General features: G+C 39.5%; 4 protein-coding genes and 1 long non-coding RNA gene across 5 annotated transcripts; 4 read left to right on the top strand and 1 right to left on the bottom strand.

Moving 5' to 3' along the window:
- Positions 1–27959: 27959 nt before the first annotated feature.
- Positions 27960–116078, top strand: itga1 (integrin, alpha 1). Its single transcript, XM_036594286.1, has 30 exons — positions 27960–28057; positions 63972–64092; positions 69999–70111; positions 73663–73754; positions 75513–75627; positions 79464–79585; positions 80928–81076; positions 85441–85591; positions 86218–86392; positions 86691–86764; positions 88172–88316; positions 91666–91808; positions 92084–92227; positions 92839–93096; positions 94111–94241; positions 95809–95975; positions 96654–96790; positions 99398–99505; positions 102803–102879; positions 104169–104295; positions 104876–104956; positions 105234–105310; positions 105414–105503; positions 105990–106098; positions 107994–108107; positions 110832–110930; positions 111219–111332; positions 111469–111570; positions 113305–113418; positions 113561–116078. Exons 1-30 carry the CDS (start codon positions 28024–28026, stop codon positions 113618–113620), a joined length of 3543 nt encoding a protein of 1180 aa, XP_036450179.1. The 5' UTR covers positions 27960–28023; the 3' UTR covers positions 113621–116078.
- Positions 116079–121638: 5560 nt separating this feature from the next.
- Positions 121639–122054, bottom strand: LOC118824827. The gene is made up of 3 exons (XR_005008628.1): positions 121989–122054; positions 121844–121899; positions 121639–121756 (listed from the first exon to the last, which is right to left on the bottom strand). It is a non-coding gene; the product is annotated as an uncharacterized LOC118824827 (long non-coding RNA).
- Positions 122055–125645: 3591 nt separating this feature from the next.
- Positions 125646–127363, top strand: LOC118824823 (atrophin-1-like). The gene is made up of 3 exons (XM_036595246.1): positions 125646–125722; positions 125815–125870; positions 125959–127363. The coding sequence occupies exons 1-3, from the start codon at positions 125703–125705 to the stop codon at positions 127278–127280; spliced, it is 1398 nt and encodes a 465-aa protein (XP_036451139.1). The 5' UTR covers positions 125646–125702; the 3' UTR covers positions 127281–127363.
- Positions 127364–130955: 3592 nt separating this feature from the next.
- LOC118824826 (atrophin-1-like) lies at positions 130956–132603 on the top strand. Its single transcript, XM_036595252.1, has 3 exons — positions 130956–131017; positions 131101–131156; positions 131243–132603. The coding sequence occupies exons 1-3, from the start codon at positions 130998–131000 to the stop codon at positions 132556–132558; spliced, it is 1392 nt and encodes a 463-aa protein (XP_036451145.1). The 5' UTR covers positions 130956–130997; the 3' UTR covers positions 132559–132603.
- Positions 132604–135520: 2917 nt separating this feature from the next.
- On the top strand, positions 135521–137223 carry LOC118824876 (atrophin-1-like). The gene is made up of 3 exons (XM_036595319.1): positions 135521–135600; positions 135686–135741; positions 135826–137223. The coding sequence occupies exons 1-3, from the start codon at positions 135581–135583 to the stop codon at positions 137139–137141; spliced, it is 1392 nt and encodes a 463-aa protein (XP_036451212.1). The 5' UTR covers positions 135521–135580; the 3' UTR covers positions 137142–137223.
- Positions 137224–137913: the final 690 nt, after the last annotated feature.

Raw genomic sequence — 137913 nt, 5'->3', positions numbered from 1 at the left:
TAATTAATTGGATGTTAGGCCATTGTGCTTTTGTCATTTATTTTCCTCACTTGAATAATTTTTCTTATTTTGTTTCTTAAAACAATAAAATCACAGAACATTTTTTATATTTTACTAACTAAACTAAATTGGACTGGAGTGCTGGAGCCTATCCCAGCAGTCATTGGACGGAAAGCAGGGTACACCCTGGACAGGTCGCCAGTCCATCGCAGGGCAGACAGACAGACATATACATTCACACACACACTTAGGGGTGATTTAGCATATCCAATTGGCCTGACTGCATGTCTTTGGACTTTGGGAGAAAACCCACACAGACACAGGAGAACATGTAAACTAGGTTAAATCATCTCATATTGGTCATCTTATAATGAGGAATACAGATATATTGACTAGATTTACAATGTTTTACATGCTAAGATATCATTTCTTTGTACTGCAAGAATTGTACCCCAACCACCAGCATGCACAACTGCAGCCTCCCACTACAATATGCATACATACATACATACATCATCTAAACCGCTTATCCCTCTGGGTCGCGGTGGGGTGCTGGAGCCTATCCCAGCTGTCATTGGGCGGAAGGCAGGATTCACCCTGGACAGGTTGCCAGTCCATCGCAGGGCCTACAATATGCAATTATTATGAATTTGTTGTAACAGTATTTATTACTAAAATGTATTCATTCCAAAAGACCAGAGCATAAAGGCCTGTTTTTATAATAATTAATCTTGGTTTAACAGGTTATTTGTGCCTCTGTCTACCAACATCACATCTGGTTGTTGTTCAAATGAACCACATTGGTGAGGGTGATGCTGAAGTTATCACACTTTAAACAGATTTCCTGCACTGTGGTGAAACGTCGTATGTGACAGGCTGAAGTTACTCAGGAGAGCATGCGAAATACCCCCGTATTTGAGGGGTCTCATTTTGGCTGGCTACTCCAGCATTGGCTGGCTGCTGACTCACCATAGCGCCAATGGCAGCAAAATATTTAGTTTATCAATTCTTCTTCTGGAGATGCTCTATTCTAGTTTGGTAATGCGCTCTTCGTCACATTAACTGAGATCTTACTCATCTCCTCTTCTGTCTTCAACGTGAGAAATGAGGAACCATCACTCTTTACACCAAACTCTTGTGAAATTGTGCAACTGATCAGATTTACAGATATGCTGCTGCATATTGTAAAATTTTTCAGAGGAATCCAGGCAGAGTTACAGTTGCTAAGCTATAAAGAACCAACTGGGTGAACCAGTCTGCTACAGCACTACCCTGAGGCAGAGCGGTGCTGCAGCTCTAGTTAGTTAAGAACACCAAAGAAAGAAGCTGACCGCGGGTGAAGCAGACAAACAACAATTTTCCCTTGACTTTGTATTTGAGCGTCTATTTTTCCTTAATGGACAGCATAACATAATATAATGAGTTTATTCTCAAGAATTTTGATTTTGAGACATTAAGGATGTCTAAGAGGTTAATCTGGAGGTCCCAGACCCCCCAGGACCCCCTGTATTTCACATCTTGAGAAGGGGTACCCAAGAATGATAATATTTGGGGAAGGTGAGCCAGTCCACGGACTCGAGCCTCATCTAGATCCTTTTCTCAACCTGCTCAAACTGCATTCAGGTCCTCATTAATGTGGTGCAGACTTGTCGATGTGGTTTAGGACATATGACTAACTGTGAACTAGAAAAATGAACAAAACTTCACTGTGTAGCTGTGTTACTCAGACACATGGATGCTGAATTATGTTCGGATTTCTGTTTTTTCTATTTAAAGACATATCTCCTCAGTTCGAGAATTCAAGATTAACAGCTATTTATAAAAAGCATGAGAATTTGGCACAGTACCTGTTGTCTTAAGTGATGGCCTTAGCTACTCTGTGAAGTTTTGTTCATTTGCATAGCTCATACTGTGTCAAAATTAAAGTCGATAAGCCTTAAGCCTTGGATGCAGTTTGAGCGGGTTGAGTTTTGGTGTTTGGGGGGTGTATTTACAGAAAAGATTTGGGTGACTATTGTGTTCTAGTGTATTTGGTACATTAGTCTCGTAGCTCCACTGTTAAACCTAAAGAAGCTAAATTTGAACACTAAACATATCTTGGCTGATCTGGGGCAAATGGAAAATCTGTGTGTGCTAAACCATTCCTTTAAAAGCACGATACTGTGAACTTTTAGTTTCAACCCAGTGACTGTATCTCACTGCAAAACGCTAATAATTGACACCCATGAAAAGGCAATGGCGTGACACTGGCACTATATGCAGTATTTAGCATTATAAACAGCATTTAGCTTGATTTTTCACCAGACAGATAAAGCTCAGAGTATGGAAGTGTGCACATGCAAACTTGTAGTTTCAGATCAGATCAGAATACTGACAAAATCTTGTTCAGTAAATATCAGACACTCCTTGCACGTGTGGAGCATCTGAGGTGAATGTCAGGGAACCTTAAAGAAACACACTGGGGTAGTAAGTGTATCCCTCAGACCCTCACTGCGGGGGCGCTGGTTACAGACCCACTGCTAAAGGGGTCACAGACTAACCTGAAACAGGAAATGGCTTCAATATGGGCAGAAGGAGGCATCTGCACCCCTCTGGAGTGATTTACACCTCCACTCAGACCTCCTCTGGTTAGAGCTTGAAGAAATGTACACAATTTTCTCCTCATCTCAAGACATGTTGGTTGTCACAGACTTGTTTATGTGGTTTCTGTCATGAACTAAAGTACATTAGCATAGATAAAAACAGTTGCAGCCTGAAGCCTGGATTTTGTACTTATGTTTATAGATTACAGAGCATCAGAAACCACATAATCAACATAATCAACTCCACACATGTTCAAGGCAGTTAGCACCATGCGAACTACTAGGATATGAGTTTCCATTACCTGTTAGCTACATATTATTGGTAGATTTACAGATGTACTGCAGCAGTATATCTCCCCTTAGTAACTCCAGCCTGTCACATATGCACACTTTACCACAGTGCAGGAATCTGTTTAAAGTGTGATAACTTCAGCATCACCCTCACCAATGTGGTTCATTTGAACAACAAGCAAATGTGATGTTGGTAGGCAAGGGCAAAAATAACCTGTTAAACCAAGATTAATTATTATAAAAAACAGGCCTTTATGCTCTGCTCTTATTTACGCTGTGCTCTTTTAAACTCTTAAATACAACCAATTCATAATAATCGCTTATTGTGGTGGGAGGCTGCAGTTTTGCATGCTGGTGGTTGGGGTACAAATCTTACACTACAAAGAAATGATATCTTACCATACGAAAGCATCTTAAATCTAGTCAATATATCTGTATTCTTTATTATACGAAGACTATTATAAGGTTATTTAACCTATTTCTGTGGGTTTTGGCTGGTCCTATTCCATTAGCAAATCATGTTACTTGTTACAAGAAATAATGCAGATAAATTTCCTTGTTTCAAGAAACAAATGAACAAATGAATAAAAATAAATAAATAAGTAGTTTATGGATGACTGATATTGCTGCTGTGGACCAACAGCTGATCTATTGTCTCTGCTGTCTAATGTTGAATAGTGTCTGTATAGTTTGTCTGTATTTATTGTATTAATGTCTGTCTGCTGCTATTCTGTGTTAAATGTGACACTGCGTCCTTGAGAAACTATGTTTCATTCCTCTCTCAACACATCTGCGATGAGAAGAAATGACAACAAAGCTGACTTCAGCTTCAACTTTGGCAATACCTAAAACAAGTAAAAATATCTAGAAACAAGTTAAATAATCTTAGAATATTCTTATAACAGTCTCATAATAAGAAATATTTGATATTGGCTATAATTTTCTAGACTTAAGAAGTATTGGTGTTGGCTATAAATATTGGTATTGGCTATAATTGGCTGGATTTAAAATGTATTGGCACTAGTATTGGCTATAAATATTGGTATTGGCTATAGTATTGGCTACAAATGGCAAGATTTAAGATGTATTGGTACTAGTATTGGCTATAAATATTGGTATTGGCTATAACTGGCTAGATTCAAGATGTATTCGCTTGCTTAGGTATCATTTGTTGCTGTGTAGTGTTTTTGCCTTATTTGGAAAACTCTTAACACTATATTTGCTTTCCTCTAAAAAGTGACTACACTGTTTCTCATTTCTGTTATTGGCCATGCTTAATGATAAAAGCTACCTGCAAAGGACTACTTGCGAAACTGACCCAACCTCAACCTTGACCTCAATACCTAAAACAAGTAAAAAAATCTAGAAACAAGTTAAATAATCTTACAATACTCTTAGAACATTCTCATAATAAGAAATATTTGATATTTAATATATAATATGTATTGGTGTTGGCTATAAATATTTGTATTGGCCATAATTGGCTAGATTTAAGATGTATTGTTATTGGCTATAAATATTGGTATTGGCCATAATTGGCTATATTAAAGATGTGTTGGTATTGGCTATAAATATTGGTATTGGCCATAATTGGCTGGATTTAAGATGTATTGTTATTGGCTATAAATATTGGTATTGGCCATAATTGGCTATATTAAAGATGTGTTGGTATTGGCTATAAATATTGGTATTGGCCATAATTTGCTAGATTTAAGATGTATTGTTATTGGCTATAAATATTAGTATTGGCCATAATTGGCTATATTAAAGATGTGTTGGTATTGGCTATAAATATTGGTATTGGCCATAATTGGCTAGATGTAAGATGTATTGTTATTGGCTATAAATATTAGTATTGGCCATAATTGGCTATATTAAAGATGTGTTGGTATTGGCTATAAATATTGGTATTGGCCATAATTGGCTAGATGTAAGATATGTTGGTATTGGCTATAAATATTGGTATTGCCCATAATTGGCGAGATGTAAGATGTGTTGATATTGGCTATAAATATTGGTATTGGCCATAATTGGCTAGATTCAAGGTGTATTCGCTTGCTTAGATATCATTTGTTGCAGTGTAGTGTTTTTGCCCTCTTTGGAAAACTCTTTATATTTGCTTTCCTCTGAAAAGTGACTACACTGTTTCTCATTTCTGTTATCGGCCATGCTAAATGACAAAAGCTGCTCTCCATGAGGAAGATTTCTGCAGAAGGTTGCTTTCAAAACTGACCCAACCTCAACCTTGACCTCGAGGATCAGCTTTAGCCTTCTTTACCTTTTTTTAATTAAAGCTGCAGTTTTGGGGGAAAAGTTTTTTCCTCATGGAGAGCAGCCAAATGTCCCCACAACCATAAAATGTTCATATTTTCATCATCCTGTGGGGATTTGTTCCCCGCACAGAGCGAAACACAGACACAGTGTGTCAAAGGACACGTCCAACTCCAAGTGCCTGTAAAGAATGCACTCTGCCATAATGGCATCTGTAACACTGCTCAACATCTCACTCTCCTGAGGGCCGTGAAGTAGTGCTGAGCTTATTTATGACAGCCAAGGGTGAAACATTTCTGAATTTGAGATTGTTGTAAGATTATTTAACTTATTTCCAAATATGTTTTACTTGCTGCACAACATTTTATTAAGTGAAATCATCTCACTTTATTGGCAGATCATTTTTCTTGTTTTAATCAGATTTCTGGCCAGTGAGTGGACACACAAGAGACCCCGAAGAGATAGCTCAGTGGTTGTAGCTTATAACTGTAACTGGTTGACCACTAATGGACAAACAAACTCTGTGTTGTGTTTCGTTGTGAAGATTTTATTCTGATAACAGAAACAATACAGCCTTTAGTATTGTTAGTGAGCCTCTGCTTCTTCTCTCCTCTACTAATCACACGAGGCACAAGCCAAAAGAGAGCCAACAAAGCTTATAGCAAAGAAAATAACATGACATGCAATAGTCATAGTTCAAAAACAACAGCTGATTAACAATAATAATAACTTGGCTTTGTAAACAGAGAATATTGGTGCAAACACTGCTCCACCCATCTGCGTTAGCGTAAATGTAGTGCTTCAGAAAATATTGCAGGCTTTAATAACTTTATATATGTTATGTAAGTTGTGCAAACCTGGTATCAGCAGTAGTACAGTCTTTAGTGTTGGTTAGCGAGCCCTTGCTTCTTTTTTCCTCCCCTCATATGAAAAGAATATAAAAGAATAAGCTTAGCTGCCCGTATGCTGCATGGAACATGCCATGTTATGTTAGCAATATGTGCATGAATATATTTCACAGCAGCAAAATATGATACAGCACGACTGCTGATGATGAACCCAGGAACATGTATATACAAACCTGGTGATTTTTCATGTAGAAATGAAATGTAGAAGTAATAAAAATGAAACATGGGGCACAATCTGATACCCGCTTTTCATATGAGACAAAAGTCAGAATTGAGGAGGCAGAGGAAGCTGAGAATTAAGAGAGGAACAAGGCAAAGGAGACGTCCCAACATAAACTGCAATCTTAGCAGAACGACAGATCACATACTATTCTGTAGATCATCTCTGTGCTCATTGTAAAGCACTAAAGAGACTTTAGAGACTCTGTAGAGGTAGTGGTCTTGGATGTACCCTGGTTATGACTCCAAAGGTCATGGGGTCAGTCAGTTTCTGATGACGTCTTTGGCCATTTGTACTCCAGAGCAAAGCACTTAGCTGTAACTGGCTCCAGTGGGACTGCTCCTACTATCGGCTAATGAAAGCTGCTATGGACACGAGTGTCAGCTAATTGGCCAAATTTAAATGTATAGTGGACTGATGTTTTTTTCTATTTAGGATGGGTTACACTGTTTAGTCACATTGATCTATACTGGATTTCAAAAGGCCTGTCTGGTTGGATTGTCCTCTCTGGGTTGGAGAGTTAGCTACAGACTGTCTATTAAAATTCAGTATTAGGGTTTAGTGAGCCATTGGTTAGATACTGTTGCTTTTAGTTCATTTTCAGACTTTAATAGGATGTTTCAGAGCAAAATATAAGAAATCGAGGTACAAAATATTGGTAATGTATTGTTTGGGTAATATCTGAGTACTGTGTTTAGGTTCACTATGTATTCAAGTAAGAGTTACTGGATATTTCCCCATGAGGTAAGGGGGTTTAGAATTAGACAGAGGTGTGGCCGAGAAGAGGATATGATTTTGTGTGGAGTTTTTGGTCGAGTAAGGTTGGATGGTGGGTTTTGTAATGGTTACTAAAGACTGATTAATATTTGTGAAATATGTTGAGATCATTTAAATTGAAATTCCACAAATTGTTTCTAAATATCTGCATAATTAAATAGATGAAGTCATTCAGGGTGGTTTGGTGTGAAATGCTTCATTCCAGAGAAATATACTGAGTCAGAATAGTTCACAGTGGTGGTGATAGGAACCAGATGTCCAGCTCTAAAAGCTCCTTCACAGAAAGGTATTATATGAAATGGTTATGAATAAGCTGTCTGATGCCTGAGACACTGTTTTACGATAGTTTTGAGATGATATTTTGGCCTAAAACCCATTTATGGAGGAGGGGGACTCTCAGACTGAACCTACAGACATGTGTAGGTTCGCTGGTGGTTTTGGATGGTGAATAAAATGGCTCTATTTGTGTTGTAGTCATGAAGACCCCTGGTTCATATTACCACCACTGTAAAGAAATCTGTGTCAGTAAGTTTCCATTGAATTATGCAGAAATGTAGTACATTTGGTGGAATTCTCCTTTATTATTATTTTATTATTATTATTGTTTTTTCATTTGTAGCTCATTGAAACAAGGGGAGAAATTGTGTGGAAAGTGCAGAATCTGAAATTTTTAATCCATTTTTATATAATTTTTAAATCCCAGATTAGTAAGGTTAACAACAGTTTAACAGGTTAAGTAGGTTATTGTCAAACAGAAAAAAAGTCAGAAGTCAAGACTCAAAACTATGAATACAAATCATAAATCAAATGTAGTTTACTATGTATCTCACAACGTGATTCATTATTTAATTACATAATTACATGTAGATAATGATATAATGTGACTAGAACGCACAGCAAAATGACAGTAACTCTAGACTGTGGGGTCAAAGTGTAACAGAACATGCAGGCCTACTTCCTTTATTTAATGACTGAAAAAAGCTCACAGTCCCTTCTTCTAATGAAAACCGCCACAATGCTAGAACATTAATTAAACATTCCCCGAATGGCTACCCAAATAAAGCGCTACCGCCTGCCTCATAGTTTGGTAGAAGAGCGAAGATGTGTGCCAAGCATGTCCCAATTAGGGAAACAGAACACGCTCTCCACAGCGGAAGCTAAATAAGGCAGTGGCATCAGATCCCAACATCTCGGAGGCATTGCTCACTCGCCAAGACGCATTTCAGCAAGTGCTGACCAAGTGCACAATGGCCGGAAGCCCCGTCCTGCTGCCTCGCCTTAGAGAGAGTGCACAGGAACAATACAGAGGGGTTGGGGGGACAACAATGAAGCAGATGCAATCAGAAGCTGCTTCTGTGACTGAGGTCACGGCACATCCAGAGGATCTCTGAACTCATGTGTAAAGGCACATACCTTTGATGTGCTACGCAGCCTAGTTCAGCCACTGAAATCAAAACGACTCAGGGAGGGGCTACATAAGGCTACATGACATCTACATAAGTCTTTTAAGATAACAGACATAAACCTACATTAACATTTATAACGGCTTATTCACTGGCCACTTTATGAGAAACAAATAGCTTGTGCGTCCACTAACTGGCCACTTTATTAGAAACAACTACATTGTACTTCCACTCACTGGCCGCTTTATTAGAAACACCTACTTTATACTTCCACTCACTGGCCGCTTTATTAGAAACACCTACCTTGTACTTCCACCCACTGGCCACTTTATTAGAAACACCTACCTTGTACTTTCACTAACTGGCCACTTTATTAGAAACACCTACCTTGTGCTTTCACTCACTGGCCACTTTATAAGAAACACCTACCTTGTACTTCCGCAGGAGTACAATCAAAGACAATCAAAGACCCTTGACCACGTTCATCATTGGTCAGTTTCTGACCACAGAACCGCTGCTGTCCAGATATTATTTGAGTGGTGGTTCATTCTCAACACAGCAGTGACACTGACTTGGTAGTGTCACTGCCAATGTCTGACAAAGAGCAGCTCTGTGGTCAGAATCTGACCGTTAATGAAGGGCTAGAGGATGGCTAACACAACAGATCAACTCTAACTGAGCCTTTTTAATAAAGAGGCCAGTGAGTTCATGTTATGCCCCTGTTTAAGATTATGTTTCAAACCCCAATTTTTGTGAGAAAAATGTTTGTACAACAAAACCAGCTGCACATGTCTCTCAATGACCACTTCTTCATGGTTTGTTATAATTTTGTGGTCAATTTGTGGGTGGCCAGTACATTACATTATCACTGCCCTGCCCAAGTGTAGCTACATTATGGCTATACAAATTACCAGTAGCTTTTTGTAAGAAGCTGCCAAAGCCTGCGTTATGTGAGCCTCCCTTTTCCTCCCAAGCATCCTCCCCTACAGAAACAGAACGGGGAAATGTTCAGGAAGCAGATTTAACAAAAGCACAACATACACACACTCTAAACCCTGAGAAAAGCACAGCAGCAGCAGAGCTCAGTACAGCCCAGACTGATACACAATCAGGCAGACTGAGCTGCTGTGGAGGTCAAGGGTGACCGTCTGCAGTTTTAGCTTTAATCTGACCTGTGGAAAGGTCTGGTTGAGTGAGTAAGTTGCACCACATGGTCTCTAAGACGAGAAAGCAGAAACATGCTGCATAGGGACTTTGCGAGGGTCAAATGTCAGATGGTAAATTCCCCCGTAACATGAGTTTATCCCTGATGCTCTGGCTGATTAGGCTGAATGACAGACCCTCCACTGAGAGAAGGGCGGACAAGAGAGGTGCAGGACTGCTGACTTCATCTGACAGCAATCCAGGAGATTTTTTGTGTATGTCGCTGTTAATCTTATGCAGAAATGTCTCTTTCTGAGAGATTTTTTAGCTCCTCAATCACAGTCTGCTTTGTTGCTCATCAAATCAGTTAGCTAGTGTAACTAATTTGCACCGGCTTGCAAAACGTAGAGCACTCTCAGCTGCAAGTATGTGACAAATCCCAATACAAGCAGAAACAGGATAACCAATCACAACCTGACCAGTTACAAGATACAAAGAAACAGGCTAACCAATCACAGTCTCAACAATGGCCTTAGTAACCACCTGGGATACCACAGCAATGGTCTAGCAGCACCTTCACAAACACTTGGAATAGCATAGCAATGGCCTGGTAGCACCTTAGTAACTACCCTGGATACCAAAGCAACAACCAAGTAACGCCCTAACAATAAGCTAAAATTCCATAGCAACCACAGAGCAACATCATCACAGCTACCTGGAATTATTATATAAAAAAAACAATTAAGTTATCAAAAACAATCAACAGTGTTCTGCAACTGCTTTAACTTTCAAGTGTTATTAGCTGACTTAATCAAGCTAACAAAGTTCATACCCAGACCTTCTCTTTCTACTTTATGTCTTATATAGTTATTGATCTGAACAATGGACAATTTAATGCTCATTTTTACTGGAAATTAACATGAAAGGTGGTCTCTGATTCTGCGCAGTACTGTAAGTGTTCCTAATACTAAACTGGGAGTCCTCGTCTGAAGCTCGTCTCAGAGAATAACATGCTTTGACTTTGCAGGAGGAATTTTGATGGAGCAGGTAAAAGGCTGGCTCCCTTCTGCTCTTCGTCTCCTGCCTAGCATTTGGCAGAAAAGCGCCACTCTCGCAGCTCTTAACATCATGAGCCACGTGTGTTCTCAGTACCAGTGTGTGCATGTGGTTTTCATTCCCTGCCCTCACGTTGACCTCTGGAGACCCGTCAAACAAGTGCAGAATCAGAAACGGATACTTCGCGTCTTGGTTGTCTATCATTGAAAAGAAACGAGGAACGGGTCTGGAAAAAACGTGGCTTGGAGGTCAGAGGTTGCAATTGTAAGCCATTTGTTTTGCTTCACAAGCCATGCCATGGTCACAGAACAGCATCCATCAAACGTTCAGTGCACTGAAAACCCTCTTTGAAGAACCATATTTGTAGATGAGATGTGAGCATGCAGGACCTTTATAATGTGTAAAGAACATTGACACAGTGCAGAGGTAATACCAAATGAAGTTTTTTCCTTATTCCTTCCTTTTTCTAAAAAATTTGCATCCAATTTTCTCTCCAATTTAGTTACTACCTGTTCCAGCCGACAGCTAAATCTTACTCTATCACCCAGTGCTACAAGGCTGGGATGGTGAAGGCTAGCATGAGTTTACCCTGAGCCACAAGATGCTCCACCACATCTTTACAAACTGCTGCTAATGCAACGGCATTGGAGATCAACACGCTCGCAGGAGATCACTAACGGCTGATTCTGTTATGTCAGTTAATGGACGCCTGCTTTGGATAGCATTGCGCAGAGTGGTGGGGGAGATGGTCGGACCATCCTACGCACCCAGAGAGAGCGAGGCCAATTATGATCTCTCTGTCTCCCAGATACGGATGGCTGTGGCATCACCGTGAAACAAACCTCTGACCTCCCGATAATAGGGCTTATTTTTTAATTTTACTATTGACTATTGACTTCTAGTGTTAGTTAGCAACATTAGCAACTCCAGCGCTAATTTAGGGAGTTTGTCCCCCTTTGCTGCAGTAACAGTGTCTACTCTTCTGAGAAGGCCTACACTAGATATTGGGACATTGCTGCAAGGATTTGATTGCATTGAGCCATGTCAGCATTAGATTGCAAGAACATTTATATATACATATTTTTAGGTGACATTTTTTGGTGCATTTTGTCCACATACACATCACACATCATCTAAACCGCTTATCCTCCTGGGGTCACGGTAGGGTGCTGGAGCCTATCCCAGCTGTCGTTGGGCAGAAGGCAGGATGCACCCTGGATAGGTCACCAGTCCATGGCAGTGTGCATTTTGTCCATTCCAAACAAAAAAAAAAAATTAAATATTGTGATATAATTTGTGTCTTCAGGTATCACAGTACTACATGTTTGTCCTATTGCCCACCACTAGTCAGATACATTTTAAAAACACACCCAGAAATGCACATTGCAAAACTAGCCTGTGACAAAAAAAAAAACCTCAGAATGATCCAAACACACCAGCATACACTGAATTCCACACACACACACAGGTCTACCGCTGCCATGCGAGAAAACACACTGCTTCCGCTGTAAACCATTGGCCTCGGGGCACAACATTTTGCAACTCCATTACCATTTAAATTAGTCCAAGTACAGCAAATTACTCATAAACTTTTCTTGGGACAGTTTGCAGTTTTTTTCAAGAGACACAACAAAGAAAACAATGTTTTTTCCCCCCAATAAATGCAATGTTCTTGAAACATCCTGTGAAATAGAGCAGCACTGTTGCATAATGAAGGCATTCCAGTGGCAACCACGTACACAGTAAAAGCAGCAGGGTCGAATTAGTTCCTAAACTAAATCTAATCAAGCCCCGTGAAGCCCCTAACACACCGGCAAACACATCCTCTAACAAGCGCTAACATCAGTAGGTTTAAAACAAACTGACAGGCCAAATGAACCAGTGTAAACCGGATAGAGACCTCCATAATCACACACTGGTGCACTGCACCAACCACATTTACATTTGCTGGCGTCTTAAAGTCTTAAAGAGTCCATATCATGGAACTGTAGTATGTAAACACTGTTAAAAATTTGAAAATGTACAGCTCACCAGTCCATGCTGCACATATATTGAAACTAAACAGCCTGTTTTAAATGTATTGTTTTTATGATGTCAGTGAAAGTAAACACATTTACATATAGCAGCCTACAATAGTTTAGCCCTGCCCACTCAAACTTGATATTTGCAGGAGTGTTTCAGCCAGGACTGCTTTCTGAATGAGGCACAATACAGGGCAGCCAATCAGAACAGTGGTCATTTACATACATCAGTAAATGACATTAAAGGCACAGTAACAAAAATAGCCTGTTTAATTTTCAGCTATAAAGAGAAGATGGAAAATGATCTTGTAGAAATGAATGATGACTTTTTTTTAAATAAAACCCACACAAATGTTACAAGTGTACCTCAAGGCCAAAAAAACAATAGTACGGCATAAAATGTAGTTAATGTAGTCAGCCAAGACATGTCACTTTAGGCCTACTAGAAGTTGTAGACGTCACTGACTGTTGTTAGAAATGAAAAACAGCGGCGGCAGCTCTACACAAGCCTCACTACTGAAAGAGCCACTGTGAAACTAATACAAGGTAAACTATACGCTAATATGTCTGTTACAAGCTTCAAGTAAAACATGGAATGTCTTTTTTAGCTTTAGGTGTCTGTTTTTAATCTAGAACGGCCAAACAATGTTAATGTGAACCAAGCTTAGCTCTAAAAAACTACTAGAACCCCTTAGGGATGCTAGCAGAGATAGCATTATTGTAAATTGTTTTTTCCTGATGTTTTTACAATTAAGAAGCATTTTGCCACGGCTTCAAACCTATATGCCTCATTGAAATGCGGTCATAACATTGAAAGTAAAAGATCTATTCCATTGATTTAACCATCTGGGGCCCACGAACGTACCCATGTGTCAAAATCTCTGTTTCTACATCTATAGAATATATACATCTATAGTCTGTACCTTTGTGATAATCCAGCGCAGAAATACAGTTCAAACATTCTCTGAATCTGTAGAGTCGCCCTTTTCATTCCATCTTATCACAAGATCGTATGTGACTCACGTCCAGAGTTATGAGGCTATGAAGAGGGGCTGAGATACACGTCATCTGCCTCTCACTGTGTGGAACTGGTGGATTTGTGTGTCCGTCTACATTCTGTGTGAAACTGACCAATGGACACTTAGGAAATCACTAAGGACTGACCATCATGGCGGAAACCCTTCATTCTTCATTCAGTCCATATCAGAGACTCATGTGAAATGGCGTGCAGAGAGTTTACAGCTGCTGAAGTTGCTGCAGCGGTTTTGGAAAGTAGTGATGAAGATAACAGAGCATTATGATATGAACATATGATTATAATGTTATATGAAGAGCCTTTAAAGGAGAGTTTAAGAAGATATGCAGAATGACCTCAGACCCCAGAGGGTTCTAACCCTCACACTGTTAGAAGATAAACTCCTGAAATATCCTTCATGCTCCTCTGAACCTCTGTCACCTCCGTGTGACCTCAGCCTTTAGCTGCACAATATCTGCCTCTCAGAAGAAGTCAGGCTGGGCTCATGTGACGTGTCGGTGGAAAAAGCTCTGACCTGATTTTTTACGCTGATCTGAGGTTTGCTCTGTGTATTTTCTCACAGTGGCTAACGTTAGAAATGCTTCTAGATGGCAGATAGACTATCTACATAAAAGGTCACTATGATTATCACTCTCATGGTGTTTACTGTTATTATTAATTGGCATTTTTAGAAACTTTAATCGGTTTAATTAATCAATTTATGTATTATTACATTGCATTTTATTTTTTGTGTGCTGCTTTCTTGGTCAGAGCTGACTGATAAAAAAGAGATGTTTAATTTCATGGTGACTAAGCTGGTTAAACAATGGTTCACGTAATAATAATTATGTATGTTATGGAAAAAAGCTGCACTGAAAAGAGTGCTGCATTGGATTTACTTGATTCAAAAGTGATTTTCACAAATAAAGTAAAATATATTATATAATTTTGTGCAAGTGCGCATTTGACAACGCTGCTGTATCCTCCTAATAGAAAAATATAAATGATGATAAAACAAGGAGTAGTTTAAGGTCTTTTTGGGGAACATACTGAACTTTAATGGTCCTTAAAGGGCTTACACTACATATACTTAAAGTTTCAAAACACACCAGTGACTCCCCACTCCAAACTGAGCAGCAGAAACAGCCACATTTAAAATATGATAATCCTTTATTAGTCCCACAATGGGAAAATTCACTTTGCTACAGCAGCAAGAGATGGCAAGGCACACAAGCAAAGAAGTAACAAGAAGAGAATTAACAAAGTAATTAACCTTGTTTATTATTCCTTAACAAGGTTGCAGTTTATTATTTGTTACTATATAGACAATATATATATAATACTAAAGATAAAAATATAAGATATAAAATATAAACTCCACCCTTCACATAAACTCTATTCACAACATATAACAAAAAAGCAAAAAATGCTTACACTGTAAGGATATTTCACCTAAATTACACATAGAATATTGCACATGGAGTATTGATTATATTACACGTGGGAATTGTAATGAATTAACAATATGAACATCATAAATAGAAAAAGCAAAAAAATCTGTACACTATATAGATATTCTACACGTATTGCACATGGAGTATTGAATATATTGCACATAGGAAATAGTGATGAATTCAGTTTATGTTCTGTAGGTGTGTGAGGTCTAATGTGGGGTTGAGGAGGGTTCTATTGGCAGCAGTGCTGGTTGTATAGTCTAACAGCAGCAGGAAGTTCCCTGTTTTTGCGATGTCACACAAATCCTCGCATTTACAGACATCTGCCCATTCAGCCTACATCAGTTTAAACACTGAACTTACGTCAACTTCAGCATTCTGAAGCTATAAAGACTGTTTCGGCCTGCTTTTTCAATGAGGCACAATAGAGGGTAGCCAATCAGAAGAGAGCTCATTTACATATAGCAGTCACGCACAGTAACAAAACCAGCCTCTTTAGTTCTATGATTTAAAGAGATGCTGGAAATGGTTATGTAGAAATGAGTTGCTATTTTAATCATAAAGACCACAAAAGCTTTATAGGTGAGATTCAGGGAAAAAATAAAATACAAGAAAAATGTGGGATATGGGCCCTTTTTGGTTCTGTTATTTGTCCTTTCAGGTGGGTCATTCTACAGAAACATCCACTTTTCTATGTCTCCATAGGTGTCACTGGTGTTACCAATCCTCACTGGTGTTACATATAACAAAGGTAACACCAGCGACAGTAACACCAGCGACATTTTTAATGAAAAATGCATTTTACAAAATGGCTGCTACAGAGCATCAAACCACATGTTGTCAATCAAGAAATATCCACTGAAATATGTAATTTCATCCATTTGTGTTTTATTTTTTCACAGTTACCTAAGAATAAAGTAGGTCACACCAGTGACGTCAACTAAAAGCTTCTTATGAAATCATGAGCTAAATGAGAATATTTCTGATAACTGAAAGACACAGTGGACTTACCATGAGCTTTTCTTCATAGATCTTCAGAAAATAGGTAAAAAGAAGTCAAGTGATGTCATCAGTGTGATTTTTATTTCAAAATAAGAGATTTTTTGTTACGCGGTAACACCAGTGACACAACTCCTGGGGACAACTTTCATTATATAGGGTGTCCCAAAAAAATTGACATAATTTGAGATGTGAATAGCTGAGTAACTACATGTCCTAGGCAAACAAAATTAAATAGCCTTCATGTTGAACAATACAAGATTTATTTATCAAAATTCGAACAAGAAATTCAGAGGGATGTATATTTTATAACCAATTTCACAAAGCTTCACAAATGTAATATCTTCCGATACTGCTGGTTTTCCAGATCCCTTTGCCCTGCACAGACAGCCTTCCTCTTTAAATTTTTTGTGCCATATTTATTTGCCATTTGTTTTCTTTATGTCATTTAATTTTTATATTCCATAGTCATGTATAGGTTATTGTTGTTAAAATTGCAGAAAAATGTGTTTTTTATTTCTTCAAAATATGGCCTCACTCTTTACACATGACTGTGGGGACAAGAACTTCTGTGGTGCTTGAAATTCTAGATAATTAATTAAAAAACCAATAGTGCTAAATTGATGGCTCAAGGAGGTGTAATTATTAAAATAACGTATTGTTTTATTTTAAAATAGAACTGTAACCATAACATGTTTTTCAAGTGTAATATATCTGTAAACGCTAGGGACACAAAAATGGACGTTTCTGTGGAATGACCCTGGTGCTAGGTGAAGAGAACTTGCCTTAACATACAATAATAAAGTGGGCTTTAGACAGCTAATGCTAACTATATCTATCTGCTTTAGTCTTGTTTATGTCATTTCCTCATATGATTATTACGGTGACTCGTGTTAGAAACCATTTCCTGTTTACTGCGTACTGATAAACGAATAACTCATAAACTGATAAACTAATCACTGACTGAAACGCAGCATAAGGAAATGTATGATTTGAGCTGCTGCATGTACAGAGAGCATGGAGTTGCAGCGACCTTCTCTCTATATCTCAGCCGGCGGAAATCCAGAAACAATGCTAGTCCATGTTTAAAGATAACAGTGAGTCATACAGTGTCAGAAAGCACATAATCAAATCTATTAGAGACACTGAAAATCTCCACACGGTTGGAGCAAGTGAGTGATGATTTAGGCAGCAGTTAGCACCATGCTAACTGGCGCTAATAAGTTTCCATTACTTGTTAGCTACATTAGCAGCTCCAGTGCTAAAATTAAGGAAGCAAAACTTCAGAGACCAACCATGTCTTGACTGATTGACTACATTTGGAGTGAAGAGGGGATTTTGTTTGGGGGAAAGAACGACACACATGACATTTGTGTGGTTTTGTGTACCATAAATGGTTGTGGTTAATTTTTTACATGCCCATTTTACAGCCTCTCTGTGTCCCTTAGAATAAAACAGGCTTGTTGTTTTTCCTGTGCCTTTAAGGCTGATATATGTACATGAGCTCTGTCCTGATTGGCTGTGCCTCATTCAAGAAAAGCAGCTTTAGTGTGAATGGGCAGGGCTGAACTGCACTAGGCTGAGTGGATGAACAACAAATTCAAAATGCAGCTTTATTTCCATATATGGACTGTATAGACTGAGCTGTTTAACTAACTTGTTCAGCAATGTTTACATACTACATCAAACCCTTTAAAGGGGAACTCCACCAATTTTTTAAAATTGTCAAGAAAATCATTTAGAATGGTTTGGCGTAAAACGCTTCATTTCAGAGAAACCCACCGAGTCAAAATTGTTCACAGTGGTGGTGATCAGAACCAGACATCCACCTCTAAAAGCTCCCTCACAGAAAGTTATTACACGAAATGGTTATGAATTCACTGTCTGATGCCTGAGACATTGTTTAACAGTAGTATTGTGATAAAATTTTTGTGTGAAATGTATTTGAATCAATTTATGGTGGAATTATACAAAAAGGGTGTTGTAAGGCAACAAAGTCTCCAAAGAAAACTTTGAATAGTAAATAAACTGGCTATATTTGCAATGTAGACGTCAGGACGTCTGGTTCCTATCACCACCACTGCAAAGAAATCTAAGTTTCTCTACAGATGAACTATTTCAAAACAAACCAATCTGAATGACTTTGTTTAAATTTCAACCAGACATTTAAAAATCAGTGGAATTCCCCTTTAAATCTACAGTGAAACACACACACACACACACATTTTCTAAACCGCTTATCCTTCTGGGTCGCGGGGGAAGCTGGAGCCTATACCAGCAGTCATTGGGCGAAAGGCAGGATACACCCTGGACAGGTCGCCAGTCCGTCACAGGGCAGCAGTGAAAAACAGTAAACTGGAAAAAACAGACGAGCTGGATTTATTCGCAGCGAGGGCACTTCCTGTCCTCTATCTTACATCTTACTTGTTCACATTAAGGGTAGTTTATTGTTTTAGTTCAGTGTGAGCGTCGGCCTCTTTCAGGGTGTGGTCCATTGCCTGCTGAAGAAGTAAATGACAGCTTAAAAGCACTATGTTGGAATTCGAAGCTCTGGAAATGAGCTGTAAGGGTCCAAAGCAAGCAAATACTCCTTCCCAGACTCTGACACCTTTTAAACTGTGACTGGGTGGAAAGTCAAGTAATCATCCGCCTACAACACTAATGTTGGATTCCTTTGGGACCTATTAAAATAAGTCTTGTGTCATGTTTAAAGGAATAGTTTGGTGAAATTTAAATTTACACAGTCCACTCCCTAACCCAAATGTAATCAACCGGCCAAGACATGTTTGGTGTATGAAGTGTGGTTTTTTTCAGTTTTAGCGCTGGAGCTATGAGGCTAATTCGGCTAATTCATGGTGCTAACTGGAAGCCTAATCAGCACAGACTTGCCTCAAAACGTGTGGAGTTGTTCAGTACACTGCTATCTACAAACTTTGACTAAAGCACATCTAAAATTGTAGCAGCCGTCTTTTTACAAAGTTTCATAAGTAACAGGATGTCACACAGTGTCAGACATCACATCTAAACTATTCATTTAATGAGAATAGAAATTGTATTATTTATAATGCTGTGCTCTAATATAGACCTCTGAGGTTGTGTAACTGCTTCTCTCTGTGACAGAAATAAAGTGTTTTTGAAAAACCTCTGCTATCACACCCTGCAATAAATTCAAATGTTCCAAAGCTGACTTGTTTTGACTGACTGCATTTGACTGTAAGGAGGAGAAACTGCTGATCTGATTTTTAGCAGAATTAGCGCATTAAAAAGCCCATATCCTACATTTTTGCCTTGTTCACACATTTGTTTGTGTTTGTGTACCAAAATTGTCCACAACTTAGTTTTACATGACCATTTTCAAACAGCTCTTAGAATCAAACAGGCTGTTTTGTTACTGTGCCTTTAAGACTGATGTATGTAATTGAGCTCTGTTCTTATTGGCTGTGCCTCATGTAAAAAACATAGTAACATCAGTGTGAATGGGTGGAGCTAAACTGCTGTAGGCTTAATAGGTGGATGAATATAAGTTCATCACATCACAAAAGCAATGAATTCCAAATGCACCATTTTTATAGTTTTATAGTATTTATTGTCTTAGCTTGCATATATGGACTGTATGGACTGGAGAGGGAACAGTACATCCTGCAACTTGCTAAACAATGTTTACGTACAACATTAGACTCTTTCACTTAAAAAAATGGGACTTTGCATGATAGAGCCCCTTTACAGTCCCAGGGAGAACGAAGAAAGATATTAAAAATGTTCTATGATTGTAAAGTTAACTGTTATATTGAACATCCAGCAAAGCTTGAAAAGTATGATATAATTATGATAAAACACACCTTAAAAACTGCTGATCAGACCTCTCTGAAAACTGTGTGGGTGTGGCTAATGAGCAACCTGATTCACAACACTCTGTTCAACATTCCTAGCCTGCTCCGCCCTTACACAGATCTAAATTATCACCCAGCTTTTATGGGACGCTAAAACATACAAACAGATGTTCAGACTTACAGACGCACAAACAAACAGACGAATGGATAAAGCAACACGTGACTGAAGGAATGGACGAACGAACAATGTTGACGTATGGATAAACGAGTGAACAGACGACAGGCAGCTACAAACAGGTGGTTTAGCTTACTAGCTTGTGGTTGTGCTGGGTTAGCTTTAGCTTGCTAAGCTTTTCTGACTCTAAACTGTTGTGTGGGCAGGGCAAGAGATATCAGCCCTGTGATTGGTTAGGGGAATGCTTATGAAAGTGTTACCCAAGATCAGGACTGCTCAGTTTACATCGGAGAGAAATATGGTGAAATATTGGTCATTTACTGGTCAATGGAACATTATTCAAAGGGTGAACTTAGTTTACTGTTTGCCTACAAGAACAATAGTAACTTAATTAGAAAGAAAACACAGATTTAGGTTCCCTGAGTCTTTAAATCTGCAATGAACAGGAAAAGAGAAAACAGTTTAGACCTGGAGTCCCTAATATAAGCATAATATAATAGAGCCAAGTGTCTTTCCTATAAGGTATTATATTCTTTATATAAGGAATAGTTTAGATATAGTTTCTGAGACTGTATGACGTCCTGTAACTTATAAAGCTTTATAAAACAAGAGAGCTGCTACTGTTTATCAGTCCATGTTTATAGAACAGTGAGTCATAAAGTGTCAGAAAACAATCAAGTCTTGGCCCCCCCCGGTTGGAGGTTAGGTTTTTGACTGAAGTCTCACTATAAGATGAGGGCCTTCATCACATGAGAAGCAAAATGTCCTCAAGATGAAACAAGAAGCCCAGCCACTTTCACTCATTCCTCCTGGACAATTCAGTTTGAACCTTCACGGAGACAAACCAGCACATTCAACCTCATCATTTGACTGCAGTCATTTGATTAGAGTTTCATAATTGAGGAAAATGACTGACATACTGTATATCTGAGCTGCTGATCATTGCCTGTGAGTAAAAGATAGCATAAGAATGAAGCCAGTTTTTTACATGAACTCTCACAGGATTAGAGCAGAAACTAATATTTGTCCGGCTCGAAAAAACAGCATAGACCAGCATGGTTGGTCACAAGCAAAACCTACGTAGTTGTGTTTTGAATGCTGGTATGCTAGTCAGCAGCATGACTGCGCTGGGTGACCAGCTAAATCAGCACCAGATCAGCATAAACCAACATAAACTGTGGGATTCATGCTGGTCTGTGCTGTTTTCTTCAGCGTGGTTGTCAAATATGATACATTTAAAATATTAAAAACAAGTAAAATCTATGAGTATCTAAAACTTACTCATTTTTACAGGATCAGGCCAACAAGCGGAACACATGTATTTACTAGAGAACTACTTCACTAACACTCAATAACTAAATATAACACTTTACCTTTATTCCAGCTTCCATTCTTTTTTTCACTTTCAGTTTCTCACAGAAATCTGCAGACACACCTCCAAAGTTCAGTCTTAGAAGTTGGATGATCTTTTTCTGAAGTAATCAAACACATTCAGTGATGCTGAGGGTCTGGACTCTGGGGTGGTCAGTCCATTGTTCAGCTTCTTTGTTTGATGTGTCTGTCTCCTTTTCTCAGTGAGGCTTCTTGACAGCTACACATCCTTTCAGACCCATAGCGCTGAGTTGTCTTCTCACAGTGGAAGGATGGACAGAAACACCTGTGGATGTTTTCAGATCTGAAGCAGCTTGATTTTCTCCTCTCTCTCAAAGATGAAAGCTTTAAGTGCTGTTTATCTGATGAGGGCAGTTTTGGTGTCAGCCAGTTTTGGAAAGTCTTGCTTTTATTCACTTATATCTAATATCCTCAGAAACATCTCCTGAAAATGAATAACTGTCTTTTGCACAGTACTGTGTATGAATATTAATAATAATAACATTTCACATGAGACATGTGTCTATGCCTTTATGTTTCCTACAGAAATGTTTTATATATTTAACATTGAATTTAATAGAGTAAAATGAAAATGATAATGAAATTATTTGATGACTGCAGCCCTACACAGAAATGTAAACATCATGATTTGTACGGGGCGAGAGCGGATTTGCTCTCAATTTACTCTAATCTGATGAGCAGCGACTCAGTAGACAAATGTCCGTCCCGAGAGTGACTCAAGCCCGGCTCATTTCCTTCAGGCTGGAGGAGTTGTTTGAGAAATGCATCCTCCTAAATCATCTGCAGGACACAGACGCATGGAACCGAGTGAATCTCATCTTCTGTAGAAGGACTCGACTAATTCTGAGACAGAGAAGGGTGTGACCAAAGAAAAAAAAGAGAGGATAGAAGGAAAAAGCTAATCAGAGCCTTCCTGCAAGGGGAGGACACAGGAAGACCTGAAGTAAACTGATTCAGTGTGATACGCTGTTATATTTGACACTAAAGCCAGGAACAAACATGAATCACAAACATCTTCTCTGAAATAAGACATTTATAGTAGAAGGATTCTGTTAAAGGGCCCATATCATGGCAAATTTTCTTCACTACTGTGAAATAAAAGAGTTGATTTAGTGTATACACAAGTGTACCACTCCATACAGTCCATATACAAAAACTGAGCTGCAAAAAAGGCCTTTTTTAATTCATTGTTTTTGCGATGTAACAGAAACCAAACATTTACATACATCCACCTATTCAACCTATACAGCAGTTTAGATCCACCCACTCATGCTGAAGTTATAGGGAGTGTTTCAGCCCGGACTGCTTTTTAAATGAGGCACAGCCAATCAGAACAGAGCTCATTTACATATATCAGTCCTCAAGGCACAGGAACACAAACGGCCTGTTTAATTGGAATCAATAAAGGCAAAGGATATGGTCACGTAAAAATGAATTATTATTTTTTGGTACATAAAAGCACATAAATGTAATAAGTGGACCCCAGAGAAAATAAAATGAAAGAAATGAAATGAAATAACTCAAATTTAAATCAAATAAACACATTTACAATTAAAGTAAAAGAAAAAGTGCAGGATATGGACCCTTTAATGTAATCTTAAAAAAGCTTAACATGTTTAGTTGTAGTTAGTTTATAAAAAAAATATGCAAATAGTGGATGAAATTCAGAAGAAAAACAAGGTTAGAAGGTATTTTATGATGAAGACAATATGTAAAGTGAATTAAAGTAAAACTCCTAATAAAATCTAAAAATGTTCACTATGACATAAGTGATGAGGTTATTTCTTTAGTGTACTTTTCATTTCAACCAGTTCTGAGCCTTTTTTCATTGTGATATTATAATTTTGAAGGTGTGAAACATTTGTAGCCGCTGCTGGGTGGCAGATGTTTCCTGCCACTTTCTGTTTTTCTCGGTTAAGGACTGACTCCTCCACCTCCACTCCGTCAAGAATGATGAATCGCATCTAGGGAGAGAGACGGCAGGTTCCACCACTCTCTCCCCTTCATGTGGTAATGGTTAACAGCCTGGTGTCAGTTTCACCTAACCTTTGTTTAACTGAAGAGATGGTCGTGATAGTTTAAGTCAACTTTGTGGTACCATACAGCCAAACATCTCTGATATCCAGGGCCACTTTAACCTGCACAGGGACCCTGGGACTACAACAGGTGCAGTTACACACAGCGTGACTTGCGAGTTGCAGAACTGCCTTTTACAATCTTTCCATTACTGCACAAATGTAAACAAAGCTGAAGTTGCCTCTTATCTGCCAGGTTCTTTTTTGAATATTCAGTTCCACCTTAAATGGTGCCACATTTAAATTCTGGTGCTTGTGACTGCTGCACCTTTTAAGGTGGAATGGAAAATTTGAATAAGAAGCTGGAAAATAGGAAGACAGTTTCAGCCTCACCAAACTTAAACCCAGAACAAAAAAAAACTAAAAGCCACAGCTGGCAACGTTTGAAATTTGCAGTGAACTTGAGCTCACATGTGCTAATGCTAGCTATCCATCGAATCTGTTGCACAACAATTCTTCAGTAGTGTGCAGTACAGTTTACTCTGAAAAACCATCAACATCACTAAAAACACCCAGGATTCCCCAATGAGGCTGAAATCAGCATCTTATTCGCCAGCTTCTTTTTCTAATTTTCATGTTCCACCTTAAATGGTGCAGCAGTTACATTCTAAATTCAAGCAAGAAGCTGGTAAATAGTCAGCTTCGCAGTCTACGACCATTTGATTCACAGGCATAGGCAGAAATAAATCATTGGGTAGGCCTGTGAAAAAGTGGGTGGGCTAACTTAGTAGACAATTTTAAACATGCAGAACCAAAAATGATGACCTCATTCTCTTTCCTAGTTTAATACTAACACTCTTAGAAAAGATTATGTTTTAAGGGCTCTTTAGTAAAGAAAAAAAACCTTTGCATGATTAAAGGGTTTGTGCATCATGCATCATGAAAATGTTCTACAGGTTAATGGAGAATATATAGCACATAACACTGTCAAGATTGTAACAGTAAAAGAACCCCTTTGGGTGCTACATAGAACCCTTTTCAAAAATGTTCTGCACAGAACCATCTACAGCACATTCTCCATTAATCTGAAGAACCTGTCATGATGCAAACAACAATTTCACCATGCAAAGGGTTCTCTGAGTGTCCATAGTTCTTTATAGAACCCTTAAAGAACATCTTTTGAAATAGTATTATTATTACGTTATTTTCTGTGAGTGAAAACATTCAGATTAGAGCGCAGTTTTGTTTTTTAAAAACATGCTGTGTCTGTGGCTGAATCTCAACTGGTTCCTTACTCCCTCTACAGTGCGCTGCACAGGTCATGAAGTCAGGGACTTTCCACCAAAACAGTGCAATAAATGTAAGATAGGATGTAGTGCAGCTTTGAATATAAATGGCTTTTATTTGGACACATTATGCAGAGTTTTTGTGTAGAAGCCTTTACACTGTAAAAAATGGTATCTTGTCAGGTAAAATTATCTTAAATATAATCAAAAAGTCGAATTTTTCTCCCGTTGAGATTGTTGTAAGCTTAATTCAAGTAAAATGATCTCACTATATTGGCAGATAATTGCTCGTCGTAAGAAATATGCTTGAAACCAGCAAAATTATCTGCCAGTATAGTGAGATAATTTTACTTAATAAAATTACCCAAATTAAGTAAAAATGTCTAGAACACACAATCCCAAGGAAGTATGAGATATATCAACTAGATTTATGATCACTTCATTTAACAAGATTTCATTTTTTGCAGTGCATATAATAATCTATGTAGTGTGCACTACATAGGGAGTAGGAGGGCATCTGGGACTGAACCTATATTTTACCCAGCTCTGTTCAAGCTGTTGTTATTATAACGTCTATACAGGCTAAGAATGACTTTGTACACCAAGCAAACGGCTGAGGTAGATAATCGCACCTTAGAGCTCTGTGTTTTCACTGATAAACATGTCGGACAGCTTGCCAACTGAGCAGAGAAGAGCACAAAATACACACATAACTACAAAATGGCCTTTTTTGTTACAGCTCAACTACAGTCTATGCACAGATCAAGTAGCAACAACATCTTTCAGCTTCAAATTCAAACTCTGGCGCACTGATAATGAACTAAGCTTGAGGTGATGGCAGATAGCAACGGTTGTGTGCAGTGATTGGAGGGCTGAGAAAAGAAGGCAAAGCTTGGCGGAGAGTGTAATAATGTGATTGGCCATAATACACCGACAATAAACAAATCAAATAAAAAAAAAGTCGGCTTTTTAAAAAGTCGGCTTAATAAATATTCTTCGCCCATTTGCCCTACTGAGTAGTCCTTTTATCTACCAGGGTAGAGGGAACAAATAAACATTATTAAAGAATAATTAAAAAAGGGCTAATCAAGGGCCCTGAATTGCTTGGGGCCCCCGGAGCTTCAGCCCAGTTAAACGTGTGCATTAAATCGCCCCTGCTGGTAATAGTGGTTTCCCACTGGCTAAAATATGCATGTCAAACTGGGGACCTTCTGGGCCAAAGTGTTGCAGAGATCAGCGGTTACCCAAACTAAGACTCTGAATTCAGTTCATGAAGGCCTTGCTGATTAGCTGATGTGCTGAATCAGGTGTGTTTAATGAGGCAGTGTGCTGAAGTCTGCAGTGATTTGGCCCACTGCATAGGACTAGAGGTAGTGGGGTAGAGGAACCTGAAGTGCCTTCAGACTGTGCAGTCATTAACAGTTCTAAATCTAGTGGTTCCTTACTCCCATTAATGTGCCTGGCTGAAGCCAATGCAGCTTAGCTATGTAGACATTCTCCTTCAACAACATCCTGAACTTCAACCTCACCTTCTGTTCCCGTGACGAAACGTTCACCATCCCCACCGTCACCACCATCTCCTCCCTGTTCCTCGTAAAAAAAAAATCGTAAAACAGTGTATTTATAACCATTTCATGTAATAACTTTCTGTGAGGGAACTTTTAGAGGTGGACGTCTGGTTCCTATCACCACCACTGTGAACAATTCTGGCTTGTTAAGTTTCTCTAGAACGGAGCATTTCACACCAAACCACTCTGAGTTCATGTTTAGCAGTTTTGGTATAAGTTTATCTCTAATTTCTTTGTTCTCTTTCCCTTGTCTCTCTCCTCTCGTTTGTGCTTGTATAAGAAAATAAAAGCTGTTGTGTTTCTCTGAACTCAGGGGGGGCGAAGCTTCCTGTTCACAGCAGCAGCAGCAGCAGTAGCACCACAGGAAATGCTGTGCTGAGTCATTGACCTCTCACCAACCATCCCAAATAGACCTCCAACCTCCAACGAAACCCCAAGCCAACCACACCTCCAGCCTGACCAACTCGATCACATCTCCAAACCCTTTAACTCAACCACATCTCCACACCCTTCAACTCAACCACATCTCTAAACCCACAATTTAATCACATCTCCAAACCCTCTAAACCTACTCCAAACTCTCCAACTCAACCACATCTCCAAACCCTCTAAACCCACTCCAAACTCAAATTCAACCACATCTCCAAACCCTCTAAACCTACTCCAAACTCCAACTCAACCACATCTCCAAACCCTCTAAACCTACTCTAAACTCAAATTCAACCACATCTCTAAACCCTCTAAACCTACTCCAAACTCCAACTGAACCACATCTCCAAACCCTCTAAACCTACTCCAAAGTACAATACAACCACATCTCCAAACCCTCCAACTCAACCACATCTCCAAACCCTCTAAACCTACTCCAAACTGACCAACTCAACCACATCTCAAAACCCTCCAAACCTACTCCAAACTCACCAACTCATCCACATCTCTAAACCCTCTAAACCTACTCCAAACTCCAACTCAACCACATCTCCAAACCCTCTAAACCTACTCCAAACTCCAACTCAACCACATCTCCAAACCCTCTAAACCTACTCCAAAGTACAACACAACCACATCTCCAAACCCTCCAACTTAACCATACCTACAAACCCTCTAAAGCTACTCCAAACTCACCAACTCAACCACATCTCGAAACCCTCTAAACCTACTCCAAAGTACAACACAACCACATCTCCAAACCCTCCAACTTAACCATACCTACAAACCCTCTAAACCTACTCCAAACTCACCAACTCAACCACATCTCCAAACCTGTTTTACTGTTTTTATCTAATGATTTTCTGAATTATTTTCTTTTTTCTGCTCTAGTAATGCTAAGAAAGCTCTGTATCAATATTTCTAGGACACTTCTTTTTTCTGCTTTTTTAGATTTCCACTTTGAGACTTTAAATTGGTGTTTTTTCCATACATTTCCAGATGTCCATCTCGGTCAGTTTAACTGAAATTTTGTAGAACTGGGAATTTATCCAGAAGTGAGAATTGGGCTGGGCTGAGTGGAGGGAGCGGTGCTGAGCAGCGGAGTGGGAGTGGTTTCTAAGCGCTTCATCAGACAGTTTAGCATCTGGAGCTCTGCACAGCAGCGAACTCTTCCGACGATCTGTCACGATGCTGCGGTGTCTCTCCGCGGCGGCTCTGATCGGTAAGAGGCTCTAATAAAGCTCGTTTTGCTCTGGTCAGTCTCAGCGCTGTAGCTTACCGCGCGAGGAGGTTTGTTGAGACGCGCAGGCTCTGCAGCAGTCATGGGTTATTAATGAGTGGACTGAGTGGAGGGCAGTTCTTGGCCATTCGAGACTAAGTGCACTCAGCGCTAAGCGCTCGCACGGGATATTGGCGAGCAGAACTGAGACAGGAGCGGTCAAAGCAGCTTAAAGGTGTTGTCCAGACTGTGGGGAAGTGCAGGCTGTCCTGCTGAGGTTGCTGTCACTCTGTAGTTTGTGGTTGAGTTTGCTGACTGATCTCTAACTGATCGCTTATTTGGCTGTTGTAGTAAATTAGTGAGTGTCTGGCTGAGGATCTAATAGCAGCACAGTGGACACTGTGGTCAGTCGTCTCATTTTGTCACTAATGCAGTGTTTAGACTGGTATATCTTGGTAGTCCATCTGTTTCTCTGCATACTTTGTTACCCTGTTCTTTAATGGTCAGGACCCCCACAGAGCAGGTATTATTTGGGTGTTGGATCATTCTCAGCACTGCAGTGACACTGATGTGGTGGAGGGTTAGTGTGTGTTGTGCTGGTGCGAGTGAATCAGACACGGCAGTGCTGCTGGAATTTTTAAACACTGTCCACTCACTGTCCACTCTGTTAGATACCTCACCTTGTTGGTCCTCCTTGTAGATGTAAAGTCAGAGACGATAGCTCATCTGCTGCTGCACAGTTTGTGTTGGTCATCCTCTAGTCCTTCATCAGTGGTCACAGGACACTGCCCACAGGACGCTGTTGGCTGGATGTTTTTGGTTCTCAGTCCACTGAGGTGTTTAAAAACTCCAGCAGCACTGCTGTGTCTGATCCACTCGCACCAGCGCAACACACACTAACACACCACCACCATGTCAGTGTTACAGCAGTGCTGAGAATGACCCACCACCCAAATAATACCTGCTCTGTGGGGTCCTGTGGGGGGTCCTGACCATTGAAGAACAGGGTAACAAAGTATTCTGAGAAGCAGTCTGTAACTGTAGAACTGCAAAGTGCACCTATATGGTCAGTGGAGCTGTTACAATGGACAGTGAGTGTAGACACAATGAGGTTGACTTACTGAGGGTGGCTGGCCGATGTGTATATATATACTTAAGGGGCAGTTTAAGGTCTTTTTGTAGAACTTACTGAACCTTAAGTGTCTGTAAAGAGTGAAATGAAAAATGAATTTTCCTCATTTTTTTAATAAGAGTTTGGTGTAGTATGTCAATAATAAAAAAATTCTCTCTCTCTTTTCTTCTTTCTCTCCTCTTTTTCTCTCTCTCTCTCTCCCCTTCTTTCTTTCTCTCTCTTCTTCTTCATTCTCTCTTTCTCACACCTTCTTTCTCTTTCTCTCTGCTTCTTTCTCTCTCCCCCCTTCTTTCTCTCTCCTTTCTTCATTCTCTTTCTCACTTCTTCTTCTTTCTCTCTCTCCCCTTCTTTCTGTCTTTCTCCTCTTCTTCATTCTCTCTCTCTCTCTCTCTCTCTTTCTCTCTCCCTATTTCTCTCTCTCTGTCTCTCTGTTCCATTTCTCACTTTCCAGTTATATTTATAGTAAAACATTAACAGTAAGCAAAACATAAAAGAGGAAATAAAAAGAAAATAAGTTATTTACAGAATTATCAGTCACCGTCACCCCCCAAACTGCTCCCCCCACCGCTCTGTTTCTGAGCCGTCCATGTGATGCAGGCGTGTGACCCTTGTTAGAGAATTGAGTTAAAGTTGCAGCTGGAGATCAGACACACAGACAAACACCGTAACACACACGGCCAGACTGAGCCCTGAGCTACTTCACACACACACATGCACCGGTCACATGTAAACCGCTACACACACTCAAACACTTGTTCTACCGAAGTCATGACGTCTAAAAAACGGTAATAAGCTGCTGTCTGACTATTCATACAACACAATGAGACACTGCAGGTGCTGAATAATGCTTCTCTCGTAATCTATAATTTTCCCTTCTCTGTATAATATTCCTGTAATTCTGTCTTATAGTAATCAGTGATGCATCAAAATGAAAATTCTCATCTGAACCGAAATTTGTAGGTAAATGTAGGTATTGTGATATAAACTGAGTCTGTTCTACAGTTTCCCATTAGGTTGAATGAATAACTGTCTCTAAATGTAGGTATTGTGATATAAACTGAGTCTGTTCTACAGTTTCTCATTAGGCTGAATGAATAACTGACTCTAAATGTAGGTATTGTGAAATAAACTGAGTCTGTTCTACAGTTTCTCATTAGGTTGAATGGGACTGTACCAGAGTTCTGTGAAACTTGTGCAACTTGTACCACAGTCACTATTAGGGAACACATTTGTGCACAGAGCATGGACAGGGGAATTGCCTAAATTTACTTTTTTCTATAGGAATTTCTGCAGTAGTAATGTGGCCCATTTTATAAGAGAGAGAGCCTGATCAGTATATCATTTAGCTGATAAAAGGGTCAGATAAGAAGGCTCTATGGATTTATCAGCATCGGTGGAAGTCCCACCAATAAAGCATGTTGTTTAAAGTGGTGCCGTTTTTAATGACAGCAGGATATTTCATTGGGCACTAGAGGGCGGTGAACACGGTACTAAAATTATTAAGATGACTTAATTATTTATTGCATTTTGACACAATTGTGCCGAATAACACCCCTGTGATAACTGTGATGAAATCACTGTAATGCACAGCCTCACATGGCTTACTGATTTAATTTTGCTACTTAAAATGATCAATAACTAAGTGTTTGTTTTTTTAATCAGACAGGCCCTATTACTCCCTTAGGTTGATCTCTGTGCTTTTCGGGGGGGGGGTTTGGAAGGTTTGGCCTTCTGGAAACTGGTGTCCAGTGCACCAGAATCCCAGATGTGGCCATCACAGTGCTGATGTTTAATCTCCCAGTGGAGAGATGGGCACACAGGTGTTTTTGGTTTGATACCAGAAAGCAAACATCTGGCTTTAATCAGTGTGTGTGGGACAAGTGAACTTAAATACGGGCCCTGAAAATCCTGCACTGCCAGACAGGGCAATGCACTCGGCCTGGTCACGCACAGCACCCATCCGTTTACCTTTCAGACTGAAGCATTACATTTCTCACACAGACCTTTGTGACTTTCATTAGATAGGACTGTTTGATGCTGAGTGGTCTGATTTAGACAAAGAGCTTGTAACCACACCTGTTTCCTGGATATACACAAACTTTATTCTTTACTTTTTTTACATTGTGATAGTTTTTGGGGGTTTGGTGTTATATTGAGTAAAAATCGGTATAGTCAGTTTTTCCCATGGACTCTTTTAGGGTCACCTTTAGTAAATAGGTATTTCAGTCACAGTAAATTAACACCTACATTTAACACCAGTTCAACACCTAGGCATTAACTCTCCACTGTGATTTTGGTTATGTGACCTGTGGACGTGTCATAAAGGATTGTTTATGGTAATAGTTGCAGATCTGAACCCCAGATGAAAACAATCAGATATATGCTTTTTTAACATGAATGATATGGAAATCACTCATTAAATAATATAATACTGAATAAATTGAAAGTTGTAACTGCAAATACATACATTCTTGGCTGTTTCTTCTCTTTAAATGATGCACGCAAAAGGGACGTGCATGCCAGTAGCACCACCTGCTGGACAAACTTCAGACTGCTACACAGTCCACATGATTTGCATATAAAAAACAGGCGTTTACCATCATTGTAGATCAAGATTTGTAGACAAAAACCACAAAGTATCATATTTTCATAATTTTACCACTCATCTGAGTCATCAGGACACTGTTATCTCTCATTCTGTTATCTAGCATTCTTCAGACTCTGTCTTACACTGAACAGTTTATAATTCTTTCCACACTCCTAAAATAACACTCCTGATTCAGCTGTTGAACCTTAAGGAGAATCAGCAGGGCTTAAAAAACTAAATGTCAAGTTTCATTTTACAACAGTAGCATTCCAAACGTTTTTGCCTGTAGTGTATATGCATTAAAAGTATACATGGTGTGGTTTAGATAATATTTCTGGTCATATATCTGCCCTGTGTGCACTGTGTTTATCTCCAGACTAAGTGAGCATTCCTGTGTTTGTTCACTGTGTGGAATGCAAGCTCCCACTTGATTAAATTGGCAAATTTGTTCACTGCTTGAGGATTCACGGCGGCTGAACTGAGTCTTTTAAGCTGTGCTTTATCCCCCTTGCTTCTGAATTTATGACTTGTTAAACGTGGACTCAATGAACTGGCTTATTTCGACCCCCCTTGTTTTAATTGATTCTTCTCTTGTCTTGTGTTTTCATTTATCTCTGGCTAGAGATTTTTTGTAGATTTATTATACCTAATTTTGTAATGGTCCAGAAATAGAAGGAAAGAGTGAAAGTGGAGAGTTGAGACTGTCTGCCACTCCCTCTGCTCTGCTCTGACAAGAAGATGGGTTTTTCTCTCATAAATCTGCACTATGCACTGGCAGATGCCCCAAATCTCCCAGAAGACCTTGCTCTGAACCATCTTCTTCCATACTTGGACAGTTATAAAAGGCATTCCGGCACTGGCTGATGGGCCGCAGGCCTCTTGAGGAACCGTCCCGACTCATAATTACACCAGATTACAACAGACGAAAGAGGAGTGACTCAGGGCTCTGTAATTGGGCAACTTACATTGTTACATCTTATTAAGAACAGATCGTTTCCTGGACGGGTAAAATTGTAAGTTTATATTATTTAGGTTGATTCAATTCACTGCATGGTACATAGTGGCTGGGTCATGGGCAAAAGTGTGTTTTGTATCTAAAAACAGTGGTAGCCTGAAGTTTTGTCCATTTTTATAGATAACAGCATGTCATACTGTGACAAACCACACATGAGTCTATTTGAGATGCTTAACAACTTGAATGGGTTTGAGGCATGTCATAATTTAGGCCTGCATTTCGAACCACGCTAATTGGCGGGGTAAAAGCTTCCATTACTTGTTAGCAACATTAGCCTCGTAGCAGAACCAAAAGGCTGATCAACTTCATTTGGAGTCTGATTTTTCACAAACTTTTTACTGCTTTGAGAGCAGATTATTTCCAGAAGGTCATTCCATATCGTTCAGTGTTACTGTTCTGTAGGTTCTTTAAATGTTAGATGATAGCAGGGTCAGTGCTGGTTGGACGTACTGCACTTTAGTACAGTATGAGTATATTTAGATAGAGCAGCTAAAAATACATCTGACAGTGATCCTGTAAGGGCCCTACATGCTGCAGTGAGACATTGTTATGGGCCTAATAGACTAAATTGCTCGTCTGGTTGGGGTCCAGCTAAGATATCTCCAACAGTTTTGTTTTCAAACCTCAAAACAACTTAACAATGCAAACAGTCACATAGAACTATGAAAACATTTGTGTTTTAATGTGATACATGACTGCCGTGCAATCTGGATGTCTGTTGTGCTAACAAGTGGACAGTTGTTTTCTTTGACCATGACGGCTTGATAACTGGTGGCGTCCAAAATATTTTAAACATCTTTCCAGTCCGGGGGGGGGTTGATCCCCTCTCGTGTGTGCCAGCGGCCTGTCCAGCCTGTAAAAATATGACTGGTTGGTTTGGACTGATACAGAAATCACCACAGCTGGGCTGGACGCTTCAGCGAGCTGCTGGCGTTCTCACGGGCACTGCTGGAATCAGCTAGCATCACATATGGCACAAGCTGAAGTTTCCACTCTGCAAATACCTGAGCTTGGAAACATTCGGCCTCAGATCTTGTTGACGCAAAAAAAACAGGCATGATGTAGCATGTAAACATTTAAACATTGTCAAACTTTTGAAATAAACCATTCACTCTCTAGTCCATATATGGAAACCAATACACAACAGTCTGTTTTCTTGTGATGTCACAATAACCAATGCATTTATATATATCATCAATTCAGCCTACAGCAATTTAGCTCCACCCACTTACACTGACGTTATAAGGAGTGTTTCAGACAGGACTGCTTTTTGAACGAGGCACAATACAGGACGGCCAATCAAAACAGAGAACATTGACATGTATCAATCTTAAGGGCACAGTACCAACAACAGTCTGTTTAATTGTAAAGGATGAGAGAGGTTGGCAAATAGTCCTGTTTTGACTGATTTTTTGAAAACCCAAGGTTCACACTGCGTGGGTTTATGAACACAGCACATTTTCAGCGCTTTTTTAAGCCAACATCTACAAATAAAATTATTTACTCTTTAAATTTGTAAATGAAAATTGTGTTGCCTATTAAAGTGGAATGTCAGGTTTTCTGTATAATTCAGTCACTGAGATGTAACCAGTCATTCAGAGTGATTTGGTGTGAAATGGTTCAGATTTCTTTACAGTGTTGGTGATAGGAACCAGGGGTCACCACAAATATAGACATTTTATTTGCTATCCAAAACCACCAATGAACCTAAACAAGTCTGTAGGTACAGTCTGAGAGTACCTCTCTTTCATGAATGGGTTTTAGGCCAACATTTTATCTCAAAACTAACATATAACAATGTCTCAGACATCAGGCAGTGTATTCATAACCGTTTCATGTAATAACTTTCAGTGAGGGAGCTTTTAGAGGTGGACGTCTGGTTCCTATCACCACCACTGTGAACAATTCTGGCTTGGTAAGTTTCTCTAGAACAGAGCATTTCACACGAAACCACTCTGATCGACATTTACATTTTAATTGGTGTAATTATGTCGAAATTTTGCATCTGTGGAATTCCTCTTTAAATAACATGAGTCAAATAAAGAGCTGCCTGTAAAGTAAGAGGCAACTGGCTATTTAGGACAATTAGTTATGTATATTATGCTACAACATTGTGGATTGGGTGTAGCAGCAACATTCAAATACAGTGTGAGTGCTCTTTCCTGCCTCATGCTATTTACTTCATAAAACTGCAACTTAGATCAGCCAGAGTAAAACAGTAAATTGGCTGATCATGAATCATGCATTTGGAGTAAAAATCTGCCGTTTTCAAACATGCATCCCCAACAAAGGATTTAAAAGTACCTTCAAAGGTACAACAACAGTCCTTAAGGGCCAACTATGCACCTTAAATGGGCTTTAAAGTGTGATTATGGTTACGCCACTGATTTCAGCACAAGTTTTACAAAATAAAGATGCACTGCTGTGTTTTTGGCAGATAATTAACCCATAATTGATACTTCAGAGCCTGATCAATGACTGACTTTCGTATTTGCATAAACATTATCTAAACAATAAATCTGTGTGATCTCAGTGTCTATTTAAGACTACTTGACAGCTTGACACAGTTTGAGGCTTCTGATGCTATTTGGTGGGGTATAAGTGTCCATTACTTGTTAGCTAAATTAGCCTCATAGCTCCAGTGCTAAAACTAAAGAAGCAAACTTCAGACACCAAACATGTCCTGGCTGATCAACTACATTTGGGGTAAAGGGGGAAAACTTTAATTAAGTTAATTCGATTTTTCACCAAACTGTCACATTGACCACAATGTATGATGAAAAATTATAGCCCATAATATTAGCCCAAAACATCCTAGTAAGCTTTACATTGAAAAAACTTGAAGAGTTTTTGGAAATACTATAAAATGTGTTTGCTTATTGCCATGAGTTTGACTGTATTTGTCCATAAAAGTGAGATTAATCAGTCAAGTTGCATATTAACATATCAGTTAAATTCTGGTCTTCACACAGCATCTCTATTGTTCTGAAGTAATAAACAGCCAGGAAATGAACTGTAAAGCATTTGTGCTATCACGCCTTCTTTCTCTTCCTCTTATAAGAAATAAAAAGTACAGAAACCCCTGATGTAAATGCACACAGGAAGTCACACCTTTGCATTTTAAGCTGCATGCGCATTTCAGAAATCTGCAGACATTAGCACAGATAAATAGATGATTTATGATAGATAATATAGTAAAATATATAAAGTTCAAAGTAATTTTTCCTTCATTTTTGAGTTTGAAATAAATTAGGAGGTGGTAAAATTAAGACTTTAATGTCTCAGTGTACATTATTAAAATGTTTTTGTTGAGTGTCATATTAAACACTGAGCAAAGTTTGAGAAAGAAAACAAGACGTAAAAATGTATCAGATTGGTGGGTGTGGCCTAATATTCTAATAAGCATGTGTGATTGACAGCCCTCAGTCTAACACTCCCGGCCCGCTAAAGCACCAAAGCAGAACTGAACGCAGCAGTTTGGGTGAAGCGGAGAGAAATGAGTGAAACGGGCTCTATATATTCAGGTGGTCTCGTAGACCCCACTGTGTCCGCTCATTAAAACATCATCCAGCTTTTATATGGAGACGCCTTAAAGAAGGTTCTTATACTGCTGCATCCAGGGAACGCTGGCACAGCTGTCTGACAAAAACGAATGAACAAATGAAGTTGTTCTAGCTCAGTTATATTTGCAAGGCTACCTTTCGCTTGGTGGTTAGCTTTGTGTCTCCAACTCGAGCACAAAGAGGTCATAGTTTTGTTAAAGCTGTGTGGGCAGGACAAACCACATCAGCATAGTGATTGGTGAGGACACTACTTATGTACACACTACCCAAGATTATGACTGTCCCGTTTGCATAGACAGAGGAGATGTTGGCTGTTTAGTGGACATGGGAAAGTTATTCACAGGACACACTATGTGCATGTGTGCTTGTGTCTTCTGACTGGATTTGTCTTTCTGCTGGTAAAGGTTGGCTTTGAGTTTTGAAACTTTCTTTGGCGTAGATTTGTTTCAGGTGTGGTTTCAGATACTAATAACATGCAAATAAAGTGCCGTTTTTACTGTAATCTTGAATGCGTTCTGGGTCATGAGTCCAGCTGTCTGCCATGAGAACTTTTTATTAGCTCCTGTGATGCTGGCAAAGATGAAACTGAAAGCTCCGAGATTGGCTGTTAACTCCATCTGGATTGTTTACCTCTGGATGAGCGTGCCACATGAAGCACTGTTCTTTTGCGCATGTGGGTCAGTTTAGGAGCAGGATCTGCAGCATCTGTTTAGACTAATGTTGCATATAGGCCACATGTAAAAGATATTGTGAACAGCCCAACAAAAAATTTGATTTGATGAGAAAGTCAGAAAAAATCTTTTACCTGCTATGTGAACGTAGCCTTAAATAGACCGGATAGACAAAGACCCGTTTACACATGGTCACTTCATGCGTCTTGAATATCTGGATTATATCTGGATGAGGCCAAGCTGCATAAAAATGCGTGTACATGTGTAAACGCACCCAAGATGCATTTAAACAGATATAAATCTGATCACTCAAACCACTTCAGGAGGTGGACTGAGAGGCATTTGAGCCACATGTTAGAGCAGTGTAAACACATCCATCTCTCCAAGACACGTTTGACAGTCAAAACTCCTGCAGTACAAATAAAACTCCTCCTAGTACAACCAAAACTCCTCCCAGTATGTTCTAAACTCCTCCCAATATGTTCTAAACTCCTTCCAGTGCTACCAAAACTCCCCACAGTACAACCAAAAACCCTTCCAGTACAACCGAAACTCCTCCCAGTATGTCTGAAACTCTTCCTAGTACAACTGAAACTCCTCCCAGTATGTCTGAAACCCCTCCCAGTACAACCGAAACTCCTCCCAGTATGTCCGAAATTCCTTCCAGTACAAGTGAAACTCCTCCCCAGTATGACCAAAACTTCTTCCAGTATGTCTGAAACTCCTCTCAGTACAACCGAAACTCCTCCCAGTACAAATGACACTCCTCCCTGTATGTCCGAAACCCCTCCCAGTACAACCGAAACTCCTCCCAGTATGTCCGAAACTCTTTCTAGTACAACCAAGACTTCTACCAGTAAAATTGAACCTTCTCCCAGTACAAACTTAACCCCTCCTAGTACAACTGAAACTTCTCCCAGTACAACCACAACCTCTCCCAGTACAACTAAACCTCCTCCCAATATACTCAAAACTCCTCCCAGTACAACCAAAACATGGTTTGGACGCACATGGTTGAGGAACAGATGGAACTCAGTGCTTAATACCAATATGGACAGACATTACTGTACAAAACAAACTGCAGACAAAGAGGCTAAACGGATAAACAGATGGTAATTTGTTGCTGTATAACAAGCACATTTGCATGTTGTGTCCCACGCAGCAATTGGATTTCAGCATTTGACTACGAAGTATAAATGCATATATTTGAAATTCCATCCAGGGGAATGGGGTCAAAGTGGTATATATTTTGGATATTAGGAAATATATGTACATATATTTTTCTTTGTTTGGAATTTTGTTGCCAAGCCATTACATATTGAATATCTTACATATATTACATATTACTTATATTGTCACATTTTGTATATTTTGGAATATATTTACATATATATTTTGGTACATTAAGCATATATTTATATATTTAAACATTACTTTCACGGTCGAAAAATGGTGTGTGGAGTGCTCCTATGACAGCTCAAAAAATAAACAAATAAGTCCATGACAAGACATTATCCTGTTTCAGTTCAGTGGTAATTGCTAAGTAGCCTACAGTATACACTAACACAGTGATATCAATTCATCAGTACACTAATATTTTACCTACTAATCTGTCACAATCTGTTAAGATTAGTGTGCAGTAAGGCTGTTATAATACACATACAGCGTTGATACAGCATACTTACAGCGTAGTGATCTGACAAAACAGTGCACCTGAGTTAGAAGCGATACAGAAATAGACGGGATGCATTCGGGTTTTGATCATTGACAGCAGTTATCACACCCTAGCGCTTGCTCCGCCCCATTCCAGATCGACCCTGGCCCCGCCCACTCATCATTATTTATGTTAGTTTGTTTCTGCTTCTGTATGCTGTGTGCAGTATTTGAGTTTTCATCGGTGAGTCTCTTTGTTGTTCTTGGCTTTGCACTTTCGCTTTCGTTTGTAATTAGGAAATCACTATGTAATGCTCTTTAAGGTGTTTTTTTTAGCTCCTTATCATTTGATGCCAGCTGAGGAAGTGGCCTTGTTAAAAGTAAACATCCAAGGCTTCTGGAGAGATGCCACCAATAACACGTCTCACATTAAACACAAACTAGCTTGGCAGTGTTTTTCAGCTGTTTGAAGACATCAGTGCAGAGTGGATCACTATTGGCTCTTATTTTTGTCTGCAAGTTTACTCACAACACTTCCACATTTAAAGAAATTAAGTTACTTTATCTATTTGTTTAATGATTTATTGTTAAGATGTTGGGCTTGGCCTGTCTTTTACAAGGGAGTGTACTGCGGTTCCACACAAATGAAATAATGTTATATCATCTTAAAGCAGCACTATGTAAGATTTGGGCATTTGGAGACCTCTCTGGTGGAAATATGTAATTGCACACAATGTGTGGAAGAACATTTTGTAATGCCAGACCCCCACAAGTGGATGAATCTGACTTTTGCGCATGCGTTCAAAGAGAACTCAAAACTTGGTGAAGGACGCATCTTCCGAGGATGTGAGCGAGTGATCCACTATTGTCATCATATCTTCATCTTCAGTATGATATTGATTCTGAGGTCATTTGAGACCTAAACATCAAGCCGGACCTTCTTTTTGAGTCTGTGACTGTGACATTAAGACGTGTGTCCCTGGTACTTCCGACTTTTAAATGATTATTTCAGGCTTTACAGGGCGACTCACATATTTTATTGTGTTCTTTTTTCTTCATACGCAGTAATGCAGCTTCTTTCCGTTTTAACAACAGCATTACACAGTGCTGCTTTAAACTAAGTTAGCTGAGTGTGCTGAGGTAACATGTTTCATTCATGTGGAGCCAGTGTACACATTTGAATCAATACATTTAAAGCCACTTTTAAGCAACCTTTGTTCAGTGTGCACACACATCAGCCTAGTGATCTAAACAGTGAGTTCCTCACTTTTGTGACTTTTCTCACACCAATTAAATTTCCCTGCACAGGCTTTTGTTAAGTTTTGGCATTTCCTGTGTGGCACTGTGCTGTACTTTTTGTGCCAAAAATGAACAAAAGTGAACCCAGTGATATTTCCACTGGAAAAGTTGTATCCATCTGGATGATAACAATGACATCATTACATACCAACAAACAAACAAAACAAACAACAACAATAATAACAACACACACACACTGGAGCCCATCAAAGCACTCAATGGGGGAAAGGCAGGAAACACCTTGAACAGGTCACCACTCCATTGCAGGACGACACAACAACAACAACAACACAACAATAATAATAATAATAGTAATAATAATTCATTTATAAACAGCACTTTTATACCAGTGACAGCTCAAAGTGCTGGACATAAAGACAGGTCATAAAGTTTAAACATAATAGAAGAAATTAAAGGTTGATTTTCGTCTGTTATAGTTAGTTATGATATGAGGAAACAATAACTAAATGCATGAAGTTTAAGAGAGTTCATTTAAATCATCTGAAGCAACATCGTAGATCAAAAAGTGATGACCAGTCTAGAGTGAGTTAATGACTTTACCTGAAGAGGGCAGCAGTTCACTTACAGCGTCATACCAGCAGATAGCGAAAGAAGAAGAACAGTTACGGCTAAAAGTTAAAAAAGAATAAAAGTCTGGGAGCATTTTTTAAATGAAGGAGATCATACAGGTATGACTGTGTGGTGACGCTCCACTTAGAGTCTGTGACCCTGTGACCTTTTAACCAGAGGTCACAAACCACACAGCATACGAGAACACACACAAACACTGACCGTCAACAGCTTGGGCACGCCTACATTTTAAAAACAATTTAAAGGCCCATATCATGAAAAAAACTTTCTTTTCCTCCCATTTCTGAAATAAAAGCATTTGATGTAAAACAGCTTCTTGTTTAAATTTTCCCATTCCACCTTACATGGTGCAGCAGTTACCTTTTGAAGAAGCTGACTTCAGCTTCATGGAGAGTTGAAAGGCATGATATGAGCAGGTTTCTCTATTTCTGCTTGACAGCTGAGTAACATTAGCTCATTTTTGCTGTTTACCAGAACCAACAGGTCAGTATTTGTTTATCTTGTTTGCTAATGTTTGTGATCTCTAATCACAACTGCTGCATCATTTAAGGTGGAACGGGAAAACCCGAGCAGGAAGCTGGAGAAAAAGAAGCTAAATTCAGCCTTGTGGTTTTAACACTGATAGTATTTTGATAAGGAGTGTTAGGCTATCAAAATATCATATCAAGAGGTTGTACACAGGACAAAACGAATCAGGTTCTGAACATTTTTATTTAACACAGGGTGAGATTTTCACAAAGCTCTTTTATTCTGGCTGTAGAGAAATGGAGCTTAGACCCAGAATTCCTAATATGGGCATAACGAGGACTACAGAATGACACACAACTACGGTGGTCAATGCCAAGGTCACAGATTTAGTAAAAATGTGATGTTTCAGTCGTGGTTAGAATGGTTCAGTTTAACATGTCAGGTGGTCTGATCTCAGGAGGACCGTGAAAATGTGTAATTATTATAATAAAGTTTATTGTTTTGAAAAAAATGTAAGTATAAACTCATGTTTAAGGACAAAGGTTTCTACGGGTGTCTAAGTAGATGGTTTAATCTGAATTAGTCTGAAAAGTCAGGCGGTTCATCTTGGTACTTTGCATGGTGAAATGGTTCTTCAGACTGATGGAGAATGTGTTGTGGTTCTATGGAGCACTTCTATACTTCTTCTAATGTTATGATGTCAAGCTTGTATACGGTAAAAGAACCCTTTTTGGGGCTATATAGAACCATTTCACCATTTTAAGCATGCAAATAGTTCTTTGAGTCTTCATGGTTTTATATAGAACCACTGTTTTTACTAAAGAACCCTTGAAGAACCATTTTTTTAAGAGTGTTATTAAAGTCTTGCACTGGCAGATCATTTGACTTGTTTTAAGTATAATTTTTCAAAACAAGTAAAATGATTGGCTAGTAGAATAAGACACTTTTACTAGATTAAAGTTGTTTAAAACAAGCAAAAATGTACAGAAATTAAATAGTCGTAATTTTCTTAGAACAGTCTCATAATGAGAAGCAGATATATTTGGACTGTTTCAGTTAATCCGTTTATCATGAAATTCTAACACAGTGTAAAGGGTAACCAGAGTTTTCGAATTATGCAAAAAAGACCAAAACAACAAAAAGGGAGACACAAGAAAGTGCCAAAATATTTAGGTTCTCCCGATCACAGAAGTGGCACTGCAGTATACAGTGACGTCACGAGACAGACGGATACGCTTTGCATGGGCAGGAAGTTCTGTTCTTTTTTTCTGGTTTTGGCAGAGTGTATTTGTTTAAGGAGTCAGAGAGGAAAGACTGCACAGGATCTACTACAGAACTCACAGTGAGCTGAACTCACTGCACAAACTCTGTACAGACTCTCAGCAGAGCTGCACTTACAGCAGAGGAACATGACGTCTCTCGCTACACACTTCCTTTCCACAACACTGAACAGACTCTCTCCCTGTCTCTATCTGCCTCTCACTCGCTCTCTTTGTCTCTCTCTCTCTCCCTTTCTCTCTGTCTCTAACTGCGTCTCAGTCTCTCTCTCTCTGTCTCTTCCTCTCTCTCTCTATCTCTCTCTTTCACTGCCTTTCCCTCTTTCTCTGTTTGTCTCTCTCCCTCTCTCTCACACTTTCTCTTTCTCTGTCTCTCTTTTGCTGTCTCTCTATCCCTCTTTCTGTCTCTCTGCCTCTCTCTCCCTCCCTGTCTACAGCAGTTTAGCCCCACCCACTCACACTGAAGTTCTGAGGAGTGTTTCAGCCTAAACTGCTTTTTGAATTGGCACAGCCAATCAGAGCAGAGCTCATTTAAATATATCAGTCTAAAAGTACCAAAACCAGTCAGTTTAATTCTGAAGGATAAAAAAAGAGGTGGGAAAACGGTCATTTGAAAATGAATTATGACCCCAACAGGAAAAATACAGGAAAATGTGGGATATGGGCCTTTTAACAAGACAGGTACTCTTTACGAGACCTTGTCTGGCCCTGCGAGACTAATGATGAGGGTTTTCAGTTTTATTTCTTTTCACTGGAAGGGTGTTTTTGTTGGGACTCTCTGATGAAATGACCTCTTTGCAACAAATAAAAGTTTAATTGAACTGAAATTAAGTGAATCCTGGCCACAGTTGGTCCCCATAAAGAGCATTTACGTATGCACACAGCACAGAACAGCTGACTGTGAGTTTGGAGGTTAGACCACCAGAGAATAACAAAGTGCCATCATCTGTTCTCCAGACACACTCAGTCTGCACATGGCACCATCTCTTCTCTGTTATTCGTATGGCTGGGATCTGCATGCTGAACTTTAGCTCAGTGGAGTGCAGTAGGGTGGGCAGAGTTCAGCCTGAAAGCCCTGACGGACTTTGTGATGTTTTAGAGGCCAATCTCTGCTCTTCAAACAAAAAGTAAACAGACAGAACCATGGACGATGCTTTTTCTTGGTTTTACTCTTCAGTGAGAGAAGGTTTGGACCACACAGCTGTGCGAGGGTCTTAGAGAAACCCCCTCCCCCCCCTCCTGCAACAACGTTCCCAGCCTGATGTTATATTTAGGGTGAACTTTGACCTCTGCAAAGCTCTCTTCCCAGGACTCGTATGAAACATCCACAAGATCGCTCTAAAATGCTTCTGTAAATGTCAGATAAGATCCGCTTGTTGTCTGAAGTTGTTTAGTTTTAGTTCAGGAGATACAAGGCTAATGTAGCTAATGAGCAATGGAAGATTTCTACTACTTTCTGAAAATAAAACTGGGGACCTTAACAGCTTAGTGATCAATATATCATTATAATATATCATCATATCCGTTTTTACCTGTAAAAAATGAGGACAATTCCACTATCATGTATTTTAACCGTGATAATTGCTGTACTGCAGTAAACTCTGGTGACTGATAAAATTGGGTACTAACTAAGTAACTTTGTTTGTTATGATTGCTGCTGTTCCTCATAACCATAGTAACTCGCTCCTGTGTAACGTTACTCTGAGCAGCATGCATGGGAATAAATTACAATAGTTCTATAAACGATTTATATTTCTTATGGTGGAGTTTTAAACAGCAGTGTTCTATAAAACTAGGTAAGAAAGTGGTAGAAGCGGTCAGTAGATAGCAGCAGCAGTGCCCTCTGTTGGCCAAAACAAACACAACGCAAGATGTATGTCCATCTACTCTGCTGCAGGTCTGTCTTTGGACTTTCTGGTGTGTTTTTAAGTCACAGTCGAAAACGAGGACATTTCCAGGGACAGCTTCAAGCCATGAGAAACAGGGACTGTCCCTCAAAAACTGGGACACTTTAGCTATACTAATGTACTTTTAGCCTAGTTCAGTTTAGCTGGTTGGCCAGCATAGGGTATGTTTTTATTTGAGTTTGATGGTTTAGGTGGTTGACTAGCATGACCACTATGACTGAGCTAGTCAACGAGCATGATCAAGCTGGTTGACCAGCATGACCACAGTGGCTGACCAGCTTGGTCAAGTTGGTCCAACTGGCAGATCAGCTAAACCAAACTCAAATGAAAACATACGCCATACCGGTCAGCCAGCTAAGCTAATGTAACAGTTTAACCAGCTTGTTGGCCAGCATGTTAATCTACAGGATATGTTTTCATGTAATCCAGCTAGATGTCAACCAACCAGACAATCGAAGACCAGCTTAGATCATCAGAAACCAGTTACCAGCAAAAACTGGTCTTTTTCAGCAAAGAAGTGTCAGGGAGCACAGTGCCATTGCTTGTTAGCTACATTAGCCTCGTAGATTTACACAACTACATTTGGTCCGAGGGGGAGAACTGTGCTGACTTTGCTTTTTATTTCTTTATGTATTATTGTATGTCTATTAAAGTGTTAAATGAAGAGTTTAAATCATTTAATAAACTAAGAGTTTAACTTGTGCCATATTTTAAGTCCATATTTTTTACATCAGACTTGTGGCTCTGCCTGAAGGACATAACTCAGTCCACCAGCAGGGACATGTTGTAAGCCTGTTCCAATTTTGTCCAGCTTGTCGCCGGAAAAAGCTGGGAATAATCTGTGGAAATTTTGGCTGCCTCTGTTGTTTCAGGAAGTGAGCTGGATAATGTCTGAAGCAGAGCTGTGTTTTCTTCCTCATCAGATGCCCAGCAATCAGCTGCATTTTTTCTAATCTTGCTTTGGCTGGACACAGACCATAGATGTTTATAGACACTCACTGGCCACTTTATTAAAAACAGTATTAGAAACCTTTTAAAAAATGGTCTCTTGGCAAATCTTAAATGCAGCTGATATAGTTAATGTTCCTCATGTTGATTTTGTTGTACAATTTTTATATGAGTATTTAACTTATTTTACTTTTTAAGTGATTTTTTACATAGAGGTATCTTACTATATTGGCACATACATGATGAATATTGTTGAAAGAAGCCAAATTACAGATTAGAGACAGAGACTATTTCTGTAGGGTTACAAATGCAGTAAAATTGATTAACAGCAAACATTTCACCACAGTACATGAACATCCTGCTGTTCCAGTGTATAAAAGATACATCATCAAGTATCGGTCTGAAATATCGGTCAAATCAATACATCTGTCCAAAGCAGAAAAATGTTTTTGAACAATCATTTTCTCTTACTGATATTCCAGTGTATTGCACAGCTCTCACTGTTGCCGTCTCATGGTGCATTCAGCTTGTAAACTTGTGAATTTTCAAGTTTAGCACAAGGATGCTGCACTTGGACAGCTGACAAAGTTGTAAATAACAGTGCTATACTACAAGAAGGTCCATGTTACCCGAATTTCGGACTTCACCAGCCGGAACATTCTCTAATACCCCACATACTTATGGACCCACATTAAAGTTAAATTATGAATGCAATGATTTGCATTCAACATTTCACACCCTATGCTGTATTTAATCTAGTTAACCAGGACTAATTATGCTCACTTTGTAGTGAAACATGCAGTCTGTCAGTGTTTTGTAAGTACTGAAGATATTCACAATATGCTCAGAAATGCATTGACATATTTTGACATAATTTATCACAATAACGATAAATAATGTCATATTGCCCAGCCCTAGTGTACAATATGCATCAGATGCTGCATGTAATTTTGCGGACAGAGTTTCTGGCTAAGTTGTCTGAGTTGTTAGAGCAGTACAGCGTGCAGTGGTCTGAGACCCCCCAGCTCTGCAATTTAGACCCATCACAGCAGTTGGTCAGTAAAACTTTGTTACACGCAGCCGTGTTTGTCCAGGCTCAGGCTGTTCCCCCTGGAGTGCTAGGTAGTTTGATCTTCTGGAAGATGCTCATTTTCTAACAGTGTGAAAATGGACACATGAGAAGCTTTTTGATTTATTTTCTCAGACACCAAACAGATGATGTGAGTCTCGCCGGTTGTCTTGAAGAACAAGTTTACTTTTTTTTGTTTGTGATACAGGAAGTGACCGAAGTGAACCCATGTGTATTTATAGACTCTTTGAGAGATGTGTGTTTGGCGAAGGCGAGTGTGCTTGTATATGCATCTGAGTGTGTGAAACCTGTATGTTCAGCACTTTTAGGGAGTGTCAGGCTGTGTAGACCTCTATGTACAGCACTGTGTAAAAGCCAGAGACCACCCTTCGTTTATTTAATTTCCAGTAAAAACAGCCATTAAGTACAAAATATACATTTTTCAATTTTTATTTCAGCTTCCATTCTTTTCAGGAGACTCACTTTCAGTTTCTCAAAGAAATCTGCAGACACACCTCCAAAGTTCAGTCTTATCTGATCTTATCTGTTTATCTGATGGGGACAGTTTTGGTGTCTACCAGGTCTTCCAGGTGGTTGCTAGGAGCCCCATTTTCTCTGGAGCTGTTAATATTTTTTTTTTGAACTCCAGTTTTGGAAACTTTTTTCCTTTGACTTTCTCCTTCCTTATGCAAGTGGATTGACTTACATCTAACCAACTTAAAATTAATGTCTGTTTTCATTTTGACTGGAAATTAAATTAATGAATGTTGATCTCTGACTTTTGTACTGTATGTATAAGTGTGACATCTGCTTGAGATTTTTTGTCTCTCTGTGAGATGTGTATTTAGAGTGGGTGAGTGTGTTTGTATTTGTAGTGTGTGTTCAGAACGTTTTGGGGAGTGTCAGGGTGTGTGTGTGTGTATATGTGGGAAATCTGAGTGGGATTTTGTCTCTCCAGTGTATTCAGTGTGGGTGAGTGTGTTTGTATATGTTTCTGATAGTGTATGTATGTATATGTGTGTGAAATCTGTGTGGGTTTGACACTTTTTGAGGAGTGTCACTGTGTTTACATTGCAGAGAAGCATGTACCTCACCAGCTGTTGGCTGCTTAATGGGCGCCCAGATAGCAGAAAGTTTTGAGCTGATTTTGGCTTTCCTATGCGAGTGTTGGTTGACTACCGGGCAGATGTTAGGCATGCGGGCCAGAAGAGGGCCAGACTTATTTATTTGACAGTTTTATACAGTTTTGTCTCGTATCTATATCTGTAGGTGAATTCTGGCCTGAATGTTGTTGACCAGTGATGTATTTGGGCCAGATTTGGGCCACATCCATTAGTTCTACTCTCGTTACAGTGTGTGGGCCAGATCTGGTTTTCAGCCAGATCAGCTGAATACTGGGCCAAAACAAATCCATGGATATGACAAATTTCACTACCTGGGCATGTTACCTAAGTGCAGTGAGTTTAGCTGTCCAAAGTAGCGATGGGCAATAGCACTAATTTTCTTTTCGATCCAAAGCAAAGCACACCATCGATTAATAAGCAAATTTTTTCTGCCTTTTGGCTAAATTTGCTGTTTTGAAAGCTGAACATGCCCCTCATTTGAACTGTGTATACTGGAAGAGTTTTTAATTTTGATCCCTAATGTCAACAAAGAGAACTCTGAAGAAGAATCACCTTCCCCAGCAGCAAATCATGCTTATTTACATACAGTAGTGTTAGACACATGACATGAGAAAGTTTTGAGAGTGCTGTGGTTAGTTTAGTTATATATGTATATATGGTTATGTATATGTAGCTTTTGAATAGCTGTGCAAAAGTATATGTATGTGTACATTATCATTGTTTGCAACCAAGACAAGCAGCTACCACTGCATTTTTATCTGAAATCACAAGTTGCAATAATTGGGGTCCAAGCACAACCCGCTTAGTGTAGTCAGTTAAGGTCTGTTACCCGATAGAACACAAATGACAGGCAGAGTTTTTAGAATGACCTCTGTTCATAACAGCTGTTGAGGCAAAAGCACATGTACACACTGATATTTTGACATAAGTATGTTAAGCAATGGGTTTTTAACAAATAAGTCTAAAAACCTGGAATGCAGTACAGTTTTTGACATGACCTATGTTGGCATTGTTGTTGAACTCAGTGAACTGAGTCATTCTGTAGCCATTATTATTTCATTTTATGTATTCTCAGCGTGCACCAGAATGCTTCACTTTCATGATAAAATCATTGAAATTTTCTCCTGGGGGACCAGGGCTTTGAACCCCCCCTATATGGGGCTGGTGTCTGAACTTGTCACCTTCTTCACCACTTACATGTTTGCATGCCTGAATGTGGTAGGCTTGAAAATGATTTGCCTCGTGATTCGATATTTTGCCATGTCTGCTATAGAAAGTAAAACTCACTGAATAATATATCTAGAATGAGCTCTATCAGTATTTGTGGTTGATGCTTAGTAAAGTTAGAGGTGGGCGATATGGCAAATATATAGTATCATGATACTTTAAGAAATGTTCACGATACACAATATGTTATGATATTTATTTTTTGGACATCTGATCAGCCGGAACTGAGAAAAAAGAACCAGCAGTGAAACTATGAAAACAGTGATTATATTCAGTATTTGGCACAAAATCCAGTTAAACTGGACTAATTTTGCCCTCTTTATAATAAAACATGCAGTTGGTCAGTGTCAGTACTGACGATATCCACAATATGTGCAGAAATGCATAATGTATTGTACTATGACATAATTTATCATGATAATGATATATATTGTCATATTGCCCAGCCCTAAATAAAGTGTTTTCTTTATAACAAATGTATGTAGAGATATTATGAAATAATTATGGAGCTCTTTGAAGGCATTCCTTGACCCCCAAACAGAAACTATGGCCTCATTGCAGCCTCACCAAAAAAATGCATTGAGAAAAAAAATTAACTATTCAAAATATGGATACTAAAAATAACATTTAAAAGCCTTTAATATGGGCCCCTTAAAATAGCCTCGCTATGTAAATTGTGAGACAGAAAGTTAACAAATGAAATGAAAAGCTGCGACTTGGGTGGCGTAATCAGTAATCTTCATTTTTTCTAATATTTAAGAAAATATAGTGCTCATTATTTTAGATGTTGCTAGGCCCTGGTGTGGGATGTGGGTGTGTATCGAAACATGGTCATGTGTGTGTGTGTGTGTGTGTGCGTAATGGTGGGAGGATGTTGCGATTAAACCCTGTGTGAGCTGTAGGGAGTATTATGTCATGACGTGGGTGGACGCGCATGCCTTTCTCAGAGCCTGTAGAAAGCCAGCCTCCGGAGGATACATCTGGAAGCAGCAGCTCCAGACCCGGATGTAGCCACTCAGCGCTCTTCACTTTCACAGCAGATGAATAAGCCGAATCTCTGAGTCCCAGTGATGGTTGACATTGTTGTTCTTTCTCAGTTTGTGATCATGGCTATTTATCATCCCCGCAGTCCTGCTCGTATTTCTGCCTGTCTCAGTGCACTCATATGTGCAGTAAATTAGGTTATTGACCCATCTGGCCATGTGTATATTCACAGACACACCACACCAGAGATGGAAAGAAAGAAATTACAACTGCTGTCATTACAGTAGACCACTTTTTCCTCTTAAAGGAATAGTTTGGTGCAAAATCAGATTTACACAGTTTTCCACTTACCCCAAATGTAGTTGATCGGCTTAGGTATGTCTGTCCAAATTTTGCTTATGTAGTTTAGAACTAGAAATCAATAGTCATACAAATCTTTTCCACTGTTTGACTCCCTTTTGCATGCATGTATATGGACGTTTATTTTTATTAATAACTCAATCTTGAATTTTCTAACTGAAGATATATATTTATAAATATAATCAGCAGAATAACTGAGTGATGCATGCACACGAAGGGCAGCTGTATTCTATTAGTCAGAATTTAACACCACGGAAAGGATTTGGGTGACTATTGACTTCTAGTGTTTGTTATCAGTGTTAGCATCATAGCTTCAGAAGCTGTAATTTGTACACCAAATATGTGTGGGCTGATCTACAATATCTGGACTAAGTGGAAAACCATGTAAATGTGAATTTTCACCAAAATATTCAATTTTTGCAGTATAATAAAGTCAGAAATTTTATTTGTACTTGCGTTAGCTGTGAAACTGAAAGGAGTTACAGCTGCGTCTAACAGCTAAGTGTACTTAATAAACGTTAGTATGCAAAATCTATTGTTTGACACTGGACTCAAACATGCATTACATAATATCTTAAATGGCTAAAGGTCAGAGGACCTGTCAGTCCAAAATTAGATGACTCACAGACACTTAAAGGGGAATTCCACCCCAAAAAGTTCTGCAGAGTTAAATGATTCAGATGTAAACTGAGTCATTTAGAGTTGTTTGGTGTGAAATACTCACACCAGAAAAATACAGATAATAACTGTTCACAGTGGTGGTGATAAGAACCAGATGTCCACCTCTAAAAGCTCCATCACAGAAAGTTATTACATGAAATGGTTATGAATACACTGCCTGATGACTGAGATGTTGGTTTATGATAGTTTGGAGAAGATTTTCTGATCTAAAGAGTATTTTTTTAAACCATTCATGGGGGAGAAGTATATACAGGCAATGGGGTAAGAAAAAATAGATTTTACCATCATCAGCATTAGTTGTGTATATATGTGTATATATGTAATGTTTTGATAGGATATAAAATGTGTTGTTGTAGACACGATGCATATAATATCCACAATCATCTTTGTGAATTCTCAGAAAGATTCTTGAGAACTGAGCATTTCAGAGTTACTTTATTTACATCATAGCAATTTAATTAGGCAGAACCTAATTAAGAAAAACATATCAGTGAGATCAACAAATAGAAAAAATGAAAAAAAAAAGGACTGCAAAATGATAGCGAGATGAGAAGTAAAGGGACTGAACATCTTTTGAAAAAAAATATTTCTAGTATTAATTGTATTTGTTATGTTTTAGACTTTCCATGCATAATGTTGTACTTCATTTTAATCTTTATTTTATTTTAATATTATTTTATTAAAATATTTGGCTCAAAATTAACAATGTGCTGCACTGTTACAGCCCATGTGTGCAATGGTTCATCCCCAGCCAGCAGTTATATGAACTGCTTCAGCTCGGCAAATTAATGTAATATTAGTGTTTTTTTTCTCATAGCTTTTCTCATATTTTCTGCCCTAAATCATAATAGTGGGTTTATTATGATGTGTCCTATAAATTATGAGCTGATGATCAACTTCACGTGACCTAGCATCATTAACGTCAGGAAACAATAGTGCTAATGTTAGTTTCCTGTGAATTTAGCCGGCCGGGCTAGTTGAGGTTATCCTAGCAGGTTAAAACTGACAGTAAGTTGTTCTCTTTTTCAGTGTTTGAAGAAAAATTGTGTAATAGTAAGCAAATCTTCGATAATTTGGTAACATAATTTGCTGACTTGGTAACAGCTAGCCAAGTTAACACTAGCTAAGTTGTTAAAAGGTACATGTAAAAAAGCAAGTTGCTTCATTCCAACTACAGATAACCTAGAACTAAACTGGAGTTTTTATTTTATCTCCAAAGTATGTGAAAATACAGTAACTGTAACATCTTTTGCAAATGTGAAATGGCCTTATGTGGTGTGTTTGTGTCACAGCACCGCTGTTCCCGCCCTTACCGGTGCGTCATGACACGCAGCTCTTATCAAATTATTTAAAGTTCTGTAAAGATGGAGCCAGAAACTGATTTTATTTTATTATTTTTGCATTTACTAGAGCTGGAGATGCTTCTCTCTGCTCCTTGCTCTCTAAACCAAAACGAAACGTTAGCATAACGTCTGCTTCAGACCACATTTATTTGCTTTTTTTTAACATTTATATCTTTAGCTAATCGACTCAGTTCTTACATTTAAAAGTGTCTCCTCAGCTGCCGTTCGCTTCTCTGCTGATTTTAACATGTTCTCGATTCCTCGCTGGCACGCAATGAAACTTTGGGATTAGTTGGCTGGTGAAGGATCCATCCGTTGGATCCTTCGTTGCCATGGAAAAGAAGGACACATTTCCTGGCCGCATATGAAGGAGTCACCGAAATGGGACAGCCTAACTGATAGGCCCTTTTCACATTTCTGCAGGTAGTAGTTGTTGCAGGGTAACGCTGCTTCCGCTAAAGCAATTACAATAGCAACAATGACGAGTAGAGCGTGTACAGCTCGCTAAAGTGTTAGCGCTTGAAGCAAAAACAGCCTTATCTCAGTTTCAGTGGTTTGTCAGCTGACGATGAGCAGAGGAAAAATTAGTTTGTGCAATTAATACAGGAATAAACTTTGTCATACGGAGGAAAAGAACCTCTGTGTCTGCGTTTCACCACTGCTGACTAACGTTAACCTGCAGTTCGTGCTTAAAAGCTGCTGCTACAGCCACTTTTCAGAGGAACAGTTCATTTTTTCCTTCAAAAACGATCAGCAGCTGAGAGAGCGAGCCGCCAGTATGTAATTTAAGGTAGAATGGGAAAATTCAAACAAGAAGCTACTTCAGCCTCGCAACTTTTTAGTGTTTGACAGTTTCTCGTTGCAGATTAAACGTATCAGGAAAAGTGGCGCAACGGACCCTGACGACCTGGCATGCCCCCAGGCCGAGTGTTTAGCTTTTTGCCGCTATAGCTTTTAGTTTATTGTTAGCGAGCTGTTTCAGCATCTCCAGCTAATCCGGCTAATCTAGCGTTTTGGTTATAGTTCTTTTCACCTATCCATCGAATTATCAGTCTGTAGGTGTTAGCTGACGTTATTGTACTGTTAGCTGGAAAGGAATTTGTCCACTGATCATTTAGATCCTTTATTTAGTTTGGACTCCCACACCGTTGTGTGTTTAGTTCTCCGACAGTTCTGGACACATCCTCGAATTACAGTTTTGGCAGCTATTTTAAAGATGAAGTGAGCCACCTTTCTGTGGAGAGCTTTAGTAATGTGAGCGCCTGTATTTCTTAGGTTAATGACTATCCGTAAGGCAAAAGCGGAAGTTGTTTTACCCAGAGTTTACGCACTTCTGTTTCTTGTGAAAAGTAGTGAGTAGTATGCAGTATGTGATCAACATGAATTTCTCCAGTACGCCAAAAGACGGCGTTCTGCTCCAGACCATTGTTTTCAGTATGCGGCCTAGAGCTGTCTCCGTGATATATTGCATCCCAAAATCCAACATGGTCATTTCATGAGGATGTAACCACTGACATAACTGCTTGGATATTTTTAATATCCCTAAATTCAGCCTTTCCGTATATTAATAACGACAAAATGAAATAAGTTTGACCAAATGCTGCTGCACTCAGTGCCACACTAATGCCACACCAGCACCCTCTGCTGGTCGTGAGGTGGTTTGCTGACTTTGTCTAAGTTAACTTTAAGCATAATGTAGATAAAACAGTAACTCAGCTGAACATACGCTCAGCATCCTTGTCATTCACTCAGACTAGCTCTTATAACCAACCATGAGTGTAATGAAAATGTAATGAAGAAAACAGGTGTGTTTAAAAAACCACACAGGTTTACCACACAGAGCACATCCACAGCTGACATTTTTAAAGTTTATTTGTGGAGACGGGTAGAAAACAACATCCTGCCCTCTGTCACTGTAGGGGTATATTTTATAAGTCACACAGGCCCCTCTTTTACACCGAAATAGAAATGTTATATTTTATATATAATTAAAAAACAGATAGTTCCGGTCATAAAATGTGATTGGCTGAGCTGCGTCTCAAGCCGTTGTAAAATCCATGATGTATGCATACCTATGACAGCCTCATAACCAACTGAATTACTACACCATGGCAAGAAAAAACCCTTGTGCTGTTAATGGAATAATCTTTGAGTGTACTGATGAAGTAAGAACCATTTTTTTGTTTAAACTGAGGGGCTGGCGACTTATGTTCTTAACTAGAACTAGGCTGGTCAGCTAGCTAACAGGCTAAAAGATAGCCAAAAGCATAAACAGCTCCATCAATAATATCACAGGCTTCAATTAAAGTACATACAATATAATTTACTGTAAAATGACAGTATATAAGTAAAAAATGTCATTTGAATGGATTACAGGCTTCAGAAGTTCGTGTTTCAGTCAGAAGTAGCATCAAACCTGAGTCTGAGTCCCACATGGCTGTTTCTTAGCTATATTTTGCACTGTTGGGCTGCAGGAGTCAGTATTTAAATTCCTATGTAGTGCACTATGTAGGGAGCAGCGAGCCATTTGAGATTTAGTCTCAAAACGAGAAGAGGGCGCCGCTGGGTTGGTGCTAAAGACTCACAGTGGTAATTTGGTGACCAGAAAGTACTTATAAAGCGAAGGGTTTTGCATTAAACAGTGCTGTGTTATCATATGTTTATTGCTATTCCACAAAAAGTTTAAAAAAAATCATGAAATGACCACAGTATACAGCGATGGGCGACTGAACATTCAAAGAACGTTCAAAAACAACAAAGCATTGTTTCTAATGCGTTTGTCTTGTTTCTGACCAAAACCACTTGAACACAAATCGTGTTTATGAACTCTGAAGTCATAAGTAGGGACCTGCAAGGAGGGATTGAAGGCAGCATTATATAAGTCCATTATTACTGCCATATCTAACAAGTATCGTCAGTAATTAAAGACAGGCATTGCATCTTTGTTATTCATAGAAAGCAATGTTCTTGTGCTGTTGGTGACCCACCACTTCCGTAGTGGACCTTAAATGTGTGGTTAGTCCAGCTGCTTAATGTAGATAAGGGTGAAAAAGAAGTGTGAAAATTATTTATTGTATCTACAGGGGGGCAGTGGGACTTGTTTTCAGACCGGGGGTTACATCATATAGACTAGACCACACCACACTACACACGCACACACAGACACACACACAAAAAGTGCTGAAGACTGACCTTTGAATTAATCATTCAGGCTTTACAGGGAGGCTCACAGCAGCATAAGAACACCATATTTAAACAAAATTCTTTCCCTCCTGACTCAGTCATACAAATTCTTTCAGTTTGAACAAACAAATCCTACACAGTGCAACTTTAAATCAAACAGCTCATGTGCAAAGATGAGCAAAAGCAACAGCATACCTAAAAACCCAAATCTACTCATTGTATGCAAAAGCGTCTTACCTCGGCAGGCATGAAACATATGGACCATTATTTATGTCTTACCTGTGATGACTCGATACACTGAAGTAGCGTTAGACGTTAGCTTTGACATCACAAGGCCTGTGCAAGCTTTTGTTGTAAAAGAGCATTGTAGTACCAAATTCACCTGTTTTTGGCTTTGGATGGGTAGAAAACTACATTGTTCAAGGACAGATATACTTTTAAATGTAAACACTGGCATGTGATAACAAACTGAAGGCTTGAAGCAAATGGAATAAAGTCTGTAGAGCACTGCCTGTTGTGTCAGCCAGCAACAGATTGGGTGGTATTGTGGCTAGATTCACACAGTCACGCTGAATTTGATTCGCTAATCTCTCAGGGCTAATGTTAGCTTCTTATTTGAATTTCCATTCCACCTTAAATAATGCAGCAGTTGCATGCTAGTGCCTAGTACATGCTATATGCTATATCATTTAAGGTGGGGCGGGAAATGACGCTAACTTCAATACTATCTAATCTCTATCCACTGTACGAGAATTACTACAGATTACCAAATTACTACAGATATACACTTGCATGTATCGTTTCTAGTTTGAGCGTTCTTCTGCTTTTGTGCATGAGTTTATACATTATACCTCATAGTAACTGGCCCAAAACTCTACGGGAATTCTCCCGACTCTCACGATTATCCACTCCAGCATTGGTACTGTATGTGTGATGATGTCAAAATATTGTTGCTTCTCACTAATCACGCAACGTTTTATTCTTTTTCTTACTTCGGCCTTGTCCCCAGCACTAATTCACTCAGCATCTGTAACACTCCTGTTTCTATACTAGCTCTTTTTCTGTGGGTCATACGTGGATTTTTTAGCAGTATACCGGTTGTATGTTGTTCAGTCAGTCTGGACTTTTTTTTTTTGGCAGAGGTTGTTCGGTGCTCATGCTACACAAGCCGGTGCTCGAATTGCATCACATCAATCAGAATCGTAATGGGTTCTGCTCATAAGAATTATATTGGCAGGGGAGTAGTAAATGTTAGGACTTTAATTAATTTTAAAAGAGAAAACATGAGGGAAAGGGCATGAGGAGAGAGCCGGAGGGATGGAGTGAGCAGGAGCAAAGAGGAAGGGCACGCATTTTAGATATTAACTCTGCTTTCTCTTAAATTGATTAGCCTGAGAGCTGCTTCATCATTGGAGTGTGTGTGTGTGTGTGTGTATATGCGTGTGTGCATATTTCGTTTTTTGTGTGCACCAAATCTCCCAAGGATGATGAAAACATGAATATTTTGTCATTGTGGGGACATTTGTCTTCTATTCATGAGTAAAAATGCCTTTTACCCACAAAACTGCAGCTTTTTAAGAAATTGCAAAAGGCGGAAGCTGATTATTTGGTTGACAACGTATACATATTGTGATTTTTATTGTATTGCAATGCAAATCTGTGATAATGTGCATCATATTCATTATGGAGTCACATCGTTTGCAAAGTTTGTGAAGAATCAGCATCGAATAGACATAGTTGCACCCCATTTGTGAAATACTCCCAAACACTGACAGTTTAACTTTAGCTCAGTGTGCGTGATGGATTTGGACTCAGAGTTGACGTGAGATTTCCTATTTTCTTGTGTCTACAGTCGCAGACTAAAGCCCTAATCTGGATGTTTTGGGCATTCGGATGTATGTCATAGTGGACTGGTGGAAACAATGCCATTTTTAATTAGTTTATTCCACGTACATTTCAACAGTGTCGTTTGTAATTAAGCCTGTGTTTCTGATTCTGATTTTCTGATATAAATATATACTGTGTGGGTACGAATTGGAAGATTGAATTAATAGCTTAGTTATAGATGAATGAGGCTGATATAATACAGTGCATACCCAGATGTGCTGAAAGTAGTTTTCAGATCTGAGTTGATTTAAGGCTGGTTTTATTGGGTGTAAACAGAGCAGGCTGATGAAGTCTTATCACAGTTTCATTCAGTAGAGTATGAATATGATTTCAGTCAAGAAGTAATTTGTCATCTGATCCATGTACATATGTACGGGAGTGAAATAAAGTTGCTCCAGGGCCTCAGTGCCACAGTATAAGACAGGTCCAGTTTTACTGGACCACAGTTCACGACATACACTCTTAAGAATTCCCTGAGGTGCTTAAGGTCCTTGTTAGGGCTGTGTATTGGCAAGAACCTGGCGATACAATACGTATCATACTGTAAGACAAAGGTTCTGTGCAGGTCCATTTTTCGTTCATCAAGGTACAAATAAAGTAAATGTTCCCTCAAACCCTTAAATAAGTTTTTTTCAGGAGAAAAGTAGATATTTGTACCTTTTCATAACCAGATGTTTTAAAACAGAACAATAAAATAAAAGCCTGGAGACGAAACGGGGTGTGTGGAGTCAATACAACTTAGAAAATATAATTTCAATGGATTATGGTACAATTATGTTCTCTGACTAAAGGTACTGGGATGTGCCCTAGAGGGTACCACCCCAGTGACAAGAGGGGTACTGGCCCAGTGACAGTTTAGTACCCTTTTTCTGAGAGTGTGATACAGGGCTTATGATTATATATATTGCGATATATTGTGATTTTTGAAGTCAAATTTCAGGAAAATTGTCATAGTATAAACAAACACACCACCAAATGCAAAAAATCTGAGTAAAATGGCTTAAGATCACAACACTGTTATCTAGCAGTCAGGGGTTTGATCACAACACAAAATGAACTGCCATGAATCTTTGATAAGCTATTAATTAAAAATCGATACTGTGTTTTTGAGAATCGATACAGTATCGCAAAATAAGATTAAATAACATTGCGATACTCAAGTGTCTCGATATTTTTTTACACCCCTATTCTTAATGTTCTTAAATGTTTCTTGACTTGACAGGTTCTAGGAAAAACCTTTAATATGTTTAGAACCTTTACATTATATGGAAGTTCTTTACACTTTAAAACGGTTCTTTACACTCATAGAATGTGAGTAGTGCTAAACAACGATGGAAGAACTGTTTTTAGTTGTGTGTATTCTAATGTTACATCTGTTACGCCTTTAGCTTATGCTGGTTCATCATGATGCTGATGAGTCTGTCTGTAGTTAAGTGGCTTGTATCTGCAATTTTCAAGTTGCCTCGGTCAACATGACTGTCTGGACATCCTCCCCATTTTTCTGATCAATGTTAAAGGGTTTCTTGGCCGTCGGCCACCTCAAATCAGCTAAAGAAGTTTTTTTTCCCTGTGTTTATGACGCAGTGGGGTTAACTGGGTTTCAGATGGATGTTTTTCCGCGGCGAGCAGGGATGGGTTACCTGGCTGCTGTTCCAGTGTATGACTCTGCAGTTCCTCTCTGGATGAGAAATTATCATCCGCCGCCGTTGGGAATCAAAGCAAAAATAAACCAAAGCCCAATTAGGGGCACAGTGGTGTGGTCTGGATTAGAGTTTCTTTTCCATGTCCTGTCATTATTCCCATGAGATGGTGTCTCCCTCGCATATGTGCATAATGAATTAAAGGAATAATTCCTACTGAATGGAGGATGTTCCAGCATTAGGTGGAAAAGAGTCCAGCTCTTCATGTCTAAGAGATTTTTCCCATTATAGCTGGAACAAAGTGCTTTGAAGGCCCAAATGGAAATCGCTTAAAGTGACAGTTTGGTAAAATATCTAACTCATACAGTTTTCCTCTTTTCCCAAATGTAGTTTATCAGCCAGGACAGTATAAAACAGCTTCTTTAGTCTTTTACTCTTACAAAGATGGTTCTTCAAGGGTTCTTTACTAAAGAAAATGGTTCTATATAGAACCATGAACACTTAAACCCTTTGCATGATTAAACGGCTCTCTGCATGGTGAAATAGTTCTTCAGATTGACAGAGAATGCATTGTAAATGGTTCTATAAAGAACCCTAGCACCAAAAAGGGTTCTTTTATTGTAGACAGCTTGATATCGTAACAACAGAAGAATCCTTTTGGTGCTGTATAGAACACTTTTGGTGCTGTATAGAACACTGTATAGAACAAAAACGTTTTACATAGAACCATATACAACACATTCTTCATCTCCATAAACTGAAAGGGTTTTTCAGGTTGATGGAGAATGTGTTCTAGGTAGAACCTTTTTGAAAAGTGTTCTGTATAGCACCAAAAAGGCTTCTTCTGTTGTTACGACATCAAGATTGCTACAATAAAAGAACCCTTTTTTAAACATGATAAAAAACACGTTTGTAAATGGTGTCTTGCTTGCTTACCTACACACCTAAAAAGATGGTTCTTAAAGGGTTCTTTTGTAAAGAAAATGGTTCTACATAGAACCATGAACATGCATAGAACCCTCTGCATAATTAAAGGGTTCTCAGCATCGTGAAAGGGTTCTTCAGATTGATGGAGAGTGTGTTGTATATGGTTCTTTATAGCATCAAGTTTGCTACAATAACAGAATCCTTTTTGGTGATAAAACCCTTTCCAAAAAGGTTCTATATAGACCCATCTACAACGCATTCACTGTCAATCTGAAGAAGCATTTTATGATGCAAAGAACCATTTAATCTTGCAGAGGGTTTTTTGAGTGTTTACGGTTCAATATAAAACCATTTTCTTTACCAAAGAACCCTTGAAGAACCTTGTTAAGAGGGTAGCACTGAACTATGCTGACACAGTATGACATAATGTTATATATAAAAATGGCCAAAATGTCTCACATTGATAAAAACAGTAGTAGCAGCTACTGTTCATTTCAAAGTCTGTAGTGCAAAATTTCAGACAGGAAACTTTCCTTGATTGATCTACGATCTTTTATAATTGTGTAAAGTTGATAATTTGCTGAGCGGTTCCTGTAATGACGTTGGAAAGTGTGCGTTCATTGTGTGAACTCATTGTGTCCTCTGTCCTACCCCTCACGCTGCCTGAAGTGCTGGTCATAGCCGAGCTCTTCATTAAGAGGAGATTAATGTTTCATGTTCAGATGCTGTGGTGTGTATGTGTACATGAAGTCTGGGAGGAAGTCTCGGTCTGCCTCTGGCTGTCTGTGTCTGTGTTTATAGAGGAGATAACTCACTGTGTTTATCAAGCTTCAAAATCCCAGAGAGACAAACCTACGTGCAGTCACGTCTCGGACATCCAATCATCATCATCCTCATTAGCTTTTATCATTGTTTATCCTCTCTTGTTTTCTTCATGTCATTATGTTGTCTTGTTTTTGTTGTCCTTCTTTTTCTGCTGCTGAAGCTGGTTTTCCACATTTCTTCCTCTTCTGTTAAAAGTTTTGTCTAGGGATACAAGGTCTAGTCTGACTACTGATAACTAGTGATGATTGATAATTAACCTCTCCCTTTTATTTACAATTTTGCGTTCTAAATAAAATATTGTACATACACACTGAAACTATACATTTTCAAATGACTGATTCAGTCAGTGGTATTGAAAGACTTTAGCCTCACACTGCAGGCACTCCATTCTTAGAGGATATTCACTTATAGATAAAATAAACTTTTTCCCCTGTAACTTTATCAGATGAACTGTGTGTGAAACACTTGACTCCGTGTTGAGCTGCTAGTGAGCAATGAGGACTGAAAGGGGAGGGGCGAGAAGCTATTCACACCTCTGCCCAAAGACAGCATTTAAACATGATAAAAACACTTTTATAAATGTTGACTTGCTTGCTCACCTGCACACTGTTAAAAGATGGTTCTTTAGTAAAGAAAATGGTTCTACATAGAACCATGAACACGCAAAGAACCCTTTGCCTGAGGCCTCTTTGCATCAGAAAAATGTTCTTCAGATTGATGGAGTTTTATATGTTTCTCTATAGAACATTTTTGAAAAGGGGGCTATGTGGCACCAAAAGGGTTCTTCAGTTGTTACACACTTGACATCATAACAATAGAAGAACCCTTTTTGGTGCTATATAGAACCCTTTTCAAAAAGCACATTCTCTACAGCAAATTCTCCATCAATCTAAAGAGACATTTCACCATGCAAAGAACCATTTAATCATGCGAGGTTTTTTGTATGTTCATGGTTCTATACAGAACCATTTTCTTTACCAAAGAAGAACCATCTTTTTTAAGATTGTAGAAACAAGAAAATCCAGTTAGTTGTATATCCTTTTTTAGTGTTATTGAAGAAAAAAAACATAGTTCAACTAAGGGACCTCCAAAAAATGTTATGGCTGCTGTGAAAAAGGGCTAATGTGTTTTTCCCTGAACCAGCTGAATGTATGTTTAACTGTTAAACTACATCAAACCACATGGAAAAAAGCAGGAGTGGCTGTGATCTTCATGTGTGTTTTTGGACTAGCAGAGAAATAAACTTTAGATATCAAACAGGTCTCGTCTGATCTAATACATTGGGAAAAAGGGGGAAATTGTGTAAACAGGATGTTTTTTTTTATCTCCATTGATTGCTTTGAGGCTGTGTATTTGAATCATGCCCATAGCACTCTCATCCTCCTCTTTGTGTCTGCTATGATAGGTCACACACTGCAAGTCGTGTCATTTCTGAATAAATACCCTGAAATCCATCTGTCTCAATGGACTTTACACAGCGGCTCCTCAGGCTTTTACCCTACGTGCATTAATCTCCTCTTTAGCGCTGAAATGTTCACTATGGACAGTAGAAAGTGAAAAAATGGGTGGACAAATGCTCTTTGTACAGTCTTTGAGTTTGGCCTGTTTTGCAGACGCCCTGGCTCAAGTCAGCATGTCAGAGGTTTGTTAAATGTTCAGCGCTGCTTTAGAAATTGAGGGATTGAATAAATTAGGATGGAAATTCCATTACATGTATGAAGAGGCTCTCTGTGGCCTGGGCACAAAGAGCTGTTTTAACACTATATTTAGTGTCCCCTTCATATGCAGTAATGAGTGAAGGAGTCATTGTCCAAGAGGACTACAGCAGCCTTTTAAAAATCCTCCCATGCACTTAGTGCTCTTTTACTGAAATCACATATTTTACTCCCATACACAAGTGGAGCAAAACAGAGAAATTGTTGTCCGTGTCACTGAAGTTTTGTTTTGGTTTTTTTATCCTGGTTGTTCCTCTGGAACAAAATGCTCCATTTCAATCTTTGAAACAGACGTTTCTGCTTCTCTGACAACTTTATAAAAGTGACTAATAATAATCTCGCTGTATGTTTGAATTGTGCCTAACTGTTTTGCTGCTCTAACACAATTTTTGATCTCTAATTCTGCATCTTCACATTCCACACTGTTAGAAATAAAGGTTCTGTGCCGGTACATTTTTCATTCACCAGGGTATAAACAATGTAAATGTTTCCTCAAAGGTACAACAGTGATTTTAAGGTCCAATTGTGAACCTGAAATAGGTTTTTTTCCAGGTGAAAAGAACATATTTGTATCTTTTCATAACCTAATGTTTTAAAACAAAACAATAAAATAAAAAGCCTGTAGGTGAGACGGGGTGTGTGGAGTCAAAACAACTTAGAAAATATAATTTCAATGGATTATGGTATAACTATGTTCCCTGACTAAAGGTACTGGGATGTATCCTTGAGGGTACCACCCCAGGGACAGTTTAGTACCTTTATTTCTGAGAGTGCAGTGCAAAACTCTCAGCATATTTTTCAAAATTTTATTGCAGTTTTTATATCTATTTATTTGCTTACTGTTCTGTCTTTTTAAAATCAAGAGCTCATTTTATACATTTATGTTTGGTGTCCTTGCATTTATGTCTCATCCTAAATTAAAGGTGGGCGAAGTTGAAAAATATATCCTCATACTTGAGGACATTTTCTCGATACATGATACGCATTACAATATTGAGTCTTTTTCAGGTTTGATCAGTTGGAACAAACAGAATGCTGCAATAGTTCCACGTTTGAAGTACTTTCAAAAACTAAGTGCAGTATGTGAAACTTTTCTTAAGGCACTGCATTAAAGACTAATTACTGTATGTTCTCTTTGCACAGTAACATGCATTTGGTCAGTATCCTGAAGTATTCATATTATCCACAATGTGCTCAGAAAGCCATACTGTGATGTCACCATAATCATAAATATTGTCATTTTGCCTCCCCTAACCCAAATGACCTTTATGCTTCCTTTTAAACATTAATTACCTTTTAATGCCTTCACTACTAGCATAAAGTAAACAGTTGCTTTATTAAAGCTGCACCATGTAATATTTTTTTATTAAACCTGAAAAAAGTATCTACAATATCTATCAGTATCTATCAGTACTATACAGTATCTTAAATAATAATTTAAAAGTTAGATGCGTCGAAATTTTCACACCACGTTGTATATCTCTAAATATTAACATCACACACAGACTCAAAAAGAAAGTCTGGCTCGATGTTTAGGTCTCAAGCAGTCTTAAAATCAACATTATACTGATGAAGATATGATGACAACAGTAGATAATTCACTCACATCCTCAGAAGATGTGTCCTTTACCAAGTTTAGACTCTCTAAAGTTCTCTTTGAACACACTCTCAAAAGTCAGATTCATTTGTGGTGGTCCGAAGCACAACTGCGTTACAAAATGTTCTTCTGCACGTTGCTTGCAATTACACATTTCCACCAGAGAGGTCTCTAAATCCCCAAATCCTACATAGTGCTTCTTTAATCAGATTGTAATTGTTTTCCTTTGTTTTTCCTGTTGCAGTGCTGCTGCCATGTTTGTCGTTCTTTAATGTGGATGAGAAGAATGGGATGTCATTCAGTGGCCCTGTGGAGGACATGTTTGGCTACACTGTGCAACAGTTTGAGAACAGTGAAGGAAAATGGTGAGATACTGAGTGAAACTGTGCTTGAGTTACTGTTCCAGGTGACAGTATTTGAATACTGAAATCACTATTGTGACATTTGTTATATCACATCATGGAAAGTCAAGGGGAAAACTAAAAAACTTTAGGGTTACATGTTGATGTTCAGAAAGAATATTTAATTATTTTTCTGTATTAATGAATATACAATATTGAAAGTTTAGAATCTGCACTTTGCACAGGAATCAGAATTAATATAAAAATTACAACACGCTTTTGTTATCACTGGTTATAATTACTGCTTCTAAGGGTTATTTGTGCTGGCTGATGAAATGTGCTTTTTAAAGCCTCAGAAAAATGAATTTCCTCTATTTTACACTCCCGCTGTGCTTCAGCTCTGTTTACGGCTTATTTTCACTTGATCTCCTCAGACAGGTGAACTCAAGTGAAGCAGACATTTCATAGTGTAGCACTTAACCCGACTTAGCCATCTGTAACACATCAGGAGACCCTGTGTAACACATGCACACACAAATTAGTCCTTCAAATCCTTCACAAACATTATTTCTGGCATTTATTCAATTCTTCTGTATTAATACTGTAATTTCTCAGTGCATTTATTTTGGTATGATAAGAAAGATCTATAAAGCTGAACATGATTTGTCATAAACTAACATTTTAAACGCGCATACACTCAAATAAGAACATACTTCACACTTGAGTGTTATTTTATTTTTACTCTGATGATATAAATCAGTAATAGGTGTTTCCACATTGATGTGAACTGAGTATGAACTGAACTATTGCAGCGCTTCAACATAAGGCAGCATGGAGCTTTCTTTTCTTTCCTTATAGCTCACAAAAAGCTCCAATTCCACATACTGAACCATTTTACTGACCATCTTGGACATGCACGCTGGCCAGCTACTCAAATTTGGATAAGATAAAGGAGACACAAACATGATGAATGAATCAGCAGAACAAAACCTTGTTTCATTATTACACTCCAAAAAAGTGTCACTTCTGCTACACAACCGTCCTGTGTCACATGCTTTTGCCCCCAACAAAATAGCCAGCTGGAGACAACCTGCTGGACAGTGAACCCTAATAAAGCCCCATGTGAGCTGCTGTAAAAGGCTGAGGAGTGTTTTACACTGATGTGAAGTGTCATGTTCCTCAGGAGGTACATGCTCTCCTGTGTGCTGTAAACTCCAGGCCACCCTCACTGCAGCCACTACTGCAGCTGACCAGTGAACCCAAAGAAGATCTCATGATCCTCGCTAATTGGGCAGTTTATTGAGCCAAAAAAATACATGTGCCATATATAAGCATCATATTACCTTGAAGCATTAAATGGTGTTCAAACAAGGTAACATATTATATATAATTAATCTTATTTAGATGGTCCGCTGTAGATACTTTGGAAATGCATGGTATATGTTTAAGTAACATTCAATTAAATATCCATTAAATTCAACAGAACTTCGAGTATGAAAGAGTTTATAAAATCTAACCCTAACCCTAACCTAACCTTAACCTCAAGGCAAAACCTACACATACTCCTAACCCTAAATCTTAATCATACTGTTATTGATAATCAACTGAACATCACCAGAAAGTTTGCTAATGATTTAAGTATCTGTAAAGCATCTATAGGGGACCATCTGAATAAAGTGTGACCAAACAATGTTACAAAAAATGTTATAAAATTATTCAAAGTTTGTGTATATCACAGGTCTCCACACTTTTTTCAAAGGGGGCCTGAATGGACCCCATGAAAATACTTGAGGGCTGGTCATTCCTTGCTAAAATATTATACATAAATGATTTTAAATACTCAGTATTCAAAATATGAAAACAAAAAATGTGTATGTTACGACCTTCGGTTGTAATAGCCTTTCTTTGCCTCTGTCCATTTGTGTGTCCGTTTTCTTGTTCTATTATGTGCAGGTATGTGATTGACCTCTCAGGGGGGCTTTCTATAGGTTACCAAGCCACTCCCTGGGAGATATTCAGGGCTCTCTCCCCTCTGACATGACCTGGAAGTACACCTGTCCATATCAGCCTGGCATGCTTCGCTTCCTTACTTAAACTTTGCGAAAGATTTTTTTAGATTCTGTGAAACTCAGTGTGAGTTAGGGAGTTAGAGTAGCCATTTGTATTTATGTTTCTGTTGTTTCAGGTTAGTTAGTGCTGCAATCATTAGTTATAATTGGAATTGGGGCTTTTTTGTGCTACCATGTTTCCTGTCAGTGTGTAAAACAAGCTCCACCTGCCTCATGTGAAAATGAATATACTTTGATGAATAAATGTTTAAAATGATATTTTTTTCAGTAGCGTTTTCAGCTTTGTTAGATGTTCTTTACCTAACAAAATAAAGATGACAAAAGCACTGAAGAAATCGTGTAATTAAAAGAGAAGAGCAGATTAATAAGTAGATCATAAGTAGATTTATTAATGAGTAACCACACTATAATGTATTTATTTAAAACAATTTCAGTCATGCTTTGTGCATACTTCATTACATAATCATGCAAAAATTTAAATCTTTTCAGGAAATAAACTGCCCTGGGTGCTATAACACTTTGTAAGCTTATTCAAAGATATGCATATTATATTCTATGTAGTATATTCATGTCCATAAAGCATTTATAATTGAAGAATGCTTTAAGAATATGTGTGCCAACGACATAATATACTCATACACAAAGTATATCCAAAGCCAAGAGAGATACATATCACATATAGATATAGACATATAGACATATAGACAGTTACTGAAAAATGTGTCCTAATATTAATAACTGAATAATTAGTCTGCAGTTTAAGAAGCTAATTGAATCAAATTCATTTAATTAATTGAATTGCTGTAAAAACACTCTGATTTAATTATGTTGCCAAGTCGTTTGTATTCTAATCAACTCTCTTGGTTGAGCTGAATGCCAGCGTTAGAGAGTGAGATGTTTACGCAGAGCGCTTGGCCTGCGATATCCGCGCTGTTTTATCAGGCCTCATTTGAGTGATGGAATGCTAAAGACTGGAGTTGTTTACATGTTCTTAGTTTGATGCCCAGTTTTAACCCCAGCAGCTGGAGGGTCAGTTTTCCTTCTGAAAAACAAGTGTTCCCACTTAGAGGGTCAGTAAGTGGTCAGTGGGAAGTAAGCTCAGAGCTAAAGTAAGGAGGAGTCAATAGGTTGGACATACGTGCAAAGTTATCTTTACTGGAGCACCCGCCTGAAACTCAAATTGTTAATCTTGAAAACAGACAGTTCCTCAGCTGGCGTCAAATTAAAAGTTGACAGATCAATTCTTGGCAAAACCAAAACAAAAATAACACAGAAACTACAGGTGAAACAACTGAGATTACACGAAAACATGAAGTGAAATGAAGCACTCTATGTTGTTTGTGGAAATGGTTAAACCGATAGCTTAGACAAAAATCAAACAGTTTACAGTTTTCGCCCCTTTTGGTTCAGTTTGGTCTCTGATGTTTTCTTCATTCATTTTGTACTTGAGCTACAAAGCTAATGTAGTTAACAAGTAATGGAAGCTTATTAGCATAGCAATTAGCATGATGCTAACTGCTTGCCTGAATCATCACTTACTCGTCTCAAAGCATCTCAAATAGACTTTACTATGTGGTTTCTGACATTGTATGGCACACTGTTATCTATAAACATGGACTAAATTTGGGACTGCAGAGCATATCCTCAACATCTACAGGGAGATTCACTCGAAAGACGCCCCGAATATTCTGTAATAACTCTCTCTAGGACGAAGCAGTCTGACCGAAACAACATGCAATGAGCTCCTCAGTACATGGAGCTTCGAACAAGCCGGGATGCCCCTGCGTCGGAGCGATGAGGTAGGTACCGGACAGCCATCGTGACGTTTAACCTCCGTTTGCAGTGTCCGGCTGTATACCCCCATACTCCTTCATGTGTCTGGCAGAAAACAGAGATCACTTCCAGCATCACATGTAATGCAATCAATTACACATATGTCAAAGTATGTAGTGTATTTTTTTGGTTCAGATTGCTTCATCCTAACAGGAGTTACAGCAGAACATTCGGGGCCTCTTTCGAGTGAATCTCCCTGTAGTTCTTCTTAAGACAACAAGGACTATAATGGAAATAAGCTGTAGGGTTTTATTGTGAATCAGAGGCTGTGCTTGAGAAAGTGCGGAACTCAGATGGCTGATCATTTTCATATTTTCTGCGGGTGCCCATTGGCCGGGTGTCAAGGAAGCTATTGAGGGTGTATTCCAGTTAGTACACACTGAAAAAGATGGATCTTCAAGGGTTCTTTAGTAAAAGAAATGGTTCTATATAGAACCATGAACACTGAAATAACACTTTGCATGATTAAAGTGTTCTTTGCATTGTTAAAGTGTTATTCAGATAGGTAGAGAGGGTGTTTTATATGGTTCTATAAAGAACCTTTTAAAAAAGGGTTCTATAAAGCACATAAAAAGGGTTCTTCTGTTGTCACAGGCTTGACATTGTAATAAAAGAAGAACACTTTCGGATTCCCTTAGGGTTCTTTGAGTGTTCATGGATCTATTTAGAGCCTTTTTCTTTACTAAAGAACCTTTGAAGAACCATCATTTTTAGGAGTGTAGGAAAGAATAATAACTGCCTGAGCAAAATATTATCGGTATTTTGGTAGTAAAAAGGCAGTAATAAGAAGTTGGTTGCAACAGAATCCCTTCAACAAAGAAACAACGGATTGAAATTGTGAATGAATTTTATTCATTAGTGACTTATTTTGAGACTAAGAATGGAACTTTGTTTATAATGTTGGGAAAATGGGGTTTATTTTAGCGTAGCATGTATAAATACATCTAAGTGCTATAATGGGTATGCTTGTCTGTAAAGTGGAACCTTATACCGCCCCCCTTTTTCCCTGTTGTAATAAACAATGGACAAAAGTACATTGCATAGCTAAACAATTCATTTCACATCCTATGCTGCACTGTTTTTAAGTACTGATGATTTCCACACTGTCCTCGCAGAAGCATATTGTGACATATTGAAACATAATTTATCATGACAACGATAAATATTGTCATATTGCCCACTCATACCTGACTATATAAATAACTCATCTGCATTATGGATATGCTATTATAAATTAGTGTAGGGATTAGAGTTAGAATGGTCTTATACATCCGTCAGCACCACACCTAAAGCTTTAAATATACAAATCCTTTTTGATGTAATGTGAACTGTGAAACCTGGGGCTCTTTTCTGTTAATGTACACATCATTAATGTAATGCGACGCATGTAGAGTCACACGTTTTTTTGCTTTTCTTTTGTGCTGCGAAAACAGAGAATGAATTAGCTCTGCAGAGTTTTGAGTTTTGAGTGGGCATCAGCTTTCACAAGACTTTTTCTTTTGCTGTTTGATTTTCTCTTGAGGTTTGTGGTTTGAAATGTTTATGCCTCTCTCTCTCTCTCTCTCTCACATACACACACACAAACTTTGAACAATTGAACACAAACAATTGAAAGGACAAAATCTCTGTGTGTGTGTATATATATGTATGTCGCTGCCATCAGAACAAAACCTTGTATCTCCAAAATGATAACTTTTTTTGTGTAATGTATTACACAAAAAAACATTACAATAAACAAATAACATAACAAATAAATAACAGTACAGTAACACGATTTCTCGTGGTTTGATTTGAGCTGGTTTGAAGAACACAGGTTTGGTACGTGACTTCTTGTTGAACTCCAGCCATCACATGGATTTGTTCAGTTCCATCAGCAGCACCTAATTTAATTTAATGAAGTATTGATTAGATAAACCAGGTGTTGGATGATAACCACAATTAATACTGGACTCCCACGAGCTGAGGTTTGGAAATGGTTAAACAAACACATTAACGTAATCAAATCTCTCTCTCTCTCTCTCTCTGTAGGGTTCTGATTGGTTCTCCTCTGAAGGGTCAGCCAGCAAAGCGGACTGGAGACGTCTACAAATGCCCTGTGGTTGCAGGCGGTTCTTCAGAGTGTATAAAATTAGACTTGCCTGGTGAGAACTGGCCTTCCAGTGTGTGTGTGAGAAAGCGTGTGAGGGGGTATTTGTGTGTTTTCTGCCACCCTGTTTCCTGTTGATTACTCACTGATGTTTTGGTGAGGTCGGTTCACAGCAGTTAAATTACATCCGAGCTCTACTTACATGCTACACTGATTGCTGCCGTGCTTACAGGCCAGAGAGCTTCACACACACTTACAGCTCTGCTGCAAATTACTCTTTTAAGAGACTGCCATGATTGCCTGAACAGTATTTAATTGATTTAGTTGAACTTTATTGATATCTACAGACATAATACATTCACACACACACACATACTCTAAACTGCCTAAATAAATGTTAAATATCACATGAATGTGGCTTAGTGTTGTCATGTTGAAAAGTGTGAAGGTCCCTGAAAAAGATGTTGTATGTAAGGCAGCTTATGTTGCTCCAAAATATGTATAGATCTTTTAGTGCTAATGGTGCCTTCATAGATGTGAAGCTTCTCTCCGGCATCTGCGTTTGAACTTTGAATGTCTGTTATTTTGAAATGTTATGATCTGAAATGTTGACTCATCATATAATACCAGAATACAGATGATTCAGTATAGGTGAACTACTTAGTTTACTAAACAGTGGTAAAAATGTATGAAACAGGAAGTGAATTTGGACCAGTGAACCAGTCGCACAATCCAGAAGTAGTTGTCTAAGAGAGGCTGAAGTTGGCTTCTTATTCGTAACTGTAGATATGAGTGTAATTTTTAACCCTCTGGGGTCCACAAACCCACCTGCGTGTCAAATTCGATATTTCTATATCTGTTTTTCTATCTTTGTAATAATACAGCGCAGAAATACAGTTCAAACATTTCCTGAATCTGTAGAGTCGCCCTTTCCATTCTATCTTATCATGGGATCGTATGTGACTCACATCCAGAGTTATGAGGCTGTGAAGAGGGGCTGAGATACACGTCATCTGGTGGATTTGTGTGTCCTACATTCTGTGTGAAACTGACAAATGGACACTTAGCAAATCACTAAGCACTGACTGACTGAATTTTTAACTGTAAGAGCTCATCATCATGATAAGTTTTCGGTGGCTTAGTGTCCACTTTGTTACTATCCATTTTATAGTGACAAGAGACTTGCAAAGCATGTTGGTATATTTACAGCTGGTTTAAATATATCTGCAGTGTTCACTACAAATCACATGTGCACTATTAAATTTTATAGAGCCTCTTGAAATCATATGGGAATTCCATTTGACAATTCGGACACTGAAAGAAATAAAAAAGGGCTGACGTACTCGATTGTGCCCTAATATTCAAATAGGGATCTATTTTTTTCATAGGGCAATTGGGGAAAAAAACAGTCCCAGACTGTTACATGGAGAAAATGCAAGTAATTGTAGTGATGCATTATGGGTGGTCACGCTACATGTGTGTCTGTGTGCAGATGTTGAGTGTTGTTTATGAGGTTTATTATCTGGCATGTCTTGTTCAACACATGAAGCCAGCCTTTCAGAAGGGATGTGTGTGTGTGTGGTTGGCTCTGACTCTGAACCATGGCTGGACAGGAAGAAGTGCACATCAAAACAGGAAATGCCCATGTAAATGAAGTAGTAATGATTTTGACTCTCATTATGATGATCTAGATAAGATGGATTAGAGCTGTAAAGCCTGGCTCATTTCAGCGTCTCTTACTGCAGGCCTCTGCACAGACATCTGAGGTTGTGTGTCATGTTGTTGTCGGACTTATGCCCAAATAAGGAATTCTGAGTCTAAGCCATTTTTCTTTGTGGGAATATTGAACGAGTGGTGTAAAACTGCTGTTATAGTGACCTGTGGTACAAGCTCGATACATTTTGTTCCCTGAATGTCCCTGTGCCCTCTGAATTTTTAGTCATAATATGAATAATGCTATACATACATGCATGCTTTAAGTAAGATAACACTCCTGCGCTTTTAATTCACATCTTACGAGTGTAAGGCTGCTACAAAACTTGAACACCACTAACCATCTGAGGAAATGATAAGTAAAGTCATTTATCTGGGAGGTAAAAGAAACTAATGTTCAACAGCTGCCTGAAACGCCTTGTTGGAATTTCCTTTGATGATGCAATCTTGTAACGCTCGACAACCCTCAGTCAAAACAGAGTGGGAGAGCTGACCAATCAGGGAACACTGGGCTCATTGGGAGGCTTAAAGACACAGAAGCTCTAACAGAGCATTTCAGACAGAGGGTGAATGGAGATGTACAGTATGAGAAGAATAGTGTGTTTTTGGAACACTGAAGAATATAAATCTATTCTAGTAGAGCCCAAAAATACAATTTTAAACATTGAAGATGAGCGTAATAGGTCCCCTTTAATACCACATTGACTGTATATACATGAACATGTTTTGTAGCTGCTGCAGGCAGACATCACACATCTACTAATAATTGTCTACATGGTACGATGTATGTTTTAGGGCATCCTAAGAACACAGAATCAGGTTTCAGACATCACACAAAACAGCTTCAGGTGTTTAGAGAAAAACATAAGTAAAAACAAGCGTCAGCTCTCATATATTGGTGAAACAGGCCTCAGGAGAAATTATAGAGAAGAAGGCCTCAGATGGGAAGTCTGTGTGACATTCACAGTTCCGTTCTATATTACAAGAATAATTACAGTTTCTTGGCCAAATTAAAGATGACTCACATGCTGTCTCTGTGTTTACTCGCATGTCTGCTTCAGTGCCAGGGACAATAAAAAAATTACCAGAGGCAAAAGTGTTGCTTCTATTATTGTTATTATCAGGAGCAGTAGTAGAATAGTCATCTATATCAGCCCTGTACACCTCATAAGTGATGGTCCTAGAAGCATCAGCAGATGCTTTTATTTTTACAGAGATATAGTACTTTTTCTTCCGGTAATTTGTGGACAGCCTGTAACTCTGAACGTAGGAGCACAGTGACAGCTTCATTGTTGTCAAATAAATTTTTAAAATGGAATTTTTCCCACACGCAGAACTAATTCACATGCAGAGTTCCTTATTTGGGCATGTCGCTGATTACAAAATAATGGACGACCTCGGTGGTCTGGGCTTGACACTTTTGCATAAATGAGTTTTCTTGTTTTCCTCTGAACTTTGGTCCAGATGCATGTACTTATCCTGACCATCAGCAACTGCAATATTCATATTTCGGAAGCCTGAGGACAGTCTGCCCTTACTGTTGGCCTGTTTCTCATGGATATGCGGTAAATTATCAGAGGCTTATGTGAGATTATTCATGTTATGCCTTTGAAAAAAACAAAAAGGAGCCTGTGGAGCACACACAGGCGTGATGTTGTAAATGCAGTGACCTCCATGAACTCATGACTGGTGCAAAGGGAGGAAAACACAGAAGGCCTGCCATCTGAATACAACGTCAGTAAAGAAAGTCATCAGTAAAACGCTGGACTGACAGAATCTGTTTTCTAAGGGCCAATCAAGGAATCAAGGAATTATTATTTTATGACTGTTCAGCTGTTATTTTGTTAGAGTTGATTTGATGTCTGTATTTTTTTGTCTGTAATTTTCCCCCAGACCAAACAACAATTCCAAAAATACTAGAAGTCAAAGAAAATATGACCATGGGAACGACGTTGGTCGCTAATCCGGATGGGAAAGGATTTCTGGTATGGAGATGTTCACTCTAAATGTCCCTGATCGTTGTGGAAAATGCCACTAAAATATATTCAGGAACTGCACTTTAAAGTGATAGTTTGTGAAAAAACCAAACCAACATAGTTTCCTTTCTTACCCCAAATACAGATCAGCCAAGAAACATTTGGTGTCTGATGTTTTAGCTTTTTAAGGCCTTGTTCAGACTGCCAGCCCAAATCTGATTTTTGGCACATCCAGATTGAATCCAGATTGATTTTTGATAGTCTGGACAGCAAAAAACAAAACACTTGATATTTTTATTTTTGTAAATCAGATCTAAAACACATTTGGGGGTGGTTTGAAATGCATCTCCGATCAGATTTTTATAGATGTGTCTCAGTCTGGACGCTCAACTCCTATGCTATAGAATTCTGAGGAGTTTGGAGGGTGAGATGATGCACCTCCATCTCTCCTGCATCTGCGTATGGAATCCGCTTCACCAGCGTGCCTACGTAGTTACTGATGCCTGCGTTGTTACCACAGCAACCCATGTAGATAGACTGGTGATGTCAGGACACACAAGTCTGATCTAATCACTTGCAAATAACGGTGCAATGAGTCATGAACAAATCTTATTTGCCTGCAGTCTGAACAAAGCCTTAGTTTTTGCACCGGATTTACCAGGCTAATGTAGCTAACAAGTGGGGCTGCACCATGTAGATTAAATATCATACTGTGATAACGATATGCCTTGCAGTATGTTATAAAAACATTGAGTCTTTGACGTTGCAGTGTGTGCTTCAAAGCTGACCCGTACTATTTTGACAAAAAATTATTTACTTTGTTGGACCACATATTGTTAATAATCAGCTCATTTTGTTAATAGTCTACATCAAAATTAATGACATTGAAAAGAATCAGCTGTCTCATTTCCCCAATTTCTGCTCGCTCCCTCCATTCCTCCTCTGCCTCGATTCCTCTGCGTTCTTCCAGAGTAGGACAGGAGCAGTAGCAAAAGTTTCTGGATGCAGCCCTAAACATCGAGCCAGACTTTCTGTTTGAGTCTGTACGTTTGATGTTATTGCGTAAAGACATACGACGTGGTCCAACAAGCTCCGACTCGACGCCTCTGACTTTAAAATGATCATTTCAGGCTTTACAGGGCGACTCACAGCAGTGCACGCTCATATTTTAGCCTGTTTCTATTCCCCTCGTTTAGTAATGACACTTCTTTCAATTCAAACACAAAAATCGTACATAGTGCAGCTTTAATAAATGAAATATTGTGAAGCTCTGCTAACAAATAAGTAGGGAGCTTATAGCCGACCAAATAGCATACATCATCATGCATTGGCCTCTCGTCTCAAGCCATGTGGAGATGTTCAGTAATCTGTAAAAGACTGCGTTCTGATGCTGTATGACAAACTGCTATCTATAAACATGGACAGAACAGTAATGAGGGCTGATTTATTGAAGGGATCAGATTTTCCAGCTATTGTTTGTAATTACGAAGCCACACGGCTCTGTCTGCTGCGGTTCAGTTAAATGGTCATTCAGGACTGAGAGAAGCTTTAATGCAGAAGAGCTGACGCACATTTTCCCACTGACTCTCTCTCTTGTTCCGTCTCTCTGCCCTTGCACATCTCCTTCCCTCCTTTTTTCTCTTTTTCCATTTCTGTACTTCTCTTTATGCCTCTCTCTCTCTCTCTCTCTCTCTCTCGCTCTCTTTCACCACCTCTGTTTTTTCTTCTGTTTCTCTCTGTCTCACTTGCTGTCTGTCTCTCCTGCAGGCCTGTGGTCCTCAGTATGGATACATGTGTGGAAGTCAGCAGTACATCACCGGCATCTGCTCTAACGTCAGCTCATCATTTAAAGTGCTTAACTCCATCGCCCCGACTGTTCAAAGTATACACACTCATTCACTCACACACACACACACACACACACACACACACACTGAAGGCACGTGGCAAGTGTGTATATTAACACGTTCCAAAGCCTGTAAACTGCGGCTTGCCCTTCCTGCCCTGTATGCCCAATTTAGGACAGGGTTTACTAAAGCCTTGCACACACAGGAATCAGTGACTCATCACAAATGCTCACAGCCCATCTGCCATAAACACACACACACACACACACACACACACACACACTCATATTCCTTTGTGTACTGTGCTAATAACAATTTAGTAGTTCTATTATTTTGCCTAAATGAGACACTGTCCTTAAGCTGACAGTGTTTTATTTACTGCTTCAGTACTTATGCTGTGTTAAAGTGGTGTCAGAAATAGGAAATGCCAGTTTTCCCAGTAAATTGCGCTTATACAACCAAGAAAACCGTATTTACGTTACGGGATTCTAGATGATACACCAACTTTCACCTTTTGCAAAAGTGAAAAATGCTAAACTGAACGTGAATGTAAAAAAAAAACAACTGTTGCACTTCTATTAGATCCACGTGTTTTTTAACACAGCAGATAAAAAGCAGGGTATGTGTTCTTCAGACCTGCATGCTTTCTTTTCCGTGTGGTGGGTGTATCTACAAACAAGCACCTGAACAGAGAGAAGTCATATCTAACATTATACAACAGTTAGTTCCGGCCATGCAAGCTGATTTTGCCATAACATCACGGTTTTTCACAAATACTGTTTCATGCTGCTGAGGCGCCGTTGCTAAGCAACCACTTTGACAGCTGTAGGAGACACTCAATCCATTTGAAACGTTTTTACTTCTTGTTTTGCACAAACAGAAAATGGATACTTTTAAGACCACATTTGACCTACAGCCGATTTGGTCAGACTCTAAAGATGAGACAACACTAAATTCCCAAACTGTCATTACCAATGAGCAAGCTTTTCAGTCAGCAGCTGTGACTAAACATCCTGGAATTAGCCAGAAATTAACCGAATACCATTTGTTAAACAAAATGGGCTGTAAAATGCTTTACAGACTGGCTGGAACAAAACAACATTGATATTGATCTAGCAAAAATTGCCAAAACTGAGCTAAACAGTTTTATGGCTCAGTCTGATTTGGTCAGACTCTGAAGTTGAGACTACACGTTTGGCGAATGGTATTCGGTTCATTTCTGGCTAATTCCAGGTTGTTTAGGTTTTCTTCTGTCACAGTTTCGGAATTTAGTGTAAGGAGCTGGAGAACAAACTGGAGAACAAACTGCTGGCTGTGCAGCGAGTGAGTGGAGCTCGTTACTCTGACGTAGCAAAAACCTGCTTGTTAAGAAACTATAATTCGGCGGAAAGAACTGCTAACATTAAAACATAATAAATGCCATGTTCACAGCCCAATTTTTTTATTTCTTACATTATTTATTTAACTGTTGTATAAAAGCAATAGAACACTCTCTGATCTGTGACCAAATCACAGCCGTGATGTTATTTCATGATAACACACCCCCTCTCATGTTCTATTGCTTAAGTAACCCATCTGGCAACCTTCCGATGAACACCCAAACACAGCATAAACTACAGTCCAGACAGAACAAAAGCAGGGAGAACTTGGTAATGTAGTCCAGAGAAAAACAGGGTAAACTGGTTACTGTAGTCTAGAGAAAAGCAGGGTGAAGTGGGCACTGTAGTAAAGAGAAAAAGCGTAATCTAGTCCAGATAGAAAATAGCAAGGAAAGCTTGGTAAAAGGGTGTAGAGAAAAGCAGGGAGTGCTGGCTTTTGTATTCTGGAGAAAAGCAGGGTGAACTGAGTTTTGTAGTCCGGAGGAAAGGAGGAAGCGGAGAAGCAGGGAGATCTGGATACTGTAGTTCAGAGAAAAGCAAGAAGAGTTGGATACTGAAGTCCAGAGAAAAGCAAGGAGATCTGGATACTGTAGAAAAGCAGAGAAAAGCAGGAAGAGCTGGATGCTGTAGTCGAGAAAAAACAAGGAGATCTGGATACTGTAGTCCACAGAAAAAAAGGGAGATCTGGATACTGTAGGCCAGAGAAAAGCAGGGAGATCCGGATACTGTAATCCAGAGAAAAGCAGGGAGATCTGGGTACTGTATTCCAGAAAAAAGCAGGAAGAGCTGGATACTGTAGTCCAGAGAAAAGCAGGAAGAGCTAGATGCTGTAGTCCAGAGAAAAACAGGGCGATCTGGTTAGTGTAGTCTAGAAAAAAGCAGGGAGATCTGGATAGTGTAGTCCAGAGAAAAACAGGGAGATCTGGATACTGTAGTCCAGAGAAAAGCAGGGAGATCCAGATACTGTAGGCCAGAATAAAACGTGGAGATCTAGTTACTGTAGTCCAGAGAAAAACACGGAGTTCCAGATACTGTAGTCTAGAGAAAAAGAGGGAGATCCAGATACTGTAGGCCAGAGAAAAACAGGGAGATCCGGATACTGTGGCCCAGAGAAAAGTGGAAGAGCTGGATACTGTAGTCCAGAAAAAGACCAGGAAAGCTGGGCAATTACTTTTTCTCACCCGTGAGATCACACTCAAAACTGTAGACTTCAGGCTGTGCCATTTACCAAAGTGCAATTCAGTTTTTTGTCACAAACCTACTGCCGAGGCCTAACCCATCAACCACACTCAAGGTACACTTTAAGCTAACATTAGCCATGTGTAGTAATTTAGCTCACTTTACCCTGATAGCAGAGCGCTCCACTATTTTGCTAAGCGGAACTTGGCTACCAGTTTAGTTTAGCTTGCTACCTAACACGCAAACTGGGATGGTGAAAGGGAAGTCAGTGAGAAAAATAGGAACTGGGGATGAGATGGTACTGAGACTGAGCAGGCAGCAGTCATAGGAACATGAAACTCAGAAATGTGCCATGTACTGGAAAACAGATGTTACACTCATGCTGCTATTGCGAATTGCACTCTATATATCGAACACGATCACAGCACAGTCATATCCTTATTAAATCATACGCTAAGCTAAACTGGAGATGGATTATTGTTATGCTCTGTCAAAGTGAGCTGTATATCAATACGTCTCAATCAATTTCCAGCTTTTATATAGTTCATGACTAGTTTATGTGATGTGCTGCAGTTTGATTGGCTAAGGAATGAATACTGAGAGCCACAGATGTAAACCTATACATGAATACTGATTCCCCCATGTAAACCTACACATAACGGATGGCGGTTGTGTGCCAGAATATGGATTATTTTTTCATTTTATATATATTGTCTGTAAACATTTGGAGACATGTAGCTTTTCAAAAGAAAACTGGCTGAAACCCACACCCTAGCAATAAAGCCCAGTGCCAGAAATGATGTTTTCTTGTTGTGATGTCGCCATTCATCAGTACTCCAACCTTTCAGGCAGGGAGGCGGGAAGTCGGGGGTGCTGAAGGGGCGGCATAATAATAAATAATAAATAAATGAAAATAAAAACCTTCTGAACTTTATAATAGTTTGAGTGTAGTAAAGACCTATGTGTACTTATTTTAGAGCGAGGTTTGTTTGATGAAAACAGCTGGCTGCTTTGTGGATGTGTTCTGAAACACACTTAAGTTGAGGTGCTAAGAGGGAAAGTCTATGCAGAGTTATAGGCCACTTCTGGGCCTATAGAGAGTTCAGAACTCTTGCCTCATTATAGTACCACATGAAACATTCTGTTTGATATAAATTAGAAAAAAAAAGCATCTTTGGGCTGAAAGAGTGCCTTTTGTAAATAAAAAGCAGCAATGAAAATCAAACTCTGATAGCAAAAGAAGGCTTGGTGCTCAACCCTTTGAACAGTAGTTTATGGATAGGCATAGTGTTCATGTATATTTGTGTTTGCAGAATGTCAGCAGGACATGGACATTGTCATTGTTCTGGACGGCTCTAACAGCATCTACCCCTGGGAGGACATCACAAGGTTTCTGGAGAAGTTTCTTGCAAAGATTGTCATCGGCCCAGCGAGGGTAAGGCTGCTTGGATTTTACATGGTGCTGCTAGCCAGTGTTGTGTTGTTTACTTAGCAGATGCAATCCAGTACTGATCATGATTTATGTGACAAAAAGGTGAGTGTGAGTAGCAGTGAGTAACAATAATGTAATACGTTTACATAAACATAAAAAAATAATCTTTTAGGTTACTTAAACGGTGTGATCTAATCTGACTAAATGATTCATAGCAGGTACTGAATAATTAATAGTAGATACTGAATGATTTATAGTTGACACTGAATAATATTTGGTAGATACTGAATAATTTGTAGTAGTTACTGAATATTTTAAAGCAGACACGGAGTAATTTATAGTAGACACTGAATAATTCATAGTAGATACTGAATAATTTATAGAAGACTGAATAATTCATAGTAGACACTAAAAATTTCATAGTAGATACTGAATAATTTATAAAAGACACTAAATATTTCATAGTAGATACTAAAAAAAGTACACCTTAACATTAACAACTCAAAAGTAAGTGGGCAGTTTAAAGGGTTAATATGTTAACAATGAATAAATCTAGCAGCCAGTTAAAATATCAGTTTATAGTTTATGCCAGTGCACCAAACAAATAGACAAGTTTATAATTGCTCAGAATCCCAAAGTAACTGTCCTACCTCACAGCGTCCTACCGCATTCGTTTGAACACACTCACTGTGGTTTTGCTCTGGTGTATTATTAGAACAATTGAGAATCGTTTAGACAGAGAGCTGCTCTGGAGAAGCTCCTGGGTGGCATACAGACGATGAAATGAAAGTTTTCCTGAATGTGGTGATGGAAAATGTGCGGTGTGCAGTAGAACTCCACATATTCCATAGTGGGCAACATGTTTTGAGAGTCCGTTTTAAACCAGTTACATCACAGCTGAGTCAGCACGCTCACTGTGTACTGTGTCTGTGTCACACACAGGGCGAGACACTGTGTGTGTATGTGTGGGTTTATATTTGTATAAGAGTGTGTTATGTAATGCAGCGTCTGGTTTTTTTTTTTTGGCCCCCAGGCAGCCATCCCATCGGTGTAATGGAAATCAACTCACATATTTTAAATTAAAATAATAATGAAAAAATGATTTCACATTAGCTAGGACACTGTTGTCTCTGTGGGTGAAATGTTGTGACTCTGTGTTGTGAGCAGTAGGAGGTGAAAGGGGATGTGTGAAAACTATTCCATCAACATATATTTCATGAGAATTATTATTATTATTATTATTATTATTATTATTATTGTGAAAAGGGTTAACATGTTTTTGGGGTATAGACACTGTGACGTGTTTGCATGCAAATTTACCTCATCTCTTATTTTTCCTCGCTAGGTGGGTGTTGTATCATACGGAGATGACGTCGGCCATGTTTTTAACCTTAGCCAGTTCACCAGCACTAAGCAACTTGTTGAAGAAGCTGCCAAAATCCCTCAGAGAACAGGCCACAAAACCATGACTGCTCTGGGCATCGATACAGCAAGGTACTGCATCAGAACCTCATCACTTACATACTAAAGCTGGATGTACATTACATGACTTTTAAAATCCAGATTAAAAAAAAAAAAACAGATTTTGAAAATGGAGAGTTTTACACACTTCTTTTAAAGAATTTCTTGTCTTTTTGTAGTGCGGACGCTCACAGTAGACTATAAGGCAAAAAGAGGGTACAGCACACTTATATTGATTCGCCACAAAACACATTTAGAATCCCAGATCTCGCTGTTATCACGTGACACAAGCTAAAGCTCAACTGGACCGGACCTGTTCATGTTTTATGCACACAGAAGAGGTGTTATGAAAACACTGACTGAGGATGAAAATGTGGTGAGAAACACAAAGGTCACAGTTCTAGCTAAGTTCTGTGCAACTACCAAAAAATATACCACTGCAAATTCAATTCCAAAAAAGTTGGGACAATATGAAAAAAGTAAATAAACACAGACAGAGATAATTTGCAATTCTTTTAGACCTGTATTAAATTTAAAACAGTGCAAAGACGTGTAATGATAAAAATATGTAATGGTTATCTAATTAACTATTATGTTTGTATATGCACGCTTATTCTAAATTTGATGTCTATAACGTTCCAAAAAGGTTGAGACAGGGGCCTGTTTACCACTGTGTTACATCACCTTTCCTTTTAAAAAACATTCACTAAATGTTTGGGAACTGAAGACAGCAAGACAGATGTGGACTGCAGGCAAAACACTCTAGCGTCTGCGCTCTTTTACTACGATGCCACACAAAATCTATGAAATTAATTAGTTAGAATATGGAATATCTTGCATTGTACTGTTTTCAATTAAATACTTGTAAAGCACAGTTTATAAATCATTGCTTTCTGTTTTTATTTACACTTTACTTACTTCCACATCATTCATACGTCCACACTGATTTCATTGTGGGGCAGCACAGTGGTGTTGTCGCCTCACAGCAAGAAGGGCCTGAGTTCGGTTCTCCAAGAGCCATTTTGTCCTCTCAACAAAAATCAAACCATCTTGGGAGCCACAACATTTTATGTCCATTTTATTGAAGTAACTTTTACCATCTTGACTTTAAATATTTCTCAGTATGTGCTAAAGTATAAGTGCTAAAAAATATAGCCGCTTTTCTCGCATCTCCAGCAGGAAACCTTTCCAAAAGTAAATAGTTTCTTGTAAAATGTCTCTTAACGTTAGATTTTTTTATAAGGCTGAAGTCAGCTTCTCATTTGCCAGTTTCTTGTTTCTGTTCCACCTTAAATGGTGCCTGATGCGCCACAATGTAACTGCTGCACCACGATAAAATGATATGCTGACTTCAGCCTCGTGACTTTTTAGTTTTTGACAGTTTCTCGTTGCATATTAAACATATCAGGAAACCAGCTGAGTGCTTATAAATGCAAATAAGTCCATTCGTCTTCAAATTATCGATGTTTGTCTTAAATCTTTCACTTTGCCATTTCATTAGCTACTTGCTAGGCCAGATTGTTGTTGTTGCTGTGTGGCCAGCAGTCTGCGGGGTTAAAGGGTGAATTAGCAATTATACATAAACTCCAGTGTTTAAGACCATTTATTGTTAAAACTGCATTAGAACGATTCGTAGAGCTTTATTTTATTGCCAAGGAGGATTATTTTATTTTTACCTAGAAGTCTAATTCTGCTGTGGAGTCGCAACAGGACAGTAAAAAAGCAGCATGCAGCTCCGGAGCCACACGTTGCAGACTCCTACACTAGGAGGAAAAAAACATCGGAATGAGACTACAGTTTGCTAAAGAATATCTAGGCAAGAAAAAGTTCTGGACTTCTGGAATAATGTGCCATTGAAAGACAAATCAAAGGTAGAGTTATTTGGCCACAGTACCAGAAGCCATGTTTGATGAAAACCTCACACCAGTTGTGAAAGTGTGACGGTTTGGGGCTGCTTTGCTGCCTCAGGGCCTGCCCAACTTGCGGTCATAGAATCGACTATCATTTTATGAAAGTGCTTGAGGAGAATGTGAGACCATCTGCAAAAAAGGTTGAAGCTGAAGAAGTGGACCTTCCAACAGGATAATGATCCCAAATACACAAGTAAATGTAAAAGGAAGAAATGCAGGTTTTGTGAAATGGCCAAGTCAAAGCCCAGATCTGAATCCCATTGAAATCCTAGGATGATTACATGCAAGCCCCTCAAACATTGCACAGTTAAAATAATTCTGCTTGAAGGAATGGGCAAAAATTTCTCCCAGATAGATGTCATAATCTCGTAGACAGTTATAGGAAATTTCTACATGAATTTGTTTCTGCCAAAGGGAGCCATACCGCTTTCTGAAGCCAAGGGTGTACTTAGGCTTTTTTTTAAATAAATCATTGCAAAATCTAATTTGTATTGTTTTTTATTCTATTACAAAATGTATACACATACTGTTTAACTGACGATCAAATACTGATAGGTCCACATATGTCAAAAAAGTGAAACATTTCATGGGGTGTACTTAATTCTTTACATGACTGCACAAAAAATAGCTGTTTCTTTTAAGATAGAAGACATGAGTTCCAAAAAATGTCTTCAGACAGTCTGTGTGTATGTTCAGGGGTTCAACAGTCCTGATAGGCCAGCATGTTTTGTATTGTTCGATGGAGTTGAGTAGTCTGATGGCCTGTGGGAAGAAGCTTTTGCTGAGTCTGGTGGTTTTGCACCGCATGCATCAGTAGCATTTGCCAGCGACCTAAAGGCTGAACAGTCCATGGGCAGGGTGGGTGGGGTCTCTGACTATCTTAGTGGCTCTGCTGAGGCAGCGTGACAGGTATAGATCTTGTATGGACGGAAGTGTGGTTATGACGATTCTCTCTGCTGTCCTCACCACTCTCTGGAGGGACTTCAGGTCTGCGGCCGTGCAGCTGCCATACCACACTGAGAGGCTGCTGGTCATGATGTTATCTATAGTGCCTCAGTAGAAAGTTGTGAGGATAGGAGCATAGGAGGTGAAGACACTGCTGTGCCCTCTTGACAAGGTAGGTGGAGTGTGTAGTCCATGTCAGGTCATCTGTGATGTGCACTCCCAAAAACTTGTGCTTCTCACTGACTCTACAGCTTTACCTTGGATTGTAAGTGGAATACGTACCATGTTCTTCCTGCTAAAGTCAACAAGAATTTCCTTTGTCTTGTCGACATTCAGTGACAGGTTGTTCTTGTCACACCAGGCAACGAGTTGGTTCACTTCCTCTCTGTAGACCAAGTTGTCATTGTTGCTGATGAGGCCCACCACTGTTCTATCATCTGCAAACTTAATTATGTGGTTCGAGTTGTACTTGAGTCATCAGGCTGAACAACAGAGGGCTTAGCGCCCAGCCCTGGGGAACTCCAGTGTTCACGATGATGGTTTTAAAGGTGTTTATTCCCACTCGTACTGTCTGGGGTCTGTCTGTGAAGAAGTCCAGTAACCAGTTGCATAGTGGGGTGTCGATGCCTAATGGGCCAAGGTTTCTTACCAAGTGCATGGGGATGACTGTATTGAAGGCGGAGCTGAAGTCAAGGAGGAGTGTCTGCACATAACTGTTCTTATTCTCCAGATGGGCCAGACTCAGGTGAAATGCTGCTAGCAGTTAGAGCGGTATGCAAACTGGAGTGTTGTCGGGAGTCTGGATGTTATGCGGTCTGTGACCAGCTTTTCAAAGCACTTCATCATGATGGGAGTGGGTGCTATAGGGCGGTACTCATTGAGTGACTCACTGGTGACTTCTTTGGCAGTGATATGATAGTAGTGGCCTTGAAGCACGAGGGAACAATTTCTTGGCTCCGGGAGGTGTTATAGATGTCTGTGAGGACATGTGTCAGTTGGTCAGCACATTCCCTGAGTACACACCCTGGTATGTTGTCAGGAACTGCAGGTTTCCGTGGGTTGACCATGTGTAATGTCCTCTGGACGTCAGTTGGGTAGAGACAGAGTACTTCATCATCCAGACTGTGAGAAGCTTTCGTTACTGTGGTAATATTCTTTTCCTCAAACTGGCTGAAGTAGGTGTTGAGTGTGTTGAGGAAGTCGATGTTGTCATTGCAGGGTGGTGGTGGAGGGGGACCTGTAGTCTGTGATGGACTGGGTACCTTGTCACGGTCACCTGGGGTCTTTTGAGTCGGTGAAGTGACTCTGGATTTTCTGACCATAAGCATGCTTTGCTGCTCTCATGCTCCGGTTTAACTGGTGTTCAGTTACAGACTGTAGCAATCTGTTGCAATTAATCAGACCCCCATTCATCAAGAAAAATGGACCTCTATAAGACCATTGCTGACCAGATATTATTTGGGGGGTGGACCTTTGGGCTTGAAGTGCTCACCAACCCAGTACTTCAGTGATCTCTGACCTTTTGCTGTTTTCCATTGGCAGGAAGGAGGCTTTTACGGAGGAGCGTGGGGCGAGGCCAGGTGTCAAAAAGGTCATGGTAATCGTCACAGACGGTGAGTCACACGACAACTACGATCTGAAAAGAGTCATTGAGGACTGTCAAAAAGACGGGATTGAGAGATTCTCCATTGCTGTGAGTCCTTTTTCTATTCTCTGCCTTATACGGGGTTTAAAACCACAGTCTGACAAAAAATACAAATGTAGTTGATCAGCCAAGACATGTTTGCTGTCTGAGGTTTGCTTCTTTAGTTTTGCACTGGAGCTACGAGGCTAATGTAGCTAACAAGCAATAAGATTACTAAAAATGTCTTGGTTGTTTGACTATATTTGAAGTTAAAATTTGGGTAAATGTGATTTTTTTGTTTTACCAGTGTTAGAGTGACTTGAATGAAGCTGAACTGAATGAAAAACAAAAATGCAAATTCTGGGATCCCCTGGGTTGAGATCCACTGATGAAACATGCTCATGCTATATAAGTTGCATAACACTGAATAATATGTTGCTTTGGAAAAAGTTTTTTAATTAACATCACTCAATGTTAACATATCGTCGCTGTCCAAAAAAAAACAAGTATCTCCAAAACGATAACTTTACAGGAGAGGGCAAGAATGTTTTAATGTAAGCCAAGAGATGTAAAGAGATCTCATTTCAATCATATTTGATGATCACAAAAAAGGCTTGTTTTTTTTGGACAGCGACAATATGTTTAGCATTCAGCTAACAGTAATGCTCTGACTTTGAATATGTATTTATTTGCAGGTGCTTGGTGATTATAACCGCCAAAATAAAAGTCTTGATCAAGTGAAACACTTCATTGAGGAAATCGAGTTCATTGCAAGTGACAGAAAAGAGGATCATTTCTTCAATGTGTCGGATGAGGCAGCCCTGATCAACATTGTTGATTCTCTAGGGGAGAAGATCTTTGCTTTAGAGGGTAACTGACCTATTGATAAATGTTTTCTTAACACTGCATGGCTTAGTGAGACCAGAATGTTGTTAACTGTGTGTGAATATATATTAAGATGTTAGGTAAATGGTATTTGCATTCATGAAAACAAATAATGCTTAGTGTCTTTCTAAGGAAAACAGGAAGAATCCATAGCATAGAATTGAAATTGTATGCAGTAATATGCTTTAGGGATTTGTTATGATCCAGTTCTATATGATGTCAGTGCAGTTGTAACCCATTATTACAGACAGTAATCTCACTATGATTTTAATTTGTTCATTAGCTACACCCTGGAACCGCGCCTCTTCGTTTGTGATGGAGATGTCTCAGTCCGGCTTCAGTGTTCACACATCTAAAGTAAGTTTCATTCAGTTCAAAATGTGTAGGATTTGCAGACTCTACAGTCTAAAATGTCTAGAGTGAGTCCGAAAAGGTCTTTTAGAAGGAGTTTAGAACTTAAAAGAAGACTGAGTCCTTAATGTAAAGCATAAATCCTATTCTGTAAATGTATGAAGTGGCCAAAATAATTAGCCCAAAATTAGTAAGCCATTTTAATGTTGCTAACAAAAGCTATGACTAAAATGTGCAGTGCAGATGGTAACCCAGGATCAGGGATTGGAACCACTGCCCTAAAGGATTTTGTGCCAATATTTTTCTTCATTGTACATTTGCCACATTTACTGATATTTTAGTAAAAACAGAAAGTGTAACAGCATGTCACTGTAAGCTAAATATATATTTAAAAAGTCAAAGTTCTCTTTGACCACAATAGAGATAAATAAAAGCAGGGACATGGGAAGGTGTTTTAAGTTTGGGGTGCTGAAAATTTAAGCAGCGTATGTATAACGAGACTGATGACATCATACAAAAATGTTTAGCCTTTGTTTCTTTAATTTTTTTGCTAATTTGCATCAAACAGAGTGTGTCATGTAGTGCCAAAGCTAATGATGCGAGAGGCGACAAGAACATCTAAAAACTGGTGATGCACATCCTCACTCTGCTTTCTAGTTCTGAACGGACTTAATGCAAATGAGCTAAACCAATCAGATTGTTAATATGTGACACTGTAACCGATTGTATGACGCCACCAGACACATACTGAGATGTAACACTGAAACATACACACACAGCGGGAGATATGAGAGTTAAGAAAAGCTTAATTATTATGCTAGATGATTAAAAAAAAACAAATAAATATCAGGCTGCTTTGGGGCTCAGAACTGTCCTATTTCTCTACATAGGCTTTCTTCCTTTGCACCTCAACCTGTGTGTGTTTGAACGACATGGCCCAAAGCGGCCTACAGCTGTTGGCTCACTGTGATGAAAATACAGCATTCACTTAAACACTGCAGCTACTGCAGGTTTTAAAACCGTATAAGTAAAATATAATAAAAACTCCACTCTAAAACAAGCACACATAGGTCTTTACTATGCTGAAATTATTACAAAGTTCAGAATATTTAACTTATTATTTTTAACAGCAATCCTCAAATCAGGGGGACTGCAACATCATCAGCACCCCTACTTTTCGCGTCTCTAAATACAAGTTTAGCCATCTAGCAACATTAAAACAGCTGAACACCAGTGAGATTATGGGTGTTTATCCCTAAAAACTTTTTCCTAGTGTTCTGTAAAGCTTTTCCAATGTCACAACAGTAGCTTCAAAAGACCATATTGATGGGAGCAAGGATAGGTTAACTGAAGTGACCCAGACTGGAATAAATTGAACTGAAATGGAACTGTGTTATTTGTCCTGTTCTGTAGGAGGGTGTGATGTTGGGGGCAGTTGGAGCATATGACTGGAATGGCACTGTCGTCATGCAGTCAGGAAAAAGCTTCACCGTGCTCAAAAACAACACCTTCCACAACCCTCTGGTGCAGAAATACGAGGGCATGGCGGGATATGTGGGTACGTCCTGGATGCACACACCAGCACACACTTATAAATATGATCTACTTCGGACTAGTGCTTTGCATTCAGAGCTCTCAAAATGATTAGCACATGATTAACTGGCTGACTGCAGGATAATGTTAATGTTTGCTAACATTAGCTAGCTCATTATAAAAATAATAAACACATAGGAAAACCATTCATGTTAAGGTTCATTTATACTATGTTTATGTACGAAAATAAACCTGTCAGTTTCAATTGATGTAACCGTCACTGCTCACACACTTCCATGTGTCCTTTTTGTTGGCATTGATGTTAAGCAATACATCCACTAGAGGGCAATCTAGAGTCAAAGGTTTTTGACAGCAGCAAACACGGAGACATGGTGTAGGAGGTCGTAATAAATTACCTACTATGTATCTCCTATGAAAGAGATTAAAGAGGCAACGTTGTAGATGCTGGTGATCTGTCAGGCCATTAAATACTTAGCGACAGTGCTTAAGCTAATGGCCGGTGCAATTTCTGGTGGTACTGCTCCATTTCGTCCATATCTGTAAGCTTTTAGAGAGATTGTGCACAAATATGGACAAAATGAATGCAGAGTATGGACAGAAGGCTCTGTCTGGATCCATATTCAAAATTGAGCATGAAAGTCTTCATGATTAAGGTTAATTAGGAGAATATCTGCTGATAAAATAATAATAAAGCACTAACTATTAGGGCTACACGATAAATCCTATTTTATTTTTTATAGTGATATGATTTCATTAAGAGCTGCTATGACAAAACAGATCAAATTACCTCATACACACACCCCGGAGAGATGACATTCCATTACCAGCAAAAACCGCTAGAAGCCTAAGGAGATCTTCTCTTTACTGGGATTGAACTCTACTCTCCCACGTTGGGGACCGGTAACTTAACCATTAGGCTAAACAGCCGATTAAAAAGACAAACATGTGCGCAGTGCAAACACTCCTCCATACTGAACTACACGTTTGTAAAAACGCATCACACAGTAGTATTATTTTCACACCTAGTATTGTACCAGATTCATAAAATTCAGCGCCATATTCACCGTGATGGTGACAGCAAATAGCGTATCAGTAACATGATTGCTCATTCATAACCGAGGATTACCAGTTAGTTTTACAACTTGCGATGTGAGGTGTGGCTGCACTCTTATCTTACTGAAATATTGCAGTATTGATTCAAAACACGACGCAGTAAAAATGCCTGAACCACTGACGGTAATTTTACCTGTTAGAAGCCAATGTGGATTAAGTGATATTTTCTAAATTAAAATTAAATGATGTATTTTTAAACGTCACACTTGAAACAAATCACACGTTCACTCTCTCAGCTGATTGAACAATCTATTTAAAATACACATTTTGATCTGTTTGGATGGAGCAGCACGGCAAACCTAACTGCTGCTGTTGGTGCAGAGAGGAGAAAAAAGACTCACTTAAACAGAATTTCAGATCAGCAGATGTAACTGGCACTGTAATTAAAACAGCCCCTTCTTCCTGCAACAGAGTCTATGTTGGGTGAATCTCCGTCTTGTGTATGGAGTAATTTGACATGTTGAGATTCTTATTATGTCTGAACTGATTTTATTAGGTAGTTTTAGCTTTTAATAGCATTTTTCAATTTACAAATGAACTTGAAAATTACACATGTAAAAATGACAATTAACACATTGACATATAAAAACTTTTTTTTGCTAGTTGATATTTAATATTCAAATTTCACATGTGCAAATGAATTTACTGATATAAAGAAAATAGGAAATAAAAGCTGAAACAGCCTGCTGTAGTAATTAGATTTTTAGGGTGTTAATTTAAGTTTTAATTAAAATAAAAATGCCAAATATTATATTTTATGTTAAAATATTATTGTTATTATAATGACTTTGAAAAGGGCTCAAATTATTATTACTATTATTATTATTAAATATTTCCATTCACTTACATTATAAAGGTTTATATTATCAATCTTAGAATGAAATTTCTCAAAATGAGAAATATTAGATATAACGTCTGGATTTAAGATGATGTTACTTGCCCAGATATCATTTTTTACAGTGTAGTAAAACTGTACATCCAAAATATGTGTCCCATTCCTTTGTTTTGCCTCAAATCACTAAGTCCACCCAAGAGTTTTATCGAATACCACACTTTATGTCCATATCGTACAGCCCTACTAACTATCCTATATGAATATTGTTATAATCATTTGCAATCTCTCATTATCTGTTGCCTCTCTTTCGAGAGGGCAGCTCGTCAGTGGTGGCTGCAGCCCTGTTATCCTTGCTGCCGCTGCAGCTGCCGATGCATAAAGTCAATGCATGCCTGACATTACATAACCAGAGGCGGATCTGGTTAGCCGCTATGCCAGTGGAAACTATGGTGACAGCACCAAACAGGACGTCTAATGGACGGGTTGCTCTCTACTCTTCCATAAGCTTTCCGGACAGGGGTTTGTAAATAACGAAAGGTCACAGATTGAATGTGGCAGCCATAATCTTTGTGATAATTATTCAGACAAGCGAAGAAACAGGGCTGTTGTTATAAATGAGAGCCGGTCCCAGTCTAAACACAGTCTAAACAGAGCGTCAGGCTCTGCTGTGTTCCCCATAAACACTCGCGCCTTCTCCCAGCGAAAAACGGCCCAGCCCTCCACACATCCCCTTTTAAGGATGTCCCTGCTGCGTTCCTCAGAGAGAGTGGGAGTGATGCTGCTTAATAAAACGCGTCTGAAGCAGACAAGCTGCATGGAGGAGAGTTTTTGAAACAATCCGTAACAATAACTCGTCAATAATGAGAAAACATTAGCTCAGCTCATTCTAACGTGACTAAACCCTGCATGAGTAATGAAATAGTTTATGCCTTCCAGAGCATTAATAATAAATTAAAGTGAAAGTTCTGCAAAAAAACCTCATTGATACACTTATTTTGTGCCAAATGTGGTCAGCCAAGACTTTTTGGTGTCGTGAAGTTTGCTTCGAATAACAAGGATAACATACTGTTATCTATAAATAACAAAAGTACATCACTTAGCTAAACACAGGAGTAGCAGTCATGTTGAAGCTGGAATTGTGTATATATTGTTGTCTAATTGGTGTAGTATTGGAGTATTAGCCTCCAAGCTCCACTGTAAAACTAAAGAAGGAAACTTCAAAAAGCCAAACCTTGCTGATGAACTGCATTTGGAATTTGGAACCAAGTACACTTTAATTTTTGCTGAACTATTCCCTTTAAACTCCAGATGTGTTGCATTAGTGTCGTAGCTGGAATCTGAGGTCAGAGGGGCTACTGTGTTGATGGAATGTTTGTGACTGTGCTTTGTTGTTATCTGAACGAAGGTTATGATGTTCAGTCAGCGTACACACCCTCTGGAGTTTTTTACATCACTGGAGCTCCGAGATTCAACCACACCGGCCGGGTCAGCATCTACCGCTTCGACGGGAAAAACATCAACATTACACAGAACCTGAAAGGAGAGCAGGTACCTAATGCACCGTGATGCTTTAGAGAAACACTGCACATTAAAAAGTGTTAAGATTTCTCGCTTTCCTAAACTGTTTCATTTTTAACTGAAGTAAGAAAAATGAAGTAAAGAAGGTTTAATTATCATAAAGTAACACTGATATAATCATGATAGTGTTTTCCTCTAAATAAACCTGATTAGACTTTAATATGGTCCAGAAGCAGTGTAAATACAGAGGAATATGAACAGGTAAATGTGCTGATGTTAATTTAGTCTCTTCTCTTATCTTTCAGATTGGTTCGTACTTTGGCAGCGTTCTCCAGACGCTTGATGTTGACAATGATTCCTACACAGATATTCTGCTGGTTGGAGCTCCGATGTATATGGGCCCAGAGAGAGACGAACAGGGACAAGTCTATGTCTACAAGATCAGTAAGGTACATTGTGTGTGTGTGTGTGTGTGTGTGTGTGTGTGTGTACATTTTTCCGATAAAAATGTTTTATGTATCTTAAGTGTTTGTTTAACCATTTCCAGACGTTCAATATCAATAATTGGTTTGGCTAATCAGTTCTTCATAATGTTAAATTAGATGTGCTGATGATGTAATTTAATAAATCCATATGATGCTGGAGGTGGCCGAACCGTTTCGCCATGCAAAGAACTCTTTAAGCATGCAAATGGTTCTTCTGAGTGTTCATGGTTCCATATAAAACCACTGTCTTTACTAAAGAACCCCTGAAGAACCATCTTTTTTATGAGTGTAGTTCTATTCTAAGCCACCTCACACTAATGGAATATCCAAAGCTGCTAATAGACACAGCCATGCAAAGCGTTGTTATTGTTTTAGGTGTGTCCTGTAGAGTTATGCTGAAGTGGTCATCTGTGCTGTGTCCTTTCAGTATGAAAAAAAAAATAGACACTTTATCCCAAACCAGTCGGCCAACCAAATCCCACAAATTACATTACCTCACTTTGTCTGCTAAAACTAGTCCGGCTCCAGTAGTGCTGTTTCAGTCTGAGTCTGAGTGTAAATGTGTGTATCCGCAGGAAGGTGTGTTTGAGCATGAGATGACCCTGCGGCCGGTAAAGCAGACATGCTGCACTGCCCACTCCCACTCCTGCACCAGTGTGAACAAAAACGAGCCATGTGGAGCCCGATTCGGCACAGCCATCGCTGCCGTCCCCGACCTCAACCTGGATGGCTTTAACGACGTGGTAATTGGATCACCGCTGGAGAACGACCACAGGGGGGCGGTGTACATCTACCATGGCAACCAGCGGTCAATACGGGAGAAATACGTGCAGGTAGAAACTAGTTGGTCTTTTTTTTGGACTAAATACAGCATATATACAAGCATCTACACGGTGCTGTGAACAAGTTTTTGCCGCTTCCCAGTTTCTTCTATTTTTGCAAATTTGTGATACTTGAGTGTCTCAGATCATCAAACTACTTTTAAAAATTGCTATTCAGCCTTACCTGACCCTATGTGAAATCAACCAGTTAACCAAATTCAATTGACTTTTGGATTTAATTTCACTGCCAAACCCAGACATGATTTCTGCCAGACCCATTGAATCTAAACATCACTTAAATAGAACCTGTCTGGCAATGTGAAGCAGGCTAGAAGGTCTCAAAAAGCAGCACACGATGTCACATTCTAAAGAAATTCAAGTACAGATGCAAAACAAGTTCATTAGACAGCCATTATCCACAAATGGAGAAAAATTGGAGCAGTGGTGAACCTTCCTACGAGAGGCTGGCCTACCAAAATTTCACCAAAAGCATGTCGATAACTCACCCAGAACGTCACAAAAGAACCCAGACGAACATCTAAAAAAACACAGGCCTCACTTGCCTCAGTTAAGGACACTGGGCAAAAATGGCATCCATGGGAGAGCTGCAAGGCACAAACCACTGCTGACCAAAAAGAACACAAAGGCTTGTCTCTCGTTTGCCAAAAAAACATTTATCTATCAGTTAGTGACCGAAAGCTCAAGTGCAGCTGGACTATGCAGCAAATACTTTTTCACAGCACTGTACAGTGTACAATGTACTAATCACTGTTAAATGTTCACAGGCATATGTATAATTGTGTTACGTTATTCAAATAAAATATATAATCTAAATGATGTAATTTAGAGACATTTTCCATTTACCCTGTTTTGTTTAACTGTCCCTCTTTCTTAAGGCATAAGTCATTATTTCCATTTGTAATATTCCCTGCATGGTATCTAGTCATGGACAAAGTAGTTGCTAAGTTCTTGTGTTAGAGTGATGAGAACCAATCAGAGTGTTTGTTGTGTGTGTGGTGTGTGTAGCGAATAGCAGCTGGAGGTGATGGTGAAAAGATGAAGTTCTTTGGCCAGTCCATTCATGGAATCATGGACTTGAATAATGATGGCATCATCGACGTCACTATTGGAGGAATAGGAGGAGCTGCACTCTACTGGTGAGTCTTCCTCTGTGTGAGTGTATGGATTAGGACTCAGGACCTGATATGTCTTTTGACTGATAAAATTGTTTCATATTGTTTAATGTTGTATCACAGATTCTTCGGTCCCAATCAAACACCATATTCATAAGTAGCTCATTTTATATTGTTTTGAAATACTTTAGGATTTTATTGGTTTTCAGCTGCAATCCAATGTACAATCCAGCACCCACTGTCATTACAGCAGGTAGTGTACAACAGACAGTATACAGGCTGGCAGCAAAAACGAAGAGAGGGTCAGCATTATTTTCCAATTTTTAATTTTCAACATTTGAGAACAGCAGCTCCCCTCAAACTGTGACAATTTCATAATAAATGGAAAAACAGAAATGCTTAAAAATTGCTTAAAAGTTACTTCTTTAAAGATACAAGATTTTGTTCCAACAGTGACAGCGTACACTGACTGGCCACACTTCATTAAAACCACCTTTTTGTTTCTGTACTCATTCTCCATTAAATTAGCTTCACTGACTATATTAGGAGCACTGTACAGTCCATCTGTTTCTCTGCATACTTTGTTACCCTGTTCTGCAATGGTCAGGACCCCCACAGGACCCCCACAGAGCAGGTATTATTTAGGTGGTGGATCATTCTCAGCACTGCAGTGAAACTGATGTGGTGGTGGTGGTGGTAGTAGAATCTGAGGATGGTCAGTGGATCTGATCCTAAACTGCAGAGTATTTAGTATGACCCTTTTCTTGACGAACTGCACAAAAGTATCTCACTCTCTGGAGCCTGACAGCAAACTGAGGAACTGAGCTGCACTTCCTTTCTCAGAGTGCTTTGGAGTGAAGCTGTAGAAGAGATCAGACTGAGCAGCTGCATGGCCCAGCAGAGCCACGGAAACTGGCGACCTTCACCATCTATCACTTCCTGTTCCTCCACCCAGTCCATTAGGAGTGTTCCTTTAGCCAGTGATTGACCTCAATGTTAAAATCAGAGGAATGTTTGGATGGGAGTTTAGCTCCTTTGGCCTAAAACCAGTTTGTGATCAGCAGCTGCTGTTCTATAATACGGTATAACAAACCTCTATGTGTTAGAGCAGTATTTTCCAGCAAGAATTTAACACGTAAACCATATTTATTCTATTCTATTCTATTCTATTCTATTCTGGCTTTGCATTACATTTTTTGGGGCCTTGTCCTAAAGACAAATAAATCCACATTACTTATCCAAAGCAAAGTCGTTGTCCATGGAAAAAAGTTTAATAACTCAGTATAAAATTAAGATGATCAAAAAAGCACATTTACAGCATATTATGTAGTCAAGCCATGTGCTTTGATGGTTAATTTGGTAGCTAACGTAGCTGCTTACTTCTCAGCCAGATTAGGGTGTGCATGGCAGGAACATGAATCATCTGTTTTCCTTCATCATAGCTCACCCAGGCAAATTCATCCCTCTAAATGGGAATATATTTTAGCTCCTTTTAAGACTCGTACATGTTGGAGTTAGCCCTCGAATTGATTCGTTCAAAATCATTCTGAATCATTAGCTAAGCTGCTGCTGCTGTGGTTTTGTGCTTTAGGTCGCGGGATGTTGCAGAGCTCCGTGCGACCATGACCTTCGACCCGAACAAGATCAACCTGCAGCAGCAGACGTGTAAGATCAATGGAAGGGACATGGTGTGTGTGAGGACGACAGTGTGTTTCACATACAAAGTAAAGTCTGAGAAAGAGACAAATCCAGTTACAGGTAAGCAAAAAAAATCTTTATTATGGTTGATGCAAAAGGTCTGCTCGACACAAGGGTGCCCAGACTTTTGTTTAAAACTGTAGAACTTACTTATTTGGTTATTGACACCAAAGACATGCAGTGACATATTTTGGTAACACTTCACTATAGATTGCTGTTCACGAGGCTACATGACACCTACATAAGCTTGTCATAACCACTAACATAACCCACATAACCCTGCATAAATGTTCATACAGGCTTTTTCCAATGTGTCATTCACTATAATGGCTACATTTGCTAATTTTGATCAATTAGCTAAAGTAGCCTTTATGGAAGATGGAATAAGCTTTTACAAACATTTATGTAGGGTTATGTCAGTTGTCATGACCAGCTTATGTAGGTGTCATGTAGCCTTATGAACAGCTCCCTACAATAAAGTGTTACCCATAAATAACAGTGTCAGAAGCCTCATAAATAAGTGTTAGCCACGTTGGCCTCAGAGCTCCAGTGCTAAAAGTAATTTCAGACACCAAACATGCCTTGGCTGATCAACTGTATTTTGAATAAGAGGAGAAAATAATTTATTTTTTATAAATGTAATAATGCTTTAGAATTATTGCTTTAAAGCATAGTTGAATTATTATCAGCAACTGTAACGCTGTGTCTCTGTCATTCTCACTCTTTGTCTGTGCGCAGTGATCCACTACAACCTGACGCTAGACTCTCTGCGTGCGATCGCCAGAGGGAGGTTTAAAGACACGGATGACAGAAAAATCCAGAAAAATGCCACCATCAAAAACCATCTATGCACTAATCATTCCTTCTACATGTCGGCAAGTAAATCACACCTAAAAATCACACACACACACACACACACACACACACACACACACACACGCACACACACAGTTTTATACAGTATCAGAATGTGAGGTCATAGATATGTCCCATACAAATGTCAGAGGCCATCCTTCATTTATTTAATTTCCAGTCAAAACAGCCATTATGTACCAGTTAATTTTAAAGGCGAAATTTGTGAAGAGATTAGATACAAGATGGACTTGCATACGGAAGGAGAAAGTCAAAAGAAAATAAGTGAAAAAACAAGTTTCGAAAACTGTTGTTAAAAATGTGATTCCTAACAACCACCTGGAAGACCTGGTAGACAACCAAAACTGCCCCCATCAGATAAACAACACTTAAAGCTTTCATCTTTGAGAGAGATGAGAAAATCAAGCTGCTTCAGATCTGAAAACATCCACAGGTGTTTCTGTCCTTCCTTCCACTGTGAGAAGACAACTCAGCGCTATGGGTCTGAAAGGATGTGTAGCTGTCAAGAAGCCTCACTGAGAAAAGGAGGCAGACACATCAAAAGAAGCTGAACAATGGACTGACCACCCCAGAGTCCAGACCTCAACATCACTGAATGTGTTTGATTGCTTCAGAAAATGATCAACCAACTTCTAAGACTGAACTTTGGAGGTGTGTCTGCAGATTTCTGTGAGAAACTGAAAGTGAGTCTCCAGAAAAGAATGGAAACTGTAATAAAGGTAAAGAGTGACACACTGAACACTCAAACAGCTGATATTAGACTTTAGTCGATATGTTTCCTGCTTTTTTCCCTGATGCTGAAAAACAAATAACTTGTACTTAAGGTCAGGTTTGACTGGAAATTAAATGAATAATTTTGGAGTTCTGTATATGTAATAGTACTATGTCCCAAACATATTATGTTTGTGAATGTATTTATATGTAATATGAATTTTCTAAGCCTAATCACAACCTAAGTCTTATTTTATCCTCAGGAACCAAAAAATGTTTTTTAAAATGGAGCTTTTGTGAAAAAGGAACATATTTTGTCCAACAGAAACAAAACTGTACAACAAAAACACACTCTTGCCTACAAACACACATGTTCAAAGTCACACAGTTACATACATACACACACATCTTCACATCTTGGTTTAGCTTAAGTTCTTTTTTAACATGTAATAACCCAAGAAAACTCTAGCAGGCTGCATGATCCTACACCTTATCATAGGCTCTATTCGTCTGTCATTAGTTCTCTGTTGAAAACACTTTTAAAGTGTCAGTGTTTAGAGCTGAGCATCATCTGTTTAAAGAAACATTTCCCTGAATATTTCACGTTAAAGTGCAGCTTTGTACCACTTGGTCCAGTAGAGGTATTTGTGTGTTCTGTGCTGTTTTGCAGTGTTTATTCCCCCTCTTATGCTGAGGTTCTTGTCCCAAAACATGACTCTTAAGTACTCTGATTTATATCGCATTAATTGCTTTCATGTGGGATCTAGATAATCAAATTTAAAACCTAACATCTTTTCAGGACAAGTAGCGTAACAAAGACCTTCATAAACAAGAACCAGAGCGTGTGGCATCAAAAGACGGGCACAATTACGGTATAACTACATCCAGGCCATGCAGAGAAAGAGCAGGGCATTCTTCTGTAGATATCTCTCTGTGTAGATATCGCTCAGGGTAGAAATGACAGCTCTAAATCTCTGGCTTACATGTGCTGTCCATTAAAAACAACAGAGAACAGGACTGAAGTGGACCACTCCACCTGTCACAATAGGACATACATCGAATCAGCCATAGAGACAAGAGGATACATGTAAAAAGGAAAGATTCTTGTATCCTTAAATCAGTAGTTCACCAGAGAGAAAATCAAAATTTGATTTGCTAAGACATGTTTGACATCTGAAATTTTCTCAAGACCTATGAAGCTGATGTAGATGAGACATGATGGAAGCCTATAACCCACCATTTAGCAGAGAAAAACACTTTGCATAGCTAAAACACTAACAGCAGCCATCTTGAAGCATGAAGTCTGTTCTTACTTTTGTTCATTTTAATAGTTAAGTGTGTCATACAGTGTCAGAAACTACATACGTCTACTTGAGATACTGAACAACACACGCTTTTTGCGAGTGTTTGATGATTTAGGCCTGCAGTTAGCACCATGCTAATTGTTAGGCACATTAGCCTCATAGCTCCAGTATAAAACTAAAAAAAGCAAACGTCTTATCTAATTGATACAGAGCTCCTAAAGAGACGTGGTATTTTTTTTAGGTAAAAATCTGGTGCGCACCAAATACTATCAGGCGAGCACCCAGTACTAGCAAGTGCTACCAAGTACTATCAATATATATCTTGATAGTATCGGGTGCTCACTTGATAGTATCAGGTGCTCATCACATAGTATTGAGTGCGCACCAGATTTTTACCTAAAAAAAATACACCACATCCCTTTTACCTAAAAAAAAAAAATACATCATGTCCCTTCAGGGGCTTCGTAGATTGATTACAGTTTGACAATTTACCAGCTTAATGTAAATGTACAGGTTTAGGCGTTTCCAGCTATAGCTGGAGAAATATGTTCATAGAGTCTGGCAGATTGGCCATGTCTCTGTTCTGTGCTGCAGGAGAGACTGGACTTCAGGGATCCACTCATGGTGTCTCTGGACTTTGGGTTAGCAAGTGACGATGGACCAGTTCTGGATGGGGACTTGCCAACATCGCTTAATAAGACGGTAAACTTAATTCCGACTTCTGTTCTGGTGGGGTGCTGGTGGAGCTCAGTGATCAAAAGTTTTTATTTGCCTTTAACCTTTCCCATCAAGACATTTCAGTACAAAATCCAGGAAAAAAAATCAGACTTATTAGATGAGTACAGAAAGTACAGGATAAATGATTGATACATTCCTAACATAGCCAACAGCTATGACAGACATTGCAGCACAATGTATCCCTGCACGCACAAGCCTCTAAACATATGCCACACCCTATCGTCACCAGTCGTTCTAGGAATGGCTTTATTGACCATGGCCGTCAAGCGCTCTATACAGTATACACACAATACAGTGTGTTTAAACTCTGCAAACCAGCCATCTCTCTTTCTTGACGCTGCATGAAGTTCAAGGAGCCCGTCCTCTTCAAGCATGGGCACAAGTATGAGTGCTCCCTGTTGCTGTCTGGCTGGAATAGTGTTGTGTGGCTCTCTCTAAGCTACTTAGTTTATTTTCCGTTTACAGAATCAGGGCTGTGTATGGACACTGGATTTTTTTTCTCGCTGAATTTAACAAAAAGTGTATCAGACTGAAATTGTATACTGCACCTTTAAGGAAGGTATTACAATGTGAGGGTTGATGGTTTTACTGTCAGTTGCGCAAATTGTGCCACTAACCACAGCCTGAGCAATCAGCATAATGCAGGCTGTTAGTAGAGCTTTTTGGTTTGCCTTATACTGATGTTACCAATTTAGCGTTAGGCTTGGAATGCCCTCTGTGCGTAACAGCTGTGAGCCATCAAGATGAAGTTTATCTAAGTGTTTCACATGTAAGCGGGAGATTTTCTGCACTTTGGGGGAATATTTCTGTCCCACACACACTGCGCTGTAATGAGCTTTTCCTGAGCTGGGAAACCAACACAGTCCTTATACAGCTCCACCTGGCTGATTCATTAATGCAGTGGGAGATTGGCAGCAATTAAGCAGAACACAAGAGATAGTGTGGTGTGTTATAGTGAATAAATCACGGCTGGGATCTGGTCGCAGTGGATCATCACAGCCGTAACACAAAACCTCCCTTTCTACTGCTTTTATACAACAGTTATAAAAAATCATACAGCATAGAACAAGAAAGCTCAGAACATTATTTCAAATGTGTTTTTAATAGCAGTGCATCAATGCATCGTTTAGAACTATCGATCATAAAAGAAAACAAAACAGTACTGAACTGCTTCATAAATTGAGTAGAAGAAAATGGTTCTATACAGAACGATGAACACTCAAAGAACTCTTTGCATGCTCAAATGTTTTTTTTTTGCATGGTGAAAGCGTTCTTCACATTGATGGAGAATGAGCTGTAGATGGTTCTATCTGGAATTTTTTCGAAAGGGATTGTATATAGCACCAAAAATGGTTCTTCTATTGTTACAAGCTTGAAATCATACCAATAGAAGAACACTTTTTGGTGCTATATAGAACCATACACAAGACATTATCCATCAGTCTGAAGAACTATTTCAGGATTCAAAAACCGTTTAATCATGCAAAGGGTTCTTTGAGTGCTCTTGGTTGAGCACTATGGTTGGTACACTCTTATTTTTAAGAGTGTATCAAAAAAGCGTTCTTTGGCTTGTAACAATAATAGAACCCTGTTTGGTGCCATATAGAACCCTTTTCAAAAAGGTTCTATATAGAAATATATACGAAGCTCTTTGTTTGGAAAAATACTCGGAGCGCTGGCTGCACTGAACTCGGAAAACGCAACAACTGAGAACCGCGGCACCTTGGCAGCTAAACCTCTACTCATATTCAGATCAGGATCTTTTCAGATATGTATTATCTGGAATGTAGGCTTTTTTCTCAGCGACCACTTTGCACCCCTGAAATCGATTTGCTGCCAGATTTATACATATATATATTTAAGTTTTTTTAAATGCTGACAGCTTCTTTCACCCCCTCCCAAAAAAACTCAAGTGGTTTAGAGTGAACCACATGCTGTTGGTCAGCAACCAGTGGTCAGTGGAGAGATATGGTAAAGAAAAAGTACTGTTATCACATATAACAACCATATAAAGCTTTTTACGCTGAGTGTGGTCAGAGTTGACTGCTTTTTTGTTTGTAAATGTGTTTGGGTGTCTAACGCACTGCCTATCAGTAGGAAGTGTGAGCTTTCCTGCAGCCAGATCTTCTACTTCTCTCTCTACCTCTCTCTGTTTATCTCTCTCTATCTTTCTACAGGGTTCAACATTAATGATTGCCCAAATAAAACAAGCAAGTAAAACACAAAGATTGGACAGCAGTGGTGAAAATCACTTGCATGTATGGACAAGCTGACATTTAGTAGCAGGGTAGTTTTAACTTTCTATGGGGACTTTCTTTCTTTGCCTTCGTACTTTCATACGAAGATATCTGTTAGTTTACATTCTTTACATACAACATGTTAGCTCACATTTTTACATCTCAAAGTAGTGTACAGGAAGCAGTCACTGCAGTGTTATGAAAAATTCCTCTGTTATCTCGCATGTATGAGCTAAAAAGGCCTCTGACATATCAGAGATGTTTTGTACAATTTAACCCCATGAACTCGACGACCCTGTTGCCAGGCCAAAAGAGAAAAAAGAAAATCTTCCGCCCGAAAAGTTATGTTGCCTAACGTCATTTCCTAAAGTTCAGCTTTCTGTGTGCTGCTGTCTTATCACTGTATAAAGCAGGGATGCACAACTCTAGTCCTGGAGTGCTGGTGTCCAGCACAGTTTGGAGGTTTCCCTACTCAGACACACCCATTCAAGGAGCGAAAAATGATTCTTGTCCATCCGGAGCACTGGACATGTGTGTGATGATTACATACAACAGTAGTTCTGAAGTATAGTATAGGAGACACTCACCCTTTCCCTCTAATACTCTCACACAGTGAAATTTCGGTATCTATCTATTTATTTTCCATTCTCTCTGTCTGTCATGTCTTTCTTCCTTCCCTCTTCCTGTCTCTTTCTTTCTTTCTTTTCTCTCTCTTGCTCTGTCTCTCTCACTGTTGATCTTGTCACTCTTCCAGAAGCAGTCCTAAACATGAGAGGAGTTTTTGATAAAGATTTGTCCTCAGCAGCAGTGGACAGTAGGAGAATAAACAGGATGATTTTAGGTTTCGTATTTGGTTAATGTGCAAACAGTATGTGACCTGCGGAGGAGTTTTCAGTGAGTGGGCGAATGTGAAAGCTTGCTGCTGTTGCACTGGACAGTGTGAGGGTCAGAGCTGAATGTGTAAATACCTGAATATTATATTCGTCTTTGCACACATTCACAGCATTGCTGTCTTTTGCTGCAGATCGCTTTGGTGGACTGTGGAAACAATGACAAGTGCATCGCTAATTTACATCTTCAAGCAAAGGCGAACATCAGCAGGTAAGGAACTTTCACTGCACTTGGCAATGCATGGTTCACTTATAATAACAATTGTCATAATGCCCCGGTCACTTTATCAGAAACCCCCCACCTTGCTGCTGTACAGCTATAGACTAGCTATGTAGATCGATCGTCTGTTGATGTTGATGTACAGTTAGTGTTTGCCATCCTTTCAGCCCTTCATCATCCGTCACTTTCTGACCACAGACCTGCTCTTTTGAGTGGAAGGCCATTCTCGACCTAGCAGTGACACTGACGTGTTCAAAAACCCCAGCAACACAGCTGTGTCTGATACACTTGCACCAGCACCACACACACCACCATGTCAGTTTTGCTGAGAATGGGCCACCACCCAAATAACATCTGGACAACAGCGGGCCTGTGGCCAGAAAGTGAACAATGATGAATAAGGTAAGGGGGCTGATAAATTGTGTGGGCACACAAGGTCTACGACAGAAGGTCTACAGTTTGTAACTGTACACCTACATAGTGGAGCTATAAGGTGGGTGGAGTTTATAAAGTAGTCAGTGAGTGGAAGTACAGGGTGGGTGTTCCTAATAAAGTGACCAGTAATTGGAAGCACAAGGTAGGTGTTTCTAACGAGGGGAGCGTAAATAGAGGTGGACAATATGTTAGAAAGCCTATATCATGATACTTAAGAAATGTTCATGATACGCGACGTCACTATATTTTTCTGATCAGCTGGAACAGAGAAAAAAAAAACAGTGAACCCAATGATTTTTATTCAGCATTTTGCATACTGTGGTGCATTAAATCCAGTTAACCCCTTAAAATCCTAGACTTATTACATTACTAAGGCTTATTATTCAGTAACTACAGGGACTTCAGTGCAAACTGGCTGAGCTATTCTTAGTTTATAGAAGTGTGTAATATAACTTTGAGCCTGCCGGTGATTTACATCAATAATACACAATGCTTTGTCCTTATAAAGCACAGCAAAACATTAAGCATTACCAAACTTGGACACAATAAGATTTAGCCTCATTTGATATACTGATCTGCCCCCCTGTGTTCAGTTTTAGTCAGTGCAACATAAGAACATAATACACTTACTCTTCAGAGGTAAGAGAATTTCTGGTCACCTCTTATCTAACCACTGGTACTCTACATGTTTGCAGAATGTGAAGGAAAGATTAGCTTTAAAGGAGAGATTCTTACTCATTTCATTTGTTCTTGTTTATCATTAACCAAATAATTCAGCATGTTGGTACTATTTAATGCTGTTTCCTTACAGTATTACAGTGTGACTCTTCCTCTGCCTTTCCCAGCCTCATCATCAAAGCCAGCCAGGAGAAGTTCCATGTCGACATTAAAATTCGAAACAGCGGAGACAGCGCTTACAACACCAGAGTCCTGCTGAGCACCACTGAAAATATCAACTACGTCAAAGTGGAGGTCAGTTCCAGAGTTGTGACATTTATGTCGCAGCTGAACACACCAAAATTCAGACTTTGGCTGCTACTGTTTTTAGCTACGTGATGTTCCTGTTAATAGTACAGATGTTACAGTGTGTCACACAGTGTCAGAAACCACAAAGTCAAGACGTAGAGATGAACAACTTCCTTAACAACTCCATATGGTTTCAGGCAGGTGTGTGATGATTTAGGCATGGATTTAGCTTCATGTGCATGAGTGGAGTATTTAATCATATTAGTCTTGTAGTTCCAGTACAAATCCAAAGATGCAAACTGATCGGCTATTTTTAGGGTAAAATGTACACGCAAACTGAATTTTTGGCCAAACTATCGCTTTAATACACCAAGATCACGATTCAGCTCTCCCGCTAATTATCAATCTAATTGACAGTTCAAGACCTTTTTTAATCTAACAATGGATTTCTACAAATTTACACAGTAGTTTAATAGACTAAGGCAGATAAATCTGTCTTACACACAATATATAAACTGTCCAACAGCAGTAATGATTAACAGTATTTCTTGCCGCTCTTCTACTCCTAATGTTTCTTTCTCTGCAGCCTAAAGATAAAGACTGTGAGCCCAACAATACCAGAGTGGTGTGTGCAGTGGGATACCCGTTCCTCAAATCAAACATAGAGGTAGGATTTACTTGCATCTGATACATTCACACCTACACTAATTCTGCCTTAGATAGATAGGTAGACAGATAGATAGATAGATAGATAGATAGATAGGCAAGCAAGTGGATCAGTAGATATACAGATGATTGACAGATAAATAAAAATAAACAAACCAGAGTTATTGTTTAAATACAATATAATTTGAGGCATGAAATTTTAAAACGTGTAACCGGAGAATAAAAAAAAACGTACTGATGTAGTTGCCATGTAAAGTAAACATCTCTTGATTTCACAGGAAGAGCTGAAGATTATCTTCGAGGTCAATCCTTCCCACCTTCGAAAAGACATTATCATTAACATCACTGCGACTAGGTGAGACGACTAGTACTGTACTGATTATTATCTGTTAGAGCTGTTTTTCCGCAGTGCAAAACTTCACATGGTCTCCATAACGTCACTGTTTTTGTTGCTTTAGTGATAGCGAAGAACCTCAGAGTGCGCTTGACGACAACTCTGTTTACATATCCATCCCTGTGAAGTATGAGGCTAGCCTGGAATTCACTGCGTAAGTGCAATTTGCCTGTCCATCACAAGTCTGGGGACACTGTCTTCTTTTCAAATTTAAGATGTTACACTCGATGTAGTTAAGAAAAGTCCCTGCAAAGATTTAGTAACCACAAAGCAACTCTGTGCTAATTCCTTTGAAACCTTTTTGGCCCTAAGCTGACATCACAACAAGGGGAGAAAATGCACAGCCATTGGCTTTATTACCAAAGGTAGCTCTGATGCTAAGATGGGCACAAATATTAATACATGAATTTTTTTTCCTGTGAATAAATCTGCATATACTTACATGTTAAGTTGTTGCAAACTGACAAAGAAAATATTATATTTTGTATCAAAAGCATTTTGCTAGCTTTCCACAGGCTTATCACAGCCATACAGGACTTCCTACTGTAAATGTGTTCTTACTGTAAAAAAAAAAGTGTTAAAAACTCATTAAAAAGTACATTGTCAATTTTTTAATGAGGACTCTTCTTTATTTTTATAGCACGAAGTACATGAAGGAGGATCATATAGTCATAAAAGAAGGGGAGAAATGGCCAGATGTTTTCAACAGTACTAGCATGATTGGAGAGGAGATGAAAGTTAGCTATGCGGTAAGAAAAAAAAACATGATTATAGGAAGATGAAAAGCAATCTTAATATTTAGTTTGCTATAAAACTTACTGTTTAGTTTTGTTTCTAGAAGGACTGAGAGTATAAATGGATTTTCTGTCTAACAGACCATGTACATACAGTGGCATGCAAAAATTTGGGCACCTCTTACTCCTCAAACCTCGTCCCAACAATCAGCTTCAATGGGCTCCTATAAGCAGCTGCCTAGCACTCTGATAATTAAAGTAATTGATGCCCACAGAGCAGAAGAAGGCTAAGAAGATAGCAGAGTTTTTTTTAATTTAGCCGTTTCCTCAGCTCATGATGTAATTAGGAAATGGTAGTTAACAGGAGCGGTGGAGGTCAAGTTAAGGTATGGAACACCAAGAAAACCCATGTGGGAAAAAAATATATTCCAAATGTATTTATTTATATTTTTGCAAAATGGCAGAAAAAATGTACTTGTTATATTTTTAATATATTTTGTACATGATGCACGGTACATTGCTAGGTGTAATATTTCCCCATACATTTTAAAAAAAATTGACATGTTTTTCAAATGTCCATATATGTATGTATATATATATATATATATATATATATATATATATATATTTCTTTTTGTTATGGGATCTTTCCAAGAGAACTGCTAGTAGGATTTCTAGAAAGGCAAATCAAACACCTGTTTGAATGCAGAAGACCTTCAGAAAGTTTTATCAGACTCTGTAGTGGTGGTGCACTGTTCTACTGCACAGTGATATCTACACAAATATGACCTTTCCTGCATCCTCAGAATTAAGTGTCAGAAGCTTGCAAAGCAACGTCTAAATAAGCCTAATGCGTTTTGGAAACAAGTCCTGTAGACTGATGATCTAAAATAGAACTTTTTGGCTGTAGTGAACAAAGGTGTGTTTGGAGAAAAAACTGCAGAATTTCATAAAAAAGCATGCCTCTCCAACTGTTAAGCATGGGGGTGTATTGATTATGCTTTGGGCTTGTGTTGTAGCCAGTGGCATGGCAGACATTTCATTGATACAGTGAAGAATGGATTCAATGTAATACCATAAAAATCTGGATGCAAACATCACACTGTCCATTACAAAGCTGAAGATGAAAAGAGGATGGCTTCTATAACAGGATAATGATCCTAAACACACCTGAAAATGCACAGTGCACTACCTCAAGAAGCGCAGGCTGAAGGTTTTGCCATGGCCCTCACAGTCCCCCGACCTAAACATTATTGAAAATCTACGAATAGACCTCAAAAGAGCAGTGCATGCAAGATAGACCAAGAATCTCACAGAACTAGGAGACTTTTGCGAGAAAAAAATTTGTGAAAATCCCACAAAAGAATTTACTTTTAGGGGGTGTTACTAAGTACTGACCATGCAGGGTGCCCAAATGTTTGCTTCAGGCCCTTTTGCTTTTTTGTTATTTTGATACTGTAAAAATAATCTTAATTAACCATGAAATGCTTCTGTGTGGTTCTATATATGTAGAACTTAATAAAGAACCCTTGAAAAAACATCTTTTTTTAGGTGTGTAAAATTTAGAAAGTGCTATTAATTTCATGATTTTATTTTGTATGCATGTAAAAGGTCTAGCCTTGACCATATATAGAAAAGGTGCTGCTGAGGGAATTTCTTGAAAACCAGAGATGACCTTCCATTCTTCACCTTTCCTAAGCTGAAGTCCGACTATGATTTTTATGTATAACGCCTGTTATGAGTAATGAATGCTTTAATAATGAAGCATATTGAAGTCCTTTCTGTTTCATAATGTTGGTTTATATGGCAGTAAGCTTATTTAACCTCATAACTGTAGCTATCAAAGCAGTCAATTGTAGGCAGAGCATGGATAGGTCAGTTAAATTGAGCCCTCTGTTTGTGTTTGACAGATTGTGAAAAATACTGAGTTGAAGACTCCTCCTCTGAAGCTGACAGTCACCTTCCCATACTCCACATCCGCAGATAACATGCTGCTCTATCTCACCGACATCTCCACATCCGATGTGAGTGTGTTTAAACTTCTGAACGCTCCAGCTCTCACTCTCACTCTGCTCTCATACTGCTGCAGTTTTTCTTTCTGGATTGGGCTACATGGGAGATACTGTACATTTTGGGTGGCTAATGCCTTCATCACAAATTATCTACATTAGCCTTGAAGCTTCAGTGCAAAACTAAGGAAGTAAACCTCAGGCACCAAACAAGACTGATTGAATAGATTTGGGGTAAAATCTTGACTCGCTGCCTCCCGATGCTGTAAGACGTCATTCTACTATGGCAAAAACACTAGTTTCAACAATAGTTTGTCATTAAAATGTGAGGTTTATGTGAGCTAATTTAAAATATTTTTATTGTGTGTTGCATTAGCATTAATTTATGCTATTTAATGGCAGCATTCCTTCAATAAGTGTAGCGCAAATTTTTCCAAGAGTTAATTTAGTTGATTTTTAAAAATTTTGATTTTGATAACATGAAGAGCATGCCACTGTAATAGATTTTTCCCATGGCAGTTTATCCTTCTAATTTAACCCCTTACAATTCTATCTTATTACATACACTGTAAAAATGGCTCAGCAGAGCAATTGAACTGATTTTATTGAACTCAAAAATGTACATAATTTTTTTTAGGTTGAGCAGCCGAGCCGGGGCAGCATGGTGGCGCAGTGGGTAGCGCTGTCGCCTCACAGCAAGAATGGCCTGGGTTCAGTTCCCGACTGGGGTCATTTCTGTGTGGAGTTTGCATGTTCTCCCCGTGTCTGTGTGGGTTTCTTCTGGGAACTCCCACAGTCCAAAGACATGCAGTCAGGCTGATTGGACATGCTAAATTGCCCCTAGGTGTGAGTGTGTGTGAATGTGTATGTCTGTCTGTCTGCCCTGCGATGGACTGGCGACCTGTCCAGGGTGTATCCTGCCTTCTGCCCAATGACAGCTGGGATAGGCTCCAGCACCCCACTGTGACCCAGAAGGATAAGTGGTTTAGATGTATGTATGTATGTACGGACGAGCCATTTTTTACAGTGTACTAAGCCTTATTGTTCAGTTACTACAGGGACTTCAACTTCAAACTGTCTAAGCTTTTCTTAAATTATAGAAGTGTGTAATGAAACTTTGGGCTGACCGGTAGGCCCTGGCCATTTAAAGGTTTAACTAGCTAGACAGCATTCACATTGTAAACACTGTCCTGTCATTATCAGTGTCATTTTTCTTCTTGCTCTAACCTCTTTTCCTGTAAACTATGACTATGTGGGACCTGCCATGCGTGTCACTTTTTAACTCTTATCTGTACTTATTAGGGGTGGGGGGGGGGATCGATTCTTAGATGCATCGCGAGGAGGACATGAACGATTCTGAATCGATTACAAATGTCAAAAAACGATTTTCTAAATATTTAATTTCTAACGTAATGTTGGCGGAACGCAAAAGGCGGAACTTGGAAATGCGGAGGTGCAGCGCCCGGACAGTCTGTGGCGGCACATAACAAAAACACAACTGGATGAGCGAGAAATCTGACCGGCACCCTCTGCATTAAAAGCTAGGTTAGGTCAGGAGTCACAACCCAAATGTTAAGAAGAGCCATTTTGTCCTTTCAACAAAAATCAAACCAAATTGGGAGCCACAACATTTTATGTCCGATATGTCTCAGTATGTGCTGATGTCCTAGTATAGGCTACAAAATATAAACGAAAACGCAAACTCTGCTTTAAGCTTTAGCTCAGCTATAGCCACTTTCCTCCCAACTCCACCAGAAAACTTTTCCTCAAAAGTTGAATAGTTTCTTGTAAAATGTCTCTCAATGTTCGACTGTTTTCCGAGGCTGAAGTCAGCTTCTCATTCTCCAGCTTCTTGTTCGAATTTTCCTGTTCCACCTTAAATTCTGCCTGAGGCGGCAAATGTAAATACGGCACCATTTAAGGTGGAACGGGAAAATTCGAAAGAGAAGCTGACTCCATCTTCGCAACTTTTTAGTGTTTGACAGTCTCTTGTTGCAGATTTAACGTTCCAGGAAACCAACTGCGCTGCTAATAAATGCGAATAAGTCCATTCGTCTTAAATTTCTCTCTTTGCCTTTTTGTTAGCAACTAGCTAGCTAGGCGAGACTGTCTGTATTGCTCTGTGACCTGCAGTCTGCACGCCAGTTATCAGTCATTGAGAAACAGGGCTTTCGCGCTATGTTGCACACGTCCCGTCTCGAAGATATTTTACCGACACAGCGATTCCCCCACTGTCTACAACGAGACCAAAACCGAAGTTATAAAATCACTAAAGAAAACGGGTAGAATAGCTGTAACGTGCTGCGTGGACATCCTTTGCCACAGAATCTTATTTCACAGTAACTGCGCATTTTATCAAAGATGAGTGGCAGCAGCATCTCATATGCTCCAAACAAGAGCAGTGAATGAGAGCCTTCCAGTTCACTTGCCACATCACTTCCATTTGTTTTATTAATGGAAGATATTGGAAGTAAATTCATTATGGATCATTACAAATACTTTGCTTTAAAAGTTCCAATTCCTCACACAGTGAGAAAAAAGATCCTGTATAGAAAAAAAAAGATGCATCGATAATTGTTTTATAATCGCATCGCAGCCCTCTGAATCGTAATCGAATCGAATCGTGAGGTGCCTAGAGATTCCCACCCCTGGTACTTATGTACGTGCATGCACAAGAAATTGAATGTATATAGAAAATGCTTGAACTTGATTTTGATTCTAAATCTGATTCTGGTTTAGAATATCACCTGTAAAAAAAATTTGGTCGACCCTTTGGAAATCCGACAGAAACATCACACCCCAAAGCCTAAAACAGAAACACTCAGCAACTATCTGCTGGTGAGTATATGTTTTCTGTAACATTTCTTTATTGGCAGGATAAAAGATGGTACATTTGTATTGCCAGTGGTCCGGTTCCAAATTTTGGGAACTGTTCAGATACGGAATATTTTAGAATATGGAAAATAAATTAAAAGAATACAAACTAAATACTAAATATTGCAAAACTGAAATAAAAAGTTATATATATGCATACACCTTTGTACCTTCGCAGGACAAGGAAAAAACTTTTTAACTTTAAATGGAAGTAAATAAACTGCAAACTCTCTCTTCCTTTCACTCTCTCAGAACTGTAAAGTGGAAGCAAATTTTTGCAAGTCATTTAGCTGTTCAATCTCCCGTGATGCTAAAAGCAGTTATATCAATGCCACCTTCAGAGTCTGGATGCCAACATTCATCAAAGTAAGCTCTTCATCTTTATCACTTTCCATCATCAGCCTCCTTCATCTCTTTTGAGTTATGTTTGAAAAGCACTCAATACAGTATAACATATAGCATGCTGTCTGTTTCTTATATGCCTTTCATGCTTATTCCACAGGCCGAGTTTTCTGAAAAAAGTGTCGACATGACAGTTCATGCGAAGCTGGAGAACCAGGACGTAGACCTCTTCCAGCTGAGCAAGACTGATGAAGTCAGAGAGGTGAGACAGAACCCCAACAACTGCAGACCTGCATTAAAGGGTCTGTCAGCTTGATTATTAAAAATATAGAAATTATACACTGCTCTGATTGATCAGGACTATGTGGATTACCAGGACAGTCTGCATGGTGACAGTAGTGTAGCCACAGCAACATAAACAACATAAATCTAAAGAGAGCATGGGTAGGATTAATGCTAACTTTAAGCCTAAACCTGGCAAAAGTCAGGTTTTGAATCTGTGCGAGATATATTACGGAGGAATTTGGCTAAGATACCATGCAAACACTAAAAGCATTTTCTAAATTATAGTACTGTCACTAGGTGGCTGTCATAAGCCACAAATTATTCAACCAATGTTAACATAACAAAATGAGGAATAAAGTGAAGGGGTGATTTAATAAAATAGAAATGGAGTTGGATATATGTCCAAAAAAATTGTAGACACCTGTCTTCCAGTGTTTCCCCTGAAATTGAGAATATTAATAGTGAGTTTATCCTCCTTTGCTGCAATAACAGCCTCTACACTGCTGGGAAGGCTAGACTACACTAGATTTTGGAACATTGCTGTGAGGATTTGACTGAGCATTAGTGAGATCAAGCACTGATGTTGGATAATCAGTTCTGGATCACTCCAACTCATGCCAGAGATATTGGATGGAGCTCCATCACTCCACAGCTCCACAGCCCAATGCTGGGGTGAGGGGGGCTTTGGGAATGTGCAGCTGCTCCAGGGCATCCCATTATATTAGTCTGGGCTATTTTGCAGAGATTTTACAAGCTGTTTGTGCACAATGGACACTTTTTGGAAATAAGATGTAGCTTATCGTGTGTAAGACAAAAAAAATGAAAAAAAAAATGAAATTTGAAAATTGATCGTCGGTGGTCACTCAAGCTCATCTAAACTCTGGTTTTGTGTGAAAACTGCTTGAGCGACTAGTTGAAAAACCTGGCTTAATTCTCATTTGTATAAGAAAAAACTTCATATAAACTTCTTTCAAGATAGCTGCACCCAAATAATATCCATCACAGAAAAATTGCAAAAACTTAAATGACCAACAATGTTCTGTATTTGAGAGTCAGTAGGAAATTCAGGCCAGACCCTACAGGAATAACAGATTAAGTAAGTAAGATGACAACCCCTTCAACAGCCCTGCTTTTGTATAATCATATTGAACTCTGACAGTAACATTTAGAACAACCTTGGCTAAAGAGATATTGCACTCAAACACTCTTACAACAAATAGTCCTATACACTGAGAAAGGAGATATTGGTCCATAAACAACCTTAGAAAATACTCCTATACACTGTAATATGAGATAGTCTATAAACAACCTCAAAAAATACTTCTGTACACTAGAATAGGAGATATTAGTCCATCAACAACATTAATAAATGCACATATTTACTAAAAAAAGAAAATATTACTTCATAAACTACCTCAGTAAACACCCCATTACACTAAAATAGGGGACGATTATCCATAAACGACCTCAATAAACACTGTTATACACTAGGAGATATTAGTCCATAAATAATCTCAGTAAACATTATTATACTATAGAATAGGAGATATTAGTCCATAAATAACCCTAACAATGTTTCTATACACTAGGAGATATTAATCCATACACAAAATGCCAGAGCCAAAGATTCAAAACCGTGTTCAAATCTTCCAGTGTAGTTAGAGATGCTCAGTTCAGTAAACTGATTTGCTGTTTAAATGTTTCGTTATAGGTGAAGGTCCAGATCTCTAAAGAGTCTCGAGGTGGAATTCCTCTGTGGATCATAATCCTGAGTATTCTTATAGGACTTCTAATACTGGCACTAGTTATTTTTGCTCTTTGGAAGGTAAGTACCATTCTAAAATCCCCACAGTTTATTTGAATCTATTAATTTAAATAATACATAATTATTTTTCTTGTATTGGAAATATTTAAATGTAGCCTTTGCGTAGTTTGTAATGTAATATTGGTGCTTTGCTTTTTCCCAGGCCGGGTTCTTCAAGAGAAAATCAGTGGAAGACATGAAGGAGGAAATGAAAGATGAGTAAAGGCTTCAGTCGGAGGTCAAACTTACCCTCAGGTCAAAGTTCACGCACTCACAGAGGCCATAGAAATCACAGCTTAGCAGGATCAGCACGGACTGGGAACGTCATGAGAAAACCCAAAGATAAACTCCAAAACCTACCTCTGGAATATCTAGTAATCCAGAATGTGTGGATCTTCAGGAATGTTCCTAAAGCGTTCAGTGTTTAGACCAAAGAATTTGGCACTGATTAGTTTTGTGTACTTACTCCAAGGTCAGTGGATGGTCTTGTCTTTGTCAAAGATACCACAGAACTGTGAACAACTTTTCCAAACCATGAAATGCCTTAAGCTTTGGTTTTCCAAGGGCTAGAACCCTGACCTGTCCAGCTTAAGATGAGATAAATGTTATTCATGCTCAAATGGGACAATAAAATGGAAATGGAAATGGAAAATCTCATCAAGAACACTGAAAATATTAAGTCACAATATTAAAAAGCAAATATGAAGTAAAAGGAACATCTGAAGTCACAATATTGAAAGGAAATATGAGGTCACAATATTAAAAAAATGAAGTCAATATCAAGAGGACAATATGAAGTCCCTATACTGAAAGCATGAAGAACCCGTCCACAGCATTTCACACTGCAGCTTCTTCAGTGCTCTATGGCCGTTCAGTCAAACCCCAGACACATCTGTGTGGACAGCACTGACCACGCAATTAGAGGTCTTTACATAAATGAACTGAATCTTTTAAAGATTTTTTTTCAGAACCACTGTAAATGTATCCTTTGAGCTCAGTGTATTGCATTTTTTATTGACTGTTTTGGCACATTCCTCTGCTTGTACACTGTCATTTTTCACAGAAGATTTTTACCTCGTCTGAACAGCGGGGCTTTGATTGATTGTACTGTAACTGTATATAAAGCTCAGAATGTATATAGATGTTTGCAATAATGCTTGTAATTTAAAAGAATTTATGAGGCCACAACCCCTGAATACTGTTCTAAGAGCAAACTCTACTGCAGCCTTACTCAGGGGTTCAGCTCAGTAATGCTACCGTTCAAAAGTTTGGAATCACTTGTCAAATTAGTATTTGCTGTTACATTACTCCATTAATAACTTTTATATAGTATAGCTGGTGGATCACTACAGCCAATAGAACTGGTCTACAGCTCTGTTTATTGTTCTAGACTGATCTAACATTTCTTTTATTACAGCTTCCTATGAATTGTTGGAAAGCTGTAAAGTTGTCGAGTATCAGCATCACAACAGATCCATCTTACACACGTAACACGCTGGTTTGATACTAACAGTGTAAAGTTCAAACTTTTGAATGGTAATATATGGCAACTAAAATTGGAAAATAAGTCAGTTTTCTGAGCTATTGAAGTACGTAAAAATGTGGAAATTGACTGACCCAGAAATGTTCACTAATTTTGTTAATGGTTATGATGAAGGTTTAAGCTTTTACTTTCCAGCTTTTGTATTAACAGTGTTGAATTTTGCCAATGAATTTGTTTATGCAACCCAGTATTGATTGACAGTATTATCAGCAGCTCTTCAAGGTAGTTTTTTCAGGTTTGAAACAGATTTTCTGTGTTTGTATCATTTTTTGCCTTTCTCTTATATGAAGGTTATGAAATCTGAAGTATAAGTAATGAAGGATAAAGTATCATAGCGTGTGTCCTGGTTTTGGAGAAATGCTATTTATAAATATCAATTCATAAATTAATTCACTTATTATAATCAGGCATGCAGATTAACTGCTTCATGTGAAAAAAAAAACCCAAACAGGTTTTCAGAGTGAGTACTTTTCTTTTCTTTTATCTTTGACTTGTTCCAGGCTCCAGTTTCTCCAAGCATTTTTTTTTATTTCTTGGATTGGTTTGGTATGACTGCTGTTTATCTGAGAGTATAAAATTGAATTTTTAACTGATTTGTCTAGACTGAGCAGGCTTCTCAATCCTTTAATGTTATTTGGCTCGATTAAACATCTTGAGTGGAGACTGAAATATGATTTTAAATTTGGTGCCCCACTTCATATCTAAAAGTTATAAATCAGTTTATGGATGGCATCTATTACCAAAAGAAGTATAAACCAGTGAACTTCATTTCAAAGTACATTGAGAGAAAAGATGTTTTCAGATGATGTAACATTTCACTTTTTCGGGTTAACTATGAGCCAGAGTACAGAAGGATACCTGTCATAAGACTGCATTATCTGATCTGTTTCATATCTCTTTATAGCGTCTGAGATTATACTGTATGTAAGATCACTCCCGTTGGCATCAGCACTCCACTGCTGCAAGCACGTATCATATATTAAAAAAAGAAAAAGAAAAAACACTCACATCTGCGTTCTAGATGTGAGGGACAGAGGTTATTTTTAAAATCAATCACTGCTGTGAAGTTTCCATGTAATGCACTGGTTTTTGCTAGAAAAAATAATGCAAATAAAATAAATACTTGTTTTGTAATGAACTGGTGGATGGCTGATGAAAAGAGCATGTGTGCATGTGTGTAGAATCTATTGCAGTACACACTTTAAAGGTTCCTAAACGGTTCTTAATATTGGGATAGAGCCCTTACCATTTGTGCTCTGTCGTGACTCATGCATATTGTTGCTGATGAAAAGTTAATATATAGATTATCATCTGTTGAAGAACAGAACAGACTGCAACCATACCTTCCTTTGGACTGTAGTTCAAACAACAGTCTGCCACACCTACTCCAGATAATTAACTTCTTCAGAAGTCTGACTGGCTGGATCAGATGCTTTAGTGTTAGGTAAAGAGATGGGCACCATGTTAGAAGCAGGTTGGAACTAAACTCTGCAGGAAAGCAGATCTTCAGGAGGAGGGTTTGGGTACCACGTCTCTAGCTCAGGGATTCCAGTCCTGGCAACCGAACATTATGCGCTTTTCTGTTGTTTGTCTTGCCTCATTTACTGCTCCTTTTTTGTCACCATGTACTTGAGGATTTTTTCAAGCCAGTCTGATTTTCTTGGGGAATGCAGAGGCCAAGACACCAGAGCTGCACAGAGCAAAGTGGATTCTGCCACATAGTTATACAGACTAACTTGTGAAATGTTTATAATTAGTGTGTAATCTTAGCATAGTATTATTTAAATCAAACCAGTCCAACAGCTAACTGAAAAATTCTGCTTTTTCTGGTTGCACCTAGCACCAAGTAAGACACTATTTTCCAACACTTTTCCAAGACAATTCTAGTGTCTTGTTAACACTTCAGGTCAGTGGACATCAATCCTGGTCCTGGAGATCTAAGGCTATGTTCAGGCTGCAGGCAAACTGGAGAGATGACTGTCCACATAATGGATGCAGGAGAGGTGGAGGTGCATCATCTTCCCCTCCAAACACTTCAGAATTCTCTGGCATAAGCATTAATCTTCAGGTATTTACAGACTGCCAGCCCAGATCCAATTTTTGCCATATCCAGACTGTATCCTGATTGATTTTTGATAGCAAAAAAAGAACACATGAAATCCAATATTTGTCTGTATTAGTTTGACAGCAGCTTAGTCTCAGTGTTTGGCTAAACTCATAACTCCAGTCTCCAGTTCAGGAAATTAACACGCAGCAGCACGTCAAACTAAACCTGATTGTTCCTTCAGAACAAACACAAGTCTACCTGATCCACTGCTAAACTTCTGCTAAACCGGATGTACTGTCAAATTACATCGTAATCAGCCAAATACAAAACACTGCATTTTTTAAATAAAAAAATCTTAATATTAAAACATATGTCTTTGTTGAGTTCATTTACACTTAAAGCACGGAATATAAACCTTTCTTAGTTTTAAACTAACAGCACAATGTAAATTAATATGTCACAAAGTCTGTGCACATCACTGGGCCGCACCGTGTACGGTGCTGTCTTTTAATCCTATTATAAACTGTCTTGCCACTCACTCATAGAAGTATGCATGGTGGTTTTTAAATGATTAGCTGACATGAACCTGAATGACATTGAGTGGATTGAATGACTCAACCTAAGGAAAGAGCTCACAGTGGTGTTCTACTTGGTGAACAAGGCCACCCTCTGCATCGGTATCTGCTGAGACCTCTCCAAAGGGCCCAGTTCACCTACTGAGCTAAAATTTGACGAAGGCCACAAGCGCATTGCTACATCAAAAAAGAGCCGCTTTACTTGCACCACCACCTGACCGCAAACCAGCACACAAGCAACATTGTTGTCGCACATAGTGCTCCACAATTTGGCACGTGACTGGGACGAGCCCTGTGTCCCACACTCACAAGGAGCTGCACAGCTGACCTGCTTTAATACTGCACACTGACCCCAGATTTAACAATAATCTTGACTTAAACCTCACACCATGGCAGTAGCAGGTATTAGATGAACCTCTAAACCTGCTACACAGCACCATCTAGCGTCAGATGTTTTAAATGCAGCAATTGGGTTTAGTTTAAAATGCGGCCTTCAACAACACAGCAATGGAGCTTAAGAACCCATGTGACTCATTAAGGTTTAAACTCTAAACCACGACTAAGCGAATAACCCAGCCCAGGATTTATGACACTACTACCTCAGAGTCATTAACAACCATTCAGGGGTAGGGAAATTTCATAATTGAATGGCTAACCATGGATTTCATCTTAAAAAACCTTTGGTAAACAATACTACTACAAACACAGTTATGGTCGATGGTCAGGTTACAACATGGCACCAAGATCACCCAGTGTGTCAAAGTCACTTTGTGTGCATCAGGGTTTATATGGCCATTTTTTGTACTAAAAAACTGGCCCAATAGAGCAGCAACATCAGTGTAGTTTTAATCAAACCAAACTGGAACAGACCCTTGTATTTCTAAATAGCTTGAAAACAAGTAATGTAGAGATCAAGTATTGATTTGCTTTTATTAGAACACTAATAAACACAAAAAGTTAACAATTACACCAGTATTCCATAGTCATAGGCACACACATACTCAATACTTAACTGAGGAGTCACGCTGGGCAGAAACCCTTTGGGATGCTGACTTGTAGGAAGGTTCACTCAGACTCTCACTGAAGGAGTCCCCAGTTGAACTCAAGCTTGGAAACCCACTGTAGAGGTCTGACAAAACTGAAGCAGAGGAGTCATCAGGTGCTACTTTAGCCACAGAGGACTGCTGGGGTTGCGTTAAGCCCATGACAGAGCTCGTTCGGGTAAAGCCAGACGGGCTCTGCATGCCACCATAGGTGCTGGAACAACTCATAGACCATAGATGTTTGACTTGCTGGGCTGTACTGGGCAAACCTTGAAAGTAGTGCTCCATACTGACCACCACAGACACTCTACACCTGGGAGAGGGCACTCTGAAAGTGAGGCTAGAAACTGCTAGAAGAAGTTGTTGCACCTTGAGAAGACAGGCCTTACACTGCAGGCCTTACACTGCTGAATGTTACAGTGGCACGTTGGCTAGTAAAGAGCCTCACCGTTAATTGGATGAGGGGACGTATATACCAATACATTAAAGGTATTTGTAGACACACTTAAAACGAGTCATCGTTCACTCATCAGAGAAAACTCGCTCCATGTGAATCAGTCCACTATTGTTTTGCTTTCAGGAGTTGATCAGAAGAGGATGGGTTTCCCTTTTGAGTCATGGTTCCTTTCAGGGTTTCTTCCTTCTAGGGCAAGACCAATAAGACTCTGTTGTAGATCTTACACACTTCCACAAGGGAATCTATTCCAGGTACAGATACATGCAAACAGTTGTATTCCAGAGTTTAAACACCCCTATTTTAAAAGTTTTGATTTCCTCAGTGGAAGTCAAAGGAAACATCCTCTACAGAAAACACTTAAAAATGGTATTTTCCTGCAAATTTGAGTTATTTACCAAATATTTTGTCCAGGCCACATTTTTCCCTGCCCACCAGAACCACCATGAGTGTGTTTACATGCACTTAATCCAATAACTGCAGAAAATCAAAGATTTTGTCAGTAATCTGATTAGTGCATTTACATGCACTTGAGTAATTAGATAATGGGAAAATCCAGGTCTACGTGAGTCAGACAGCAATCAGATTTTTGCTTTGCAACAAGCCAATAAATTCACAGAAGACATGACAAACGTAATGTAAAACTTTACCTGAAATTTTGAACATAGCTCTTGAAGATAATTATTTACATCCTTTATTTCATGTTTGGTTGCCTCATTGCTCTAAAAGTGTTTTGCTGCCATCTCACAGCAACGCTGCTTGCTTATTTTCAGTACAGCCATCTGACAAATTCAAGTACAAGCATACATGCACTGAGAAATCTGATTACCAGGCCAAAATTCAGTTCTTTATTGGATTTCTAGATCTGAATAGGGCATTTGCATGACTATTTGAATAATCTGATAACTGGAATAATGAGATTATGATCAGAATGAGTGCATGGAAATGCACTCCATGTTTGAGGAGAATTCCTTCCATTTCTGCATTATTCTGTCAGTGAAAACATGTTTGGTGCGAGTGGTTCATCATAGATACACCAAATTAGACAGCAGTAGTGATAGGAACCAGGGATCACCATGTCAACAACATTGCCATTTTATTCACTATCCAAATCAGTCAGCAAACCTCCACCTGTCTGAGTTTACATGGAAAAATTGTGAGGAATCTGAACCAAGACCTCAGATATAAGGCAGCCATACCCAATGAAATGGGGTAGACAAACTAGGTTAGCCTGAACTCAATTTGAGTAAACTGCTTTGAAATCAAAGAGACAAAGTAGAGATCAAATACTGAAGTTTTATTAGATCACTTTAGTCAATAGACAAGACAAAACAGCCAGTTTACCTACACCAGCATTTCAGAGAAACAGGTAGATGCTCAACCTTTGACTGAGGAATCACGCTGGGCAGAAACCCTTTGTGATGCAGGCCTGAAATAGGAAACGTCACTCAGGCCCGCACTGTAGGCATCACCAGTTGAGCTTAGGCTTGGAGAGCCACTGTAGAAGCTTGGCAAGACTGGAGCAGAGGAGCCACCAGATGCTACCTCAGCCACAGGGGTTTGCTGGGGCTGCATGAAGCCCACAACAGAGCCTGGTTGGGTAAAGCCAGTCGGGCTCTGCACACCACCATAGGTGCTGGAAAGCCCTCGAGACAACTCATAGGCCCTAGATGTCTGACTTGCTGGGCTGTACTGCTCAAACCTTGAAACTAGGGCTCCATATTGGCTAGGGGCACTCTGCACCTGGGAAGGGGCACTCTGAAAGCCAGGCTGGAAACTGCTAGGAGCCTGCCATGTTGTTGCACCTTGAGAAGGCACAGTCAGGTAAGGGCTTCCAGTCCGCTGAGGAAGATCACTGGCAGGCCTTACACTGCTGGATGTTACAGGGGCACCTTGGCTAGTAAAGAGCCTTGCCTTTAACTGGGTGAGGGGACCTGGGCGACTCTGGCTCACTGCCTGTGGATTATACCAGCTGGGACTGGAGTACGTAGCACCATAACTGCCTTGAGAAGAGCTTGTCAAGCCACCTCCTGAATTCTGGGGTTGAGACAGGGGCTTGCTTCCTTGTCCAGCTGAAAAAGCATATGCAAGTTGATCTGAGAGCCTTTGAGGTTGGAAAGGTGAAGGACCAACATTAGCTGGCTGGGGTCTCCCTGACTGTCCTGAAGATTGGGCCCAGAAGCCACCTTGTTGCGGAGGGGTCAGGGCATAATTTCTAGATGTGGTTTGTACTCTTGTACCAACAGGCTGCCTGGAGAAACCTTGAACACTGGGTACAGACTGAGGGCTGCCAAAAGATCCCTGTTGAAAAGCACCTTGTTGGGGAGCACCAAGAACACTCTGCCTAAAGCTAGTAGAGGAACTAGGTAGCTGGGATTGAGGTGCAGGGCCACCAAGGCGTTCACTTTGGAACACAGGCTGGTAGTTGCCAACAAAAGCCACTGGCAGGCACAGCTACAGAAGAGGGCACTTGGCTGCGTAGCTCAACAGGTTGAGACAGTCCAGAATCCTGGCTACTGTCAGCAGTCAGACTAGAGCTAGTGCTAGTTTGAGCAGACACAACCCTGGGACTCCCTTCATCTGTCAGGGTTCTGGAAAGATAGGATCCATCAGATGAAAGGCCAGGTTTTGGGAACTGAAGAAGAGGGCCAGAGACATCTGCAGTGCCCTGATCCTGAAGAGGTCCTTTACTCCATCCTTGGAGAGGGAAAATAAAAGGAAAGATCAAGACTTCATTACAGTTTAAATCCAAACAAAGAAAACCTCTGATTTGTTCAATCCTACCTCCATATCCACTAGCATCCCGCAAGACACACAAGGTAGTGACAAGTATCCAAAACCTACAACACAAAACAGTTAACTAATTCAAAAATCCACATTAAGTAAATATTAACAAGCTAAGACCACAAAGTCCACATCAAATTATTACCTTTTATACCACCAAGCCATGTCTCCAATAGTGACTGCTCAGTCCTACAAAACTTCCGAATGCATCTAAAGCAAATAGAGATACCTTAGCATGCTACCGGTCTTCTTTTAAACCCCTCAATTAAGTCAGCTGATGGACATCACCTGCTCACATGTCACATGACTTCTCATTCCCTCCACAGTTAAGAAACAGCTGATTAATAGCCCTCATTATTATGGGCCCACAATACAACAAACCTCTAATCTAATGACTTAAATACCACTAAGAGTTTGAATAGAAATTGAGAAACAGCTTTTGACACACTGAAGCACAGCAGTACTATTGTTGTTCTTTCACATATATAGTCTTTGCTGATGGCTTATCTTATTTAAATTCAACTCAGGTTGCAAATCTTAAAAAACATAAATTTTACAACAATATGACAAATTAATTGTTTGACAAATTAACTGTTTGTAAAAATAACACTGTCAAAAGTCAAACGTATCTTATATCACAGAGATTATTAAGACCCAACTCATATTGGTTACACCTTAACAATCATTCCAGAAGGGGCACTGTGACTCATCTGTACAAAATATATTTGCATTTGTCTTGTTTGTGTTGAACTTTATTGTTAGTGAGGTCTCGCTTGTTAAATATGTATAAGCAACAGTCAGTTGTGCCAAATGGAATGTTTAGTCAACAAGTGAGTAATTTTATCCCATAAAACTACAAATTGTTTTGCCATTCAAATATTCAAATAAAAAAAATCCATATACTGATAGATTTTAAGCCTTTGTAGACATATTTGAAACAGCTTACAAAATCACTCACATTTTCTTTGCAAGCACCAGATCCTGTTGATAGGACTATCATTCACAGTTTTGATATTTACATCCTTTAATTGGCAGCTTAAACAATAACTCCTCTGCCCATCTATTTTCTAGACTGGATATGTTTATTTCCTTAAAGAACCAGGTTGTTTTGGATCAGAAATTCCAGTACACTTCATATTTTGATGAATCGTTTCAGGATTTAATAACAAGCTGAGAAAACAGAATATGAACTCTATTTTAGATATCTCTACAGGATTGTTAGAAGCAAAGTCAGAGTTTCTTCACCCCTGCTGGGTACAGCTTAAGTGAGGCCACTCCAACTGCTCCTGAGCGACCGGACAGTTGTCCAGAACCTCCTTGAAGCCAACCGAAAATTTTCCATGGCCTCTCCATACTTCTCCCATGTTCTGGATTTTGCTTCTGCCACCACCGCCTCTGCTGCCTTTTTTGTCCATTAGTACCTATCTGCTGAGTTGGGAGTCCTATGGACCAACCAGTCCCTGAAGGCCTCCTTCCTCAGCTTGGCAGCCTCCCTCACCACTAGGGGATTCTTGGATTGCTGCCCTGACAGCACAAACAGGCTTTTGGCCTGGTAGCTTCCACAATTGAGGTTTTAAAGAGGGGCCATTTGGACTTTCCCGAAGGTGGGAGTTAAAATCATTCCGAACAGGGGCCTCTGCCAGTCATTCCTAGCAAACCCTCACTGTTCCCTTGGGCCTACCAGGTCTGACTGCCAGTCTTCCCTGCCATCTGATCCAGCAAGATGGTGATTGGCTGACTAGATTTTCACAAGGCTGGCGAAACTGAAATCATAGAAGACTTCAGTGCGAGAATGCCACAGTGAGCAATAGAGCAGTTCACAAGTCATCGCTGCAAGAGAGAGGACATTGCATTTGTGGTGGGTCAAGTGCGGTGTGTGCTACAGATGGCTCATTGTGCTCACCACCACAAGCTTGCCAATATCTCTACTTTGACCAGCATGCTGGCGCACCAAGAGGGGCACATCACACAGCTGGAAGGTGACCATCGTCCAGCTCAGGTCAGTCACCTGCAGCAAAGGCAGAACCCCAGCATACACAAGCTGTGTTTGGGACAGTGTTGCTGGTGCAGGAGGGACTTGATGCAGTACGCTGTGGGGAGCTGTACCATATACAGAGGAGCTGTGGTAGTGGGGGCATGGCCCAGGGGAAGGACTGGGGGTGCTTGCTGCTGATGAGCGAGTGCCCCATGGTGTTTGTGCTTGTCGGGACTGTGAGCGCACCCAAGGACTTGGCTCGTGTTGGTAGGTCACTGGGGTCCAGCTGACCTTTAAAAGGGGGTCTATGTAGTGTCCTGCTACTGGCTGGTGCCTTCCCCCTTGAGTTTGGTGTTCTGTTTGTGCCCTTTCTGCTGGTGTGTTCAATAAAGAGCACTTCTGCAGCAGACTAATGGCTACTCCTGTGTTTTGTTTGCTGCCAAAGCTACAATATTTACAATACCACTGATTTCAAACTACTGTGAGAACTTCCATAATATCATGGAATTGTGTTTTCAATTATTACTCCACTGAGTGAGAATTCTTGTCTAATTAACATATTGACTATAATTTAAGATAAAGATACCTTATGATTGTTTTTTCTAAAAAGTGTGACAATGAATTCATTTGTCACATTTTTGTGAAATATTTGAGTTTTTCAGAAATGCAACCTGAGCTAAACTCAGTGAGGTAACGATCTGAGGTACTCTCAGGTAAACTGTTCTGGTACAACATCATTAGTATCACTGTTCTCATGTCTCAGTGACTAGATGTTTAAAGTCTGAATGTTCCGAAAAAACGTGTCAGTATCTGGTCTCTGAATGACTTTGTGTATTCACACTGTTTAGAAACCTAAATGTTGACTGCACTGTTTTAGGAAGTCCTCTCAGTAGTTTTCCTAACAAGTTGCCTTGCACACATGGTTTTATCTTTGCGTAAATAATTTGACTATATATTGTCTCATATGCTAGGAAACTTTTTGCGGTTCTTTTCTTTCTTTTTCAGCCTACATGTAACATGCACAAGTTACAATCCTGTAGAAATATCTAAAACACAGTCTTAGCAGTCCACATTCTGTTTTTCTCAGTTTATCATTAAAACTTGAAAAGATTATTTAAAAGGTAAGGAAAATCTTCTGGAACTGCAACATAATTTTACAGATATCACACAATTAGTTTTGTGTCATCAATTTTGCTGCAGGAATTATAAACATACTAAGTGTGTGGATTTATTTACCCTCGGCTGTTGGTTCAAGCCTACACCTACCAAAAAAGCCTGTCTAACACAGACTATTTAAATATTTTTTTGTTTAAAAACAGCCATGAATTATGTAGTTCATGAAGTGAAGTGAATAATGTCTTACCCACACATTAAAGATATAAACTCAATTTTACAAGAAGGAATCATATGGTTTTCCCTGATGTGTGAGCCAGGAGTTAGTGAGGAGTGGAAAATTAGAAAACCCAGACGGGAAGTTGAAGTGGAGTCATTAGAGACGCAGCAAAGATCAGAAATACCTGCAACTCAATTTGCACACTCTGATCCCAAATAACAAATTGAGCCTGATTAACAATCTCTGTAATTTAATAAAAATGTGACTTTTGACGAACAACATTAATATTGTTATTCTTCACTGTGTCAAAAGCTGTTTCTCAATTTCTAGAAGTTTGTTGTAATGTGGGCCCATAATAATGAGGGCTATCAATCAACTGTTTCTTAACTATGAAAGGAATGAGATGTCGTGACATGAGCAGGTGATGTCCATCAGCTGACTTAATTGAGGGGTTTAAAAGAAAGCATGTAGACTACTCAAGCGTCTCCATTTGCTTTTGGTCCACTTGAAAGTTTTGCAGGACCTTGACCTCAGCAGGCTCTACTAGAGATATGGCTTGGTGTAATAAAAGGTAATAATTTTTAATGGATATTGTGGTTTCAGCTTGCTAATATTTACTTAACAATGTGGATTTTGGTGAATTTGTTACCTGTTTTGTTGTAGGCTTTGGATACTTGTCACTACCTTGTGTGTCTTGCGGGATGCTAGTGGATATGGAGGTAGGATTGAACAAATCAGAATGGTTTTCTTTGTGTTTGTATTTGAATCTTAACGAGTCTTGATCTTTCCTTTTATTACCTCTCCAAGTATGGAGTAAAGGACCTTTTCAGGATCAGGGCAGTGCAGATGTCTCTGCTCCTCTGCCTCAATTCCCAAAACCTGGCCTCTCATCTGATGGATCCTATTTTTCCAGAACCCTGACAGATGGAGGGAGTCCCAGGGTTGTGTCTGCTCAAACTAGCACCAGCTCTAGTCTGACTACTGACAGTAGCCAGGATTCTGGACTGTCTCAACCTGTTGAGCTACGCAGCCAAGTGCCCTCTTCTGTAGCTGTGCCTGCCAGTGGCTTTGTTGGCAACTACCAGCCTGTGTTCCAAAGTGAACGCCTTGGTGGCCCTGCACCTCAATCCCAGCTACCTAGTTCCTCCACTGGCTTTAGGCAGAGTGTTCTTGGTGCTCCCCAACAAGGTGCTTTTCAACAGGGATCTTTTGGCAGCCCTCAGTCTGTACCCAGTGTTCAGGGTTTCTCCAGGCAGTCTGTTGGTACAAGAATGCAAACCACATCTAGAAATGATGCCCTGACCCCTCCGCAACAAGGTGGCTTCTGGGCCCAATCTTCAGGACAGTCAGGGAGACCCCAGCCAGCTAATGTTGGTCCTTCACCTTTCCAACCTCAAAGGCTCTCAGATCAACTTGCATATGCTTCTTCAGCTGGACAAGGAAGCAAGCCCCTGTCTCCTCCCCAGAATTTAGGAGGTGGCTTGACAAGCTCTTCTCAAGGCAGTTATGGTGCTACGTACTCCAGTGCCAGCTGGTATAATCCACAGGCAGTGAGCCAGAGTCGCCCAGGTCCCCTCACCCAGTTAAAGGCAAGGCTCTTTACTAGCCAAGGTGCCCCTGTAACATCCAGCAGTGTAAGGCCTGCCAGTGATCTTCCTCAGCGGACTGGAAGCCCTTACCTGACTGTGCCTTCTCAAGGTGCAACAACATGGCAGGCTCCTAGCAGTTTCCAGCCTGGCTTTCAGAGTGCCCCTTCCCAGGTGCAGAGTGCCCCTAGTGGCCAATATGGAGCTCTAGTTTCAAGGTTTGAGCAGTACAGCCCAGCAAGTCAGACATCTAGGGCCTATGAGTTGTCTCGAGGGCTTTCCAGCACCTATAGTGGTGTGCAGAGCCCGCCTGGCTTTACCCAACCAGGCTCTGTTGTGGGCTTCATGCAACCCCAGCAAACCCCTGTGGCTGAGGTAGCATCTGGTGGCTCCTCTGCTCCACTTTCACCAAGCTTCTACAGTGGCTCTCCAAGCCTAAGCTCAACTGGTGATGCCTACAGTGCGGGCCTGAGTGACGTTTCCTATTTCAGGCCTGCATCACAAAGGGTTTCTGCCCAGCGTGATTCCTCAGTCAAAGGTTGAGCATCTACCTGATGTTTGGCTCTCAAATGCTGGTGTAGGTAAATTGACCTTGTTTGTCCTGTTTGTTTACTAAAGTGATCTAATAAAATGTCAGTATTTGATCTGTGCCTTGTCTCTTTGGTTTGGTTGGTCAGAGGAAAATATTATGTAAGAGCATTTCTGCAGCAGTGGGTGCTTTTACCTGTCCACACTTTTAGAAAATTGATCTCACAAATTAATTTCAAGTATCACAGTCTGTAATCATAGCCATAACTAGCTATGAGGACACAGAGATCTGGACTTTGGTAGTTTTAGAAGGGTTTTTTCACTTTCCTATGTTCATTAAGATTAAACATAGAAACAGTGCTGTTAGGATAATACAGTCTACTCAGGGCTGCAGCCACAGTATAACAGGTTTATCTAATCAAATGGGCACAGGATAAATATTATTCTTTAATAATAAATATTCTGTGCCCATCTTACAGATGTGTCTCTGTACTGGGTGTCTGTCCTCTGGAATGATTAGTAATAATAATGCAGGCAAACCTTTCGAAAGTTATGGCCTGCACAACTGACCATAAAAGCCTCCATGGTCCACAAGGAGACTTAACGGGCTTGATCATTTCAAATGGAGGCAAATACGATACAATGATGCCTATGGAATTTCACTTAACTTTAAAACCAAGTCACCTAATACACACCAAAATAGTCTTAATGTTCTGTTTATTTTCCCATGATGGATGTGTTCTGTTTCAAAAATGGAACAATTTACAGTCTTGCACTGAAAATACAAATTATCACAACAATCGTATTTGTCACATTTAAATTATTGGCTTGGTTGAATGTATTCATAACATGAAGTCTTGCATTTAAAACAGAATGACCAGCAATGCTCCCCTTGCAGAATTGCCAAAGCCCACAGATTGAAAACCACTGCTGTAGTCAGTCTGTAGTCAGTATAAGCTGAAATTCTGGTCTTTTTCATTCTATTTGATAATGAAACAGTTTATCAGCATCACCTATGATTCCTCACTGTGCCCAACCTTAAAGTCAGGGTTGTAGTTTAACTCAAATTTAGTTGAGGAGTATATCAAGTCTGTTTGATTCTCTTGGGTAATATGCAGGGGTAGAGACAGTCATCTAGACTAACACATATAAAACATTTATGATATTACTGAAATTAGTTTTTACAGTGGCACTGATTTCAAACCACTGTAAGAACTTCCATAATTTCTTCCATAATTTTTTCAACCGTTACTCCTCTAAATGAAAATTCTAGTGTCAAATTAACATATTTTAGTAACACTAATTTAAGATAAGCTTCACTTTTGAGTGTTTTGTTCTGAAAACCTGTGACACAGAATTCATTTGTCATATTTTTGTGAAATGTTTGTGTTTTCATATCAGAAATACAACCTGAGTTAAACTTAGTTAGGATACGCCGTCAAGTTAGACTCAAGTTCTGGTACAACATTAATAGTATCATGGCGCCCATGTCTCAATGTCTGGATAATCGGAGTCTGAATTTTCCAATAAAACATGTCAGTATCTGAACTCTGCATAACTTTTGATTTTCTAACTGTTCAGAAACCCAAATGTTGACGGCGCTGCTTTAGGAAGTCTTCTCAGTAGTTTGGATTCCTAACAAGTTCTCGTCCTTGTACATGTGGCTTTATCTTTGGGTAAAAACTTGACTACATATTGACTGGTGTGCTGGGAAGCTTTTGTTCAGTTCTTTTTTACTATTATTATTTTTAAAGATCACATTCTATTTTTTCTCTGTTTGTTATTAAGTCCTGATAATATTTATCAAAATGTCATGTAACTGTAAAAGCATTTCTCACCGAGCAAAATTCTACAGATATTACACACAATGAGTGTTGCATTATCCAATTTGCTGGGCTATCGTTTCCACCCTGTATCTGCCAAAAAAACTTGTGTAGCAGAGATTGTTTAACTTGTTTTTATAACCCCATTTCCAAAACATTTGGGACGCTGTGTAAATTCAGACATCTTTTTCAGGAAAGGCCCTGCTTATTTCAGCAAAACAATGTAAAATCACATTCTGTGTGTGTTACAACAGCAGGGCTCTGTAGTAAAAGTGTAAGGGAGCTAAACTGACCTGGCTGCAGTCCAGACCTGTCACCCACTGATAACATATGGCACTTTATGAGACGAGATATATGACAAAAGAGACCCCAAACTGTTGAGCAGCTGAAATCCTATATCAAGTAAGAAAGGGAAAACATTTCACTTTCAAAACTGCAACAGTTGGTCTCCTCAGTTCCCAGACACTTACAGAGTGTTGTTTAAAGAAGAGGTGATGCAACACAGTGGTAAACATGCCCCCGTCCCCAATGTTTTTGGAACGTGTTGCTGCCATCAAATTCAAAATGGTCATATTTTTAAAAATACAATAAAATCTCTATGTTTTAGCATTTGATATGTTGTCTTTGTAGTATAGTTAAATAAATATAGGGTTTAAATTATTCGTGAGCGACACCGATGGTGACAGTGGCTAAGAAAAACTCCCTAAAAAGAGGAAGCAACCCTGAGAGGAACTAAGACTCAAAAGTGGAACCCATCCTCCTCTGATCGACACCCAATAGCAAAACAATAACGTAAGTGAGTGAGTTCTCTCTTATAAGAGCAATGAGCGGAAAATTAAAAAACCCAGAATGGAGTTGGAGTGGAGTCATTACAGAACGCTTTGAAAGAAGATCAGAAATCTGCCAATCGTTCGCATACTCTGATCCCAAATAACCTGGTTCTCTAAGGTAATACACATGTCCAGACTAGAAAAAGGAGTGGGCAGAATAAAGTTGACAACTTTTGTTTGAGCTGCAAACTTCAGACTAAAAAATCTAAACCGTGAATGATCGTGCCATCAACAGCAACCTTTACCTGGAACAGAGCCACAGTGGTTGTAGCATCAATCAAATCTGGTGACTCGCTTTAAATGTGTCTATAAATACCTTTAATGTATTGGTATATAAAAATTCTTGCCATTTTCCATGTACCAGAACTAGGTTCATGTAAGGATCACAATTGTAGAGTCATTTTCTGTATTAAAATGGAAAAATAATGTAGAGTTTAATGAGATTAAATGTTATTTATTTACAAAATCTTGCATTAGGCACATACATATTTAATGAGACTTTGCCAACAATGACATTTTAATACAAACAAGACAAATACAGATATATCTCATACCAAAGAGTCAACATATCTCTAAATTGGACATTTGCCTTCTGGGGTGGTTGTGTTGCTGTAGTCAATGAGTCTGATTAATGAACTCTGTAATGTAATATAAACTGGACATTTGCCTGTGTTATTTTTACAAAGTGTGAAAATTCATTTGTCATGTTTGTTTTTAGAAATGCAGCCTGAGTCGAATTAAGGTAAGATAAGCCATCAGCAAAGACTCAATATCTGGAACAACAACAGCAGTAGTATTGCTATGCTTCACTGTGTGTTCCTCAATTTGTATTCAAACTCTTAGTGGTGTTTAAGTCATTAGACAAGAAGTATGGTGTACTGTGGGCATATAATAATGAGGGCTATCTGTTGTTTCTTAAGTGTGAAGGGCATAAGAAGTCATGTGACATGTGAGCAGGTGCTGTTCATCAACTGGGTTAATTGAAGGGTTTAAAAGAAGGCATGTAGAATGCTGAAGTATGGCCATTTGCTTTTGCAGTTGGCTGTGTTTCAGGACTTTGGCTATTCACTATTGGCGACATGGCTTGGTGGTGTAAAAGGTAATAATTTGATGTGGTCTTACTTTGCCTATTCACTTAACAATGAGAATTTTTGTGAGTTAGTTACCTGTTTTGTGTTGTAGGTTTTGGATACTTTTCACTACTTTGTGTGTCTTGAGGGATGCTAGTGGATATGGAGGTAGGACTGAACAAATCAGAATAGTTTTGTGTTTGGATTCAAGTTGTTATGAGTCTTGACTTAATTTTTCTTTCTTCCCCTCCAAGTATGGAGTAAAGGACCTCTTCAGGATCAGGGCACTGCAGATGTCTCTGCCCCTCTGCCTCAGTTCCCAAAACCTGGCCTTTCATCTGATGGATCCTATCTTTCCAGAACCCTGACAGACAGAGGGAGTCCCAGGGTTGTGTCTGCTCAAACTAGAACCAGCTCTAGTCTGACTGCTGACAGTAGCCAGGATTCTGGACTGTCTCAACCTGTTGAGCTACGCAGCCAAGTGCCCTCTTCTGTAGCTGTGCCTGCCAGTGGCTTTGGCAACTACCAGCCTGTGTTCCAAAGTGAACGCCTTGGTGGCCCTGCACCTCAATCCCAGCTACCTAGTTTCTCTACTGGCTTTAGGCAGAGTGTTCTTGGCACTCCCCAACAAGGTGCTTTTCAACAGGGATCTTCTGGCAGCCTTCAGTCTGCACCTGGTGTTCAGGGTTTCTCCAGGCAGCCTGTTGGTACAAGAGTGCAAACCACAGCTAGAGATGATGCCCTGACCCCCCTGCAACAAGGTGGCTTCTGGGCCCAATCTTCAGGACAGTCAGGGAGACCCCAACTGGCTAATGTTGGTCCTTCACCTTCCCAACCTCAAAGGTTCTCAGATCAACTTGCCTATGCTTCAGCTGGACAAGGAAGCAAGCCCCTGTCTCAACCCCAGAATTTAGGAGGTGGCTTGACAAGCTCTTCTCAAGGCAGTTATGGTGCTACGTACTCCAGTCCCAGCTGGTATAATCCACAGGCAGTGAGCCAGAGTCGCCCAGGTCCCCTCACCCAGTTAAAGGCAAGGCTCTTTACTAGCCAAGGTGCCCCTGTAACATCCAGCAGTGTAAGGCCTGCCAGTGATCTTCCTCAGCGGACTGGAAGCCCTTACCTGACTGTGCCTTCTCAAGGTGCAACAACATGGCAGGCTCCTAGCAGTTTCCAGCCTGGCTTTCAGAGTGCCCCTTCCCAGGTGCAGAGTGCCCCTAGTGGCCAATATGGAGCCCTAGTTTCAAGGTTTGAGCAGTACAGCCCAGCAAGTCAGACATCTAGGGCCTATGAGTTGTCTCGAGGGCTTTCCAGCACATATGGTGGTGTGCAGAGCCCGTCTGGCTTTACCCAACCAGGCTCTGTCGTGGGCTTCATGCAACCCCAGCAAACCCCTGTGGCTGAGGTAGCATCTGGTGGCTCCCCTGTTCTGGTTTCACCAAGCTTCTACAGTGGCTCTCCAAGCCTAAGCTCAACTGGTGATGCCTACAGTGCAGGCCTGAGTGATGTTTCCTATTTCAGGCCTGCATCACGAAGGGTTTCTGCCCAGCGTGATTCCTCAGTCAAAGGTTGAGCATCTATCCAATGTTTGACACGAATGCTGGTGTAGTTAAGTTGACCTTATTTGTCTGGTTTGTTTAAACTGATCTAATAAAATGTCAGTATTTGATCTGTGCTCTGTCTCTTTGGTTTCAAAACACTTAACACATTCTGGTTTGAATGCTTACTTTCTGGTTTACTCAATGGGTTCTGAAGCTGGCCTCTACCTTCTATAGGTCACCTCATTGGGTACATCGGCCTTATATCTGAGGACTTTGTTCAGATTCCTCACAATCTTGCCCTACACATTCCATATAAACAAGTATAATTTTACTGGTGGTTTTGGATAGTAAATAAAATGGCAGTGTTGTAGACCTGGTGATGCTTGGTTCCTATTACCACCACTGCAAAGAAATCTGTGTTCCTACAATGATGCATTAACATAAAACAACATTAACTTTTTTATATATCCATATTAGGATAATGTAGCACTGAAGGGAATTCCCCTCAAGCTTGTGGGGTGTGATTTTTATTTATTTTTTTTAACTTAACATTTTAAAATGGCTGTGTTCCCAGTTTTGAAGCAAGTTTGCATCTGCCTTTTACTGATGTGCAAAAATCTATTCTGCCAAGCATTACTTCACAGCAAAAATTCCCTGATCTGCTGTTATGAATTTTTGCTAAAAAAGAAACCTCTATGTTTAATTCATGAAAGAGCTATAATGCAAAAAGTCAAACAATGAATGCTGAATTTTCATTAATGAACATTTTTGCCTTTTATCACCATGCTTTGCTGCTGTTGTCACTCACCTTCAAATTCTTTGTTGAGCAGTTGTACTTCAGACCGCTGGGGGCACTGTCCTGTTTCTGACACCACTGTGGCATCTGTGAAGATGACGGAAAACATTGCACTGTTCAGGTGCTGCTGGAACGGAAGAGATAGCAGGCAGGTCACTTCTAGCCACATGCCTTCTCCTGATGGTAGACACTAACACTGCCCCCCCCGGCCCCCAAGTTTGTAACCAAGACTGGCACCCATGCATATGTGTATAATTTTATGTAGTGTTGTGCTGTACCAATTTTTCTTTAAACAAATTTATCAAGAGGAAAACAGTATTAAACATATGGGCACTTCACTCTTTAGTCTATAGTAATACATTATGGACAAAAGTATTGGGACACACCTTGTAATCATTTAAATCAGGACTTTCATTCAGTCCCTTTGCCACAGGTGTATAAAATCAAGCACCTAGCCATGCAGTCTGCCTTTACAAACATTTGTGAAAGAATGGCTTGTTCTGAAGAGCTCACTGAATTAGAGCATGGTACTGTAATAAGATGCCACTGTTGCAACAAGTCAGTTCATGAAATTTCCTCCCTCCTAGAAGTTCCACGATCAGCTGTGAGTCATATTATTGAAAAGTTGAAGTATTTAGGAACCACAGCAACTCAGCCAAGAAGTGTCAGTCCACGTAACGTTACAGAGCGGGTCACCGAGTGCTGGACGAATAGTTCATAAAAGTCACCAACACTCTGCTGACTCAATAACTGCACAAAACTGTGCACTGGGAGCTTCATGGTATGGGTTCCATGACCAAGCAGCTCCATGCAAGCCTTAAGTCACCAATGCCAAATGGGGGGAGGAGTGGTGTAAAGCCACCATTGGACTCTGGATCAGTGGAAACAGATTCTGTGGAGTGATGAATCATGCTTCTCTATCTGGCAGTCTGATAGACGAGTCTGGGTTTGGCCTGCTTGACTGCATTGTGCCAACTGTAATGTTTGGTGGAAGAGGGATAATGCATTTAAGACCCTTGTATGCTTCCAACTTTGTGGGAACAGTTTGGGGAAGGCCCTTTTCTGTTCCAGCATGACTGAGCCCCAGTGCACAAAGCAAGGTCCATAGAGGCATGGCTGGGTAAGTTTGGTGTGGAAGAACTTGACCGGCCCTCACAGAACCCTGACCTCACCCCCATCAAACACGTTTGAGATGAATTGCAAGCCAGGCCCTCTTATCCAACACCAGTGTCTGACCTCACAAATGCTCTTCCGGATGAATGGGCAGGTTCATGTAAGGATCACAAGTGAGCAGCTGTATTACTGCCTGGTTTGGGAATTGCCCTGCCTCTCGTGGCAAGACCCTTCAGTAAATAGTGATGACAGCTGAAAAGATCATCAGGTCTCTCTTCCCTCCATCAGGGGGCATTTACACCACATACTGCATCTGAAACGCTACCAGCATTATAGATGACCCACACACACCCCTAACACGAACAGTTCACTATTCTGCCATCTGGAAGAAGGTACTGCAGCATTCAGGCCCTCACAGCCAGACTGTGCAACAGTTTCTTTCCACAAGCCATCAGATTCCTCAACTCCCACAGACTGAGCTGAAGGACACCCACACAGACACACACACATGTACATAACAATATGACCTCATCCCACTCAGAAATTCCAGAATACGCCATGACACCATATTTAAATATAGTTATTGCATTTCACATTGAAATACTTCACTTAATAAAATTCACATATCTGCCTACTTGTATTTCTGCACACTTTATTTCTTTAACAATATTGCCTGCTAGAATTCTGTTGCTGTAATCAATGAGTTGAGTCTGATTAATAATCTCTCTATTGTAATATCCCAGAAGGATAAGCGTCTTAGAAAGTGTGTGTGTGTGTGTGTGTGTTGTAATATAAACTTGACTTTTGCTTTGGTTCTTTTTACAAACTGTAACAATTCATTTGTCATTTTTTGTGAAATATGTATTTTAAATTTAGGTAAGATTAAGCCATCAGCAAAGACTTAATATCATTAGTTTTTAAGTATGATGTACTGCGGCCACATAATTATAAGGACTATCAGTCAGCTGTTTCTTGAGTGTAGAGGGAATGAGAAGTCATGTGACATGTGAGCAGGTGATTCATATCAGTGACTTAATTGAGGGGTTTAAAAGAAAGCATGTAGCATACCAAAGTACATCCATTTGCTTTTGGTGAACTTGGAAGTTTTGCATGACTTTATCCTCAGAGCATTCACTACTTGAGACATGGCTTGGTGGTGTAAAAGGTAATACTTTGACTCTTAGTGGGATCTTGCTAATATTTACCTAACAATATGGAGTTTTGTGAAATAGTTACATTTTGTTTTGTAGGTTTTGCATACTCTTTTTTGCATTTTATGTCTTGAGGGATTCTGCTGCATATGGAGGTAAGATTGAACAAATTGGATTGGTTTTCTTTGTTTGGATTCAAATTGTAATAGGTTGTATTTCCTTTTATTCCCACTTACAAGTATGGAGTAAAGGACCTTTTCAGGATCAGGGCAGTGCAGATGTCTCTGCCCCTCTGCCTCAATTCCCAAAACCTGGCCTCTCATCTGATGGATCCTATCTTTCCAGAACCCTGACAGATGGAGGGAATCCCAGGGTTGTGTCTGCTCAAACTAGAACCAGCTCTAGTCTGACTGCTGACAGTAGCCAGGATTCTGGACTGTCTCAACCTGTTGAGCTACGCAGCCAAGTGCCCTCTTCTGTAGCTGTGCCTGCCAGTGGCTTTGTTGGTAACTACCAGCCTGTGTTCCAAAGTGAACGCCTTGGTGGCCCTGCACCTCAATCCCAGCTACCTAGTTCCTCTACTAGCTTTAGGCAGAGTGTTCTTGGTGCTCCCCAACAAGGTGCTTTTCAACAGGGATCTTCTGGCAGCCTTCAGTCTGTACCCAGTGTTCAGGGTTTCTCCAGGCAGCCTGTTGGTACAAGAGTGCAAACCACATCTAGAAATGATGCCCTGACCCCTCCGCAACAAGGTGGCTTCTGGGCCCAATCTTCAGGACAGTCAGGGAGACCCCAGCCAGCTAATGTTGGTCCTTCACCTTCCCAACCTCAAAGGCTCTCAGATCAACTTGCATATGCTTCTTCAGCTGGACAAGGAAGTAAGCCCCTGTCTCAACCCCAGAATTTAGGAGGTGGCTTGACAAGCTCTTCTCAAGGCAGTTATGGTGCTACGTACTCCAGTCCCAGCTGGTATAATCCACAGGCAGTGAGCCAGAGTCGCCCAGGTCCCCTCACCCAGTTAAAGGCAAGGCTCTTTACTAGCCAAGGTGCTCCTGTAACATCCAGCAGTGTAAGGCCTGCCAGTGATCTTCCTCAGTGGACTGGAAGCCCTTACCTGACCGTGCCTTCTCAAGGTGCAACATGGCAGGCTCCTAGCAGTTTCCAGCCTGGCTTTCAGAGTGCCCCTTCCCAGGTGCAGAGTGCCCCTAGTGGCCAATATGGAGCCCTAGTTTCAAGGTTTGAGCAGTACAGCCCAGCAGGACAGACGTCTAGGGCCTATGAGTTGTCCCGAGGGCTTTCCAGCACCTATGGTGGTGTGCAGAGCCTGCCTGGCTTTACCCAACCAGGCTCTGTCGTGGGCTTCATGCCACCACAGCAATACCCTGTGGCTGAGGTAGCATCTGGTGGCTCCCCTGCTCTGGTTTCACCAAGCTACAGTGGCTCTCCAAGCCTAAGCTCAACTGGTGATGCCTACAGTGTGGGCCTGAGTGACGTTTCCTATTTCAGGCCTGCATCACAAAGGGTTTCTGCCCAGCGTGATTCCTCAGTCAAAGGTTAAGCATCTACCCAATGTTTGACTCGAATGCCAGTAGTTGTTAAATTGGTTTTGACTGTCTTTTCACTTCACTACAGTGGTCTAAATAAACATCAGTATTTTGAAGCTTTGTCTTTGGTTTCTGGACACTTTAAATACCCATTCACTCTCAATTTGGGTTCTGAGGCTGGCTTCTACCTCATCTACCCAACTTATTGGGTATATTTGGCTTGTATCTATGCTAAAGTCCCACCACCATTTAGGTGGACTACTGAACTACTGATTGCTCTTGGGACCTGACTAAGCCTTTAAACCTGCGTCGCAGGGTTTTTACCTAGTGTGACTGTTCTGTCAAGATGAATTTCTATAATGCTTTACTATAGAATGTTGGGGGGGGGGACTTGATCCTGAACATGTTTTCAGGTGTTACAATCAAACATTGCTAGGTTTCAGTATGACATCTCTTGGGTCTTCAGACTTATTTGGTTCTCTGCTACACTTATGACATTATTATTATTATTATTATTATTATTATTTTTTTTTATTTTTTTTCCAAGCTTAAGGGAAGGGACCTGCTCAAGTCTAATCTCATGTCATGCTATCTTTGGGTCAGAAACCTAACAATACTTTGTTTTGAGTTCTAATTAATTTCTTGCAGTTATACTTGAATTAGGCAATTTGTAGGCTTTGGTTGACGTTTAAGAACAAACTGAATTGAGTATATGGTAGGGTTCCTTCTAGTTTTGTTGGTTTTTATTGGTGGGGTGTTTTTTTTTTCTCCCACCAAACATTTCTA

Source organism: Colossoma macropomum, unplaced genomic scaffold (assembly GCF_904425465.1).
Source record: "Colossoma macropomum unplaced genomic scaffold, Colossoma_macropomum, whole genome shotgun sequence".
Lineage (NCBI taxonomy): Eukaryota > Metazoa > Chordata > Actinopteri > Characiformes > Serrasalmidae > Colossoma > Colossoma macropomum.
This window is presented reverse-complemented; position numbering and strand designations above follow the sequence as displayed.

What these genes read in the sequence shown, in the direction of transcription:
- LOC118824826 (XM_036595252.1), top strand. Translation starts at nt 130,998, where the DNA reads ATGGCTTGGTGGTGTAAAAG. An exon ending in ATGGCTTGGTGGTGTAAAAG is followed by an intron (nt 131,018 to 131,100) that starts GTAATAATTTGA and finishes TTTGTGTTGTAG; the next exon opens with GTTTTGGATACTTTTCACTA. An exon ending in GGATGCTAGTGGATATGGAG is followed by an intron (nt 131,157 to 131,242) that starts GTAGGACTGAAC and finishes TTCCCCTCCAAG; the next exon opens with TATGGAGTAAAGGACCTCTT.
- itga1 (XM_036594286.1), top strand. Translation starts at nt 28,024, where the DNA reads ATGCTGCGGTGTCTCTCCGCGGCGGCTCTGATCG. An exon ending in CGGATGGGAAAGGATTTCTG is followed by an intron (nt 73,755 to 75,512) that starts GTATGGAGATGT and finishes TCTCTCCTGCAG; the next exon opens with GCCTGTGGTCCTCAGTATGG. An exon ending in GGAGGAGCTGCACTCTACTG is followed by an intron (nt 94,242 to 95,808) that starts GTGAGTCTTCCT and finishes TTTGTGCTTTAG; the next exon opens with GTCGCGGGATGTTGCAGAGC.
- LOC118824876 (XM_036595319.1), top strand. Translation starts at nt 135,581, where the DNA reads ATGGCTTGGTGGTGTAAAAG. An exon ending in ATGGCTTGGTGGTGTAAAAG is followed by an intron (nt 135,601 to 135,685) that starts GTAATACTTTGA and finishes TTTGTTTTGTAG; the next exon opens with GTTTTGCATACTCTTTTTTG. An exon ending in GGATTCTGCTGCATATGGAG is followed by an intron (nt 135,742 to 135,825) that starts GTAAGATTGAAC and finishes CCCACTTACAAG; the next exon opens with TATGGAGTAAAGGACCTTTT.
- LOC118824823 (XM_036595246.1), top strand. Translation starts at nt 125,703, where the DNA reads ATGGCTTGGTGTAATAAAAG. An exon ending in ATGGCTTGGTGTAATAAAAG is followed by an intron (nt 125,723 to 125,814) that starts GTAATAATTTTT and finishes GTTTTGTTGTAG; the next exon opens with GCTTTGGATACTTGTCACTA. An exon ending in GGATGCTAGTGGATATGGAG is followed by an intron (nt 125,871 to 125,958) that starts GTAGGATTGAAC and finishes TACCTCTCCAAG; the next exon opens with TATGGAGTAAAGGACCTTTT.